The sequence below is a fragment of the Nyctereutes procyonoides genome, unplaced genomic scaffold, assembly GCF_905146905.1.
Source record: "Nyctereutes procyonoides isolate TBG_1078 unplaced genomic scaffold, NYPRO_anot_genome, whole genome shotgun sequence".
NCBI lineage: Eukaryota > Metazoa > Chordata > Mammalia > Carnivora > Canidae > Nyctereutes > Nyctereutes procyonoides.
In genome coordinates, this window is record NW_026575131.1 from 43869632 (window position 1) to 43995701 (window position 126070).

Here is a 126070-nt window from a genome sequence, read left to right on the forward strand (position 1 = left end):
ATGTGCCTTTTCCTATCCATAGATTAATCTGTGTGAGCAATGGGGTCTGGGTTTCCTCCTTCCTTATGGCTACAGACCTGCAGCTCAGTTTGGAGGGGACAAGGCATTAGACACTGGGGCAACAGTCCCATTTGTTGGCTGGAGAAGCTGCTTGAGACTCACCCCTGTTGAAATCAGAAGTGGGTCAGTAGAGGAGCCTGTGCCTAACCCAGTGAAAACTCACTTGAGGACTGAATTTGGAGCCCCTGAGAAAATGTCTGAAAAGACTGCTTTCTACAGCCTGTGTTGGGGCATGGGGCACCAATCAGATGTGTCACAGACTGGGAAGGTTTGGGTTTATTTTTATTTTATTTTTATTTTTTTAAAAGATTTTATTTATTTATTCATAGAGACACAGTCAGAGGGAGAAGCAGGCTCCATGCAGGGAGCCTGACGTGGGACTTGACCCAGGGTCTCCAGGATCACGCCCCAGGCTGCTGGTAGCACTAAACTGCTGCGCCACCAGGGCTGCCCGAAGGTTTGGGTTTAATTTCTGTAATGACTTCTGTCAGTTCTGTGCCTTGCCCACGTGAAACCTAGCTAGGTATAGTGGTTGGAGAGGACCATCAAGGGATCCCTGGGTGGCGCAGCGGTTTGGCGCCTGCCTTTGGCCCAGGGCGCGATCCTGGAGACCCGGGATCGAATCCCACGTCGGGCTCCCGGTGCATGGAGCCTGCTTCTCCCTCTGCCTGTGTCTCTGCCTCTCTCTCTCTCTCTGTATGACTATCGTAAATAAATAAATAAAAAAAATTAAAAAAAAAAAGATTTGGAGAGGACCATCAACCCCCAGGCCAGAGTCAGGAATGTTCTAACAAAAAAGATGAGAAACTGCAAATAAAATAAAGATAAAAGCACCTAGGGAAACAGTTCATATTTTAGGCACATTAGAATTCACCAGTGGGGGATCCCTGGGTGGCTCAGCGGTTTGGTGCCTGCCTTTGGCCCAGGGCGCAATCCTGGAGTCCCAGGATCGGGTCCCGCGTTGGGCTCCAGGCTTGAAGCCTGCTTCTCCCTCTGGCTGTGTCTCTGCCTCTCTATCATGAATGAATGAATGAATGAATAAAAAAAAGAATTCACCAATGATCAGGGTGTCTGGGTGCCACAGTTGAGTATAGGACTAGGCTCTGGCTCAGGTTGTGATTGCACGGTTGTGAGGTGAGCCTTGTATTGGGATCCATGCTCAGCGGAATCTGCTTGAGATTCCCTCTCCCCTTCTGCCTTTCCCCCCACTTACTTGCGTGTGTACTCTCTCCCCCCAAAATAAATACATTTAAAAAAATTTGAGCAAGAGAATAAACACACAAGCAGGGGGAGGGGAAGAGGGAGAGGGAGAAGCAGACTCCTGGCTGAGCAGGGAGCCAGGTGTGAGGCTCCATCTCAGGACCCTGGAATCATGACCCAAGCCAAACGCAGACACTCAACCAACTGAGCCACCCAGGTGCCCCTAAAATAAATCCTTTAAAAAATATTAGGGTTCACTGGCTGGCTCAGCGGTTTAGTGCCTGCCTTCAGCCCAGGGCGTGATCCTGGCGTCCCAGGATCCAGTCCCACATTGGGCTCCCTTCTTGGCGGCCTGCTTCTCCCTCTGCCTGTCTCTGCCCCTGCCCTGCCCCATGTGTCTCTCATGAGTAAATAAAATCTTAAAAAAAAAAAATTCACCAGTGATCACAGGTCTCACTTTATGAATAACTTCTGAAACAGCATGTCAACATCTGAAAACAAATTTTCATCAGAAACTGTTCATTTCAGAGCCAGCAGGGTAGCTCCATCTGTGCTAGAATCCACATCTATAATATGTCCTGTAGCAGACATCCAAGGCAGATGCCAAGCCTTAAAAGTGGCCCAGAAAAATCTACCACTCTGAAGTGGAGGCTGGAAGGGGCTAAGAGCCAGTGAATGGGTAAAACCCACTGGATTCTCACCTCACTTTCTCTGGCTGTGAATAAGTAGGCCACAAAGCCACAGGTTCTGAAGCCAGAGGCTGAGAAGCAAAGCCCCAGCGCCCAGTTTGGGGAGGTAATCCACTCACTTTTAGAAGGGAAGTCCGAAAGAAGCCTAAGAAACAGATGTCTCATTGTTTCCCCATTAACAAGGGGTCACCCTGCTACACCTTCCGCAGTCTCCAAGCTGTCCCAGTGCTGGGACAAAAATAATGCAGGAAAACCAGGACCGAGGGGACAAAAGAAAAATACAGCCAACACATTGTCCATTTCTTTATTTTCCGTCATATTCTAAAACTTCCTCATGACACAAGTATAGCCATTGATTCCAGCCTGTTTATTGGAACTTCTATTCCGGTTTGGTGGTCAACCTTTTACATTATCAAAGATTTAGAGTCACAATAAATACAAGTGACAACCGCCCCACCCACCCATTTCCCCAAGCCCCCACCTTCCAAATACCCTGCACTAGTGTAACTGTCTATTACACTTTCATTGTTAAGGATTATAAAACTTTAGCTCTCCTTAAAAAAAAAAAAAAAAAAAAAAAAAAAAAAGCTCAGTCCAAGTTCTTTAGGCAATCATCATGTGCAGCATAACTCGGCATCAAAAACCCTATGGTGGAGCAGCAATGACAGACAGTCTTTTCTATGATTTACACCCCTGTGATGAGTGTTTATATACAAAACTCCTCACCATGTCTCTGTCCACAGGAAAATGAGGACTTGTGGTACACAGGAGCCACAACACACAGCAGGGCTGTACTCAGTTGTTTTATTCCCTCTGCACTGGGGCCAAGTTTTGCTTCATGAAGGTCTTGGGGTACAGACAGGACCAGAGGCTACCCCTGGGAGAAGGGCAACTGTTGGCCTTATGAAACGTGTGGGTTCCAACACCACAGCTGGGACACTGGGGATCCAGTGACATGGGCTGGATGGCCAGAGCACTGGGTGGCTCCAAGTGGACACATAATATGTGTGTGCACATGCATGGCCATTTCAAACATACAACCCTTCACCCTTGAGTGGCTAGCATCTTAAACAGTTTCCAGTTGCCATTAAGAGTTCGTGTCACAGGTAACTCAGGACCATTATCGTCATTTGGGACTGGGAGCTCCCACATTCTCAATGCTCCTACAAACCAGGTCCTTTCAGTCCTGAGGCTCCCGGGGTGGGGGGGAGGGGAGACCAGGACCCGGGAACTGTGGCCAATTTTGAGACAGGCTTTGCTGTTGGGAGAACACTCTTCATGTTACTATCCTTTCCTAGTATGTCGAAACCCCACATGCAGAGAGGTATTTGATATGCCTTTCCTGTAACATTATAAACCTCATCAAAAAACTACTCATTTGGGGCTTATCAGAAGTTATACTGCAAAGGTGGAAATAAAAGAAAAAAGGGGGAGGAGTTTTGATACAGTAGAAATTAACAAAAGATTAAGGCATCTCACGTTCTTGTCCCCTTAAAAAAAAAAAAGTTACATGTCACAGTAAGGGGCCCCTGGTGGGATTATTCTTAGGGACCCTGGGCTGGAGGAGGCAGAGCTAGGGCCAGTAGCCCCATCCTCCACCCGTGGCGGTCGGGTTTGTACTGAATTCATGAGGCCCACTTAAAAAGCTCAGAGGCCGGTAGAAGTCCAGCCAGGCAAGGTGAGTAAAGGTGGTTCCTGAGCACAGTGATGAGCGAGGTTTTAAAGGGCTGAGGTTAAGGGCCAACCTGTGTAGCCCAGTTCAGCTCGGGCCTATGAGTCACAGACCCATTCAACCCCAGCTGGGGCACAACAATCCTGGCACACCCCTCCAGTGCAGAGGTGACTCTCGCCTGGACACCTGATCCCGAGTTACTGCATAGAACTGAGGTCTGTTTGCCCGTGGGAGAGGCCAGCCCTGGTGCTCCTTCTTGAAGGATTTGGAAAATCTGGCCCATGTCATTGAACAGAGAGGGCTAACAGCTCAGGGTAGTATAAGACAAGTATTTATTTGCCAGGCACACAGAATAATGTGAGAAATAGAAATGCTTGCATACTCTTGATTTTTTGGTGTAAAAACACCCTCCGTGTCAATTTCCCTCCTTTCCCCCAAATCCCTGGATCTTGGAATGAAAACCACCCTTACCCGCCCTCCCCTCTTTCAGCCCAAGTTATGCACTCGAAACAAAAATCAGTGAGAAATATAGGGCTTTACACAACAAAAATTAGCATGTTGCAAAACTAGGTCTTCTACCGCGGGTCAAAATGTTGCTAAACATGGATATTCACACGACATGAGAGAGGGGGTTAAATGAGCCTTTATTAGAATGTTGTAGCAGTGTGTTTTGAAGAAGGCGGCCCTACAAAATAAGGATTTTAAATTAAGTCCCTAACTGCACGGATAGGAAAACTAGGGCTGGGGCTGAAGTGGGGAGCAGCGTACCCCATCTCCACGTCGATAAACATGTGTGCATACACACAAGGCGCCCTCGCACCTGCACGGAGACGGCCCCTGCACAGCACACTCACGACAGCTTCTGCCTATCCTCATGGAAACCGATTTTTAAGGAGTGGGAAAAACCAAAATGAAACACAACTAAGAGCAGACCTGATCCTTTGTAAGACATTTCTGTAGACTTGAAAGAGGGTTTTTAAAAAAAAAAAAAAAAGTCTGAAGGCAAACCCTGGCAGCATGGCTCTGTTTTAAGGGAAGGTTCTATACTAGATCCAAACGGAAACCCTGAAGTCTTGGAGGGGCAGGGGCACATCCCCACCAGACACACCTGACAGGAGCATAGGCCAGGGCAGCTTAGGATGTTGTCCATCAAAATAAGTAGGAAAAGAAAAGGAAAAATTTAATAAAATAAAACCACAACAACAAAAAAACACAATTGCCCGCCCCTCCAACTTCCCACTCAGGCTCTGGATGTTGCTGCCAATTCTTTCCTCCCTCCTCCACTGGCGGTGTGCAGCTTCTGGGATCCCAGGCTCTCTGGCTGGGGTCTGGGTTGCAGTTTGTTCTTCTGCTAAGTGTGGGACGTCCGGGGTCTCCAGGATGAGCAGCAGCAGAGGCCTTCCGCTAGAGCGAGGGCTGGGCGGTCAGTGGCCCACCCTCTGGGGTGTGGGGGCCGTGCTCGGCAGGGACCCCTGGGTCTGCACGGTTTACTTTAAACTCCGTCATCATGAGGTGATTAAAAAAAAAAATCTGTCAACCTAAAGATTGCCATGAAGGAAGGCAGTCAAAGATTGGGAGGCTAAGATGGGGAAAAGCAAAAACAAAACAGAACGCTCCGCTCGACTTCAGAAGCCCTGGGCGCCGGTCTTGCCGAGCGTGTCACAGTGTCCAGGGTGAGCCGTCCGTGCACCCTGCCGGGGGGGGCGGGGAAAGAGGGCTGAAAGGAAGGGCCGGAAGCAGAACCAGCCCCCAAGGTCCACTTTTCTGCTGGTGTCGGGCAAACTAAAGGCAAAGAAAGGAAAAAAGCCCAAGGGAAAGGTCCCTCAGTGATATTCCTCGTCCACCTGTGAAGCAGCCCCTCAGCTGCGACGAGACTTTGCAGCCAAGAATGGAGCCCTTGCTTCTGCAGCGCAGTTGGCGCTCGCTCACTCATTTTCTCAGGGAGCATGAGGTCTTCCCGAGTGGAGGGTGGCAGGGCCAGGTGGGAGGGAGGAGGGAGCCTGTTCTCCACTGGGCACGGCTCGCACTATTTCCACGTGGCTGACTGGGGGATGGAGCGTGGCGGGATCATGTCCAGGAGGTACTCCCGCTGGCGGTCCACAGCTGAGGAGGTCTTGTGCACTGCCAAGCTCGGGCTGACAAACGCAAGGGCCCCACCTACAAAAGAACAGAGTGACAGAATTTTTCATGGTCTGGTAATACTCTCTCACGAAAATATTAAGAAGGACACGGGATGGTGAACAGAGCATGATGCTTCTGCAGTGCACCGAGGTACACACAAATGACACACCAGTGGAGAGGCAGAATGGGGGAAAAGCCCCAAAGTACAGCATCTGTTCTCCTGGAGTGGAAACACCATTCTTTTTTTGTATTCTCTAAATTTCCCCAATGAATAAGCATCTCTTTTACAACTAGAAAATGAGCAAATGACTCCCCAATTCCAACACACATAGGTTTTTGGCTGGCCTGGGGGTAAGGACTGCTCCGTCCCCTACCCTCATCACTCTGTTACCTCTAAGTGGGTGGAGATTACTACATTTTGTGGAACAAGTGTTCTGAGGTCAAATGCAATACGGAAACCTCTCTACATACTAAAAGGAAACCTGACTGGGTCCTGCCCAGAAACCGAGGGTAATTAGGAGTGCTGCTAGACTAGAATTCTTTTGGGAAATGTTGCTTTTAACCTATTACACATTTACCTCTAGTCCTACTATGGAATATAGCAACTATTTATTCCTTCATATTCCCTTTCAAATATCAAACACACGGTCTTTAGACGGGTGCTACCACTGTATATACATGTACACACCTTTATCTGATTTCATATACTTTCAAAATTTCCCACAAAAGGAACTTTCATACAGCTGTGAGTTCTTAGCTGCAACTTAAACATGCTGTACAAAATCCTCTGGGCCTGCTTATGTTTACAGATGTTCTCTAGGCTGCTCAGATTCTTCTGCAACCAGACAAACGTCCTCCCTTTCCTGAGCTTCACTCTTGGCTACATTTCTAACTCTATGGTCAGCTGCACACACAGAAGACTCCTGTGTTGTGTTTGCACAGCCAGCCTGGCTTTCCCAGTTCTGCCTAGGGAGAGGACTCTCAATGTCATCACCTCCTTTTCCTACAGGGATACAGCAAACTTGAGCAGGGATGTGGAGGGGTCCTGACTCCCACAGTGAAAAGTACTCACCTGTCTCCTTCTCTCAGCCCTTTGCTGCCTACCTTTCATTTTCCTGGTTTTGATGGAAACAAATATTTGTCATCTTAATTCCAGGGCATAAATAATAAAAACCAGGGAAAGTGGTATGGGGATGATGGGGTTGTGGCAGAATAGGATCCTGAGGGATGTATCCACCTCCCTCAAGTTGTTCCTCAAATGTGTTTTTTTTTTCCCTCAGAATCCTCTGCCACCCACCTTAAAGTCCTAGCCCAGGAATCTTCCACCTACCCTCCTCCTCATGTTGTTCTACTTTACACTTTGCACCACCTGACCTAAGTCAGAGGGTAGGAAGTGTGTCCCACAGAGCAGGGAATGAAGAACATTATCTGGCTGAACAAGAAATTAAGTGCATCAGAAAAGGTCTAACATAACAGCAAAAACAGGCATTTGCTATGGCTGAAAGGAGTGGGAGGGGTGCCAGAACTGGCAAGAAAGAGGTCTGTGTTTGACAGGTGCCCACTGGATGGTGTGTGTGTGTGTGGGGGGGGAGACAGACAGACACTACCTGAACTGAGTTTGCCCAGCATTTTGAGTCAAGAGCAATTAGTATCTACCCAGGGCTACCACTTGTTTGGGGAATCCTATTTAATGAACAGAGATTAAGCTGAAGAGTTAAGTAGCTGCTCTCAGGGCTCAGGTCTAGGATTTCAGAGCTCTTTGCACCATTTCTGTTCACACCGCATTGTGTGCATGACTTAGATAAAAGGAAGGGATGGACTTCACCATGACAAGGTGCCCACTTTGAGCCCTATGGGGGCAGCCCACCTGTACTCAGTGATGCCTTCTTCCAGTTGGTGGCGGTATTGCCCTTGCCGGTGCTCACAGCTCTTTCGGAATGTCTGCCGGTCCTGGTGACAAGGGCTGTGGCTGAGGCTGCATTTTGCAGTTTGGGTGACTGGCTGAACGTGTGCAGGACGCCACGGGGCGTTGTGGCCGAACCCCGGGACAGCTGGCTGGAGGCCTACAGCGGAGAGAGGGTGTGATGGCTCATGTGGGGAAGGGTGAGAGAGGGCGAGACGCTCAGCGCAGCCTCTCCGTGCTCTGGCCGACCTCTTCCCACCCACACAGGGTCCCTAAAGTCCAAAATCAGGAGACCAGGTAAGTTACACCGAGGGGGGAGGGGAAGGAGGGAGGGAGAGAGAGAGAGAGACAGACACAGGCAGCGTGACAGTCGGCGACTGACGTGGTCACGGTCTGGGGCGTGAGGGCTGGTTGGTGGTGCGGTGCAGGGGCTCCCAGCACCGCAGTTCTGACCTGTAGCACAGCCCCGTTACTCCAGTCGCGGGCCTCTCCTGAGCGGAACGCCAACTTACGCCGGGGTTTTATGACCTACACAAATGGGGGGTTGAAATCGAGGTCAGCACCATCCACAGACGGCCTAGGATGACCTAGAGTGACCAAAGGGCAGCAGCTGTGGCCACATGAGGCCCAGTCCCCACGGGACAAGCCGTTTCCTGAGGGCAGCACAGCCACCCACTACATAAAGATCTTGAGAAGATGTGTTTATTAGTGAATTACAAATGACTTCCGAGGACACAAAAAATTGCCAACGGGGTGCTTTGGGTCTATAGGGGGTGGGAAAGCAAAGCATTAAAAAAAAAAAAAAGCAGCCAAAAGAACTTGATTTCAAACTTGCTTCTCTCCTTAATTTAGCTAAGAACATTTCTTCCAAATGCCCCTTTTGCATCTCAATGTGGCTTTCAGAAAAAGTCCTTTTAGACAAGAAGTACTTGTCAGCCGGAACACTGCAAGTGAAAGCTATAAAATCTAAAGAAACTGCAAATTAGTATTTTCACCACCAAAGGCCACCATTAAATGCAATTTAGACACACAGTTAACAACCAGGCAGATGACTGCCCAGCGTGGGACAGAACATCAGAACATCTTGCTTGCTACCAACAACTCCCTGCTAAGGGAACAAGGCCTCTCCTAGAAGGTGAAGCTGCCCAGCCTAGGTTACTGGGCTACAGGGCCGCAGCTTTGGTTCTCCACGGACTCTCACCTGCTTTAGTGCGGGGTGTGGGGCAGTAGCAGGCTCAGCCTTGGCCTGTGCAGGGGCGGCACCCTGTTGCAGGAGGCGCTGCTCAATCTCCTGCTCCTGCTGCAGAGCCTTCACAAAAGCAGCCTTCAGCCGGCTTGTGTGCTCTACCTTCAGTGCCTTCTTCTGGTTGGATGCCATGCAGTTCTCGCACATGATAGCGCCACCCTTCTCTTCCCGCCAGCGGCACGTGAAGTCCGTCTTGCACTGCGCACACATGTAGGGCTCCCGGGACAGAACAGTAGCGGCTGAGATCCTGCCTGCTGCAGAGAAGGATAGGTGGTGGGCTCATGTTAGAGGAACAAGATGCCAGGGTCAGAGCCCCTACCATCCCAGGGCAGGATGAGAACGCACAACAGATTTGGAGCACGGTCCGGGACTCTGTAGCCCAGCTGGCATCAGGAAGCCAAATCCTAAGATACTATTTGGCACACATGTATTGGGCGCCAACTGTGTGTGGCACTAGGCCACCCTTGGGCTTTGAGGAAGGTTTGCTGATAGAAGGGAAGTAAAGCTTTGGAAAAACACCATGGATTAGCACTGGGTACCAACTCTCAAGAACATGAGTGCTCTCTAGGGGAACCTTGGTGGGTTGGTTGGCTAAGCGTCTGCCTTCGGCTCAGGTCATAATCCCACGATCTTTGGATAGAGCCCCAAGGTTGGGTTCCCTACTCATAGCAGGGGAATCTGCTTCTCCCTCTCCCCCACCCCTGGCTGCTTGTGCGCACTCCCATGCACGCTTATTCTCCCAAAAACAAACAAAAGAGTAGTGCTCTAAGACTGGCTCCTCCCAATTGACTTTCCCACCCTCCCACACCTTCAGGTCCTTGTCTTGCTGTGATAGGCATCCTGTCTAGTGGGCAAGTCAATTAAGGATCGATCATCCAGCAAGTGCTCATGCTGACAAGTGACATATGCAGTATCTTGTGCATTCAAAGGTGTTCAATCCTCACAGTAACACTCTAACGGGGCACCCCAACCCATTGTCCTGAGGAGGAAACCAAGGCTGGGGAGATGAAATGACGTGCAGAGTCACAGCCAGTCAGTGGCAGGGCCAGGACTCACACTTGCCCAGGTGAGGGCAAACAACTGCTCTGGGTTGCTGGCAGAGAGATGGGAACATTGCATCCCCTCGGTTGGCCTAGGAAGGGTGACTGGAAAAACCAAGTAAACTACATGCTCAGGCATGAGTCCAGTATTTTTTTCGTCACTGAAAGTGAAGTAAAGGGAAGGGGGGGGGGTTGTTCCTGGGTGGCTCAGTTGGTTAAACATCCGACTTGATTTCAGTTCAGGTCACAATCTTGAGGTCGTCAGATTAAGCCTTATGTTGGGCTCCACACCAACAAGTCTGCTTGTCCCTCTCCCTCTGCTCCCTCTTCCCACCTACCCTCTCCCTCTCTAAAATAAAGAAAATAAAATTGTAAGAGAATAACAGAAAGTAAAGTAAGGGTTACTTTTTGCATTCTGCATCAATCTTTTTTTGTGTTTAGTGTACTTAAGGGTTTAACGTCCTCCTAACATCAGAGACAATGCTGCCAAGACACCCTTGGCCTCTCCCTCCCAGCCTTGGCCTGTCTGAGCCACCCCAGAATGCTGAGGGGCTTTGTAGAATCAGTCAGAGGGTGCCCCACAGAGCAGAGAGACCCCACAGAGCAGAAGAGACATCGCCGGTCCCAGCCACCTGGGGTCCATCTCAGACCCCCAGCTCTAGGCCCTCACTTGTAGGTAGCATGCTCTGACAAAAAAAGAACATCACCTTCCAAATGTCCAACCCTAGAGGACACAAAACCTTTCTAGGCAGTTATGGTGGGCATGACCAACAAACATCAGAATGGAGACACTGATAAGAGAGACTGCACTTAACTACCCAGCCTGGGGCTCTGAGAGGTATCAGGGACACTTAAAAAAAAAAAAAAATTATGAGAGAGAGACAGAGAGAGGCAGGCAGAGACACAGGCAGACAGAGAAGCAGGCTCCATGAAGGGAGCCTGACGCAGGACTCTATTCTGGGTCTCCAGGATCACGTCCTGGGCTGAAGGCGGCGCTAACTGCTGAAGCACCAGGGCTGCCCATCAGGGGACACTTCAAATGGGGCTCAGAGCTTCCTCCCGCAGTAGGTTCTGTTTTATTTTATTTTTTTATTTTTTATTTTTTTAGTAGGTCCTGTTTTAGACAGTACAAGAGGGATACTGACCCACGGTGAGAGAACAAGTAGAGACAGGTTAATCTGGGAGAGTGGATGCCCAGGGCACACAGGTATAGATAGGTGGCCAAGGTTTTGTATTAGTTTTTTTTTTTTTTTTTGGGGGGGGGGTGAGGTGGGTGGGTTTGCATTTATTCTATGCAGAATTTACTCCCGGGCCGTAGGTTTTGGTTTCTTCAGTTTCTTCCGGGATATCTTTTTCTTCTGTGCAACCTCCTCTTCTGGTTTAGGAACAATCTACTCTTTTTCAGTAAGAATCATCTCGATGTGACAAGGAGAGCTCATGTATGGGTTAATGTGGCCATGAGCCCTCTAAGTTCTATGTCGTATCTTGGGGGCTTTGTTCACCTAGATGTGCTCAATGACGAGAGAATCTACATTTAAACCCTTAAGTTCAGCATTACTCTCTGAATTTTTAAGCATGTACAGTAAAAATTCAGCACTCTTCTTGGGCCACTGACTCTGTGTCCAGCCCCACTGTTTGGCCGGTGCACACCTACCAACTCCACCATTGTAGCAACAGAATGGCACACACTGCTTCTGCAAAGTGACATCTTTCAGATACATGGTGGTGTTTTGGATATGCATACCCTTGATGGCCTGGGCAGTTTCATGTGTGTTCTTAAAGTGAACACGAAGATCTGAACCTCTCGATTTGCATGATTTTGTAGGGTTTTCTGGGTCCAGCAAGTAGCAAACCATTTTCGGAGGTCATCTCAGGCCGCTCGGGGAAGAGGATAGGTGGGCACTGTGTCCTGACTGGCCTCCCACCCATCCTGCACTGGCCTCATGGCAGCTCCTTTGCCAACATCACTCCATCATAAAGACACCAAAGGGATCCAGACATGTAAAAGTTCACATTTTTTCCCTGCTGGGCCTAGCTCTGGGGCCCCCTGACAAGTAGAAGCCATCATCCTCAATTTTACAGAGGCCTATGTTGGCCCTTTGTGGCCTCCCACTCTCAGCCTGACTCGTGGTCAGTCCTTGATATGGCCTTGTGGTTGGGAAATAAATTTTAAGAGCAATGGGGTTTGGTGGATGTGGTGCAGTAAGGAAGCTACAAGTTAATCAGAGGTGGCCAGATGGGCATCTGGTCCCCTAAGTCTGGTCCACACCCAGATTATGGAGGGCTCTACCTCTCAGAGGCACTGGATGTAATGCCCAAGGATATGATAGATCCTCTGTGATATACTGACTAAAGAGGGGAAGAGAGCACTCCCTCCAACATGCAAACACTAAGCAGGCACTGCAGGGACGACAGTTCCCTGTCACACACACCTGCCTCTCTCCTTCCCTATGGAAGAGAAGCAGAGATAAGGTGCTTTTCCTTTGTACAGGCCCCATTACTAATGCCCCCAACTCTGTGCTGGTAGGAGCAGCCCTCGGGAGGGGTCGGCATGTACCCAGGGACAATTTAAGGTATGCAATCTGAAGCCTACCAGGCTCTCCCTTGCCCTGGACCAGTTCGGTTCCACCTCTACCTCAGCTCTAAGCATCTGCTGAGATCATGCATGGTGAGGATTCAGGCTGGCCACTCAATATCACCACAAACTCAATCTCAGAGCAGAAACATCTTCAAATCAGCATCTGGTGGAGGTGTCCCAAGGGCCAACCTGGCTTGCTTGCCTTTTTTTTTTTTTTTTAAGGATTTTATTTATTTATTCATGAGACACACACACACAGAGAAGCAGAGACCCAGGCAGAGGGAGAATCAGGACTCGATCCCAGGACCCCAGGATCATGACCCAAGCCAAAGGCAGATGCTCAACCACTGAGCCACCCAGGTGCCCCAACCTGGTTTCCCACTTCCATTTCCAATGTAGTTACTTACTTTTTTTTTTTTTTTAAGATTTATTTTTATTTATTTATGACAGAGAGAGAAAGAGAGGGAGAGAGAGAGGCAGAGACACAGGCAAAGGGAGAAGCAGGCTCCATGCCAGAAGCCCGACGCGGAACTCGATCCCGGACTCCAGGATCACGCCATGGGCCAAAGGCAGGTGCGAAACCGCTGAGCCACCCAGGGATTCCCAGTTACTTACTTTTGTTCACTATCCTATATATGCCTCTTTATCCATAAAACCTCCAAACATGCAAGTGGTGCTTTCCAAACTATTTCCAAGGAGGGTAAAGTTAAGTCTGGCACAGGCATGGGTATCCCTCTCCTACCTTCAGGGATCAGAGCACTCAAGGCTCTGGAAAGTTCTAGCTGGAGAGACTTGTCTGGAAGCAAAGCCTGTCAGTCTCCTGCAAACATCCCCCCTCATCCCTCTCTACCTGCCCCAACATCATAGAGTTGTTGGAGGGATGCTGCTCATCCCCCCCTTAGACCATGTGTGCAGGGCCTTAGGCTTTTCTAGGGCCCAGCTCTCAGTAGAGGTCCCAACAAGTGAAGAAAGCTGTGATATGTTTAAGAAGTTATCTAAAGTAACAGATGGTAACTACACTTATTGTGGTGAACACTGAATAATGTATAAAATTGTTAAATCACTATATCATACACCTAAAACTAACGTAAAATTGTATGTCAACTACATTTCAATAGTAAGTATTTTTAAAAATGTATAAATTAATGGGGCACTAATGGGGTGGCTCAGTTGGTTGAGTGTGAACATAGGACTCTTGATTTCCGCTTAGGTTATGATCTCAAGATCATGAGAATGAGCCCGCCTAAGGTCCCCCAACCCTGCTCCTTGTGCATGCACTATCAATCAATCAGTCACTAGAAAACATAAGCAAAAAGTTAAGCCTCACAACAAGGAGGGCTGATAACAAAAGGTCATCCATAAGATGCCCTGCCTCAGACAGCTTTCAGTACACAGTAGGCAATCTACCATGTGCTATGCATTGAAAATAACCTAAAAAAAAAAAAAAAAAAGAAAATAACCTAAGTAATAGAAACTTCAGTGGCAAGAGATGAAAATGGCCTCAAGGCCCACTCACCTTGGGTCTCTAGCAGGTTCTGCACCACTTCCTCCAGGCCGACCAGGTAGATGAATTCGTTGTTGGCAGCGCTGGGTAGGAAGTTCATCTCTGGGGCAGGGGGCTTGGGAGGGGGGATTTCAAGCAGCGTCTTCTCCAGCTGTTTGCGCAGTGCAAGCTTGGCAGCTGCCTGACGGCTGGCTGGAGAATCAGCAGAGGTGACCACAGAGGCCACGCTGGTGGGGGTGGAGTTGGCCTGAGCAGAGGTGGCTGTTGTCCCTTTCAGCGACGCTGGGGAAGGCTATTGGAAAATAACAACCTGGTCAGGGTCCTGGAGGCACCTGATCCCACAACCTAGGATGACACTCTTAGCTGCACTAATGAGTCTTTTGGGTAGTAACTCAGGGCTGCCCGACATCAGCAAGCCAACAGGCAAAACAGCATTAAACTCATCATCCTATGAGATGACCAATCTTTTTTTTTTTTTTTAATTTTTATTTATTTATGATAGTCACATAAAGAGAGAGAGGGGCAGAGACACAGGCTGAGGGAGAAGCAGGCTCCATGCACCGGGAGCCCAATGTGGGATTCGATCCCGGGTCTCCAGGATCGCGCCCTGGGCCAAAGGCAGGTGCTAAACCGCTGCGCCACCCAGGGATCCCGAGATGACCAATCTTGTAAACATATTTGTTGAGGTTTAGCTGATATCCATTTATAATCTGTATTCTGCTGTGTTTTGCCACATGAGGACACCCATGAAGCCATAACTACGACCAGGGGCAGTGGGCACTCCTGCTCAGGCAACACAGCCACTGTTTGGTCACTATGGTCTGGCAGCCCTCCTCCTAGCATAGAGCTAGATGGCCTCCTCCACAGGGGTATGACAGTGGATCACTACAGCACTGCTGACATTTCCTTCATAAGCATCTTTATGTGTGGTTCTCTGGAGACTCTGACGTTTCACTTACCTCATGTGTCCTCATTGGGGTTATAGGGGCTTTTGGACCATCCCCTGCCCCTTCCACCCTCTTGATCTTTGGTGCTCCCATACTACTTTCTCGTCTTCATCTGGATCCTAGTGGGCCAATGCTCCATTGTCTCGCTGCTCTAGTTCACCCAGCCCCCAACCCTGTCAAGTGCTCTCGCCAAAACCCAAAGCTGATCACACCAGTGCTCTTAGCTTATGTGGGGTTGAGGATCCTTCCTGAAAATCTAAGGAAAACAGCATACACCACCTCCGGGAAAATACACACACCTAGTAACTTGCACACAACACATCACACACAGGACTCAGGGAGTCCAGTTAAGGTTTCCCAGGTCCCCACCCTCACAGAGGGTGCCCAGAGCTAAAGAAACCTCCCAATACAGAGGACACCAGCCTTCACAGCACCCTGGCCTGGCCTAACTTTAGAGAAGGCAGGAATGCTGCTCAGAACCCTGCTGGTCGGGCTCTTATCTGAGGGAGGCAGACAAAGATCCATCAACCCAGAGGAGGAAGAGAAGCCAATACATCCATCAGCAAAAGCCCCTGCAGACCAAATCATTTTGTCTGTCAATAAAGCTCTTGCTTCTGGCCTGCCCACTTACTCTGGTCCCATCTTCTTGGCTTTGCTGGCTGGGAACAGACCCACCCCATCTCAGAGGCTCTGCACAGAGGTGAAAGGACTTGTGGCTAAGAATAGATGTGCTGTGCTGTGAGGACATTTGCAGACACACTCCCCTCATGTGCTCATGCAGACAGGGAGGAGGGTGGGGAAGGCTCTGGAGCACTCCCATCCCAGTTATCTCCAGGTTCATCAGATGCTTTACCTGGTTTCATCCATCCCACAAAACATGCTGGGTCCCACACATACCACCTGATGCCTCCCCCCAACTCAAGCTCATGCCTGCACCCCCCCCCCCTTTAACACCTATCTGCCTCTGCTAGACCATAGTTCTTAACACGGGACTCCAGTCCATGACTTTTATACTATATTAGGCCCAGAGAAACTCCAATCCAAACTCCCATGGAGCATTTAAGGCCTTGCCTGGTAGGGGATCCCTGGATGGCTCAGCGGTTTAGCGCTTGCCTTCAACCCAGGTGTGATCCTGGAGTCCCGGGATCGAGCCCCACATAGGGCTCCCTGAATGGAGCCTGCTTCTTTCTCTGCCTGTGTCTCTGCCTCTCTCTCTCTGATGAATAAATAAATAAAATCTTAAGGAGGGGGGGGGAAGCCCTGCCTGGCTGTAAGGAAGCAGGAAGGTCACACCATACCACTCTGGAGACCTGACTATGCCCCAGGAACAGGGGCCCTTGATATGTACGTGGGTGGGAGGAGGGGTAAGAAGGGCAGCTGCAAGGTACATGCCCAACTCTGACTCAGCACAGCACTCACCTGTGGGATGTTGACAAGCAGACTGGTGTTGGGGACATTGGCGACGCGGATGAGGCCCTGTTGGATGATCCTCTGTCCCTGAATTTGCACACTGGGCACAGAGGCCCGGGGGGCCAAGAGGAGTGGTGGAGGCCCCGTGCTGGAATGTTGTCTGATGTTGTGGATTTGCTGTGGGGTGGGACAGGAAACAAGATGATGAGAGGGACGGGGCACCTGGGTGGCTCAGTTGGGTAATCCAATTCTTGATTTTGGCTCAGGGCTGTGAGATCAAGCCCTGCATTAGGCTTTGTGCTGGGTGTGGAGTCTGCTTGATTCTCTCTCCCATTCTCCATTTGCCCCCACCCCACCACTTGTGTGCTCATTCAAAAAAAAAGTTTCTCCCCTTTCTAAGGCTGAGTAACATCCCACTACATGGATACTCATCCACCCCACCACACACACTCTAAAAAAAATTAAAATAGATAGATTAGATAGATAGATAGATAGATAGATAGATAGATAGATAGATAGATAGATAATGAGAGGAACAATGGATGGAGGGAAGGGTTGGGACCCATAGCCCCCAACCTGATAACCAGGAAGGGTTGTTCTCATGGGTAGCTGGTTGTTTGGAGTAGTCTGGACACTCTTACACTCTAAAAGCATACCCTGCTCACCTGAGCCCCCCTGACGAGTGGGGGCATGACGACCTGTGAGCTCGCCTGTGGCCCCAGCTTCGAGGATACCTGCTGTCCGCCGCGGACCAGGGGTGGTGGGATGACACTGCCAGGCATTCTTGTTGAAGAGGTCTGTCAACAGCACCAAATCCCAGATTTTATGGTTTTTTTTGTTTTAACAAACAAGTTTGCTGTTTTATAAAAATATACACTTGGGGACACCTGGGTGGCTCAGAGATTGAGTATCTGCCTTTGGCTCAGGGCGTGATCCCGGGTCCCAGGATCAAGCCCTACGCTGGGCTCCCTGCATGGAGCCTACTTCTCCTTCTGCCTGTGTCTTTGCCTCTCTATCTCGTTCATGAATAAATAAATAAAATGTTTTTAAAAAGTATATACTTGTTTAAAGGTGGGGTGGGCATTAAAATGTGTATCTATTCTAAGCACAAAAGAACAAGGAACATAGATTATGACAACAGCTGTGCAGACTGGGGTCATTCAAGAGTGAATTGTACCAACAAGGTAGCATATTTTCACCCACACAGCCCCTACAACAGCAGAAGTCCAGCTAACATGCTCTGGGTATCACTTGCTTGCTGGTCTGAGCTGGGAGCTCAGGCCTGTTTGAAGGAAGATAGGCCCCTGTTCAAACCTTGGTCTTGTGTCTGGGAGTAGGATCTCTGCCTCTCTCACCCTGTGGGCAGGAGGTCCTGCTGGGTCCCATAACCTTGGGAGTGTTGAAATGAAAGGAACCTGATTCCTTTCCTGCCCAAATCTTGGTTCTCTCTCCAGTTTTGCTTGGAGCAGTCATAGGAGGAGCCCTCTCGGCGCTGGCATGATTTGTTCATGATGTCAAAAGTGGCCTAACCAATCTAACCCAGAAGGAATGGGCAGGCTTTCATAGGAACTGGATCAGGACTGCTCAGGAGCCTAATAAAGAGGGAATACTGACCTGAAGGGATGGCTTGCCAGAAGGAATGTTCTGGGTGCCCCGCACTAGTGGGGGAGGGGTGGTCACGGCACTCCCAGCAGAGCCTGTGGGCTGTAAGAGAGCAGGACACAAAAGATGAGGGGATCGTCAGCCCCACTCCCTCACACAAAATCCAGACAGAGGATTGGTTTTCTTCCTCTTCCAAAGGCACCAAGCTCTAAGGTTCTGTTTCCAGCCTGCTAAAGTCTGTAGCAGGAACTGACACGTTTGAAATGGGCAGAGGAGAGATTTTCCAGCATCCTTTATCCCTGGGAATGTTTGACATCACTTTGTGGTTCAAGAGCAGGTTTTGCCTTCCAGGGGATGTGAAGGACTTGTGGTGATGGCTGAGGCAAAGGACCCCAGACCTGGACAGATTAATCCCAACCTTAGTGAGAAAACATCAAGTCCAGGTACTTCTTAAAGTAACATATTCCACTAGAGAAGGGACAGACTTGGTTCACTCCACTGAGTCTTCAACAATTGGAAAGGAAACAAGTAACAGGCAGGCTCTATCCACTGGGAGATTAAAAGATGCCAGGCCATGTCCACTACTGACTGTGTTCTAGTGGAAGTTCAAGCAACCCCTAAGAGAGACCAGGGAGTATCTTCCTATCCTGTTCCCTTAAGGGGACATGTATTCTATGTACTAGTGTCAGCTCTTACTGCCCAAGATACATTTACTTTCTGGTTTGCTGAGATAGTGGTTAAAGTAAATGGAAGGGTAGCTGAAAAAAAAAAAAAAAAAAAAAAAAAAAAAACCCAAAAAACAAACTTGACCTTGGCCTACACAGTAACCTGCATTTAAAAGCAGCAAAAGGAGCCTAAGACACCAGGGGAGAGAAAGCAGGAGAAGCCCCAGGACAGACTCTGGGGCCTGGGCAACATTGTGGCATGCCTCTGTAGCATTAGAAAATCTGTCCACAAAACCATGGTAGCCCCTGATGGCCAGCATGGCCACCCACAGGGTAGGAGAGGCCGCTCTGTAAATGGGTTTAGGAAAGAGCTCTTAACCCAGGACTTCCAGTGGCTTCTAAGACATCTGTTCTGTTTTCTTGATGTCTGTAATCTACAAGAAATTTTATATACTTAGATCGAGAATATTCTAAATCGAAACGTACTGTAATATCCTCTTTTTGTGTGTGTGTGTAATATCCTCTTATTCAAACTCCCTTTTCACTAAATCTAAAATTCAAATTTCCATTTCAGACCTTGACCCTTATGCCCCTAAGGAAACTTGTCTGCCTGTGACCAGCTGCTCCAGCTCCTGGCACTGAGGTGGGCCAAAGTAATGGGTCTAGGTTTCTATCCCCTGTTTTAAATGGCTCCTGTTGACTCTTGAGGAGAGACTGGATGCACACACACCTTCTGGGCAGTGGTTTCCTTTTGTATTTGACTCTGCCGTAACTTTTTTAATAAAACAAGTTTTGCTTCTTCTAATCTTAACTCTTCTTTCAGTTGTTTAATCATCCTTTCTCGTTCTTCAGGACTGCTTTTCTGCAAGGACAAGAGAATAAGCATTGAAAGGGAGAGCCGCTGCCAGGAACACAGGACCCACCATCACCAACTCCACCTGGGGATATTATTGGGCAGGGTCATCCCCCAGAATGAGGACAAGGCTCACCATAAGGGCCTCAGTACTGGTCTCCTTCAAGGCCTCCTTCGTCAGCCCGTTCACCCTTGGGCTTGTGGGCTGCTCATTGTCAGAGAGCACAATCACATCAGGAGAGGGGGCTCTCCTCTCAGACTTCATGTCACTGTGGAGCAGGGACAGCAGGTTGTTACCAGAGTGCCTGGATGCTCTGCCAGACACCATTCCCCAGAGCCCAGTACCCACACACCTAGATTTAGACACAGTCACAGCAAGGAGATAGGGAGCCCACTCACTCTCCCCAGTCTCTCTCCTTGGGTATTGTTCCCTACCACATACCAAAACCGACTTTCACTGCACTCACCATGAGGCACCCAAACACACAGGTAGGCGCCTAGCCAGAATTATTCTTGATGCCCACCTCTGTATACCCAGGACTGAGGATACCTGTGTTCAAGGGTGATATGGCCATTCTGGAAGACACCTCAGCTCCCTTATCTACCAGGTAGTTCAGTGTTAGATAAAAATGCTCAGCCTGAGGGGCACCTGAGTGGCTCAGCTGGTTAAATGCCAACTCTCTATTTCAGCTCTGGTTGTGATCTTGCCCCATGTTGGGCTCAGCAGGAGATTCTCTCTCTCCCTCTGCCCCTCTGAGCATGGGCAAGTGCTCCCTCTCAAAATAAATAAATAAAATCTTACCAAAAAAAAAAAAAAAAAAAAGAAAAAGAAAAAGAAAAAAAGCTCAGGTCTGGATCCTGAGGCTGAGGCAGGGTCTTTCTTGGCCTTTTGTCAGGGCTCCTGTGTATCGCTGTGACAGTATGCTAAGCTTCTACTGTGTTCCTGACTCCACACAAAGTCCCAGAGACAGCACTTTACTCTCAACCAAGCAGCTGTTTGCTAAGGACCCAATGTAAACTTTGCCTTCAGATGTGGCTTCCAAGGACATCTGGGTGGCTCAACTGGTTAAGTGTCTGTTATCGGCTCAGGTCATGATCCCAGGGTTCTGGGATTGAGTCCCATAGTGGACTCCTTCCTTAGCACAGAGCCTCCTTCTCCCTCTGCCTGCCACTACTCCTGCTTGTGCTCTCTTACAAATAAATAAAATCTAAAAAAAATAAAAATAAAAAAAAGATTTGGCCTCCACGTGTGTTGAAGGGTTAGGATCCTTTTCATCTGCAGGAAAACCAGCAGCAGAAGACCAAACAAGCCCACTAGGTGGCACTGTGACCCTGAGAACAAATTCAATAAAGTTAACTGGGAGAGAGCTCCAAGTTGTCTCACTCTTCCTACTAGACTCCAGCCAAGCAGAGACAGAGTTATAGATGGAGAATTAATTTTAATAACCTACCAAACTGCCTTTTCCATTCCTGGAATGAGCTCTGTCTCTAGGGAAGGATGGGCACAGAAGACCAAATGCTGAGGGTTCATGTCTGGCCTTGGACCCCACCCCTTCCCCTCAACCAGGGCTTTAACATCCCTCCTAAAGAGCCACATAGTGTGGCTACACCTTAATACTTCTAACCAACCTTGATTTAACCAGTGCTACTGTTGACCAAACTCTCACAAGAGATCAGGGGAGTGGACAAAAAGGTGCCATTTCAAGGTATACAGTCTCCTTACTGGGGTGATTAACCTGCATTCTCAAGTCCAGAAACTGGTTGACTGTTTATAATGTGACCCAGGACATCACATTCAGGCCTCACCAAGCCAAAGACCGATGCAATTTGGGAACCACCACTTGTTCTGTGTGCCTGCCTGCTGTCTGCCCACTCTGCCCAAGATCAACTTTCAAGGTGACCCCAGAGCTCCAATTCCATCTAGGTTCTCTGGATGCACACACAGATATTGAGGGGCAGCGCAAGGGCCCAGCACAGGAGCTAGAGTCACTGGTCCCAGCCGAGGTGAGCTCCCCAGGTGGCTGCATGCGGACAGAGCAGTAGCCCAGGCAGAACCATGTCTACAGTTGCAGACTGCAGGCACTTCCTGAGCAACAGTGCACTGAGATGATAGTAATCACTTTTTATTATCTTGAGGGCATGCACTTTTTCTGAAGGTTGAGATCTAACAAAATTCAAATTTGCCAGAGGGAAGAGGGCAGGCTGAGGGATCAAGACCATTTAGAGGCTGAAGCTTCCTGAGACGTCCACTCTGACCACAGCACTCCCAGGTCTCATCTTGGCCTGAGAGTAATCAATAACTCATCCAAGAGATGACGTCACCCCACCCCCATCAATGATCACTCAGCATCCCAGCAGCCAGCAGGGAGTGAACTTCCTGTATGCTAATCAGCTACCAAAAAGTCATGTGACAAAGGCATTTCCCTCCTTGGTCATGTGACCCTTTAACTGTGCCTTCCAACATGAAAACCATGGCAACAGCCAGTTCTAACCGGTTTGTGACATGCAGCCTTCATTTTGAGAAGTGAGGTAGGGCTCAGGTGCTGTCAGAAAATGGAGGCACCCAGCTCACCCTGGGGCTGCCCAGCTGCAGGCACTTCCTATGTGGCACCAGCCCACAAGGAACTCTTGGTATATTACAGGGACCAGGGCTACCTCTTCCAAACAGAGAGGCCACCAGCCCCTCTAGTTTCCAACATGGAAAACTTTCCTAAGCTCAATTTTTAAGGCAAAGGTGCTTCAAAAGTCTTCTCAGTACTTTCTCAGTTCTTTAAAAAAGAACACCCCTTTGACACAGGCTGAAAATTACTATGGGCAAATTGTTTTAAATTATAAAACCATTTAGGCAGAAGAACGAAACCAGAGGAAATCTAGCCCAATATGCCAGGGGGATAGCACTGTGGCCAGGTATACTGCTTTACTACTTCAGTCCATGGTAGGCACGTGGGCACCAAGTTTATTTGGAAGCTATATGATCTCAGGGCAAATCCAATAAGCTCATCTTGCCCATCTTGTGAACTTTTATATAAAATATTATGACCAAAAGAGTTTTTTTAAAGACTTTATGAGAAAGAAATAGCAAGGGAGGACAAGCAGGGAAGAAGGACAGAGAGAAGCAAGGAGGCTTCCTGCTAAGCAGGGAGCATGATATGGGGCTAGATCCCAGGACCCTGGGATCATGACCTGAGCCAAAGGCAAACTCTTAACCGACTGAGCCACCCGGTGCCCCCCCCCCCCAATCAAAAGATTTTATGTGACCTATGAAAATCCCTGAAAGCAGACCATGCTATTGTCAATAAAAATGGTCTCATCATCTCCTCCCCTGTATGCCAGCCCTGGCTAAACAAACACAAAAGTTCTGTTACCTGCTTAGAACTTCCATCAAGTTTCCCAGAGGAAAGGCAGGGATCTTAATTCAACAATAGATCCCATGTCCTCGGCACCAGGCTACCATCCCAATTGCTTACCAACTAGCAGTCAGGATAAGGTTAAAATGTAGTGTTCTTCCAGTCCATTCCAGGGGAAACAGTCTCATCAAGAGAACACAGAAACCATCCTTGGCACCTCTGATCTTTGTTCTCTGAAAGGGCTTGCCTAACATATGGGAAAGGGATACTTCATCCACAATCGTTCATTCATTTACTTACTCTTATTTGCTGAAAACCCACTAAGAAAGCAGGTGCTGTGCCAAGCAATAGGGATAAATACCTGGATAAAAGGCAGTTCTGTGCTTAGGATCCATCAGGAGGGACAGACCCTCAAACCAGGAGGGGAGGGGTAAGTAAGGGAATACCCACAGGTGAGAATGGACCACCAACTTGCCTTGGCTCACTGAACAGCTTCACTAGAGCTCAAAGAAATGCAGCATCTTGTTACCCCAAAGACCTGCTCTCCATCAAAAACTGCATTTCACAAGATCCCCAAGATTTTTTTAAAGACTTTATTTGAGTGGGAGAGAGCACACCAGAGTGGTGAGGGGCAGAGGGAGAGGGAGAAGCAGACTCCCCACTGAGAAGGGAGTACGATGTGGGACTCTCATGATCATGCCAAGATCATGATCCAAGCCGAAGGCAGACGCTCAACTGACCAAGCCACCCATGTACCCAGATCCCCAAGATTCTTGCACACACTAAGGAAGCTTATGAGGACTGTAGGCTCAATGAATTCTTCTCAAGACAACAAATTCCAGAGCCAGCCTAAGTAGACAGGTATGGCCAGCCAAAACCATTCCCTGCCAGAATCCTCCCTCTTCCCCTCATCTTTTGGGCCTGGCTGGGTAGGGAGAGGCAAGTAGCTACTAGCAGTGTTTTAAGGGTAGGGTGGGGGGCATTGCTAGACCTAACACCAGTCTCACCGACTTCTGCAAACACTCACCTTGGCTCCACCAGACCCCACCCCACCCCGGGGTGTTCCTCCACTGGAGCCCATTCACACCTCCCAGGCCAAACTGATCACCAGGCTTTTCCAGCTCTCAGCCCCTGTAACCCAGGCTCCTACCCAGATATATCCTGCTTAGGTTCCTCCTGCCTTCACTATGGATCCCTCCATGTGATGTCCCTCCACCACACTCCTGAGGCCCCCATGTGAGCCCCAACTCACACTTCAAGACACACTTGAAACTAAATGCCTTCAGAAAGGTCCCTGGCTGGCCCAGTCCTCCAACATGCCAGCCTGGAAGCATGATCAGCACTCCTAGAGCACTCATGGAGAACATCCTCCACACCATGCATGCCTGAGGAAGCCTTCTTAGCTAAGCCCAGTACTGTCCATCATGGAGGCAGGGAAGGAGCTCAGGGCAGAATTCTGGGTTCCACTGAAGGCTGAGCAGAGGAGAGGCTTCCCTGACGACAGCCAGTTTATTCACCCTTACTCCAGCAAACTAGTCCAAGAAAAGTACCTTCACCTTTCTACTGGGTCAACCCCATAGTCTCCCAGAGTGACATTGTCATTGACTATTTGTCAGGCAGGTTCCCTCACCCAAGCAGAGGCTTGGAGGCCATCAAAGGCACAGGAGCCAGGGCCCCACAACCCCACCTGGAGTCTGTCACCATGAGGCCCAGGCACTCAGCTTCCAATGAGGGCCAAGATATTCCCAGGCTAACCCAATAAGCAATGGGCAAGAGGGGCCCAGCCCTGATGTGACACAATAGCCCCAAGAAAGGGGGTGATGCCCCCTACTTCCCCAGGGCCAGTCTTTCTTCCCCGTGCCCTACTGGCTGGAAGTTGGGGGCAGGCCAGGCCACAGGGCCTCCTCCAAAGCCTGTGGCTGTGCTCACAGAAGCTCACACAAGTAGGTACTGTGAACCAAGCTTACACACTGGGGGCTTCCCCCACAAAGCTGTCTGAGTTTCAGTTGGTTCTGCCTCTTGTAAGGAAGGGCCCAGGGCAGGACATTTCCATCTTTGTGCCCCCTATACCAGGACAAGAATTCCTGCCCTACTGCCCCTCAGGATTGTGAGTGAGGTGAGACCTCAGTACTGAGGAGGCTCAGACACTGTAGGTCATCCTAGGCCCCAAACAGTAAGGAGCTGCTTGCCATGAATCCAAGCCTGGCACACAGCAGACAACTGGCTATTGTGGGTTAATATTCAAATGTTCTCAAACCTGGGGTGGGCAGGAATGGATCTGTTCTATGAACTGCTCTGTCCTACCAGCTGGAGCAGGGACTGGCACAGTGGGTACTCAGGAAACACAGCTGATAGGCATACCTACCTCTTCCTCCTCTTCCTTAGTACCTGGTTCCAGGATTGCGGGGGGGTGGGGGGGTGGGGGGTGTCTGTGAATTCACAAGGAATCCAGTAATGCCTGTAGATTGACTAATCACCTTGCACATGTGGATGTCTCTTTCCACATGCACAAATGTCACACTGCAAAAGGATGTACAAATTCACCTAAAATGATTTCTGAAGGGGCACCTAGATGGCTCAGCATCCAACTCTTGATTTCAGCTCAGGTCATGATTTCATGGTATGAGATTGAGCCCCGTGTTGGGCTCTGCACTGAGAGTGGAAGCCTGCTTAAAATTCTCTCTCTCCCTCTGCTCCTCCTTGACCCCCATATGCTCAGGGTACTCCCTTCTCTTTTTAAAGGGGGGGGGGAGGCTTTCTGAATTGTGTCGTTATGTCTTTTCAAGCAATAGGTCCTGGAAGTGTAACTCCTAACCTGTGAGTCAGGACTCTGGAGGATGTTAAGGAGCCCTAATACAATCGACAAATCAATGTACCACTGCGCTAGACACCTTGATGAGGCTTCCCATACCTTTCCATGTTCACACACCCACCCAGTCGTGTCCCCAAAACCTGGGGGTTTTGTGGCTCAAACTGAACTACAGGAATGCAAAAGAAGCAACACTACAAGCTTTTGAGGCAAGGTTACAGAAGCCTTGCAGTTACCGCTTGGGCCCTGAGAACGCATGCTCTGCTGGGGTCTCATTGCAATGAGGATGTCAAATTAGCTGTATAGAAAGAGGGTTAAAGACACAGAGATAGGGCTAGCCATCCCCCTACATGAGTGAAAAAGCCACTGGGGATATCCAGCCTGGTTGAAACAGGGCTGCAAGGATAAAAGCCCAAGAAGCAGTGCCCACCTAGGACTATCCGATCAGCAGACAGGACAGACAATGCTACACCAATACATCATCATTTTAAACCACTAAGCTAACAGAGCTGACAGCCCAGCTCTGCCCCCAGGGAACTAGCCCACACCACTGTAACTCCATAATCTCTCTCAGAGACTGTCCCCAGCAAGGAGATTCACTCTAGAAATTACCCTGGAACAAAAGCAGGGAGAAAAAATGTGGGAAAGAAAACAACTTTACAAGCAACCACCCCTGCTAAACCTCTAACCTCCCCCCCCCACCCCCAAAGGACCAGCAGCAGTTCTCTGTATATGGAGGATGGCCGTGGCAAATGCAGAATTGAGAGGATATGGGAGCGCAGCTCCAGAAAGGCCCAAGAGACCAGAGAGAGGTGCTCAAAAAAGAAAGGAAGTGAACAGAGGGTCCCACAGGAGAGGAGGGGGCCACCTGTGTCTGGGAGCCACCATAGTCTCAAACACTACACTGAGTGGTGTGAATCAAAACCAGAAAGCAATTCCCCATGCTTAATCTAATAAGCATCCCCATTCCAGAAACACTTCTAGAAGAGTCCTACAAGAGAAAGATGGTTACCACAAGCTCCCAGTTTAGTCCTATCACATGGCAGGCCCCTACACATGCTTCTGGGATCTTTCATGGGCTTCTGGACATGGGGGCTACGGACTAGACCCCACAACAGCCCCCCCCTTTCTCAAGGGGTGCCATTCACCTAAGAGACACTTGATGTAATTAGAAAGGGAGCTCTGCTCACACAGACACAGGCTGTGCCCCAAAGCTGAAGACTTATCTGTCTCAGGGGATGGTAGGCACCGCAGGGTGCCTGAATCCCCTCCCCAGACCCTTAGGGCTCTGTAGCCCACCTGCTTCCTGCCTGCCCAGGCCCCTCTTCAATTCCCTGGACTCCCTTCTTGGCATCCATTACCATTTCTCCCAGCCCTGTAACTTGACACTCTGTTGGCTGGGATGTCAAGAGAAAAGCCCAGAGCCTGCTGTGTAGGGGCTGGAAAGTCAGAACACATTTTGCTTCTTGGCCACAGAGGCCATGGAGGTGAGCAGCTGGGGATGAGATTTTTGAAATTTAGCCATCATTCTTCCTGGAGACTTCACGTCCAACTATTACTCTGAGAATCCATTATGGCACACCCTGCCACTGATACCGCTGAACATCTTAGAAGAAAGAGGAGCTCCTGTGGCCAGGCTCTGGCCCAGAGAATCCATCCCCCCTCCTGGGCCCCCAGTAGAGGTGGGCAGTCCCAAGGTGCATGGAAAATGCAAAGGAGCACTGTGCTGTCAGCAAGGCCAGGAAGCATTCAGCCTGTCCTACTGGGGCTCCTTCTAGGAACACAGGAACCCCTGGAAGTCACAGCCTGCCCAAGAAGGCCCAGAGGACTTCACTGCAATAGGAGCAACAGGGGCCAGTTTTGGGAGCATGCAGAATGACCAAGGGCTGTAGAGATAAGGCAAGGATGGGTGAAAGAGAGCACTTCTTGGGCCAGAGAAACCAGATGTGATCCCACATAAAGACCCCCCCACCAAATGGCAATGGGGCAGCCTCTGGGCAAGCATCCACCCACAGAGGTCACCGGCAACCTAATCCTGCCAGCATCCAGCATCTCTAGCAAGGATCTGATACCACCAGGAAAGTTTAATCCAGTTCAGTACACTCTGCTCAGAAATTTGGTAAGGGGCACTTGGAAAGGGGACAAATGACCACAGTCATAAACTGAAAGTTTGATATACATTAGATTTAGAAAAATCACCCAGGACATTTGCTGACCTTTTACAAGGGCCATCCCTGTGCCACCACCAAGATGCACACTTCTGTGCAATCCTCTCAATTGCCTAATCGTCATCCCATTTACAGGTGAGAAAATAGTCTGAAAGGCATACTTCTCGAGGTCACACAGGTATGGCCTGCAGATAACCTGGGCTCATACTAGGCCTAGGCTTCTGTGGAAATCCTGCCCAACTCTGGGACACTGAGGGCTGTCACATGTACCCGCACTGCATTGGGATGCAGGCCCCCCATTACAGGTCAGAACAGCTGAGTACCCATGGCCTGAGAGCTCAATGGTACCCCAGAAAAAGAAACAGAGGGTGGGAAATACCAGGCTCCACATGACTGTCAACTCTGACACCTCTAACTCAGGTCATCAAATACCATTTTTGGACTAAAGAAAAAAATATTTTTTTAAGATTTTACTTATTCGTGAGAGACAGAGAGAGAGGCAGAAACATTGGCAGAGGGAGAAGCATGCTCCCTGCAGGGAGCCTGATGCAGGACTCGACCCCAGGACCATGACCTGAGCCAAAGGCAGACGCTCAACTCCTGAGCCACACGGGTGCCCTGAGGAAAATGTTTTTATTAATACTTAGGATCCTGGACAGCCAGCAGCATCCACATCCCATGTCCTCGAGGTGAGAAAGAGATGATGGTGTGACAACATGGATACGGAACTTGGACTTGACTGGGAAACAACTCTCGCTACATATGGACTACCACCTACCCAAGAAAGCTGGGTGGGGTTTTGGCACTCTGGAATCATGACTCCTAAAGGGCCTGAGGCTTGGGAGAGCAAGAGAAAAAGGAGCATGGGACCCCAAATGCCACAATACTGTGATCCCTCCTTTGTCCGGTCACCATACCCACATGCCAGACCAACCTTCCTCCAGTGAGGAATACAAAAAGAACACAGGAGTTCTCTGCAACATGGAGCGATTCACTACATCACATGAACCCAAATACACTTCTCCCAAGATACCAGCGCCCTCACCAACTCACAGCAAAAGTCAGCGATGTGTAGATGAAAACTACACACCAGGAACAAACACTGCTTTGCAGCTTGCAGCAACTTCAAACTTCTGTGATAAATGGAGAGTGCTTACTTTGCCTGAAAATTTACTGCCCCCTTCTAAAAATCTGTTTCAAACTGCTGGATCTTCCCCCTACCTAACCCTGGCAAATCCCAACTTGTCCTCCCAGCAATAGCTCAGGTGCCCCCCACCCCCAACAGACCTGTTCCAGCTGCTCTGAGTCCAGCAGGACCATGGGACACTAGTCATATCTCTGTGGTTATGAGGACTCTATCCAGTCACCAAACCCCAATGAGCCTCAGTTACTTCATCTGCAGAATGGAATTTCATGGATCTCCAGGGGATGTTGTAAAATGTAAAAAGCATAAAACATGCACCTAGTTGACAAATGACAGCCCCAGCCCTTTCTCCCTTCCTCGCTGAACATGACGTGCACAATCAGAACAGTCCCCATCACCTTTGCAGCTATAATTTAGCTCTGAATTTGACTCATCTGGCTACCTGCTTTGCAGTCAGAGGTCCCTGGGAACAAGGTCCCATGATGAAGGCTTCTCTTCTTCCTGCTGACTGGCTAGGCCATTAACCATTGCTGCCTGAGATAGGACCACACAACCCTGATGGACATCCTGGTCTCTGTCCATGCTAGAAAGACCATCTCCAACCCACCTAAGCTCCTGTGCATTGCACCCAGCTCTTCCAGGTCGTTGTCGTAACACTGAGACAACAGCTGTCTTTTTCACCAAGTTAGGACAGTAGTGCCAAATGCCAGTACTCAGTGACACTATGCTGTAGGAAAAGCCTGGGATGAAGTACAACTACTGACTTTATTAAACTTCAACCTCTGAGTACACATCTTTTTAATATTCTGCAACAAGATAAAACACTTCTCTTGCTTACCAAAGCAGGACAACCATCCAGAAGAAAAGCATGTGTGTGAACGTTCACAACGCTTGAAGGAAGGACTGACAGACACATTGTGGTTATTCAAACTGGGTGTTTGGCAGACATTTTCCCCAGAATGGTTAAAGCAAAGCCCATTTCTTTGGAAACAATCAGCAGTACTTGCTGCCGATGATAAAGTCCAAGCTTTCAACAAACAAAATATAAAACTTTGGAAAAATCTGTGTTTGCAGCCATGAGTCCAAGAGATCAGACATTAATCTGATTTTGTGATACTGAATAATGTAATGTGTATTTCAAAGGTCTCTAACTCTGTAGACTATTATTTTCTAATGTTAAATGGCATTACAAACTCAAATATGAATAAATGATCATTCAGGGGGTGAAGACACAAATCACCCAAGCAGAAGAATCCCAAATAATCTGTGTAGCTGCTTTGCTCCCAAGGAGCGAGTGTATATATATGACTCTCCGCCCCCCCTGGGGTGGGATGCATCTAGTGATTTCCTTCCAAGGAGTCCAGCATCGAAAGAGGGAAGAGAGTAACTTTAAAGTGGAGACATCTGATAGATGTTACCTCAACCAAGGTGACTAAAGTCAACATCCCAGTGAAAAGTCAAGTTGATGGCATGTGCTGTGGATATGGTATGCTAAGAAGGGTACTTCACATCTGTGGTCCTCCCTAAGCCCATCGCCCCAGGCCAACCATGAAAAAACATCAGACAAATCATAACTAAGAGATTTCCCACAATACACCTGACCGGTTCTCCTCAGAATAGTTGAGGTCATCAAAAACAAAGTCCGAGAAACTGTCTCAGCACAGAGCTAAGGAGATGAGATGACTAAATCCAGGAAAGAATTAATAAATATTTTTAAATTTCTAACACAGCAAATGGACAACATATTTTCACATAACCAAGATGGAAAGGGGGTTGCACAATGCCTTCAGCAAAGGGATTTCCTGCGGCAAGTACTAGTCTGAACAAAAGCTCCCAAGTGAGACCTCCTGACAAATCATGGCCCATATGTCTTTCTCTTGCTGCCAAAGTTATGTTTTATAAAGTGAGACGTCCAGGGACCCCTGAGTGGCTCAGTGGTTGAGCATCTGCCTTTGGTTCAGGGTGTGATCCCAGAGTACCGAGATCGAATCCCACCATCAGGTTTCCCCGCGAGGGGCCTGCTTCTTCCTCAGCCTGTTACTGCCTCTCTCACTGTGTGTGTCTCTTATAAATAATAAAATCTTTAAAAAAAAAAAAAGTGAGACATATTAAAAATTTCCTAGGGCTCACCCCACAGATGCCCCATAACTTCCCTAAGAAATCTATTTAATTATAAGCCAACAAAATTTGGTAACCCTGTTCTTGTGGCCTTAAAAAAGGCCAACTGAACAGGCTCTGGAGTTACCCAATTCAGAGAATATGGCACCACCCAGAGCAGCCTAGACAGTCTGCATTTGCAGATGGGGGAGGCCAAGCATAGACCTCCCTCAGAGGTCAGTTTGGTGCCCCAGGCTCCCAATGCCAGGACACTATCCTGTCCATCTCACATCCCATTCCCTCCATACCTCTATTCTCCAGGCAAGGATACCTCTCCCGGGCATCCCTGGTGGCTCAGCGGTTTAGTGCCTGCCTTCAACCTGGGGTGTGATCCTGGAGACCCGGGATTGAGTCCCACAGGCTCCCTGCATGGAGCCTGCTTCTCCCTCTGCCTGTGTTCCTGCGTGTGTGTGTGTGTGTGTGTGTGTGTGTGTGTGTGTGTCACAAACAAGCAAACAAACAAACAAAATCTTAAAAAAAGATACCTCTCCTTCCTCCCAACATGTCCACCTCCACCCTCACATTCAGGTGTCCCACAAGCTTCTGGGCTCCACTCAGGCCCAAAGCATCAACTCTCTCCTCTCCAGAGAGTGCCTCAAGGCCCGCCCTTCCCACCTGACAACATAACCCTACTCAGGCCTTCTCACCAAACCCAATGAGCCCCTCAGCATCCCAATTTTGGGGCTGTGAGCTTCCTAAAATGTTAACCAGATCACTCTTTCCCACACTGCCCATGGACACTGCAAGTCCTCTTGAAGAATGGTAATGCTCTGTGCTTGCACTGGTTATTATCTTTAGAGTGTGGTTGTGTTAAAGTGCTTTTGAAAGCTATTAAGGCCCTGCATTGAGGAACTCTGCATGTCACCAGGTCTCAGTTGTACTAAGACTAGAACAAAGCTTTTCAAAGTGGTTATTTACATCACAACTATTTTAAGATTCAAACTCTAAAAATAAGCAGTCTTATGGCTTAGGACCCAAGGAAGGGGATTAGTAACGTCTGGTATGTCTCCCATCTCCACCCATCAAACAGTCTACATCTCCTCTCTCACCCCCCCCTCCCCCCCCCCCCGCAGGCCCTTCTCACCAACACCTAGGCTGCTTTGGCCACAAGGAACTCAATGTCTATGAAGGCAAATGATCCTGCTGCCACCATCTGCTTGCTGCAGGGGTCTGCAGCCATTCACCTACCCTCTTCTCCCTTTCTTGGAAGTCCCAAAGCTTCTTTCTATCAGCACTGTGACAAAGCTTACTAGACCACGCTGGGAGCTTCTGAGGCCTAGGAACGACAGCTTCACTTCAGAGGAGACAATGAACTTCACCACGGTGGAGTAAATGGTCCCAGGTTACATGGGGATATGAGTGGAATCAGGCTGCTGGACACCCATTTTCTTTTTCCACCACCTGTTACTCCCCTCAGGGTTACATATTATAATTCATGTGCTCATCTCTTTGACAGGAAAAAAACCACCTCAGAAATCTCTTGCCATCAGGCCAGCTCTCCTTTTTCTCCAGGGTACTTTCTGCTGAGGAATGTCTTCTCAAGGTGTGACTCCTGCTTGCCCCACCTGGAGTCACACAGGCCCTTGGGTGGGGGGGAACGGGTAAGGCATTCACTCCTGTTTCTATCTGTTCTCCACACATGGCCCCCTTTATCCCACTCTTTTACCAGGCTAGGTGGCCATGAGGGATACGATGGGATCCCTCAGCCAGTGTGCTTGCCACCCCCACCTTCCAGGTTTGTTATGGTTCTGGTACAAACTGTTCTCAATACAGCAGAGAACTGGCTGCAAGATATAAAGCAAAGCATATGAAAGCAGTTTTAGCTGGCATAGCAGAAGACTGGTCAGAGCCATCACATACTGCAGAGGTAAAACATTTAAAGGACCTGCTACAGCAGCCAAGGCACCAGTTACAGGATGAGGAGCCTATCTTCATGTGACAAAGCACTAGCAGGAAATGTACTGAAGAGATACCAGAAACTTCAACTACAGATTTAAACCAAATAATTTCAAAGTAAGAAAATGATCTGCTGGGCAGCCTGGGTGGCTCAGCGGTTTAGTGCCGCCTTCCGCCCAGGGCGTGATCCTGGAGACCTGGGATTGAGTCCCACATCAGGCTCCCTGCATGGAGCCTGCTCCTCCCTCTGCCTGTGTCTCTGCCTCTTTGTGTCATTCATAAATGAATGAATGAATGAATGAATGAATGAATGAATAAATATATATATATTAAAAAAAAGAAAAATGATCTGCTTAATCTACAAATCTGCCTAATTCACATGTGTGCAAAGTTCGTGACTGCTCAAGGAGGAGTGTTTACAGGTGCTTACCTGACTGTACAGTGGCCTTCTGGTTCCTGACAGGGCTACCACATCCACAAAAAGGAAAGTACTACCCAGCGAGAAGGGGACAGATAGCACCTTCACAACCAGAGGAAGGTGTTATAAAAGCAATGGGCAGGTGGTTTCTCACCTGTCATCAGTCTGGCCTACACTAGGCCCCATGTGAGCTGGATCTCTCTCGGTTAGAAACAGGACACCTAGAGTCTGTCACTTTTTTTTTTTTTTAAAGACTTTGGTTTCTTATATCCACTTTTTTTTTTAAATTTATTTATGATAGTCACAGAGAGAGAGAGAGAGAGAGAGGCAGAGACACAGGCAGAGGGAGAAGCAGGCTCCATGCACCGGGAGCCCGATATGGGATTCGATCCCGGGTCTCCAGGATCGCGCCCTGAGCCAAAGGCAGGCGCCAAACCGCTGTGCCACCCAGGGATCCCGAGTCTGTCACTTTGATAGCCTAGCATTATCAAGTGATTTTTAGAAGTACAGATGAACCCCTCAAATTTCATTAATTTCAAACCTGGGATAAGATATGGTCCAGAATAAAGGTAGATGGGCAGAAAGCAGAATCGGATGAAGAGCCTACATGGAAGCAATAAGGCAGAAAATGACACGAGAGGCCACAGCTAAGGAAGGGAAGGAAGCACAGAACCAGGAACAAATTTCCAAAGGAACATAACCTCTCAGCTCCTGTGTGCTAGACATCTAAGAAAAGCAAGCAGGTGGGCAGCCCGGGTGGCTCAGCGGTTTCGTGTCTTCAGCCCAGAGTGTGATCTTGGAGACCTGGGATCGAGTCCCACGTTGGGCTCCCTGCATGGGCACCCCACGTTGGGCTCTCTCTCTCTGTGTGCCTCTCTCCGTGTGTGTGTGTGTCTCTCATGAATAAATAAATAGAATCAAAGAAAGAAAGAGAAGAAAAGAAAAAAAAAGAAAGAAAAGAAAGAAAAGCAAGCAGGCTATGGAGACTTCTAGTTGGAGCCAACGGAGCTGCAGCCCAAGACTGCCCAGCCTCTCCTGAAAGTCACCCAGCAGTAAAGACAATGAATTAGCAAGTGAAAGGCAGCAGCCAGGCCACAACAGGTGCTAGGGAGGGGCTGGGCACCAGAGAGCCTTCCCACAGAGTGGAGGAGTCCGCAGACTCAGGGTAATGGTAGTCACACAGAAGGAAAAGAGGCATCTGGCTGAAGCGCTTTCAAAGCTCTCATACATGAGGGTGTGAGTGTGAATCTTCCTTCCCCATGAGGAAGACTGTCAGAGAGCCAGGGTGAGGGTCACAACCACACCTACCTAGGCTGTGCAAGAACCTAAGCCATCATACCCCCCACAGCTGTGTCACATTCACCCAACTCACTCAAGAACACACATTCCAAAAAAAAAAAAAAAAAAAAAAAACCAAAACAAAAAAACCCCACACATTCCAGGGATGGATGCCTAAGTGGCTCAGCAGTTAAGTGTCTGCCTTGGCAGGATCGAGTCTGTGCTGGGCTCCCTGCGAGGAGCCCACTTCTACTTTGAGCTGTGTCTCTGCTTCTCTGTTTATGTCTCTCATGAATAAATAAATAAAGTCTTAAAACACACACACACACACACACACACACACACACACACACACACACATTCTAGCAGACAGCTGGCCAGGCTGTGATAAGTGGGGGCTCAGGTCACTACATGGCTGGAGAGAGGACCCCTTTTCCATCCCCACAAAGGCAGCCAGGGCAGCAACAATCACCCTTCTATCACCACAGGAAAAAGGTGACAGTTACACAACCAGGTCAGAATCTGGACCCAGACCTCTCCGTAGCTAAATCTGTAAAGAATGACGATACCAAATTGAGAATTAAGCAGCTGAACCCCCACACTTGTGAGTCAAACAGTCCAGACATTCTGGGGGGAAGGCCTGGCAATTTCTTTAAAACAATTCAAAATGCACGTATTCTATGACCCAACAATTCAACCCTTAAGTATTTAGCAAGATAAATGAGGATTGATGCCCATGCAAAGACCTGTAAGAATGGTCACAGTAGCTGCACTCACACCAGATTCAAACTGCAGATTGCCTGGTGCCTATGGACAGGTAAGTGGATACACTGTGCAGAACCACAGAGAAGACATTCAGAAAATGTTGGTACATACAATAGGGATGAATCCCAAAGCACATGGGAAAAGCCAGAGCCCACTGAGCACATGCATGATTCCATTTCTAGAATTCACTTCTGAAAAGAGGCAAGATTAGTCTAAGGTGAGAGAGTACACCCAGTCAAGAAGGACAGGAAATGTATAAATGGCTCTTCTTTATGATGATGACTAGGTTCTATATCCTGATAAGGCTTTGGACTACACAGGTGAAAAACACATCAGGAGAGGCTCACTGGGCTTTACCTCCTCACAGGGCAGGCAACCCCAGTATTTATTCTTCCTCTCACAAGAGGCTGCTTGTAAAAAGCATCACCAAACCACAAGAATTCTACTTATGACCTAGGGAGTCATCTTGGATAAGTTAAGGGATGCACACCTTTACCAGGCTCCATTTCTACATAGAACAGAACAAGGCTATCCATATAATTCCACATTACAAACAGGTGGCTGCACCATTATGTTACCTTCAGGGTCATTTTTGCTTTGGAAGAGAACTCAGGCGTTGACATGAGTGTGGATGATGTGCCCATATACAAGACCCCACTGCAGGACAACTAAGCCTTGTTCTTTTTTTTTTTTTTAAAATACTTTATTTATTCATTCACAAGAGGTAGAGAGACAGAGAGAGACACAGACATAGACACAGGCATAGACATAGGGAGGAGCAGGCTCCTCGCAGGGCACCAGATGCAGGACTCGATCCCCAGACCCGGGATCATGCCCTAAGCCAAAGGCAGACGCTCAATCATGAACCACCCAGGCACCCCTAAGCCCTGTTTTAATACCAAATGATGAGTAGTAACGTCCCCGGGCACAAAAGTTTATAGCTGTGTCACCCCCACAGCTTCCTTGGTAAATGCCAAAGTCTCTAAAAATGGGATAGTGATTCTATCATCAAGAACATCAGGTTTGGGATCCCTGGGTGGCACAGCGGTTTGGCGCCTGCCTTTGGCCCAGGGCACGATCCTGGAGACCCGGGATCGAATCCCACGTCGGGCTCCCAGGGCATGGAGCCTGCTTCTCCCTCTGCCTATGTCTCTGCCTCTCTCTCTCTCTGTGTGTGACTATCATAAATAAATTAAAAAAAAAAAAAAAAGTTAAAAAAAAAAAAAAAAGAACATCAGGTTTAACAAAAGGACCCTGCTTTGCAGGACAGGTAAACAGGGCACTTTTAATCCATTTTCAGTCTAAGTTCGCAAGTGCTTGACTACGGAGGCAGAAAGCCAGAAAAACTAAAGTCAGGAATGGCTCTAAGGGCTCAGATGCTACTGCCCACCCTCAGTAGGCTGTGGGCCCCTTGATGGCAGATAGGAGCCCCTTTTACCCACGGGGTAGGCCCTTGGTAAGAGTGAAACCCCATCCTGTAGCAAATGAGATGCATGATGCAAAGAGGGATGGGGAGAGAGGGGGAAAACAGGCAGCTACCCAAAGGTCGCACACCCCAACAGAACCCAGGACCGGAAGTCATCAGGACATCTATAGCCACTGAGGCCCATGTAGCAAGCTACTGAGAGGTGGAAGCTGGCCTACTGGTCTGCCCCTGCTCTACCCGTGGGCCCCAGGGAGCCTCAGTCACAGCCTCAGTCACGTTTCCTCCCAGGTAAAATGAGGAAGTAGAGATGATCTACTTTGGCGCCCTTGGACTTCCACCCCCAGCTGAGTCATGCCCCTTAACTTCTAGTTAGCTTAACTTCTAGTCTTTTTCCTGAAGACTTCTGCACATTGTTTCATATTACAGTACACCAGAAAGTGGCTGTGATCAGATCTTGTCCTATCATTTCTATCTCCAGAGATCACCACAGTGCAGGCCAGAGAGTCAGCCTGGTCCTGGCATGCTAACAACCCAGGGAGAGCTAAATCTCAGAAAAAGGCATACACAAACATATTGTCAGTAAAGCACTGGAGTGGCTGTTCATGGAGCCCCCACACCACAAAGGCCCAGAGTGACAAGACATCCAGTCTTCACCTTACAGGTACAAAACCTCTAAAGAAGAGATTCATGTTTTCTTTAGTTAAATGTTCTTCCACCCAAAGGGAGGGTTGTTCTTACTTGTGCGTAGCCCAGATTATTTCTAAAGATCAACAATTTGTGACAGAGATTCTCAATGGGAAAATACAGGAGTAGAATCTACTTATCACAAAAACAAAACAGAGAACCCAACATATCTTCCTCTGTCTGCCCCAGCTCTAGCCTCTTCTAAGAGTCCTAATTTGTTTTACCTGGTAGGTTAAGGCAGGCATGTATCTATGATCTTTGGGTTGGTCTCACAAGACCAGCTGGCTCAACTTCCACCTCCATGGATTTTTGTTTTTCTGTGAGCACATTTATGGATGTCAGAACAGAAACTAAACTATTTTAACCTCATTTATTTTTAAAATGTCCATATTGAGGTATAATTTACATAGCACTAAAATTCACTCACTGTAGTACAATTCAATGATTTTTAATAACTTTAAGAGTTTGCAACGATTACCACAATCCAATTTTAGAATACATCTACCACTGCCCCGCCAAAAGTTCCCTTGTACGCATGAGACGCTAATCATCGCTCCCACCTGCCCCCACCCCAGCCCTCAGGCAACCACTGATCATTGTCTCTATATTAAGTCTATTTTGGACATTCCCTGTTGATGAAATTATACAACATGCAGTCTCTGGGTCTGTTGTTTCCCCACCAGCATGGTGAATCTGAGGTTTATCCATGTTGCAGCATGTATCAATAGTTCATTAAAAAAAAAAAATTCTTTTTTTTAAATTTATACATGGAAGACACAGAGCAAGGCAGAGACATAGGCAGAGAGAGAAGCAGGCTCCATGCGGGAATCCTGATACGGGACTCGGTCCCAGGACCAACCCAAGCCACCCAGGTGCCCATCATTTTTTTTTTTAATTTCTGAATAGTAATATCCAATACATGGATATAGCATGTTTTATTTATCCTTGCCTGGCTAACTGGATTGTTTCCATTTTTTGGTTATTATGAATTATGATGCTATGAATACCCACGTATCTTTGTGTGGACACACATTTTTATTTCTCTTGAGTTATATTCCTTGTATAGAATGCTGGGTCATGTTGTAAGTTCATGTGTAACTTTTTTAAGAAACTGATACCCCATTTTACATTCCCACCAGCAAAGTATGAGGGTTCCACCTTCTCCATATCCTCATTAATACTTGTTATTATTTTAAACAACCATCTTTGAGACTTGCTTTATGGCCCAGCATTTGGTCTACCCTGGAGAATGTTCCATGAGCATGTATAAAGACATATTCTGTTTTCTGTAGTTACCAGGTGTTCTATAGATTCCTGTTAGGCCAAATGGGTTGCTAATCCTCTTCAAGTCTTCTAGAACTTTACCAATTTTCTGTTTAGTTGTTCTAGAAATTATTAAGAGTGGAATACTGAATTCTCTAACTATAACTGATAACTTCTCTATTTCTACAATCAATTCTATCAGTTTATGCCTCAGGTATTTTGGGGTTCTGTTGTTAAGTGCGTATACATTTATGACTGTTATGTCTCCCTGATATTTTATAATAAAATGTCCCTCTTTGGCTCTAGTTAATTTTTTTTTGGGGGGGGGTCTTAAAGTCTATTTTATCTGACATTGATACACGCTAGCTTTCCTATAGTTACTTATGGTATAGTTTTTCCTATCATTATACCAAAGAAGCTAAGCGTCCTTAAATCTAAGGAGTGTCTTTTAGAGACAATATAATTAAGCTGGATCTGGCTTTTTTTTTTTTTTTTTTTAAGATTTTAGTTATTTATTAGAGAGTGAGTAAGAGAGCACAAGCAGGGGGAGGGGAAGAGGTAAGAGGGAGAAGCAGGATCCCCACTGAGCGGGGATCCTGATATGGGACTTGATCCTAGGACCCCAGATCACAGCCTGAGCCAAAGGCAGATACTTAACCAACTGAGCCACCAGGCATCCTAATCTCTGTCTTTATAATTGGGGTGTTTAGACCACTCATATTTAACACAATAATTGATATGATTGGATTTACATTTTGCTAGTTGTATTCTACACACATTTCTTTTTTGTTCCTCTGTTCCTCATTGACAGTTTTGTTAAACATTTCTTAGTGTACCAAATTCTTCTGATTTTATTTTAAAGTTATTTTTAAGTTATTCTAGAGATTACAATAATCATCTTAATTTACCACACTCTACTTCAAATTAACTTGATTCTAGAAAAATGTAAAAAATTTACCCTAATGGAGCTCCATTTCATTCCTTTTTTTTTTTTTCTTAAGATTTTATTTATTCACTCACGAGACACACAGAGAGAGAGAGGCTGAGACACAGGCAGAGGGAGAAGCAGGCTCCATGCAGGGAGCCCAATGTGGGACTCGATCCGGAAACTTCACCATGTCCTGGGCCGAAGGCAGGCGCCAAACCGCTGAGCCACCCAGGGATCCCCCCTCATTCCTTCTGTTTTGTACTATCATTGTCTGACATGTTGTATCTGTAACCATTAGAAATACAACAGATTTTTGTATGCCTGTGGTCAATTTCCAGAAAGCTGAAATGGTTATTTTTATAACCAGTGCTATAGTTAACCCTTTACACCATGTTGGTTGTTTTGATTTTTTTTTTTAAGATTTTTTTGTTTATTTATTCATGAGAGATAGAGAGAGAGGCAGAGACAGGCAGAGGGAGAAGCAGGCTCCATGCAGGGAGCCTAACGTGGGACTCGATCCTGGGACTCCAGGATCACGCCCTGGGCCAAAGGCAGACGCTCAACCGCTAAGCCACCCAGGTATCCCTGTTATGTATTTTAAGAAGAAATGAGAAAAAAGTCTTCTATATCAGTTCACATATTTACCATTTCCAGTGTTCTTTATTTCTTCCTGGGAACCCAAGTTACCAATATGTCATTTTCTTTCAGTCTGAAGAACTGACAGGTCTGCCAGTGACAGGGTTTCTTGATTTGTATCTGAAAATGTCTTTTTTGCCTACATTTCTGAAGGAGTTTTGCTGGACATAGAATTCCAGGTTGGTAGTTTTGAGTACTCTGAATGTAATTCAACTTCTTTTGGTTTCCATAGTCTTGGGTGAAATACTGGCTATTAATCGTATTACTGCTCTCCTGTATGTGATAAGTCATTTTTCTCTCGCTATTTTTATTTATTTTTTTTTAATTTTTTTTTAATTTATTTATGATAGTCAGAGAGAGAGAGAGAGAGAGAGAGGCAGAGACACAGGCAGAGGGAGAAGCAGGCTCCATGCACCGGGAGCCCGACGTGGGATTCGATCCCGGGTCTCCAGGATCGTGCCCTGGGCCAAAGGCAGGCGCCAAACCGCTGCACCACCCAGGGATCCCCTCTCTCGCTACTTTTAGATTTTCTTTTTCTTTGGCTCGTAACAACTTGACTATGATGTGTCTAGGTAAGATCACTTTGTATTTATGCTACCTGGGGTTTGTGTTGAGCTTCTTGGATGAGTTTCCCCTCACATATGTTTTTGATCATTATGTCTTCAAATAAGTTTTTGTCTTGCCCCAACCATTACTGCAACCTTATGCTAATTAATAGAGCCACTGTCCTTCCCCATTTGCCCATCTCTAAGACTGTCACTTCAACCAACAAGGTCACAGGCGCAGGGCTGCTGCGCCCAGAGCTCTCTTAAAATAAATGAGCCCCTTTTCACTTCTCCAGAGAAGGGGTTGGCCTTCACAGCCTGTACCTGCCAGGCAGAACAATTCCCTACCAGAACTGGGAGAGGGTGTGGAAGTTGCCGCAGGCTAAATGCCACTGATTCTCACTATTTTTACAAAGTTCAGCAGTTCCTAAAACACAAACACTTCTCAGATTGTTGTATGACTGGTCAATTTCCACAATCCTGAAACGATTGACATTTTTTGGCCAATTTCTGTCCTGTTTTATAGTTGTGGTGGTGGTGGGGGAATCTGAATATCTCTCATTCAATCATTGCTGGAAATTACCCTCCAGCTTTGATTTATTTTGAAAATAAATATACACAAATTTGGAACCTAAATCAGAAAAACTGCCAGAGATAGGGGAACTCTATAGAGGGAAAGAATGGATTTTACCCCTTTGTCTGCCTATATGTGCTACATATCACCCCAATATAGTAAAAAAAAAAAGTTTTATCTTGCTGATTTCAATTTACCAGCCACTTCTTTAAAGAAAATTATCTCGGGATCCCTGGGTGGCGCAGTGGTTTAGCGCCGGTCTTTGGCCCAGGGCGCGATCCTGGAGACCCGGGATCGAATCCCACGTCAGGCTCCCGGTGCATGGAGCCTGCTTCTCCCTCTGCCTGTGTCTCTGCCTCTCTCTCTCTCTCTCTCTCTGTGACTATCATAAATAAATAAATTTACTTAATAAATATTTAAAAAAAAAAAAAAAAAGAAAATTATCTCTCCTGGAAGCCACCAGAAACTCCCTTTCAACAAGCCTAATTTGAGTCATAAGAGAAGACAGCATAAGGGGCACCTGGGTGGCTCAGTAGGTTAAGTGTCTGCCTTCAGCTCAAGTCCTGATCCCAGGGTCCTGGGACAGAGTCCTGAGTTGGGCTCCCCACTCAGCTGAGAGTTTGCTTCTCCCTCTCCCTCTGACCCTCCCCGCTGCTCATGCTTTCAGTCACACACTCTCTCACTCAAAGAAATCTTAAAAAAAAAAAAAAAAAGCGTGAAAGAAAATGAGGTACTTTTGAAACAACCAAATTCGAGACACAGAATACTATACAGCAATGAAAATGAATTAAATACTGCTAAACTCAACAACATGAGTAAATCTCACAAACACTATGGTGAATGAAAGCAAGCCAAGGGTATAGGCTGCAAAATTCCATTTATTTAAAATACAAAGCCAGAAAAAACTAATCTATGTTGTTGGAAGCCAAGAAAATGGTTATCCTTGGGGTAGTGACAATAAGCAAGCATAAAAGGGCTTCAAGGTTCTGTTTCTTGATTCTAGCTAAAAGGATATGTTCAGTTTGTGAAAATGTATCAAGTGGCACCCTTCTGTACTTCTCAGTATGTGTCCTATCTCTCCATTAAAAGCAAAAATGAAATTCTCTCAGCACAACAATCTAAAATTGGTATGTTAGTACTATAAAAATTCAGTAAACCCAAAGCCAAAGAGCTTCAGCCAATCTAAACTATGGTTAGATACAGCCGTGCCTTTTGATCTGCCCAATGCGAGATTTCACACTAACCTGGGAACCAATGGAACAATCATACTGTGATACAGGGAGGTTCCTAAAGGAAAGTTTTCAAGCCAGATGCTCTCAAGAAGCATCCAAAGACTGCCTGTTTCTAACATAGAAACTGGGGCCACTCGTTCCAGAACAGATTACAATTTTAGAATACTTGATCCTATGATGGGAGGGGTACCTGATCTTATGATTTTTGTCAAAACTCACAACTGTAATTCTCAAAAGAATTAAACAGAACATTCTACTCAGGGAAATACTAGCTCTACATGTGAACATCTTATTTTGAGTGAAGGCTGAAGGACAGTTGTCACCAACACTTCCTCCCCACACTAGGATCAATTCTGGGTACACGTCTGTCACCCAATAATCTTCAAGGCAGATATGATCACCCATTTTACTAATGAAGAAACAAATATAAGCCAGGGAATATGATGTGACCCCAACTTTGCCTGGCAGCCACCAAAGCCATACTCTCATACTCTGTGAGTGCCCTGGGGGGTCTCTAGTCCTGTAGGTCCACCCCTACCCTGTGTGCTTGGGTTAATCTCTGATCCCTGCTTCCTTGCATCCTTTGTGTCATAAGGATATCATCCCCATCAACCTCAGAAAACATTACATTGTCTAGTAATCATGGGTTGGAAGTCAATAGGTAAAATGAGGAAAGTCTGGAAGAGGCCCAGAAGCCAAATGTAGCCCCAGGCTGTGTCAACAGGAAGATCTGGTAACTTTTCCCTCACAATCCACTGGGCTGTCCTGCAGGAAAATTACCCATGAGGGTGATTACAGGAAAAATGCCCATGAGGTGCCCAGGAACACAAGAAGAACCCAGATGATCCTCACAAACAAGGGCTCTTCCTCCTCCTCAGCTACCTGAGACAGCACCTAAGACCCTACTGAGGACCAAGTCAGAGGGAGGGAAAGGAGGCCCAGATTTACAAGTTTTACTTCTGAAACTTTAAAAGAGGCCTTTGGTTTTAGAACAGGGACAGCAAAAAGCAGAGCCAGACAGAAAAAGGTCTTTTAGGATAGCAGAAACACAAAGTACCCCCCCACTACCCACTCTCTCAAACTAACATGCTTCCCCCATAGAAGGGGATGGATTTCCCCATTTATCTCAAAGAGCTAAGAATTAAAAAGCTGAGAAATGTCAAGCCAGATGATTTCTGAAATCCTTAAGATTCTGAAAGTCTGGGTTCCAAAATGAACTTAACATGAAGAGTGCAGGGTAGAGTCATCCCTGTGTGGAGTTAGTTAACACTCATAGGAAGGGAAGGTGCTCCCAACTTCCCCGGCTCTGTACCTGCCACCCTCACCCTCTCCCCCCAACTTGGGCAAACAAACATGGAAGGGAATCTGCAGGGGAAGACCAGGGGGTTAATGAGAGCTGGCCAGGAAACCATCCCCATACCCACACAGCTACTGTGGCATATTTGGCTCAAAGGACATTTAGGTGTGAACATTCTGGAGAGAATGGCTCTCACCAGAGCTCCAAGGGGAGCAGTGACAGCAGATGCTAGGCCCAGATTTCTCCTTACAAGGAAAGAATGTTTCTGAGTAAAGAAATGGAGGGGGTGGGCACAGATGACAGGAATGATACTGAGCTTTATTCTTTCAAATTTTTTCCTTAAGAACCTCACAAAGCTGAGGATCAGGAAAGTTACTCAAGTAGTCAGTATTGACTAAGGAGAAACCAAAAGACCACACCACATAAGCCTTGAACAGAGTGACCTCCTCCTTCATAATGTGTTGAAAGAGGAGGTCACTCTTCCTTCATAGGCATATGAGGAGTGGTGACACATGTGAGAAGTATCCCTGAGCTGGACTCTAGATTCTGCCCCTAGCCCAGAGACTCAGAAAATGTGTAGAACCTCTGCCCTCCTGAACCCCAGATCTATAGAGGAGATATAATAAAATTAACAACAAAGTTTTCCTACAAACTAAAACACTAGTTGAACAGACAACACGTATGAGTTTAGTGAAGACCTGCTGCCTTGCAGGGGAGCTAATGGAGAATACTATCCCTCCTCCTATGAGAACCACACCCTCTGCACTGACATCCAGGCCCTAGTGGGGAGGTCTGTCCAGGAGAGCACAGCAATGCCAGGACTGGAACCCACAGCCACCTTCACCATAACTCACCAAAAGCTGGTTCCTGCAGGCCTGAAAGGAAGCCTCATGCCCATTTCACCACCTCTTCACACCCAGGAGACCTGGTTCCAGGTCCCTCCTGCTCACCTGTATGAGGTACGCATGTCCACGGGCCCGTCACCTGCCTGCCCTTCGCATCTGCCCATGGCCGTCACCTCTGCCCCCCTCAGCAACCCTTGGGCTGGGCCTGCTCCTGGCTCAGGCGTCACTCTCATGTCTCCGTCAGTGTTTAAATCTGAAGACAACAATCCTCTCTCCATTTTTATTTTCTTGCTTTCCACATCATCCTCCGCTGGGTCTCGTTCAAGCGCTCGTTTCTGACTCCGTGTTCGGCATGCTTCTTCAGTCATTCTGAACTTTGGGAGGAGAAAACATGACATTTAAACTTGGCACAACCAAGTTGCTACCTTCTTAGAAACTTTTCAGTGTGTCAGCTTGAAGAGTTTTCCTTGCCACGTGGTGAAGGCAGAAGTAGGTAGAACAAATGCAAGACCTATAAAGTTTGCCCAGGACCTTTCTTCACTGCCTGGGGAAGGCTGGGCAGGATCAGTTGAGCATCCGGGGAGCTGAGACCTGTGGGACCTGGACAGGAATAATGGAAAGTGGTTGTTTATCTGAAGGAAGGGGAATTTTCTATGTTCCAAACTCAAAAGCAAATAGAGGAAAACTGTTCTAGATCTGAACTCCCTGCCTATGGGATTCTGAGTACCTGCCTAGGATTGGAGGTGTCTGGAATCCGGCAAAGGGAAACCACTCTATCCCAGGAGCATGGTCACTGCCCAGGTCCAGCCCCACAATGTACTCAGGTTGACCCTTCTTCTCCCTTTTAGTGAGGGACAGCCTCCTCACACCCTGCTCACCTCTGGGTGTGTGTGTGTGTGTGAGTGTGAGAGAGAGAGAAAGGTGTGTGTGTGTGTGTGTGTGTATGTGTGTGTGTGTGAGAGAGAGAGAGAGAGAGAGAGAGAGAGAGAGAGAGAGAGAGAGAGAGACGTTTAACCCTTTGACTGCCAGCGAGGTAAACTTTGAGTGGGGTGAGAGCTGGTCCAGCACCGTGCCAGCACCCTGTACCTGCAGCACACACATATCTTGATTTAAAGAAAAGAAAAGAAGAAAAAAAAAACAGCTGAGTCAGTTTTTGATCCCATGACATCACTGGGCTCCACATGACCCTTCCCAGGATTCAGTCTGAGAGACAAAGCACTTTCCAGAAAACCAGTCTGAACCGGTTCCAGACAACAAGCTGAAGTGTTGTTAACCCTCACGGAGACAGGACGGAGGACAGGACGGAGGACATCACAGTGATGTCTGTCTGCAGGGAGGCTGCTGGCATTCCACAACAGAGTCTGGGACACAAGCGCTCGCTCTTAAAGGAGCCACTCCGAGCCCAGCTTTGATGTCCCAACAAGGCAGGACACAGGAAATAAGACTGCAAGAGGCAGGGTCTAAAAAGCCAAGCCAGAGTTCACGGAGGGACAAAAAAAAATTTAGCTACCAAGCTCTAGAATTTCCAAAGTGCCAGTTCTATACAGGATAGTAGGCATCCACATGTACCAACACAGGGCCCATGGAGGAAAACACCATGGGCCCCTCAGAGAATCTCAATTCATACCTGTGGTGTGCCTGTACTGAAGGACTCCTGGCTCTGTCTGTATATACAGGCAGGGCACCTGGCACCTCAGCTTCCTCACCAGTGAATACTCTGGGAAACCTGTCCTGGGGAGTGCCAGTCATCCCATCCTGGAGCCCACCTCCTGGGAGGCTGGGGCAACACAGGGCAATGAAGGGGCCATTATCATTATATATGGGACACACAATCTTCTTAAGGAGCCAATTTCACAAATAATCAATAGTGCAGGGCTTTGCCACAATGGCCTCTTTGGTCAACTTAAAGAGTGAAAGGAAGGAAACTGACAGCTGCTCCTGGCTCAGAAGGCAGAGTCGCCCATATACATACATGTCAGGCCAATGTGGCCTGGCCAGGGCACCCAGATATCTGCTCCTACAGGCAGTCCAAAAAGGTCAAATTGAGCAAGTCTCCTGGTGGTCATGTCACCCCTAGCATGCTCCCCATCCATGCGGATGGCAGGTGGGGCTGGAGAACTCTGAAGCTCAAGGGCATGAGATATCAACAAGACCTCCATCTGCCCCCAATCCCTCCTGGCATCCTAGCTCATACCTGCCACCCGCCCTGTCTGTACCAATTGCTCAGTCCCAGTCACCCCCTAAACATCCCCCATCCCCTCCTCCCATTCTCTGTGTCGGTATGGTCTCCTAACTCTCCCAGAGAAAACAAGGGATGCCCCCATGTTCCGCTTAGCCTAAAGCTCTATGGCTTCTGTCCCTCTTTGATATACCTTCACGACAAACCCTGTGTCAGTCTGCTCACTGAGTCTATCAGTTCTGTCTCTGTGAAACTGCAGATAAGTCACTGCCCTGAGTGTCAATCATTCTCCCCCACCCCTCCCTCACTGTGGGAGGCATGGGTCATCTTCCTTTTGAGGACTGCCTAAAACAGGAGCTCGTCAAACATTTGGGGAATTACACAAGAGGAACAATTTCAGTAGCTGTCTTGGACAGCAGGTAGCTGTGCTCCCAGGACCAGAGAGGAGCCTCTCAGGATCAAAGAGGAGAGGAGACGAAACCAGAAAGAGGACCCCCACTAGAGTCAGAAGAAATTCTGTCTCTAAAGGAGAAGCTCCTAGTCTGGCCTGGTACCCACTGGAGGAGAAGAGAGACTGAGGTGGATGTGGAGGATGCCCCTCCTCCCAATCCTGTACTCAAAGACTCCCAATACTTCCCCACTCTGCCTCTGCTCCAGCCTGGCATCCTTATCCACTCACCCACCCCGCCAGCCAGAACAGTCTCTGGCCTTCTAAGCTCCAGGCTCCAATCCATGAAACTCATCCAAACCCAGACCCTACATGAAGTCCTTCCTCTCGGCTGCCCACACAGACTGGGGACACACACACACCTCAACAATCAGGTCACTGTGTGCCAGGTCACCAGACTGGCAAGGTAGTGCCCAAGTGACCTCACTTCGTTGTCACTGGGTTAAAACAAAGGGCCAGAGCAGAGCTTCATACCCATAGGAGGACTGCTTCTTCAAGCCCCAGTGACCACCCTGGGCCATAGAACTCCCCCAGAGCACCCCAGTTTGGGTAGCTGATCAGGGTCCCCGCATCACAGCCTGCTTATGCTCTGTGCGCAGTGTCAGGGTAGCTCACGCTGAAGCTGAGGGGCTGGAACTCTGCCAACCCCAGAACCAATAGTCATCCTAGCAGCGCACACATGCCTTGCTCCTTCAGCTCCAAGCCCCTTTGGCTCTGGCAGGGCACGGGGTGGGGGTGGGGCTGCTACATCCCTCCCCCACCACAGAAAGGACCAGCACAGCTAGAAGGGACATGGCAGAGGGTGTCTCCAGCTCTGCACTCCATTTCCCACCTTGGGTGGAGCCTACTCCACAGCAACGTGGCTGAGTTAAAGGCCACATGGCACATCTGCTCCTGGGGAAGGCAGGCACTAGTTCAGAATGGTTCCTCCCTCCTCTGAGCAGGAAGGACCAGTCCCCCCACAATTTAGGTCTAGTGGTGACCAACCCGTAGGCACGAACCCAGGATCAGCCACAAAGCTATAGGGAAGAAACAAGCCTTGAGGAATGAAGCATAATCAAGGAATGAAGCATGACCTACAATTTCTGCAAAAAAAGCAGTGAGGAGGTACACTGGAATACTTTCTAAAGAGCAGGTGAAGAGACTGAATTACTGCGATAGCAAATTAGGATCTGCTTCAGAATCCTTGGCCAGTAAGGGTAGAATAAAGGGAAAGATAACAGAGGTTCTACCACAGGTCCATTCAGGAATTGCCAGCCCACAAAGAACAGCTCCCTCTTACTGAAGGAGGATCCTGTGCTGGCTGCTACCTGCAGGCAGAGGCAGATCCTGACAGCAGTATGCCCTCTGTAATTGTGAGGTTCCCAAGGCTGCCAGGCTGCCCAAGGCACAGGCTTGTTACCCAGGAAGCAGGGCTGGAACCCAGGTGGCCTCAGCCCCTTCTTCTCACTCTCTGCAAACACAACCAAGTCAAGCAAAACCTGCTCTAATACATCCTCAGAGCTGGGTGGGCAGAGGTGGCAGGACGAAGCCCAGGTCTTCAGGTCTTCCTTGCCCCCAAAGAAAGGAGGTTGCAGCCATACTAAAGGCACACAGGCATAGCACAGACCAATCCCAGAGCAAAGGTGCCATCAGAGCATAGGTATAATGATGACACAGGGCTTTGGGTCAGTGCAAACTGTAACTGCCTTTACCAAAAGCTATTTTAATTATTTTATTTGTTTGAGAGAGAGTGTGCACACACATGTACCCAAAAAGGGAAGGGAGAGGGAAAATCCCAAGCAGACTCCACACTGAGCACAGAGCCTAATGTGACATTCAAGGTCACAACCCCTAGATCGTGACTGAAGCCAAAAGCCAAGAGTCGACTTCCTAACCAACTAAGCCATCCAGGTGCCCCTACTTTATTTTAGTAAAATGCCACACTTACTAATCTGAGAACCTCAGGTGGAATATCTGTTCTAAAACCACTCCAAAGAGGTAAATGATATAGGAACCAGAATTTTTAGACAAGATTCAGGAGACCAACAGAAAGTACCTGGCACAAGTTGAACACACCACACCAGTAAACGTCTCTTGACAATTTAAAAAAAAAAAAAAAGGTCAAGAAACACAAGTCATGGAGCTCATTAGTACTATCCATACTAGGAAAACTTATACTACTGTTACTAACATACCAGTAGGAATAGTACCAGTAACACTCCTGTTTCAAGCTCAAGAAAAATACTTAGCAAAATGCACTTGGGAGAAGTGAGCCAATGATCAGAAAAGTGGACCTGGGGTGCTCTTTCCAGAGCTCAGAGAAGAGTGAGCATGAGAAGGTGGAGGAAAGAGGGTACTAAGTGTGGACTGCCTCAGCAGGAGCATGGGAGGGATTTGGGGAGATCCAATTTGTTCTAAAGGATCATCTGGCTGATCTGCGGATAGACTAGAGAAGGGGGTTTTGTGGGGAGCAGTTTTGGGAGGCTTTTGTATATTGTGGCTCAGGATGGGAAGGAGACTGAGCAGTGAGGAGACGTGACCAAATATTGAGGGTACTTTAGAGGATACAGACAACACAACATGCCAACAGCTGGATGAGAGGCGAGAAAGAATTGCTTTGTTTTGTTTGTTTTTGCCTGAGCAACTGGAAAGATGGAATCGATTTTCTGAGATAGGGAAAGAGCAGATCTGGGAAAAGGCTGGGAGCAAGGTAGTTTGGACATGCTGAGCATGAGTCTACCAGACCCACACAGAGAGGCTGAGGATGTGCTGACAGGTGGAGGCCTGCACATGGGGCAGCCACTGTCCTTGGCAGCACAGGGCACCCTTTCCTGTCAGGAAGGAAGAAGGGCCTGTGAAGCATCAGATGCCACGCTGGGCAACAATGAGATCCAGACACTGGCCTCACTCCATACTCAACACATAGGCTCTGCCGGGTGGATAGTTGCATCAGGCCTCAGCTAGGCACCCATCACTAGAGTGCCCCCAAGCAATGTACAATGCAGGTGGATGTTTGTGCCCTGGTGGTCCTGAGGCTGGGGCTGTGTTGCCCCCCTGCAGGACCTCCCCCTTGTCTCCTGCCTGAACCCAAGAATCCTATCCATCCTCCTTCCTCAAGACAACACCTGAGGAAGCTCTGGGAAGATGAGCCCAGGACCTGTACACCCTCTACCCACCCTTTGGAGGCTCCCCCCACCCCCCATTCTTGAGAGTTAAACTCAGGCACCTGAGGAGGGGCCAGGGAAGAGAACAGCCAAGCTCTACTTTGGTGTCAGCAGCCTCTGGCTGACAGGCACATGTCTTCCCTTCCAAAATGAGACCTCACTCTGTTCGAGTCCTGAGCCACTTCCTGATGCATCTGAGTGATAGTAACAGGAATGCAGTAGCTGTGTTCTGGAAGGAACTCACACTAAGGACACCAGTTCTCAAGTTTTAAACATCCAACCCTGGTAAGGCCGAGTACAAGGGATGTAATTTAACTTGGGATATAGGATGATTAACAGCTAGCCTCTACTACCAAACACAACAAAGAACAGAAGCCAGGTCTCAGGGAACTGACTAAGGGACCTTGTTACTTTGAGCCTCAGTTTACCTAAGCATACCTCATAGACATACTACATACTATGTGAAGAGATACATGATGTTAGAAATAACTTGAATGAGAAAATCGAATTGCAGGATAGTGTAATACCATTCACATGGCTTAAAAATGCTTTAATCTTCAGAAAAAAAATATTGAAAAAGGTTATGAAAATCAAAAGTGAAAGAAATTGGACTAAAAGCCACAGCACTCATTTCTGAATAAATTGTTAAGAAACTTTCACTTTCTGTATTCAACATTTCTGTATGAAATGATTTCATATCAGTCTTATATTCAAAGAACACAAAGATAAAAAGGAGAGCTACATAAAATAACATTTCCACATGCAAACGCTGAAAACTGAAAGGACAAATGTAGCGGGAGTGAGACAAAGGAAGACCGCCCTTTTGAGGGAAGTACTCCCAGGCTGGAGGGTGTTCTGTAATATAGGGATATTATAAGGCTGGCTCCTCCACCAGGCAGAACCAAGAACTTAAGACAAATAATGCAACCTTCAATGGACTGAGAAGGGTTGCTGCCACTGACTTTCCTATCCATATTAGCAAGAGCCTATGTAGCTTAAGAGTACACCCTCTGCGCCACTAAAGAGACTCTCAAGTTCTAAGCAGTAAACCCCAAACCCTCATCTTATCCTCACAGCCCACCTTCCACATCTGGGTTACCAGTTGTGCTGAATGTCCACCAGGCAACAGCAAGGGGTGTGGGCTCACTTTAAGGGACCTCATGTTTCACACAGTTCCTCATCCTCATGCCCACAGCAACAATCCCTATACTACTCTGCAGCTTCATCTCTTTTCCCAGCTTGTCGCTAAACTCTTCCACAGTAGAAACTTCCTTTTCCCATTCACCTTCATATTCAGTGTGAAGCAAAATAATACGGGTTCAGTACATGGTATGGAGTTAAACCTACATTTCTGTAAATTAGCCTCATGAAATGTACAATTCCTCGGGTTTGCCCTATAGGTCAAAATGAAGCATACAAGTACTTTCACTACTAAAAACTGTGCGTTCAGGGACACCTGTGCTGTTCAGTCAGTTAAGCATCTGCCTTTGGCTCAGGTCATGATCTAAGGGTCCTGGGATTGGGCAGCCCGGGTGGCTCAGCGGTTTAGCGCCGCCTTCAGCCCAGGGCCTGATCCTGGACACCCAGGATCGAGTCTCATGTCGGGCTCCCTGAATGGCCTGCTTCTCCCTCTGCCTGTGTCTCTCTGCCTCTCTCTGTGTGTATCTCATGAATAAATAAATAAAATATTAAAAATGATAATAAGGGTCCTGGGATTGAGCCCCATATTGGGCTTCCTGGTCACAGCAGGGAATTTGCTTCTCTCCCCTCTCCCCCTCTCCTCTTCTCACTGCTCAGTCTTTCTCTCTCTCCTAATAAATTTTTTTTTTTTTCAGGCAGCCCGGTTGGCTCAGCAGTTTAGCACCTGCCTTCTACCCAGGGCCTGATCCTGGAGTCCCGCGTCGGGCTCCCTGTATGGTGCCTGCTTCCCCTCTGCCTGTATGTGTCTCTGCCTCTGTCTTTCTCGGTCTCTCACAAATAAATAAATAAAATCTTAAAAATAAACAAACAAGCAAGTGTGAGACCACAAGCACACAGGGCTTTGATATAAGTTCCTAAAAAAAAATTTTTTTTTCTTAAAGATTTTACTTGTTCATGAGAGACACACAGAGAGGCAGACATAGAGCCTAATGTGGGACTCGATCCCCAGAAACCCGGGATCATGGCCTGAGCCAAAGGCAGAGGCTCAACCACTGAGCAATCCAGGCGTCCCAAATAAATAAAATCTTAAAAAAAAAAAAAAAAAAAACAAAACTCGTGTTCAGACTTTCTGTAGGCTGAATGTAAAGAGACAGTCTCATAGACTGAGGCTGAGAGAGGAACAGGAATCTGGGGAGATGGTCTAAGCAGAACAGAAAGGGCCAAGTCACTGAGCAGGAGGCTCTCAGGCAGAGGAAGGGAGATAACAATGAGTCCTGTGCTATAGGTTTGCTCAGAAGGAGAATTAAGTCTTACTACTAACCCTTAGTGATCTGAAAACCTAAGATACGCCAAAAATACAGGTGTTTTCTCTCTTAAACATCATCAAGAAGGCACTAGGTCCAGATGCCTGGGCCTTCAAAGATCTAGGCTAAGAGGATACTAGGGAGACCTCTCTGCGGCAGTCCTGTGACCAGGGCAAGGGTATACCCACACATGTTGGAGGTGATAGCTACCACTCACTAAGAGCCTGTGCTAGTTGAAGAGGAGCAGGTCATCTAAGGTGGGGAAATCCAAGTCTAAGCAGGCAAAGAGTCTGGGCCTGAAACCCAGGTCCACCACTCCTCTTTCCACCTGGCACTCTCACAAGCTGCCCACTGTGAACATTCCACTATATGGTCAAAAGGCCTTTTGTTAATCATGTTTAAATGGTTTGTTTTCATCTGGAGTGAACAGCACATGGTGGGGCTAACATGATGCATGAGCTAGTGAGTAGAAAGATAAAACAGCCATCCTCCCCTCTCATCCTCAAATGACAGGGAACTGTGCCTAGAGAATTAAGATTTGCCCTGCCCAGGGTCAGGCCAGGGAGGACTCTGAAGCTAGAAGCTATGGAACCCCATAGTCAGACATCACCACCACCTACCAGGTAACAGGCTGTAGGTACCTGTCCCATAGGACTGTTTGGGCCTCAGTGTCAAAGTTCTTATATGTCCTTAACCCTAGAAGAGAAGTGTCCAACACACAGCAGGTAGATGACAAACATGATGAATAAATACAGGTTTTATGAAGAGGAGCTCCCAATAGGGGAAAGGAGGCTGGTCCAGACACCTCAAGCTGTTTCAACATGATCCTTACTTAGATCGTGACCCAAGTTTATTGCTCCCCTGTTAACAGAAACATGGGGTCTTCTTTTAAGAGCAAAACACCTATCACTGAGCATTTACCCCACATGGATCACCTCAGATGATCCTCATAACCACCTGTGAGGTAAGTGCCATTATCTGCCCCCACCGTACAGGTGGGGAAACTGAAGCAGGTGGTAGTCACACAGCCAATGGGTGAGACACGCTGGGAACTGAAGCCCATCCTCCAGACAGTCTCAGTTGAAAAACCTCATTAACAACCCAGAGTCACATATGAGCTTTCCAAAGAATACTGGGAGCTCCTCACAAGTAAGAAATTGGGCTTGACCTCTCACTCACAGGGTCCAAATGAAATATTAAATGATTACAACTTTATGTTGTTGAGTGAGATCACACCTTTTGCTGTTTGCCTTCAAAATACAGTGAATTTTGGGATCCCTGGGTGGCGCGGCGGTTTAGCGCCTGCCTTTGGCCCAGGGCGCGATCCTGGAGACACGGGATCGAATCCCACGTCGGGCTCCCGGTGCATGGAGCCTGCCTCTCCCTCTGCCTGTCTCTGCCTCTCTCTCTCTCTGTGTGTGACTATCATAAATAAAGAAAATTAAAAAAATAAAGCCTAAAAAAAAAAAAAAAAAACAACAAAATACAGTGAATTCTGCTGGAGCACAACATATATGCATTTTTTAAAAACCAGAGCATATTGCAAATTGTGCAATAAAAACAAAGGGCTATGAGAGCAACAGGGTTAGATACGCAACACCCCCCAAAACTTCATCATGACATAAAAAAAAGACAGGAACCTGATTTTTAAATGGTAGCATGTTAAACAACCAAGAAATACACAAATGCTACCTGAAGCCTGACCCTTCAACCTGAAGGAAGATCTGGCATTTGCTGTGGCTGTTTTCTTACTGTGACATGCTGGAATGAGGGTGCCTGACCCCAGAGAAAAATGGTATGGCCTTGAGGGGGCCTGGTGCATATCTGAGATGTGTTCATTTCCATTTTGTGTAGTGTCAGGTGCTCTTTTAGCTGGGAGCAATTTTCTGGATTCACCTATTGCAGGAGTTGGCAAACTTTTTCTTAAAGGAATACAGTAAATATTTTCAGTTCTCCAGGTCATTCTGTCTCTGTCCTGATTACTCAGCTCTGCAGCTGTAACGGTACATCCTCAAACAGGCATAGCTGTGTCCCAACCAAACTTTATTTACCAAAACAGACCACCAGCCTGTGGGCCATAGTTTCCCAACCCCTAACCTGAACATGGCATTACTCCCGGACAAAATTGTACATAACTACATACAATGTGTGTGTCATGCTCCAACTGTGCCTTAATATATCAATGATGTTGAATAAATCTGCTTATCCAAAACAAGCATTATCAGAGAATCGACTACAGAGGACAGGTTTCAAAAAAAGGACTTGAACATGTAAATTTAATCTGAGCCCAGGACTCAAGGTTCATTCTTTTGACAAAGCCAAAAGAAATTTAGTTTCAAAAGGTGCTGAGGGCAGATTGCTCACCAAAGGGTCAGCCTATCTTACTATACGGGTCAATTTTATACCATCCTAAAAGCCCTACACACTCTCAAAATAAATAGGTCCGTCGTATAAGGAAATTGTGTGCTATAAACTCAATTACTGCAGTGGCTAAAACTTTAACCCAGTTATAAAAGCAAGCGGTTCCTCAGCACTCATGCCTGAGGATCAGACCAAAGCTCTAAGGAAAAGCATAAGAGGATGTGAAAGACCTTAAGGGGCCCAGGGCTGGGAGGGGGTGGGATGAGCCCTCTTGAAATAGGGATGTTTGCACTAACACACAAAGTGACGTGAGCACATTAGGGCTGATATGCTGGAGACCGGGGGTCCCTGAGGTAGGAAGGGAGCTATAGGTCCTGACTTCTCCATGTAACCAGGACTCACCTTCACCCCTTGAGGGCTGGGAAAAAAAGGGTCATCTGTGCCAGGGAAACTTCGAGAAGGGAGGTGGGGAGCATCCCTTCTGGGGACCAGGAGGATGCAGGTCCATACCAGTGTCCCCAAGCAGGTCCTGGGCAGACAGGCAGCACTATGACAGCCTTACAACCTGTGTCCTGTCCCACAGAATGGATAGAGATCTTTGAGCAATCATGATCTTCACCTGGTACATTCTGCCTGCAGCTGCAGCTCCATAGCCTACCCCAGCCTGAGGACAGCAATAGAACCCCAGGGATCTTTCTGGCGACCTGTCAGGGACTCAGACTCCACCCAGTCACTACCTTGGTCCTTCATTTCTGCTGACATTTATCTGAACACTGGGCCTGCCTGGACCTGGGGTCTCAATGCTGGTTTTCTGAGCCTTCTGCTTTGTGTTAAAAGAAGCCAACACTGGGCATCCCGGGTGGCTCAGCGGTTTAGTGCCGCCTTCAGTCCAGGGCCTGATCCTGGAGACCTGGGATTGAGTCCCACGTCGGGCTCCCTGCATGGAGCCTGCTTCTCCCTCTGCCTGTGTCTCTGCCCCTCTGTCTCTCATGAATTAAAAAAAAAAAAAAAAAAGCAGCCAACACAGCTCACCAGGTGGACAACCCCTAAATAAAAATGAGACACATGACCAACATATTCTTCTGTCCTGTTGAAAGGGCTTAGTTACTCTTTCAAAGGCTTCTCACAAGGTGGACACTGCAACCTCCAATGGCCACGGTGCCTGGGCTTTTGATTCTGGGGAGGCTGAAGGTAGTGAGAAGAGAGGAAAGGGGACAAGAACAGATGAAGCCCCAGACTTGGGATCATTTGACTTCACTCAATAGACATCCTATTGGGGGATGCCTGGGTGGCTCAGCGGTTTAGCGCCTGCCTTCGGCCCAGGGTGTGATCCTGCAGTCCTGGGATCGAGTCCCACATCGGGCTCCCTTCAGGGAGCCTGCTTCTCCCTCTGCCTGTCTGTCTGTCTGTCTCTCTCTCTGTGTGTGTCTCTCATGCATAAATAAATAAAACCTTAAAAAAAAATAGACATCCTATTGGTAGGAGGACATGGGAAACTGGGGCACTGAAAGATTATCTCCCCACTCCCCAAAGTTGCACCACACCAAGCAACTTTGCACTACAAACATACATATATGCGCACCCACACTCATGCATACTCATGGACACATGCACCCACACATACATGCACTCACACATGTGCACAGTTTTTATTCCCTCCTCCCACTTCCAAATCTTGCCCAATTATCTCAGAAAACATCTTTCTTTGTTCAATCTGAACAAAACATCAGTTCTTGTGGGTGATCAGTGTCAATTCCTGATCCACCGGTCTCAAAAAGGAAAACCTTGAAGTATGAAAATGAGATTAGACACAGGGGCCAAAATCTCCAACTTCTAAAGCACATGAAGAAACCCAGAGCCCTACAGCGCCTCACACGGATCCCCCCATACACCTCAGCCACTTTAGCCCACACATCCCCAAGCCCCGTCCAAGACAAATGATTTCACACCTGGTTGGAGTAGCAGAACATAGTCAAATCACCAGCACTGCAACCAATGCTCATTTCTACTTTGTGCATACAGTAAGTTAAGCTTCCAGAGAAGGCAGAGAACTAAACACTCTTTACTGCTGTTTATAGGAGTAATGCCTGAACCCAAAAGGGAACTTCTACACGATAAAGAGCCTGGTTAGTTACTAACCACCTAGGACATCTCATATCCTAGTTTACAGCCTGTCTGGCCCAGTAGGATGTGGATGCTAATAGGCTCCTAACAAATACGGATACTGGGGACACCTGGGTGGTTCAGCAGTTGAGTATGTGCCTTCAGCTCCAGGGCATGATCCTGAAGTCCTGGGATCAAGTCCCCCATCAGGCTCTTAGCATGGGGCCTGCTTCTCCCTCTGCCTATGTCTGTCTGTCTCTGTCTCTCTCTCTCCTCTCTCATAAATAAGTAAAATCTTAAAAAAAAAAAAAAATACAGGGATCCCTGGGTGGTGCAGCGGTTTGGTGCCTTTGGCCCAGGGCGCGATCCTGGAGACCCGGGATCAAATCCCACGTCGGGCTCCCGGTGCATGGAGCCTGCTTCTCCCTCTGCCTGTGTCTCTGCCTCTCTCTCTCTCTGTGACTATCATAAATAAATAAAAAATTAAAAAAAAAATACAGATACAGCACCAGACAGTGACCTCTCCAAGGGACCAGTGACCCAGTGGTGCCTGCTCTGTGGAGGATAGGAAGAATAGCTCAGGGTCCCTACCTTCATGGGAGCACAGACCTTGTAAAGGCTGTGAAATCTATGTACTAATCTCCATTTTACTAAAAGTCAACACCAGAAAAGAGTTCACCATGCTGGTGGAAGGGAAGAATCTACAAATGCTTCATTAGAGCTAGGCTTCCAAGGCAAAATCTGGACTTGTAAAGATAGAGGAGGAAGGGAAAAAATACTAGAAAAGACAGAGTGGCAGAAATATATAGGTGCGTGAAAACCCATCTCCAAGGAAAGTAAACAAAAGCAAATAAAGATCAAAACTTTCAACAATTGTTTTTTATTTATTTTTAATTTTTTTAAATTTATTTAAGATAGAGAGAGAGACAGAGAAAGGCAGAGACATAGGCAGAGGGAGAAGCAGGCTCCATGCACCGGGAGCCTGACGTGGGATTCAAAGGCAGGCGCTAAACTGCTGCGCCACCCAGGGATCCCCAATTGTTTTTTAAATGGCATGAAATTGTGTAGAAGGAATCCTGTTACAGAGACCACTTCTATTCAGTGTGAGAGGCTCTCAGTGACGACAGGGCCTCCCCTGGGCACCAGGTACCCTTTAAGAATCCAGGGGCTGAGGCTGGGGTGGAGGTCAGGACCAGCCATCAGCCTGTGAGAGTGAGGAACTGTATGGGCTGGAACCTGTAACTGGGTCCTGAAGGACAGGGTGGAAGGAAGCCCTAAGAGCTGTGAAACGTCAGAGTATGTTCCAAAGACACATACACACAACATAAAGTGCCTCCAGTCATTCCATCAAACAAATCAATCTGAACACCAAGAACTGAGCACTCCAGGGAACCACTCTGCACCTAGTCCCTACAAGTGCTCTCTATCTAACCTTTTTGGGAAAAGACATCATTTATAAATGCAGTGCTCAGCTTGGACGAAGAGTGAAAAGGGAAGGTTAAGTTCAGGAGCATCTCAGTCTCCTCCTAACAAGGCACTTAAAACATCCCAGGTGTGCCCACACAATGTGCTCCCTCTGAAATGCTAATGACCCATCAAATATAAGCCCATTACCACCAAAAGGGTGGGGGTCATCCGAGAGAGGCCACAACAAATGCTTCTATCTATCTAGTCACCTTCAGTCCTTGGTTCAAGAACCATCCAGAGAAACAAGTTTTTAAGACTGAAAAGTTTAAAAAGAATTGGCACCTCTGGTTTTCACATTTACAAATAAACACACATTTATAATCTGATTTTCTTAGGTCGAAAATCTGTAAATGATGTCTCTGAATTAATGTTTGGGAATATATTTAACAAAGTTAACCTGGACAGCAGAAACTTTAACACACTTAAGTGGTGACCATCAACAATAAATATACAGACAAAACCTTAATGGTCTTCAGATTCCTAAACACAAATCCCATACAGATAGCACAGTAAAGAACACAGCACTGGTAGTAGCTCACTCCAGCAGTGTGTGTGGGAACAAAGCAGGTTTTGGGACAAAACCTCCAGAAAATAGATGGTCACAAGGCTGCTGACAGTTCACCAGGCTGCTCAAACCTGCCCCAGGGATGTGCAGGGCCAAGATGGGATGTCGGGTCCCCAGACTCCAACCTCCCTCCCTGGAGTCATGGGAGAACAGGGGAGGTGGCGGCTCAGGTACTGAAAAAGCACAGGTCCTATCCTAGGAAGACAGTATAGGGAATATATTTTTATCTTCCCTCAGACACAGCCAATCTCCTGCAAACTTCTGAAAACAGGGAATAATGTGGATTATACAGATCTGCACCCAAGCCCCATGCCTTGGCTTCTAAGCACCCTTTCCCAGAAGAAAGCCCATCTTTATCTCTTGCCATAGCACACAGAAGAAAAGTACGCTTAAACGCTGATCACATGTTAAGAGGGGGAGAACTGGTAGCAAGTGTCTTTAAAACTACAGTAGCTTGTCCAGGCTCATACTGGAGATAAGACTTGGCTTTTGTGCTTGTTCTCAAAGTACCCAGTGAACACCCAACACCACCCACCTGGATGTGGCCCCACAAGGGCGTCTGAACGGCCAGCAGCCAGGGCCATTGGGCCAAAGCCCAACTCTGCAGTCAGAGAGAAATAGATGCTGTTAGAGAAACACACAACACAGAAACAAAGGTACTGCCTATGAAGGGCAATCTGAGCAATATTAAATGTCCACAGGGAAACAGTAACGAAGAGTCCCCCTGGTGGGGATGTCACTCTGAGGGCTAGTTGGCTACATTTGCATCCCATGGGAAAGGAACAGCCCTCTGTTCCTTCCCAGCTGCCTCCTGGGCCATGTGCCTTCATGGCCTACAAAGGGTTACACCTGCCATTTCATGCCATCTGCAATGTGCCCATGGGGTGTCACATCACAAAATGGGAAGCCTTAACCCTTTCAGTGCCAACTCCCTCAGGGCCAAGATACAGCTCTAACTACTACCTCCATTGAGGCCGTGGCTGGCAATGGCAGGGAGGTTTTGGCACAGACAATGGTAGGAAGGACCAAAAGAGTCACCTCTGTTCCTAGGAGAAAGGAGTAAACAGTGGGGGAACCAAGCGTGCCTCTTATGTCATTTTCATCAGGGTGCCCAGCAATATGGTAACACCTGGAGGTCTTTCCTGGGCTTCCCTTGTTAAGCTCCTCCCTGTACATACTCGGTGGTATCACAGCACCAGCACCGTGGCAAATGCCCCAGGAGGATCAGAGCCAGCAGAGAAATTTAGTTGGTCCTAAATGTAAGGACCAACTAACTACTACTTTTAGGACCAACTAAGTTTCTGGTCTCAATAAAGCCCATGGGACTAAGAAATAATTCCTATCAACGAAAAGTTCTCTCAGCACTTTCTAAACAGCTGTAAGAGAAAACAAATCCCACTTGTGGAGCCTCTACCCTGTGAGTGGAAATGTACTCCTTGGGTAGGGAGTTGTTTAGATACCTACAACAATCTCTGGGAACAGCAGAGCTGGGTTTGAGGATATCCCATTAGGTGGTCCTTTTGTAAAAGATACTATTCAAGGGGATCCCTGGGTGGCTCAGTGCTTTAACTCCTGCCTTCGGCCCAAGGCGTGATCCTGGTGTCCCGGGATCGTGTCCCACATCGGGCTCCCTGCATGGAGCTTCCTTCTCCCTCTGCCTGTGTCTCTGCCTCTCATAAATAAATGAATAATAATTTTTTTTTTTAAAAAAGGATACTATTCAAAGTAAAAGCAAGGCCCTCACCACAGCCTTGAGGTCAGGTCAGCCTCTCTGAACTTGTCTCCTGCTATTCTGTACCACCCCACCCTGACCCCATACTATTATGCCATACTGACATTCTGGCTTTCCTCTGACAGTCAACCTCACTCCCACCCCAGGGCCTTTGCACTTCTTGCTCTCTCTGCCTACAAGGCTCTTCTCCCACCCTCCGCCCCCCTCTGTGAACTACCCTCTTTTTTAGCTCTCAGCTGAGACACAAAAATGGTATCTATCTCCCTCTGTGGGCTTCTAACCTCTTTCCCACTTCATCACCACTTAATATTCTATTTACATGTCTCTCTGTGTATCCTCCTAACCCCATCTCCCATAAGACAGGGAACACCTCTTTGTTCAGTGCTACCATCCTAGAGCCCAGGACAGAATAAATGCTCAATATAAATCTGTTAAACATACAAGAAAAAATATTTTCAGAATTCCCAAGCTATCACTCCCACTACCTAGTTAAATAAACCAAAATGCCTTCATGCCAATAAAAAGGATAAAGATCAAAAACAAAACTTTTACCTTTTAACAAAAATTAACTCAAAATAGGTCAAAGACCTAACTATTAAAAGCTAAACCTAGGGATCCCTGGGTGGCGCAGCGGTTTGGCGCCTGCCTTTGGCCCAGGGCGCGATCCTGGAGACCCAGGATCAAATCCCACGTTGGGCTCCCGGTGCATGGAGCCTGCTTCTCCCTCTGCCTGTGTCTCTGCCTCTCTCTCTCTCTGTGTGTGACTATCATAAATAAATAAAAATTAAAAAAAAAATTTAAAAGCTAAACCTATAAAACTCAGGAAAAAACGGAAGGGTAAATCATGACCTTGGGTTTGGCAACAGATTCTTTTTTTTTTTTTTTAATTTTTATTTATTTATGATAGTCACACAGGGAGAGAGAGAGAGAGGCAGAGAGAGAAGCAGGCTCCATGCACTGGGAGCCTGACGTGGGATTCGATCCTGGGTCTCCAGGATCACGCCCTGGGCCAAAGACAGGCGCCAAACCGCTGAGCCACCCAGGGATCCCTGGCAACAAATTCTTAAATGTGAAATCAAAAGTACAATATCAACAGAAGAAAAAAAGGCCAACTGGACTTCATCAAAATTAAAATCTAATGTGCACAGGAATGTGGGGGGCAGGGTCTGGCTGGCTCAGTCTGGAGTGTGGAATCTCGATCTCAGGACTGTAACTTTGAGCCCCACATGTGGTATAGAGATTACTTAAAATCTTGAAGGGGTGGGATGGGGAAGGAAACAACCCACAAAATGGGAGAAAATATAAGCAAATCATATATCTGATAAAGGTCTAGTGTATAGAATATATAAAGAACTCTTATAATTAAAAAAGAAATCCAATTCAAAAACAGGCGAAGGATTCAAATAGACATTTCTCCAAAGAAGATATACAAATGGCCAGGGCAGCCCGGATGGCTCAGCGGTTTAGCGCTGCCTTCAGACCAGGGTGTGATTCCGGAGACCCAGGATCAAGTCCCATGTCAGGCTCCCTGCGTGGAGCCTGCTTCTCCCTCTGCCTGTGTCTCTGCCTCTCTCTGTGTCTCTCATGAATAAATAAATAAAATCTTTAAAAAAAAAAAAAAAAGGGCAATAGACATACAAAAAGATGTTCAACATTTGTCATCAGATAAATGCAAATCAAAACCACAATTAGATACTATCCCATACCCACTAGGATGGTTATAATAAAAAACAGAAAAAGAAAAGTGTTGTCAAGGATGTGGAGAAACTGGAAGTTTCATACACTGTTGACAGGAACATAAAATGTTGCAGTAATGTGGGTAACAGTCTTGACAGTCTCTTAAAAGTTAAATACAGCATTACCATATGACCTAGCAATTCTACTGCTAGGTATATAAGAGATGTGAAAACATATTCACACAAAAACTTACATACAAATGTTAAAAGCAGCACTATTCACAATAGTTAACAAATAGAATCAACCCAAATGCCCATCAACATCCATGGGCTGTGATACATCCCATACAATGAAATATTATTCGCTCATAAAAAGGAATGAAGTTCTGATTCATGTCACAATGTGGATGAAAAGTGAAAATGTGTTGAATGAGAGCAGCCAGATAAAAAGGTCACATAGAATAAAAAAAGATTCCATTTATATGAAATGCCCAGAACAGGCAAATCCATGGAGACATAAAGTAGATGAGTGGTTGCCAGGGCCCTGAAGGGCACAGAGGTAGAGTGGGGAGTGACCGCTAATGGGTACAGATTCTTTTGAGGATAAAAACATTCTGGAATTTGGGATCCCTGTGTGGCGCAGCGGTTTAGCGCCTGCCTTTGGCCCAGGGCGCGATCCTGGAGACCCGGGATCGAATCCCACGTAGGGCTCCCGGTGTATGGAGCCTGCTTCTCCCTCTGCCTGTGTCTCTGCCTCTCTCTCTCTCACTGTGTGCCTATCATAAATAAATAAAACAAAAAAATTAAAAAAAAAAACATTCTGGAATTTGACAGAAATGGTTATCATACAATATTGTGAGTGTATTAAATGCCACTGCAACTGTACACTTTGATATGGTTAAACTGGTGAATTTTAGGTTCTGTAAATCAACCATACAGTTCTCAGTGTCTTAAGTCACAACAAACCCACCACACAGGTGGGAACTAAACTGCCTCCAAGCAAAAGAGCTAATGCCTGGAAGCAAGGCCATGTGGGCAAAGATCAATTTAGCAATGCGGAGTCAAGGCAAAGAGAGCAAGGTCTCAGACAATTGGGGTCACACAAACTAACACCAGCAGAACATGATTTAAGTCAGGTTCATTACAGGCTTCACACTGCCTAAAACCAAAACAACACACACTATGGTTTTAGATTAACACACTCCCGGGAATGTGCCACCCACCTCAGTCTTCCAGGTGTTTTACTCATTCATTCATCCAAATAACTGCCTGGTTTCTACCAGGAACCAGGGGCTGACTGGTCCAACATGGACACTCCTGGGGGGTTCCAATGACAGGCCTCCTTCCAGGAAACCCTGGGAAGATACACAAGGAGGCGGGTGGGTGGACAGTGGACACGAGAGTGAGGTCCCTTCCACTCTGAGAGTTGCAGTGATCCCAGGATCAAACCATCTACTTTATCCACTCCTGATTGCCTATGGCTGCTATGGACAGATGAGGGGAGATTGGTTTCTAATCAAAAACATATCATGTCACAAAACAAAGTATAGGATATCATAGTCAAAGTATTGAGGTAAAGAAGCACATGTAGTGATAAAATGAGAGCTCCAAGTACTGGGAAGGGAAGCCAGAGGTTCAGGGAAAGGAAAGTGCCATCAGCATTACAGTGCATCAGGTAGAAACCAGAATGCCTGATTCGCCTCAGTTTCCTTACCTGTGAAATGGGAATAGCACCCAGGCTATCACTAATGCTCTCTGAAGGCTCCATGAAAGGTGGCTGTGAGTATTATTACAGAAAGGTTATAATCAGGCTATTCCACCTGACAGGCCTCCAGCCACAGACCCTCACAACAATTCCAGCATTGCTGCTGAAGGTTTTCTGCTAAATTTAACCAAAAGAGGCCACCACCCTCACTTTTATAAACTGCTCTCTTTGGTGACATATGCCACAAAGCTCCCTGAGTGAATGCCTAGGTTAAGCCCATTTTTCAAATTTTTGATCATGGAAAACTGCAAACATACCCACAGAAGTAGCAAGAGCGTGACTCACAGTGCACATGCACTATCCAGGCTGTAGGTCTTCCACACTTAGCCTTCCCCACACTCTATAACCTCATGTGAAGCAATTTCTACACAGTATTCATTTTATGAACGACCTGGTCAGTATTTATCTCTACAGCACGAACAAATAACAATCTCATGAGCTAACTTCCAATAATTTAACAAAAAGCATTTCTCAATCTCCATCAGTCATGCTCAGTTGAAATCTATAGGTAGCCACCAACCTTTCCTTTCAACCATACATTTATTTATCCTGTTTCCCACTGTCAGGTTTGCTGATGGCATCCCTGTGGTATAATGCAACATGCCCGGTAATTTACTATCAATTAGATTTTGAGGCCCAACCAAGCACACATCACTCCTAAAGCACACACACCCTTCTTGGGAACAGGCAGCCACTGAGGATAAGTGTCTGAAAACTTTTTTTTTTTTTTTAAGATTTATTTATTCATGAGAGACACACAGAGAGGCAGTAATATAGGCAGAGAGAGAAGCAGGCTCCCCACAGGGAACCTAATGTGGGACTTGATCCCAGGACCCAGGGATCACCACCTGAGCCAAAGACAGATACTCAACCACTAAGCCACCCAGGAAGCCCAGGTGTCTGAAAACTTAGAAGCTTATAATCCCATCTTTTTAAAGATTTTATTTATTTATTCATGAGACACACACACACACACACACACACACACACACACACAGAGGCAGAGACACAGGCCGAAGGAGAAGCAGGCTGCATGCAGGGAGCCTGATGTGGGACTTGATCCTGGGACTCCAGGATCACGCCCTGCGCCAAAGTCAGGCACTAGACCGCTGAGCCACCCAGGAATTCCCAATCCCATCATTTCAATTAGCCAGAATGTGTTAATAGTTGCACTATCCACTAGCCACATGTGGCTATTTAAATAGGCTAAAATTAAAATGAAAATTTGACTTCTTTGAACTATTCCAGGTGCCACAATGGACAGTGAGGGTACAGAGAGTTCTAGGAAGTTCTGTAGAGCAGCACTGACCTGTGAGGGGAACTTGTTCTCACCCACTATTTTGTTCCTCAAGAATTCAGTCCATATAAAAGAGAAAGGATAAATGCTAATTTCTCTCCCTCTATTTATCAGTTTCTGGAATTAACTGGTTCCCTAGCACCTTCCAAAGGGGACCAGTGAGTTTCTTCCTCTCCTGTGAGCACCAACATAAATAAACCTGTGGATTTATTTTATTAACACATCTGATGCTTTGGTACTGAAAATTCTGGTTCTTATAGACAATAGTTACTTGTTTTCTCCTATAATACAGTTGTCCCCACTTATCCACCATTTCAGTTACCTGCGACCAATCACGGTCCAGGAGTGGATGATCCTCTGGCGTACCATTAGAAGTCAATAGTAGCTAAATGCTATGTCACAATGTCTGTATCATTCACCTCACTTCATCCCCTCTTACATAGGCATTTTATCATCTCACATCATCCCAAGAAGGGTGAGTACAGTACTAAGATATTTTGAGAGAGACACACCACATTCCACAACTTTTATTTCAGTATACCCATAATAGTTTTATTATTATTGTTGTCAATTTCTTACTGTCCCTAACTTATATATTAAATTTTATCATAAGTATTATCTGTATAGGAAAATTCATAGTATATACAGGGTTTGACACTCCCTGCATTTTCAAGCATCCCATCAAGGATGGTCCTGGAAAATATCCTTGTAGGGAAGGGGGCACTACTGTATATAACACTAAGACTATTGGTATTATTAACCTAAAACCAAAAAGAATTCCCAAAATAGTTAATGATTTTTTAAAAGAAGTTTTTACCCTTATGGCATATCACACTAAAACACTTACAGTCTAACTACAGTGTTTAAAAAGTCTAGGGGATCCCTGGGTGGCTCAGCGGTTCAGCGCCTGCCTTTGGCCCAGGGCGTGATCCTGGAGTCCTGGGATCGAGTCCCGCATCAGGCTCCTGGCAGGGAGCCTGCTTCTCCCTCTGCCTGTGTCTCTGCCTCTATCTATGTCCATCATGAATAAATAAATAAAATCTTAAAAAAAAAAAAAAGTCTAGCAAAGGAAATCCTCTCTCAGAGGTCAAGTCACCAATTTAAGTCACAACTGACATACACCTAGATTCATATTAATTTCCTTTTGCTTTTTAGGGGCTGCTTCTCTTCCCCTCCTCATAACATGCGCCATACTTTTGTTTATAATTATGTAAAACACCCATCTGGTACTATATAGAAAAGAAAGCCAGAGACATCTTCTGGTAACCTTGTCCCCTCTCAGCCCTCCTCCCAGAAATGACTATGTTCATTTATGGTTTAGATTTCCTGTATTTAAAAATAAAATACAAGCAAACACACACACACACATACATCCATAGCCCCCCACCTTCTCTTGGATAGGTAAATGTGCTACATACATCTCTTCATCCTCCACCTTGTTTTTTCCACTTATTTCACCCTAGAAATCCTGTCACCATGACACGAGGACATCCTCCTTCCTTCCTTCAGGGGCTTGACGCCATCCCACCAGGGGATCCACCCCCATTGTCTCCAACCCCAACTGACAAACACCCCAACTGACAAACATCTAAGTCATTTCCAGTTTTGCTACTTTAGAATGTTGTAATGAACATCCTTGTCACAATTCTTAATTTTGACACTGTATCTTTGTGATACATTTCTAGAACTGGAATTTCTGGACCAAAAGGTAAGCAAATCTCTGAGGAGCTGTGAACCTCTAAAAAAGCAACATATGGCAGTGCCTGATTTCCACCAACAGATTGGTATTCACCTCTGGGGACAAAAGGTCAGAAATGTTGTCTTGAGGAAGCTCTAAAGAACATTATTCTTAATATCAGAAAGACATGAGCATCTTCCATAGCTTGGTTATGGCTATCTGCATTCATGGTCTTTGTGAACATTTTTAATCCTTAACACCCAACATAAGGCTAGTCATTCAGCACATGAGCAGTGTGCTCAACAAACAGAGCTCCTGACAAGCAAAACTTGAAGGGTGGATGCTACATCCAAATCCATTAGCCTAAGCAGGCAGTCTGACCCAAGGCGTGCACACATGCAACTGCATACAAGGTGGGGCATTGTGTGGGAGCTGTGTGTATACCTTAGGGCTCCCTGGGAGGCTGCCCTCCTCCTCATCTGTGCCCATTGAGTCCTGAGTGGCAGGAATGGGGAGACCCTAGCTGATCACAAGCCATGATTTAACTGAAAAGTGGGTGTGGGGTGGTATTAACCAGAGAAAACCCAAAATCAATCAATTTGCTGAGGTGACTTATATCCCACAACAAAAAGTATAAGCTGGGGGATGCCTGGGTCGCTCAGTGGTTTAGCGCCTGCCTTGGGCTCAGGGTATGATGCTGGATTCCCAGGATCGAGTCCCACATCGGGCTCCCTGTGGGAGCCTGCTTCTCCCTCTGCCTGTATCTCCGCCTCTCTCTCTCTGTGTCTCTCATGAATAAATAAAATCTTTAAAAAGATAAAAAAGATAAAAGATAAAAAGATTTTTAAAATCTTTTAAAAAGTATAAGCTGACATATTTATAAATCTTAAGAAATAATTATTCAAGAGTGTTTTTGCCTGACATTAGCCATCACATGCCATAACTGTTCATAGACTGTCCCTTTCCCATCAAGCCCCTCCATGCACTGGATGGGGAGAGGCAGGGCCAGAAAGAATACCTAGGATGACTTCCAGGAGTTTAAATTCCCAAACCAACTGCTTCTAATGCTATGGGAAGCAGATTTCTTTCTTCCTTTTTCTTTCTCTTTCTTTCCTTTTTTCCATTCATTCATTCATTCAGCAAGTACTTACTACGTCTGAGTTAACCAAGGACCGGAAAGAGGCAGGAGCACCTACCCTAGGACCTCAGAGAGCCCTAAGCCAGCCCACTGCCTTCAGAAAATGACCTGAGCTATAGGACAAGGGCAATCACTAACTCCAGTGGGCTGGCCTTCAAGTGAGACCTTTTTCAGATGTAAAGTTCTTTGATTTTTTTTTAAAGATTTATTTATTTATGATAGACATAGAGAGAGAGAGAGAGGCAGAGACACAGGAGGAGGGAGAAGCAGGCTCCACGCAGGGAGCCCGACGAGGGACTCGATCCCGGGACTCCAGGATCGCGCCCTGGGCCAAAGGCAGGCACTAAACCGCTGAGCCACCCAGGGATCCCCAAGTTCTTTGATTTTTAAACACTAATGTCTAAAGGTAGCCTGTCAATACCCAAGTGCCAGGCCCACTCTGAGATGTCCCACTACTCCACCAGCACCAGGTAACAAGTATCATCAACACTGATGATCCTCAACTAGCTCTAAGAAACCAGCACAGATTTTAGGTCACTTCTGTCTCCAGAAAACCCTGGGAGCCTCAGGCAGTGCTGGGGAATATAGAATGGTGCAGGTGTCATGACAACAGTCTGTCAGGTCCTCAAGAAGTTCAACCGTTACATATGACCCAGCAATTCCACTCCTAGGTATATACTCAAAGGAATAAAAAACACATCCACACAAATTGTATACACAAATGTTTATAGCAGCATTATTCACAATTGCCAAAAAGTAGAAACAGCCCAAATTTATCCCAGATGAATGAATAAGTGGTCCTTCCATGTAACGGAATTACTACTCAACCATAAAAGAGCATGAAGCAATGAATCATGCTACAACGTGGACGAACCTCAAAAACTACAACGAGAGAAGCCAGACACACAAGGTTATATATCGTGTGACTCGGTTGATAGGAAATGTTCAGAACAGGCAAATGCATAGAGAGACAAAGCAGATTAGAGGGAGAGGGAGAGGGAGAGGGAGGATAAGGAGTGACAGCTAATGAGGATGGAGTTTCTTTTTGGGGTATAAGTGTTCTGGAACTAGATGGAGGTGATGGTTGCACAACTTTTATATATACAAAAAAACAAAATCACTAAATTATGGTTATATACTATAAATGTGTGAACTGTATGGTAGACAAATTATATCTTGAGTGTTTAAAAAAATTTTTAAAGCACTGGTAAAGCTTGTTTTTGTTAGGAAAGCATTCTGGAAATATTTTCCCACTACCAGGATACTTGACCATGTTCATGGGTTTTGGTTTTTGTTTTGTTTTTTTTTGCTATATGTAAGTAAGAGCCATAAACCAATCCCAACTCTCGCCAAGAAGCAGGTGAATCGGGCAGCCCGGGTGGCTAAGCGGTTTAGTGCTGCCTTCAGCCCAGGGTGTGATCCTGGAAACCCAGGATCAAGTCCCACGTCAGGTACCTTGCAAGGAGCCTGCTTCTCCCTCTGCTTCTTCTCTCTCTCTCCTCTCTGTGTTTCTCATGAATAAATAAATAAAATCTTTAAAAAAAAAAAAAAGGCAGGTGAATCCAGGTGTGACTGGTTCTCACCCTATGCAGCTTTGGCGCTGTTATAGGGGCGTACACTCTCCTCAGCAAGTACCAGCTGGCTGGCCTATAAGAGGAAGCAGCTGACCAACCGAGGAGGTCTCCAAGCTGCCTTCTAGGTTCTAACTCTCAGTTCTACATTATTCTCCAGATAGATAGTCCTGGGCCAAAATGTGGCTGGCCAGACAACAATCCCACCCAGGTGTCAAGATCTGTCCTGCTGGGTTCTGACAGCCCTTGAGAGTCAACTTGAGAGCCCTAAGCAGGGGGTGAGACCAGCTCAGTTTCCTCACAGGCGTGCTTAAGTAGGGGTGAGCAGTTCCAAGCACCACTGCAGGGGCCTGTGCCACTGACAGTGGTCAGAGAAAAATTCTATCATTTTGGTCACTGTTGGGAAATCACAAAAATGGCCTGAGGGCAAAGGCCACCTGACCAGGATTATCCTCTACTCCTGATACTCCCAGGAAGGTTTATTCCATTCAGGCCTGGGCTTTTCAAGTGAACCCTGAGACACAAAGGGAGAGCAAATGGCCTCCCTGGAAGCAACAGGCAAGGCCTGGGTGATCCCATGGTGACAGCCCAGTACACAGTCCTAGAGGGACTTGCCTCCCTCCATTTCCTCTAGGAGGTGGCTATAAGCATCTGAAGCAGTGCTTAGTTTCTTTCTTTTTTTCTTTTTTTTTAAAGATTTCATTTTATTTATTCATGAGAGACACAGAGAGAAAGAGACACAGGCAGAGGGAGAAGCAGGCACCATGCAGAAAGCATGATGTGGGACTCCAGGATCATGCCCTAGGCCGAAGGCAGGTGCCAAACCGCTAGAGCCACCCAGGGATCCCCACAGTGCTTAGTTTCAAATGTCCATGGAGCTGAATGAGGCTTGCTGGGCAAGTTAAGAGTCTTCCTTCCACAGATACCGGATCCCAAACACTCACCTGGCTTCTGTGCATGGGAGGCTGGTCCTACCAGCTAGCCATGGCGGCAGCTACGTCAAAGGCAACTTGTGTCAACGTGCTGACCAACCTGAAGGACAGAAAAAGAAATACTGAGTTTCCAAGGCAAGTTTCTGAAATATATGGACAATTTTCAGTGTCTCCCACCCCGGTAATTACATAGCAAAATTTTATATTTCAACCACAGCTCTGCCTCTGCTACCTTCCACAGGGGGGCAGGCTGAGGAAATAAATTTCTATCACTCTTTGACCTATGACCTGATATAGTACTAACCAATAAACACTAGCACCCAAAAAACTGACTACAGCAATATGGACAGAGATAAGAGGTGGTAATAAACAGCCACATGCCAATATACTGAATACACAGAAAATGGTTCAATGTTTTGGTTACAACAGTAATAACATTAAGAGCAGAAATAGTAATATCTAGAATTTAATAGGTACTCAGTAGTGAGTTCCAGTTACCATGCTAAAACGCCCTATCTCTTTGAACCCCCAAGACAATCTTTAGGGTTATGCAATCATTCCCATTTTACACATAAAGGAACCGATTTGTCTAATATTCAGGAATTTGCCCCGAATCACCCAGGTCTCCCTCTACAGACATGACCTCTTTGCTCCCTGGTCCAAACCACCCACCATTCCAGGCAGTGTAGGGTTTGCCTTCAAAAAGATGAAGGTGCAGTGTGCCTGCAACCTGGCAGACTTTACCTCCAAAGGGCAACTCAAAGTTTTATGCTGAGGATCATTTTCACAGGGATTCTAAAACTGCCCAGTGAGAAAGAGCGAGCTGCCTGTTTTACAGACAGGAAAATTAAGGATCAAGAATGTTCAGAACTCTCTCAAGGTCATAGAGACAACCTGGCCCCAGGACTTCCCCCTCCTTTGTGACATCAGACATGCAGGGCTCCACCCACAGAGGCTATACCTAGAGAACAAGCCAAATCCCAGGGCAGTGCTGTCAGTTGTAGCTTGCAGAATACTGTATCACCTCAGTTGTCATTCTTTGCGCCCACATGACTACGAGGAGCTTGGCTCTGATATGAAACCTTTATTTTTAAACTGGGTTCACAGCAATTCACAGTTCATGGATAGTGAGAAACACTTCCACAGGAGAACTTGCAAAATAAGCAAGTATCAGTGAACTCTATGGAAAGACCTTTGGGCACCAAGGAGCACATGGCATCCTCCTCCGTGAGGCCCAGCACTAGCTGCAGCCACCACCTGGGCTAGTTCCTGGGGAGGGGGGTACTTCCTGTCGCCCCATTCAGGACAAAAAAAAAAAAAAAAAAACAACAGTGGACACTGTTAATCCTAGTTCTTTCAGATCTAGGCCTGAGCCATGGCCTCACTCTGCCACAAAGAGGGAACACCTACCCTGAATCTTCAGGAATAGGGTCAATACAAGTCAGCAATATTTCCACACAGATTTTTAAAAATCCATTTAAAATAGCATAAATATGAAATACTTAAATTTTTAAAGAAACCAAAATTTAGGGTGGCTCAGCGGTTTAGCGCCATCAGTCCAGAGTGTGATCCTAGAGACAGGGATTGAGTCCCACATCAGGCTCCCTGTATGGAGCCTGCTTCTCCCTCTGCCTGTGTCTCTGTCTCTGCCTGCCCCCCCCCCTCTCTCTGTGTGTGTGTCTCTCATGAGTAAATAAATAAAACCTTAAAAGAAATGTACCCTTATTTATTTTGGAATAAATAGGGCACACACAGAGGAAAGGGCAGAGGGAGAGGAGAGAACCCTTGGGCAGACTCCCAACTGAGTGCAGACCCAAAGTGGGGCTCCATCCCAGGATCCTAAGATCATGACCTGAGCCAAAATCAAGAGTCGGACACTTAACCAACTGAGCCACCCAGGCACCCCAGGATATGTTTAATTTTTTAAAAGATGTTCAAGGCCTATAAAAATGCAACAATAAGACATCACTGAGAGAAATGAAGGAAATTCTAAATGGAGAGATGTCTTGTCCATAGGTGTCAATACACCCCCAAATTGATCCAGATTGAATACAGTCCCAATAAAAAATTCCCAGTATGTTTTTGGGTTTTTTTTTTTTTGTAGAAAAAACAATCTGATTCTATTTTTTTTTAATTTTTTAAGATTTTTTATTTATTAGAGAGAGAGAGAAACAGGCAGAGGGAGAAGCAGGCTCCATGCAGGGAGCGTGACGTGGGACTCAATCCCGGGTCTCCAGGATCACACCCTGGGCAGAAGGCAGCGCTACCGCTGAGCCGCCAGGGCTGCCTAACAATCTGATTCTAAATTTTTTAAATTTTTTTAAAATTTATTTATTTATGATAGTCAGAGAGGGGGGGGGGGGGAGGCAGAGACATAGGCAGAGGGAGAAGCAGGCTCCACGCACCGGGAGCCCGATATGGGATTCGATCCCGGGTCTCCAGGATCACGCCCTGAGCCAAAGGCAGGCGCCAAACCGCTGTGCCACCCAGGGATCCCCTGATTCTAAATTTACATGGAGATGCTAAGGACCTAGAATAGTGAGAACAATTGAAAAAGAGGAACAAATTTGGAGGACTTACTCTATCTGATTTCAAGACTTACCATAAAACTACAGTAACCAACAGGAACCTGGGTGGTTCAGTCAGTTAAGCATCCGACTCTTGATTTTGGCTCGGGTCTCGGATCATGATCTCAGGGTTGTGAGATCAAGCCCCACATTAGGCTCTGCAATGGGCTTAGAGACTGCTTTAGATGCTCCTCTCCCTCTGCCTCTCTCAGGACAGTGTGACAAAGACTGTCAGTCAAGAGATGGATGAACAGAATATACCCATGCACCGTGTACAACTGATTTTCGACAAAGAACCAGTATCCTACTCTGCAAGACCACAAGACACACTGGACGGAATTTTCTTGGACAGTTTAATCCTGCAAGGAAAAAGGCCATCTTAATGTGTCATCACAACATACAGAGTGCATCATGGGATAGAATGCAATGTCCAAGACTCTCACACTCAAACACAGCTTTCCCCATTTCAGGTCACAGCAAACCCAGTCTTTCAGCTGCTCAGATTAAAAGCTGGAGTTGTCCTCTTGGTAAGACTACTCCACTATCCAGTCCATCAGGGACTGCCATTGGTCAGTCCCTGCATTTGGTTCTGCCATCAAACACATCTAAAGCCCAACAGCTTCTTGTACCTCTGCTGGGCACACCGGGTTTGGTGTTTGCTGAGTGAAGTCCTATCATCTCCTGGCCCCGGAGGACTCTCTGGTGCCCACCCTGCTCATCCCTGCCTCAGCCATTTGGCTTCCTGGTCATGCCTCCAACACATCAGGCAACCCCCCACCTTCGGGTCTTTTTATGTTTTAAACGAAATCCCAGATATTTTATCATTTTAATAATCACTTCTTCAACTGGCATCCCAAATTGAAAATGACCTTTGACAATATAACTACCACATAATAATCCCTAAATGTCAGCAAACATCCAGTTCATATTCAGCTTCACACAGTTTCTCAGAAATGTCTGTGTATGGCCTGTTCTAACAGGAGCTGCTACGGTGTTTGTACTACACCTGCTCCCTCAGCCTCAATTACTCTCACCCCACAGATGGCAGACCCTTCCATGTCCCTCCTGCTCAAGTCACTGCTCAAAATGTCTCTGCAGAGGCCCACCCTGCTCCTTCTCTCCCACAGGCCTAGCCTCCCTGCATACTCCACATTATGCAGCTACTCTGTCTGTGGACTTTCTCACCCAATAAAAACGTAAATGCCACAAGGAAAGGGGTGTCTTGTCTGCCTGATGCGTGATTTTATTTCACGCACATACCAGGTGCTTGGTAAATATTTATTGAATGAATGGGTGGGGATGATTTAACATTGAAGAAGTAGGAACCTATCTGAGGATCCCACACACCAACAGTCCCTCCATTCAAATTGTGTGAAATTCACAAAGGAGTGGAAACCAAGTGGAGATCACTTAGCACCATCAAAACTAGGAGCATTTCTCTGAAATAAACTGTAGTTGTTTTTACGATACATCATCTGGACTGTTTTGCCCTCCACTTGCACTGGCTGGGTTGAAAGAGCTTTTACCGTTTTTATTTCCAACCCATACATTTAAAACAGTATCAAGTAACCCTTAAGTACACAATTACTAACTCATAAGAGACTCTTCTACTCCCTTGATAAATCGTTATGGCTTGGCTTTGACCCCACACCTGGGAAAAACGCACACCCACGTGCACACACATACACACACCTCAACTCTGCAACCCACCCAAACACAATGATTTCTCAGTCAAAGGGAGATCACACTTGGTAAGAAGGTAGCCATGGTAATTTACATGAAATCAAGTCACTGACTGCACTTTGGGGAACAGAAGTCCTTTGTTGTCATTTCATCCTCTCTAGTTCAGGCAAGTGAGGTTGGCTCCCTTTAAACTTGAGGGGAGGAGCACTGGCCAAAAACTGGCTGTTGTCTGGGGAACTCCAGTTCTGAGGATACGCTCCAGTTACAGTACCCAAGGCCAACACAGGGATGGGTCTCTGGGGCCACAGTCATCTGACCAGGAAGTCTGGGCTCTCCAAGGCACCCCCCAGGCCCTATGGAAGCTATACACCCCTGGTCTCCTTCTACCACCATCTGCACTCACCAAACATTTGTGCAATCTAAAAATTCTTCAACTGTATCTGTAACCAAATATTTACCACCCTGGCTCTAATCCAGTTCTGGAAACACAACATTAGGCCAAAACTCCAGGATGGAATCTAACAATATCCTTTTACCTTCTCCCACCTCTAAGTTCACAAAGTACACTTGCTCCATGAAAACTGAGTGCCCCTGAAGAAAAAATGTTACCCAGCCCCTCCCTGGCAAAGGTCTTAGCGACTGCACCACCAAATTATCAATGAGGGAATTCCCTGGTCAGCTCTATCAGAAAGGGAGAAACTGAGGCAGGACAACAGTAAAGCATCACAAGCAAGCCCAGAGGTCATACTGCTCCACGTGCTGGCTGGCTAGGGAATGATTAATTTGGGCCAACGATTCCACTTTCTAATCCGGGGTCTTCAAACTTGCATGCGCTGTCCTGGCAAACAGTATTCCTGGAATACAGCCACACCCACCCAAGTATGTACTGTCTACAGCTGCTTCCATCTATAAGGCAGAACTGAATAACAGCAACAGAGACAGTACAGCCCCAGAAGCTGAAAACATGGACTACCTGATCCTTGAAAGCAGGAGGAAACTGCAGCCCTGACAGGCTGTGCTGAGTATCAAAGGGACAGAGATGACCCAGACAGAGTGGCACACCACAACAAAAAGTCAGGACACAGGCACACCAAGGAGATGCTCCAGCTTTGTATCAGCCCCAGGGCACAAAGCAGTATCTGCTCTCTCCAAAGCATGGAGCCTCATTAACCCTATGTCCCCATGGAGTAGGGGAGAGCATGACTTGGCATACTAGAGAGGTGAAGAACCAGTCCCATGAGGGCCAAGGAGCCGGCAGTGAGGCCAGCTACACAAGCCCGTCCTTGGCAACCAGAACTGGCCTATCTCCACTGGCAAACCTAGTAGGCATCCACTGAGGTTAACAACCAGTATACGCCCTCCAGGCCCCTGATCTGCCCCTGCCTTTCTTCTCTTTGCCATGGTAAGCTATGCCTTCACTGTGAGATAGATCATCCATTCACCACACCCTACCAGTACAGCCATTCCTAAAGCCCCTCAAGCCCCCCAATGCTCGTAACATCTTACCCTGACCTTCGAGGCCCTGCTTGCTTTAGGCCTACAGTGACTCTATGAAGTCATCTGACATGCATGTATATATGTATATACGCACACCACATTTCTGGCTCCAACTACACTAGCCTTGTCTCAATTCTTCATACTACCACATCTAGCCTCCACCACTGGCCCTTTGCACATAGTGTTCCCACCACTGGGAAAGCCCTTCTGTCCTCCCACTCATCCTTCAGACTCAAGCACCTGTTACTCAAGCATCTTCTCCCTTCCAGTCCCTCCCCATTCCTTCCTCTATTAGTAAGGACTATAGCCCCAACACTTAGCACAGCTGATCTTGACATCTGACATCCAGCATCCCATTAGGCTCTCTTCCCCAAACACTCTTGAGAAAAAGCAAAGCTCTTGTTCATCTCTTTATCCAATGCCTAATGAAACAGAAGGAGGAAATGGCATCCTCCATCAGTTATAAATACCCAACCACACTATGTTTCCACCATGGAACTGAGGCAAAAACAAAGCAATATAAATATAAACTCTACCCTTAATTAGAATAGCAAGTCAACACCAGGAAGAAGTAACATGGAGATAGGGAAGGCCACAGCACCACCACAACCCCTGGGGGGAAGCTCTCCCCACTCTCTCTTACACTGCTGTTTGGAGAAAGGCAAAGAGCTTGGAGAATGGCATTCAGAGGTTCTAGAGGCCTTTACAGCCTTACATCTGGAAAGATTTCCTCTGTCACTGCTGAGAACCATGAGCTACCCCTGCACTCATGGCACCCACACACCCTATACTACCCTCCTCCTTTCTTATCCTATCCTTAAACCCTCAGCACAGCCTTTCCAACAGATCCCTTTCCTCTCCAATGCTTCACTCCACCATACCCCCTTTACCTGGGCATTCCAGGAATCCCTCCCTTTCACACCACCAAACCATCCTGAATGTTCTAGCACTTCCTCCTGATGAATCATTGACTAGCTGCAGGAGCCATCCGACCCCCTTGGGTAGACCCTCAGGCCTTATGACTATCCTGAGGACCAAATGACAGGCCCTGGCACAGGAAGGCTCTCAGAAGCAACTAGCTTTACTTTGAATAGTGTGATTAATGTTGTTCCTCAAAATATTTCAACTCCTATCTAGAGTTTTCACTCTCACCCCCCGGCAGTTGCCCTGTCCAAGTCCACACAGAAGTTCAATACTTCATATAAACCCCCATATTTAAAATGTTTAGGAATCAAATGTCTACATCTATCTAGAGACTTTGGAAAACATCTGAAGTGTTAGTGTAGTGTTTAGCACTGAGGATGCTTGGTGTGTTACATTATTAAAGGACATCCTGAAGAAAATGTCACAAGAACAAAAGAGGAAATAAATAACATCTCTGTTAATAACAAGAACCTGAGAACTGGTGTCTCCCATTCTGTGTACATGCACCAATATGAGCTATATTAAGGAAATCAGCTGACAAATAGCCATAGGAAAACAAGAAATACCTTCAATCTCTAAGCCAAGTAGAGAGCTCTACTGGAGCAGAAAAGACCTCAGATTGTTTCTGGACTCTGCTCTCCTAAGTCCCCTGAAGACTCTGAGTCCTGTGTCACTCCACATAGCTGGAGAATGTGTACCCAAGCCCTACCCCTAAGGAGACCAAAGAACACCTACGGAATCCCTGTGCTCCAACACTCCCAAAATGATGTTACAATGAATGTTCTAGAATCACACATATCCATATCCTTTTTTTTTCTTAAACCTCATAGTATCTGGCACAAGTTAAGCCATCAAAATGTGAGTGAGTGCCTTTGTTCTTTTCTCCCTAAACTAACTCTTGGGAAGAAAAAAAATACATGCTCATAAAGATGCAGAATATTTCTGAATTCAGAAAGGTTCTGATTGTTTTCACTGTAACAAAATACAGGTAACAACAAGTCGACCGTTTTAGCTATTAAGTGTACGGTTAAGTCCATTCGCACTGTTGTGCAACCATCAACACCAACACCATCCATTTTCAGAACTTTGTCACTTTGCAAAATTGAATCTTTGTCCCCAATTAAACACTCACCATTACATCCACCCCAGCCTCTAGCACATGTCATTCTACTTTTCTGGACTAGTGACTTTCTGAATCTGACTACTCTAGGGGCTTCATATAAGTGGAATCCTACAGTATTTGTCTTTTTGTGTCTAGGTTATTTCATTCAGCACAACCTCTCTTAAAGTAGAACCACATACATCATTTTAACCCTTTGGAGCCAAAATGTGTATAGAACAAAGCCCATAGACCTTGTGTACCCACAACCAAATGTATGGCTCTAGAACACTGCTTCCCAAACCAGCTAAGTCCCTGACATCCTCCACTATTAACCAATCCTTCCTTCCACTCTCCAAAGAAACTACACAAAATGGCACTGGAAAAACTTAGAACAGTAAAATGCAAGCAGCAATAGTAACATTATGTCTCAGATGGACTTTAAGTATGCCTATCTCACCCCAGCTCTGACTTCCCATTGCATCCCATCTCTCTGGGATGTATCTCTCACAGCCCCATCTCACAGCCAAAACCCAAGGAAATCAAGCAATGCCTAGTGGGTGAATGGTAAAAATGAGTAGCTCATCTTGGGAAATAAACATTTCATAAAATGGAAGCCAGAGAAGACACAGCCCAATTCAAACCTATTCCCTGGAGCACCTGGGCTAGATGTGGTAACACTTATACAGGCCCTCCAGGGGTGCAAGCCCTGAACTCCTGACACAACCAACTCTATACAAGGGAGACCCATGCAACTAGCCCAATCACTGTCAGTGGAAAGGAAACACTGTACCCGCCCCCCTAAAGTTTTAAGCATCAAGCCCACCTATCTTGTGAGGTAGAGCCAGGCCCAAGGAATTCACCACACTGCCTAAATCCATGGATGCTGTCTAGAAAAATAGCACCAAGTGACTCCAACATGAGGTACCCAACATAAAGAGGGAGGGCATTTTATTGCCTATCATTTCAGATAGGAATGCCCAGAGTGCCTTGTCTCTTGGTCAACTGTTCCAGGAAAGATTAAAAGTAAGAGGAGCAAAAATGATTGTCTGGGGTTCCCTGCCTAGCTAGGTCAAGCAGGTAGTCAGTCAGTCTCCTTTGTAAACACATTATATCCCTGTGTGATCTGTGACTGCAAAACATGCAAAGAATCCTCTTGAGATAACTAAAGAGTGGTGCTGAGTCTCCAGGACCAGTCAAAACAGGAAAATTTGGGAGTAAGGATCACAGAAAGTCCCACCTGCAGAAGACATCGCCTCCATCTATAAGGCAGTCAACAGAAAACCTAATGGCAGCCAGCCTTGTTCCCAAGAACATATCATCCAGGCTGCCTCCATGTCTTACAGCATCTCAATCAGCTGTATTAACTTTATAGCTGGCAGCCAGGTTGTGTTTATCTTCATGTCAAGAAATAAAACCTCCAGCCATTCTATTCTTATGCCAAGTTTTCTTGATTTTTTTTTTTTTAAAGCAATACTTTATCACAAAGGCAACCTCTTAGACAGGGAAGACTCCTTTCACCAGTGGACAGTTATCTTCCATTATCACTGAGGCATCCCAGGCCATAGCCACAGGCACCAAGTGCTTCCTCAACCAGGTCTTGGTGGCCTAGAGCCTGCATGACCATGCGAGCAGAAGCAAAGCCACCAACTGAGCACCATCTCCAAGCTGTGAGAACAGCCCCTAAATCAGTAACCCACTCACTCTCATTTGGTGACAACATAGGCACCAACCCTGATCTGCATATTCATGAGCAGAGCAAAGACCAGTAAATTATACTAAGTCTCTCTAAGGAGCAGCATAAAGGCCATGGGCTGAGCTGAGTTTACTTCCCTACAGGCCATCTTCCAACAGGCAGTCCTGGTGAGGCAGTACTTCCAACTAGCACACCTGTAACTAATGTAACATTATGTGTCAACTATACTCAGATTTATAGGGGGGTAGGGGGGTAAGCAGATAGACTGCCACAATCTGGTGTAATCTTCTGCAAGTACTGGCCAATATTTAAAGAACTGTATCTTACTTTGGATGGGAGAAGGGAAAGCTTTTGTTGTTATTCAAGAGCACCTAGAGGGAGCAGCATTCTAAAGACAGCTCCAAAGTATACATACAAATGAAGACCTGGGCCTAGAAGAAAAGAACTTTAGTCCTGAAATCTAAACAAAATCTACCTACAGTAGTTCACATAACTTATTTTTGAAAGGTCCAAGACAACTATTTTGGTTGGTCAGCAGCAGTGGTAAGATGGCAGAAATCTCGAAAGAAATATAAAGGGGGGGAAGACCTCCAGCTTCTACCTCTAAACCCCACTCCACCTCCAGCCACCTTCTCACTGCCAAGGAAAGTACCCGCCAGCCATCCTATTATAGCTGGATGGACCTGGAGCCTCAGGCAACCTCATGCCACCTTGATCCCCAAGAAGGGTACTATCTTCCAGCTGGCAATAAGAGACTGAGAATCAGTGACTCCGGTCTATTTAACTGGTAGTTTCCTTTCCCCAAACCTTAAAGGTCTGCCTAAATCCAAATCCAGAGGGGCTAATGAGTACCCAGGCAGGTAGCACAGTGTGTCCAACCACAAACCTTCCAGATGCCCTCAAGCTGAGTTTCAGACAGGAAGGTGCACTTGGAAGAATTTTGGAAATGCAGTCTGACACTAGGTCTTCAAATACAAAATAATCTATAACCATCTGACCAACCAAGCTTCCCTAAGTGGCAGAATTCAGTTTCTTTGACCATCCGGGCACAGGCCAAATAATCAATCCATCAGGTAACTTTGTTAAGATTTCTATGTAATCTTGAGGGGATCCCTGGGTAGCTCAGCGGTTTGGCGCCTGCCTTCAGCCTGGGGCATAATCCTGGAGACCCGGGATCGAGTCCCACATCGGGCTCCCTGCATGGAGCCTGCTTCTCTCTCTGCCTGTGTCTGTCTGTGTCTCTGCCCACCCCCCCACCCCCCCGTGTCTCTCATGAATAAATAAATAAAATCTTTAAAAAAAAGAAGAAGAAGAAGAAGAAGATGATGATGATGATGATTTCTATGTAATCTCTACACTCAACGTGGGACTCAAACTCACATCCCCAATATCAAAAGTCATACCCTCTACCGACTGAGCCAGGCAGGTACTTTCATCTGGTAACTTGTCAGAAGTGGCTGGAACTGTCCACCAACCACACTGTGGTACTGATGGCCCTGACTAAAGCCAAATGGCCAGCCCAGGAGTCCTGAGGCCTTGCAGCAAAGTCGAAGCCAGCGAGCTGGTTCCTGGCTCCAGACGCTTCATCACTGCTGCAAACTCTGATAATGTACCACAACAATCACAAAAACTGCAGGACTAAAATGCTGCAAAAGGAGAAGAAACTATAACAATGGCAACATCTATCAGTAAATAGTGGCTTACACTACATGTAAGAACATTAAGAACAAACTGAGAAATGGGGGCGCATAGGTGGCTCAGTCAGTGTCTGCCTTTGGCTCAGGTCATGATCCCAGAATCGTGGGATTGAGCCTCTCAGCAGGGAGTCTGACTCTCCCCTACCTCATTCTCTCTCTCAAGTAAATAAATCTTTTTAAAAAAAGAGAGAAAAGACTTTTGGGTGGCTCAGCAGTTGAGTGTCTGCCTTCGGCTCAGGGTGTGATCCCAAGATCTGGGATCGAGTCCTGCATCGGGCTCCTTGCCAGAAGCCTGCTTCTCTATCTGCCTCTCTCTCTGTGTCTCTCATGAATAAATAAAATCTTTTAAAAAAATAAATAATTTTAAAAATTAAGTTAAAAAAAAGAGAAATGATGTAAACAGATGCCATACCTTCCCAACAATGCATTCAACAATAGAAGTATGATCAGAGGATGTCAGGAACAGGAGGGGCTCCCGTTCACAGAACCATCAACTGTCTTCACCACTCCCTACCCTACAGGGCAAACTGAGGTCAAGATGGAGGTGAAGGGGGCAGCCCCGGTGGCTCAGTGGTTTAGGGTCGTCTTCAGCCCAGGGTGTGATCCTGGAGACCTGGGATAGAGTCCCACGTTGGGTTCCTTGCATGGAGCCTGCTTCTCCCTCTCCCTGTGTCTCTGCCTCTCTCTCTGTCTCTCATGAATAAATAAATCTTAAAAAAAAAAAAAAAAAAGATGGAGGTGAAGGTGAGCTGCAGCTGGCTTCTTTCAGTCATCAGAGCTCACCAGGGTCCGCATGGACACTTCCCATCATGTACCCTCACACAAATGTCACAGAGATAGGGAAGAGAAGGGACGAAGAGGAGGGATGGGGTAGACACAGAACCCTGCTGGTTAATTCTGCTGACATGGCCCAAGAGCTAGCATCTAAGGAGCAGGAAGGAAACTGCATTGAAGATCAGATGCCTGGGGAACCCTGCTCCAAGTGAAACAAAGTAGCCAAGGCCAAACTGCCAGCACAGAAGCTTTAAGAAGAGTTAAGGGCCTGCCTCCTGGGGTGTAATGGCAAGGAGACCAGAGTCTCTCAATTTGCTTCTGCCTCCAGTCAGAGTTCTCCTTGATGCTAAGAAGTTTTAGTACTAAAACAGTAGAAGTGTTACAAGATACAATGTAAATGTAACAAAAACTGCCTTAAAAGAAAAAAGTGTAGGGGGATCCCTGGGTGGCTCAGCGGTTTGGTGCCTGCCTTCCGCCCAGGGCGTGATCCTGGAGTCCCAGGATCGAGTCCCACATCGAGCTTCCTGCATGGAGCCTGCTTCTCCCTCTGCCTGTGTCTCTGCCTCTCTCTCTGTGTCTCTCATGAATAAATAAAATCTTAAAAAAAAAAAAAAGTGTAAAGAAATCTGCAAGGGCCACACGTGCTCAGACTGTGCCCTCAATGGGACTTCACCTGTACCTGAGACTAACCCAAATAAGCTGAAGGCCCCACAAGGCAGGGCTCTGCTACACAGTCCATATCCAACGTGGACTGGACTGTCTTTCTTCCATTTGCACATGCCAGAGTAACTACACGCGTCAGGCTCCACTCTCCACTCTAGCAAGTAGAGACAATGGACATGCACATATGCACATACAGGGCCACCGTACACACACACACACACACACACACACACACACAAACATACATGCATATATGCATACACACACCCAAAATCAGCACAATCAGGACCAATACACTTAGGCCACCACATAGGCACACACTCTGCCTTTGCCTGGAACACACTTTGTCCTCCAGGCAAAGGCACAGTTCTAAACCATCAATTGTTGAAAACACAGACCATACATCCCAGAGAAACACTGCCCTACATGGGGCCAGGTTCAAACAACTTCACTCTAGTGTCTCTGAAGCAGTATTGCCAAGACAATCCCACCCCAAGGAAGACATCCTGTGGGAAGTCACCCAAGGTCCCAGGCGACCAGCCCTCCCTGTAAAGGAGGTTGCAAGGCCAGCACAGGTGTAGAGGGGCAAAGCCATGAGGGCGGTGGCATTCACTCACCTACATCTTTACTGAGCCAGCCTTACAAGAGACCTTCCTGCTTCCTCCAAGGCCCACCCCACTGCCGTGCTCTGCCTCTAGCTGCCTCACACAAACCCATGCCCTATCTAAACATCCAGCACTAAGATCCAGCCTAAGACCCAGGCCCTGCAGATCTGTCCCCAAGACTACAGTGACACTACTGCCAAGGCAGGGGCTCTGTTGTCCCCATGGTCCAAGCCTCCTCCTGAGTGTTCAGGCATCAGTGAGGCAGGAAGGTAAGGGCCTGACTCTTCATTGAGAAAGTGACAGAGTTTCAAACTGCTCCAAAAAAGCCCAGACAACAACTTCTTGGACATTGAAAGAATCATTTTTAATATCTTGACAAGAGGGATCCCTGGGTGGCTCAGCGGTTTATAGCGCCTGCCTTTCGCCCAGGGCGTGATCCTGGAGGCCCGGGATCGAGTCCCACATTGGGCTCCCGGCATGGAGCCTGCTTCTCCCTCTGCCTGTGTCTCTGCCTCTGTGTGTCTCTCATAAATAAATAAAATCTTTAAAAAAAAAAAAATCTTGACAAGAGATTTTGTTACTAACGGAGGAAGAGAAAAGCATAACAGTGACTAATAATTATTGAATTTTTTATTTGATATCAGGCAGGGTGCCAGCACTTTACATGCCTGATTTCACTTAATCCTCATAACCACAGAATGAGGTACTACTAATGCTACCCACTTCACCCAGGGTACTGCCAATGTTATACTTCATATGGGGGTACTTCCAATGTTACCCACACTTCTCACAAGGGACTGCCACTTGACAGGTGAGAAAACGGACACTGGGAGACGTCAACGTGATTGGCTAGGGTGAGAGGGCCAAGAAGTCAAAAAGGGATCCAAACCCAGGTCAGCTATCTCCCAGGCTAAAATCTGAACCACTGTACCATTAGGGACAGTCTGACTTTGAAACCATCCTGAGGCTGGATCCTTCCCAAGGCTCTGGGAAAATTTCCTAGAGCAAAGATCAGCACACCCACAATTCCTCTCCTAAAAGCACACTAACTTAACCCTTTCCTGAGTTGCTGGAAACTTCATGGAGGAGTGAGCATCAACTATGCAAGCTGTATCCTGTGGACCATGCAGCAAATTCAATTACTCATGTACATCCTTTCTTTAAAAGGCACAAAACACCTCAGAGGTGTTGAAGCACATATTTCTGAGTCCTTACCTGCCAAGGTAGAAGCCAAAGGAAGGGGCTTAAAGGACTTGATCAATACTGCCAGCCGGGGTCACAAACCATGACCAATTTTCATCTTCATTTCTAGTAAGATGTACACACACCAACCACACTCTAGCACGCCACAGACGCAAACCAGAGTCCCTCACAGAGAGAAATCTGCACACATACAGATTTTCCATGAGAACAGCACAAGGTTCACAAGTATGAGGCAATAAACAGAGCAGACACAAACTACTAGAAAGAAAACTGGTCTCCTGGCCACTGACATAGCAGTGAGAGGACAGCAGAAGATACAGGGTTCAGGAACAGCCAGGCCTTACAAGGAGGGCTTCCTAGGATGGGCAGGGGCCAGGACACATGCCAGCCCTCCTAGCTCTGTATATGGGGCACCACGTTGCTGCCTTAATTTACCTTGCCTGATTCCTCACTTACCAGGTGCTACTCTGGAACTCAAGTCATTTTTTTTTCAAGTGCCAAATCCCCAAGGCCCCTTTCCTTCCTGCAAAGGAGGAGCCTTTGCTCCTATGAGCCTTTCCCCCTCTCAACACTGGTGTTCTTACTCTGTTGGACACCCACCTGTCTTCTCCCCTGGACTCTGCCAAAAGAGCCATGATATGAAAACATTTCAGCAATGCATGAAACAAGGAAACTTTCTCAAACCAGAAAGGAGCAGCTGTTGGAATAATTCATGTGAATGTTTCAGAGAAGAGCCTTAATCACTCTGGGTCTTTCCAGAAAAGTATCCAAAATCTCAAGTTGGAAAATCCTCAGAATCTAGAAAATGCAGGTTACCAACCAGGTCTTAGGACACTGAAATCACATCAAATCTCTTTCTAGTCCCTCTAATTGCTACAGTTCCACAGGCTGTGTCCATCTAATTTCCCTCCATTCCCACCTCACTCTTGAAACAGAGCAGATGTGTATGGTCACTCTTAGTTTATTCTTTCACTTTTTTTTTGTTGTTGTTGTTATTTTCTTCTAACACAAAGCACTATTAGTTTGGGAAGAGGAGGCATAAGAACAGATCAAGTTCTGCAGCTTCCCCCCAATTGTGGTGGCTGCAATCTGGCAGATTCACAGACATACCCCTTACAGTCACGAGACTTCTAAAAGTCGCAGGGGGCATTCAGACCTCAGCCCACTGTATGTATCCTCCCTCCCAGCCAGGTAAAACAAAGAGGAGCCATCCAGCACCGCAGGCTAGGCTGTCTCACAAACATCCACCTTCTCCCAGGCAGTAGACATTACCTCAGACCACCTTCTCCAGGACCCAGTTCAACTCATCTTTGCTCACATTCAGCACCCCTAAAACCAAAGACCCACAAATGCAGAGCCTGTGTCAACTTCCAGTCCTCACTCTGCTGCATCTTTCAGACATGCTCCTACTCACTCTTCCCTCTCTCTCAGGGCACCCTATTCTATCTCCCTTATGTGGCCATAAAACCCGAGGGCAGGAAAAGGCCATCACCAGATCCCAGGGGTACAGTACAGGCAAAGCAGGGAAGGGACCCCAGTTTCTGAATACATGGATGGTTTGTCCTTAGCCCCTAAGTACACAGCTAATCCCCACCCAGTCTCCTTGCACAGTGTCTCTAGCACCTGTTCCTGCTTTTTATTCCCCACCAGGCAAATTCAAGGCCGTATTAGCTCAGGCCTGACTTTTATCAATGTCCCTTTTTCCTAACTGGCTTCCCTGCTCAATTAAAGTGAACACTCTCCTCTTCACAAATCTCTGAGGGCTCTCCATGCTTCTCAGATGAAATGTAAACAGTCTTCCATTTAAGGTCATAGACAATAACTGGAATGACCTGAAAAAAAATTTTTTAACCTTATTTCCCGCTATGACTTTCCATGAAACCCTGAGGTATGGGAGGGTTATCTGTCAACTCCATCCATCCTTGATGCTCCACTGCAAGGAAATACCCCTTATAAATGGTCTAGTCCAACATCACCAACCTTTCCCACAAGAACTATAGACCTCCCAAGACCAAGAAAACAGCCCCTTCTCAGAAGAGTGTGCTGGAGAGTGGAGAGTGATAGATCAGATGCCCCATTTTGTTCACATCATGGCATATAAAAAAAATTACATTTGCACAGCACACTGGAGTATAGTAAGGGTTACTCACAGCCTGGGGCTAGAACCACCTGGCTGCAAAGACATCTCTGCATCCTTGTCACCCATCCCAGCTAGCCTGCTAGGAAGGTCTAGAGAATCTCACAGCCAGCAATATATCTCCTGCTCTGTTCATTCCACCATGTGTTGATAAGAAGCTTACACTGCATTTCACTACATGAGGCACCTTCCAGAGCAGCTTAGGCTCTTAAATATCAGTGGGTTAACTTAAAAAAAAAAAAAAAAAAAAAAAAAAAAAAAAAAGGCCAACAGTAGTTCATAAACTCAGAAGGCTGGTTAAACAGACCAAAGTTACCCTAACTTTTCTATCCAAATTAAGTTTCCTTAAGCTATAAAATAAGGCAACAGAGTAGACAAGCTCTCCCATCATCTTAACCTCCACAAAAAATGAGTGCATGTCTGAAAAGCTCACCCAATGCTAAGCCCCTTCCGCAGGTGAAGATCTGTCCACTTTCACTGCCTTTTGTAGTAGGGTCACCTGATATTCTCTCTGAAAAGAAGAACCCCATCCATATTCCCTGAGCAGCTGAGTGGGTGCCTAGTGGACCAAGAGTAGAAAAGGCCTCTGTCAGATAGTGACTCATCAATGGGCCTCCTGGAATCCCTCATGGCCCCCACCCCCAAACTTCTCTCTTCCAAACAAAACATGTTCAATCTCTCTAACCACTTCTGTGATACAATTTAAAGACTACTCCAGTACCAGATTGTACTGTTCTAGAATCATCTAGCACCCTTAACTGGCTGTTAATGCTCCACCCCTCTCTCCCTGGACTAGCAGTCAACCACTGAAGCCCAGCAACTGACATTTAGCCCATTCCACCTTACTTTCACGGTTGCTTGCTTTGACCTTGAAATGGTCACCAAGTCACCTGAAGGATTTCTGCAAATAAGTGCCATTACTTTTTTCTTAATAGACAGGAAAAGGAGTTTCATGCTCTCAAAATTGAAAGCCATCACCCACTCGATTCCAAAACAGGAAACACTGCTAGTTTTGTTTTTGTTTTTTTAAAGGCAGCCCTGAGATTCCAGCAGTCCTTAGTTCTTCCTCCCTATGTCCTGTCCCATCCCTACACTACAGATACCTTGATGACTTCAGGCTCAAAAAAAAAAAAAAAAAAAAATGAGGCTTTTTTGGGATTAAGAAGTACACTTGTCCTGATGAGCACCAGGTGATATATGGAATTGTTGAATTACTATATCATATACCTGAAACTAACAGAACATCGTATTAACTAGGGACACCTGGGTGGCTCATCAGTTGAGCACCTGCCTTTGGCTCAGGGCGTGATTCCAGGATCTGGGATCAAGTCCCATATCAGGTTCCTCGCAGGGAGCCTGCTTCTCCCTCTGCCTATGTCTCTCTGCCTCTCTCTGTGTGTGTCTCTCATGAATAAATAAATAAAATCTTTTAAAAATATTGTATTAATGGAATTAAAATTAAAAAAAAAAAAGATGAAGCCATAAGGAAGGAAACCTGCCAGTGGCCCTCCTAATTGTACTAGGAGGGACCTAGTACAAAACAGAACTGACCAAACCAGTGGATGGAACTAGAGGGTACTATGCTAAGTGAAATAAGTCACTCAGATAAAGACAAATTCCTTAGGATTTCACTCATACATGGAATTTAAGAAACAAAACTGATGAACATAGAGAAAGGGAAGTAAAAATAAAATAAGATGGAAAGAGGGAGCTAAACCATAAGGGACTCTTAACTATAGGAAACAAACTATATAGGGTTGCAGGAGGGGAGGTGGTTGGGGTAAATGAGTGATGGGCATGAAGTAGGGCACTTGATGAAATGAACAACGTGTGTTATATGCAACTGATGAATCTCTAAATTCGACCTCTGAAACTAACAATACACTACATGGGGCACCTGGGTGACTCAGTTGGTTAAGCATCTGCCTTTGGCTCAGGTCATGATCCTAGGGCCCTGGAACAGACCCCCAGGTTGGGTTCTCTGCTCAGAAGTCTGCTTGTGCATGCATGTGCGCACTCTCTCTAGTAAATAAAATCTTTTTTTTTGTAATAAAATCTTTATTAAAAAATGCACAGTGTGTTAATTAAATTGAATTTAAATTTTAAAATTATGAATGAATGAATGAATAACTGACCAAGCCATAAAGAAATAAGGACATGGAGCGCCTAGCAGGTTCAGTTGATAAAGCATGCAACTTTTGATCTCAGGGTTGTAAATTCAATTCCCACAATGGGTACAGAGATTACTTAGAAGTAAAATCTTTAAAAGGAAAAAAAAAAAAAAAGGATGACAGAGATCAGACCAAGGAAGCTCCAGGAGAGAACAAAGAGCTATGCTCTCCTTCCTTCTGCAAATTAAACCAGAGGCAAGCCACTCCTCCTCTCAGGCCTCAGTTTCCAGTTTGTAACATCAAGAGCTGCTCCACTCATCCTGAAATTTGTACTGCGTTCAGTAAAACAGCATACAGAAGCAAGCTAGTCCCAAGTGAATCCTAGACTTGTCTAGGGCCCAAGTATCAAACATAGTTACATTTCTAATGCTCTGACAAATATAAACTGACTACAAGGCTGCAATTTCATTTCCACCCAGACTTGGTACGTTAGTATCTTTGCCCAAGAAAACTTCAAAAGCAGACCAGGCAAGTCCTACCATTGACACCTAGGTTCCCACCTCCTCCCCAGACTTCAGCAGAGACAAACATCAACAAAGGAGATTGCAAAGTTTGGGAAGGGGGAAACAAGAGAAAGATGACCCACATACAAACTGTTAAGGTCAGTTAATGAAACAAAAAACAAAAGTGTTAAGGAAAACACTAATCAAACCTGGAAATCACCCAGGGTTCCAGTGCATATAAGAGAATCCCAGGGAGGGGGTGGATTCAGAATCCTCTGAAAAAAACGGTGCCATTGAAGGGGCAGGTACAAACCCTTTACATGCACAGGAATAACACCGGAGACAACAAGAAATTAAGTTCAATCATTTGAACTGTCAATGATACACAAACCTGAGAATATCACAGGTCTGGAATAGCTTGACCAATTCAACCAATGCCTTCAAACCAAGAATTCAGTTTGCTACACTCCTACTTTCCCCAAATCATTGAGCAGTTGGGAAAAATGTGTTTCCTCTGTTGATGTGAATAAGGTTGCAGTGGCAAAGTTTTCAGAACTTGCTGAGTAAACTTGCCCAAAACACACAAGAAAACTAAAAACTTCTTATCACCACCACAGAAATCTACCAGCTAGAAACTCAAGTGAAGAGAATACTGACCTGAAACCTGTCCACCTCCAAGGTTATGTTGAGCAGCTGCCTCTAAGGTAAGAATGTGTGGAATACAATTTAAAAGCCACTGACTCAAAGGCTAATTGCACAGAATAACTGGGATTAGAGGAAACGTTATGCTGGGATTATATGCAGGTTTAAAAGCACAGGATTTCTTTCTTTTATTTTCTTTTCTTTTTCTTTCTTTTCTTTTCTTTCTTTCTTTTCTTTCTTTTCAATTCCTTTCCAAATAATTTGATGACCTTTTTAGATCAAAGCTCCTTATAATGAGTTCTAAAAACCTCAAAATTGTTAGGCTGTGGTAGGATTTTGTTATAAAGAAAATCTAACTCCTCAATCTGAGTGTTTCATTGTGTGTGATAACGGACATGTAAGATCTTATGGGGCTCATCATGTAGTTGTCATCTGGGGGTCAATTTTGTCTTAGAGGTGAATGGAGGAGTCAGGAGCTAAGATACTTTTTACTTGTGAACATTTCCCATTTGTCCTCACAGCCATCCTATGAGATCAAAGATATATTCCCTGCCTACAGATAGGAGAGCTGAGGCCTGGTAACCAGGCAACTCACCCAAAGCTGAAAAGCAGTAAACTACTCAGCAAAGCCAGATCAAATTCCCAAGCCAGGTTAAGAGCTGTAAGTCTGGAAGGAGACTAGGATTCAGTCCTGGGCTCTCCCATTTGCCACTACAAGCACCATCAGGAGGCAACCCATTTCCCATCCCTGGCCAGAGACTACTTGTGATAAAGCCAGAAGTGCAAGTAGCCTCTTTTGGCTCTTAAAGGCAAGACCCCGTAGGACAGATCTGCCTGGCAAACATCTTCCTATCTCACAGATGGAGGCACTATTCCTGAAAGTGAGAACATGAGATTTAGCAAAGAGAAAAGGGGCTACCTCCTTTCCCCCTGGTGGGGCCCCACAAACTAAGCTATTCTGTATCACTAGGGTCCCGCCCAGGCTAGTGGAAAAAACATACAAAATCTGAACTCATAAAGGCTGGAACCCACTCTCCGTTGTAGAATAATCAGCAAGGTGGCCCTAGAAAGTGTCACCCTCTGTAGAGGACTTTGGCTTCTTCCATTTGGAACATGGGGACAGGCTACGGCTCCAAGGGGCACAAAGCCGTGACAGTTTGTCCTGAAAGTGTGGAGGTGCTCCACACCCGAAGCAAAGCAGTGCCTTTGTGCTCTGCCTCATCCATTCTCTTTGTAACAGCACTCACTGAACTGTATATACACTAGGTCCTGTGCTAAGCCACTTGCATTTATTATCACATTCCAACTCAGTTGTTCAAGGAAGACATTACCTCCTTTTTAGAAACTGGAAACAGTAAGGTTCAGTCAGCAAGGTCACATCACAAGAAGTGGCAAGTGGAACTTACACCCACCCAACCTAAGGCAAATCCAGGAGTCTAGGACACCACTGCAGGGACCTGCTGCCTGGGAATAGGTACAGGGGCTCACTTCTCACTCAGCAAACAGCAGGAAGCCTTGGGTGAGGAACTGCTTGGCCACAATAGCACAGCAGTATTTTTTAAAGTGGACTTAAAGGCATCACCTCATTTAAACCAAATTAAGCTTAAAGATTCCAATCAAAAGATCTGATCAGTATGATGGGTCAGGTAGTACCATGTCTGGAGACAAAGCTGCAGGAGGAAAGGCTGAAATGAAAGATTCAACCTTCAACAAGTGGAGACTTTATCAACCCCATGCTGCCTCTACCCTCTCCCCAACTGCCCCTACCGCCCCTCAATCCCCAGCTGCAGCTAGCTATCTTTGAGGCCAAGCAACCTCAAAATGCGACAGTTTCAAACCTTCCCCAAAACTCCTACCTCAAGCCCACTTGCAGGTTATTGTCCAATGTCAGCACATTCTATCTCTTTTTTTTTAATTTTTTTTTATTTATTTATGATAGTCATCACAGAGAGAGAGAGAGAGAGGCAGAGACACAGGCAGAGGGAGAAGCAGGCTCCATGCACCGGGAGCCCGACGTGGGATTCAATCCCGAGTCTCCAGGATCGCGCCCTGGGCCAAAGGCAGGTGCCAAACCGCTGCACCACCCAGGGATCCCCAGCACATTCTATCTCAAACACTGGTCTAACTCTCAGATATTAAGCCTTCAGTCCTTTCATATAAGGAACCAGGAAACAAGAAGGCAAAGCCCCTGACAAACTTGCCCGAGATACAGGGTTACCTTTCTGAGGATCAAAAGAAAGTGGGTGCAGCGCACTGAGAAGCTGCAAGGGCTCTTTCCTCTGCCACCCTAGAGGGTTCCAGAGGATTCCCAGTCACTTCCTAAGGCTACCTGCAGGTATTCAATTAGAGTAAGTTCCTTTGTCTTCTAAAAGCCTAACCTACATTTTCATCAGACAAAAAGAGGTCACAAATACAGCCTAGAAAACGAGGGGAGGGGCAATAAGCCCATGGTCTGACATTCCTCTTACTAAAAAGTCCTGCATCGCGTTTGCCAGCATCCACAAGTATGCAGAATCTGTCCCCAGCTGGTACTTTTGTTTCTAAGAACACCAGCCTCAATATTTCCACATCCCTGCCACCACTTCAGGTCCTGTCTTTTCTCTCTACCTTAACACGTGGCCTTCTAATTCTATGCAAGATGTAGCTTTGCACAGTTAGAACATCATTATCAAAAGAATAGCAACCTGAAGCCAGACTGTCTGGCTAACCTTCTAAAACAGTTCACTCAAGAGCATCCATTCTAACAATCGACCACACTTAGCAAGCAACACAGTTCTATGAGCCTCAAACTATGACACTGTCAACTTGTTCTTCTGGTTTTGCCACACTTCCCACCCCAACAACTGTACAAGGAAATCCCAGAGATGCTCTATTACCCCAGGACGACTGCTCATAAAGACCTCACCTAATCACTTGTTTCATAATCTTTCTGGTTTTCTACAAGGAGCACAAATTAACTCAATTATGGCGGGGGGTAGAGGGGAGTCTAGGGAAAATAGCCTTGCTCACTGCATCTAATGGCACAGAAACATCACAAGTCCAAGCAGGCAGTTCTCTCGACGAGCATCTGAGTTGCCCATGCTTTTGGAGATTGTTAGCACAGATAGTCCTTAACTGAACTCAGTGGCAAGGCCATTACATTTTAGTCTCTCTTGGGAATTGACATATTCAAGACTCTGAGGGTCATTCTTAATTTTCCCTTAAGAAGACAAACATCAGAAAATGCCAACATTTGGGGCACCTGGCTGGCTCAGTTGGTAGAACATGTGACTTTTGGTCTCAGGGTCTTGAGTTCAAACCCCACGTTAGGCGTAGAGATTACTTAAGAAATAAAGAAAACTGGGATGCCTGGGTGGCTCAGCAGTTAAGCGTCTGCCTCTGGCCCAGGGTGTGATCCTGGAGTCCTGGGATCCTGGAGTCCTGGGATCGAGTCCCGCAAAGGGCTCCCTGCATGGAGCCTGCTTCTCCCTCTGCCTATCTCTCTGTGTCTCTCATGAATAAATAAATAAAATCTTAAAAAAAAAAAAAAAAAAGAAGAAGAAAGAAAATAAATGTAGAAATCTCTTGGAAGAAGAAAGAGGCAATTCGAATGGCTTTACTACTTTCCCACCCATGTCTTTCAGAAGCATCCTTCAGTGGTCTCTCTAAAGCCCAAGGTGGTCCTGTGAACACTATCACAGGAATCCCTGCCTTATCCTCTTAGATGGGGGGGGGGGGTGTCCCACTGCTCTTAAAGTAAATCCCAGACCCTCTAATCTGTGTGTCTCTCTCTGCTCCAACTACCCCAATCTTCCTTCAATCCCAGATACTCTATCAAAGATGCTCTTCCTTTTTCTCTTTACCTATTTAACTCCTATACATCCTCCAATCTCAGTTGTAGAAAGGTCCCCTTGAGTCTTGCTCACCAGGTCACAGCATCATTTTCTCCTTGTCCTTAAAACTTTCTCCATGTTTTTGAGATTATAATTTCTCTCCCACTAATCTCATGGTAAACTCCACTGAGCAGGGATTCCTAGCAGTGTCAGAGGAATAGTGTAAACTCTGATATTTATTGAATAAATCTATCCAAAAATCACTCCTTGCAATCCAGAAATTCACAAAATAGTGCAAAATAAGTGAAAGCTACTGAAAAACTGAGAATTGAATAAAATCTGTTTTATTACTCTAAGAATGTTTCTTGAGGCATCTAGCTGGTTCAGTCACTAGAGCACGCGACTCTTGATCTCAGGGTTGTGAGTTCGAGCCCTGCATTAGGTGTAGAGATTACTTAACATCAGTAATAGGGGCACCTGGGTGTCTTCAGCTCAGGTCATGATCCCAGGATCCTGGCCCACATCGGGCTCCTTGCTCAGCAGGGAGCCTGCCAGTCACCCTGCTTGTGCTCTGTCAAATAAAATCTTTTTAAAAAAATGGTAACAGAATAAAAATGTCTTTTTAAAAACATTTCTGAGGAATCCCTGGGCAGCTCAGTGGTTTAGCGCCTGCCTTCGGCCCAGGGCATGATACTGGAGTCCTGGGATCGAGTCCCACATCGGGCTCCCTGCATGGAGCCTGCTTCTCCCTCTGCCTGTGTCTCTGCCCACCCCCCACCCCCGCCCATGAATAAATAAAATCTTAAAAAAAAAAAAAGTTTCTGGGGTACTAAGATGGCTCAGTGGTTTAGTGTCTGCCTTTGGCTCAGGTCATGATCCTGGGGTCCTGGAATTAAGTCCCACATCGGGCTCCCTGCAGGGAGTCTGCTTCTCCCTCTGCCTATGTCTTTGCCTCTTGCTCTGTCTCTCATGAATAAATAAAATCTTGAAAAGATAAAAATAAAAAAAATAAAACGTTTCTTATTTTTCAAATAATCACAAAATATACAGATATCATAAAGTTTAAGGAAAAAAAAAAAAAACACTCCTCACCCTAACCCAGCAATTCTGTTATCATTCCGGTACAAATCCTTCCAGGATTTTTTTCTACCAAAAGTAGCATTATTTCTTTCTTCACTATCACAATATACAATTGTAGGATCTGCCAAATAATACTGCATTAATATAGATGACTTGACATTAAAAAAAAATGATGTCATCTGAATGGAAATAACAATGCATCCAAATTGGTAACACAGGGCCCATCCCCATTTCTACATCACATCCAAGATGAGAGGCAATCTTCTGTAAATATCAGCTTCAAATTTTAGAGGAGTAATATGGGATGAAGACGAAGAATGGGAGACTACATGAGGAAAGGATCTAGCAAACTGCTCTCATGCTCTCAAAATTCTAAACTACTTCCTCTAGAAAAGGGTCAACTTTTCTGAGTTGGAAGCTGAGGAAGCAAATGCAAAGGGGCAGGTCTGTGGCTTGGCTCCTTCAAGGCCAGCAGGTAACTTTGCTGAGGACATCAGAGGGTTACAATGGTGTCCCTAAATCATCAGGTCATCCATCCCCCAACTCCTAGGAGAAGTAGAATGGAGGCTAGACAAGTACATGGCCTCTTGTTTTAACAATGCCCAGGAAATGCTCACACAGTGGGTTGCAAACAGGAGCATTCCTGGGCTCGAACTCAAAAACATCAGGCTCAAGCCAAGCTCTGCCCCTACACCACTCAGTAGCTTTGGACAAGCAGCCTAGCCTCCAGGAGCCTCAGTTTCCTCGCCTGTAACGTAGGGATTATATCCTCCACCATACTGGAGTGTTATGGGCAAGGAAGATACCTGTATTTAACAGGCACTCAAATCTGGGGACTGGTATGGTTTATCCCGCCCCCCTCCATGGCTTGCTGTCAGGTGTAACATGCTACTAATCTTAGCATCCTGATCTGGTGCCAGCAAACATTATTTCACCTAATCTAACTTAAAAGAAAACTTGTAACTATTACCAGGAAAAAAAAAAAAAGAATATCAAAGGACAATCAGTACAAGTCTAAAAAAACTACACAGAAGGCTGTCTGTCCCTCAGTCTATCTGTGCTGCCACAGCCAGAAGGTGTCACTGTGCGAAATGGACACACAGGACCAGACACTTAAGCACTGTGTACTCAAGAAAACTGAAAGAAGTAAAAGGGTGAGGAAGAAAGAAAAATTAAAGACTCAACTGACTCATCCGGACTTTGATCTAAAGAATCCAAAGCTCTCGAGATAAGGATGAACTACAGAGCTAAAGACGCTGGGTCAAATACACAAAATTAAACAGCCTCTGCAAAGTTCCCAGGGCAGGGCAGAAATGCGCACCTAAGGGTTGACATTCAGTTCCTAATGGAGGGATTCCCCATTCATTTCTGAGGCCCAGTGTGTGCACGCACACCAAGTGTCAATCACGCTCTAGGCTGGGGCCCTGCCCATAAGCCTTTCCTTGTTGAAGTGATCAATTCCGATTCTTGGCAATAATCCCTTTAAAAGGCCAGCTGCTGCTGTCTAGTCACTGATGCCGACCCATTCCAGGTGGGGAAAAAAAAATCAATACAGCCACCGCCTAAACGCGGAGGCAAATTTAAAGTGTACCGCCCCAAGAAGGGCTTAAGTCCAGAGAGGGGGAAGGGTCCTGCGGCTCCCGGGGGTCAGGCAGTAAGGGCGCGAGCAGGGAGAGGGCCGGCCCTGCAGGCGTGGGCGCGCGGGGACTCTTATTCTGACACGGGATCCTCCGCCGCCGCCGTCGCCGCCGCCGCGGGGTTCAGCGCAGCGGCCAGGCCCGCCCGGGACCCCCGCCCCCCCCCGCCTGGGACCCCCCGCCCCGCGCGCCCACGTGCCGCCCTCTCGCCACCCCCTCCCCCGCCCGTCCCGGCCGCTCGGAAGCGACCCCTGGAGGCCCAGCCCCTCCCCCGGCCCCGGAGGAAGCGCAGAAGGAAGGGGGGCGACGCCGAGACTTTCCGGGACCCCCGCCCGGCCCGGCCCCCACGTGCCTGGGCGGCGTCGGAGCGCGGAACTTTCTAGGGTAGCGCTAGGAAGACGCTCCCAGAATACAAGGAGTAGACAGAACTCACTCGCTCGCTCTCACTTTTCCATGCTCACGCGGGGGGGGGTCCCTCAGAGCCCAATGACCCCCGACCCTGCCCGACCCTCGCCACCCCGACGCTCCAAGCTCCACCTCACGACCCCAGCCCCGACCCCACCCCCCGACCCCTGCGCCCCGCCAAGTTTGGTCCAGAACTTACCGGGCCGCGGGCCGGCCGGGCCCTAGGGCAGCGCGCGGGTTCGCGGGGCCGTGGGGCCGGGGTCGCCTGCGGGGCCGGGCGGCCGAGGGGCCGGGGGCGCCGGGCCGCGCGCGCTCGCTCCGCCTGTGGGGCCGCCCGGGCCCGCGGCGCTCGCTCCGCCGGTCCGCCCGCCCGCCCGCGCCGCCGGCCAGATAATGCGCCCCTCGGCCGCACACATGGAGCCCGGCGCCGGCGTCACCGCCCGGGACATGCGCACCAGGTCAGCGCGCCCGGCCCGCGGCCCCCAAAACACCGGGGAGCTCTTAAAGGCGACGCCGCCCGCCCGCGCCCGGCTGGGCGGGGACAGACGGCTGAGGGGCGGGGCCTCACGGTGGGGCGGGGCAATGCTGCGGGGAGGGCGGGGCAAGGGAGGCCGGCACCGCCCCGGAAACGCCGCCTCTCCCGACGGCGCTCCACGCGCCGCCCTGCTACGCCAGTTGGTTTCCCACGCGGGTTCAGGCAGACTCCCTCCCCACGAAGTCCCAGCGCCTTCCGCAGGGCCGAGGGGTGGTCGCCAGCTCACCGGCATCAGAGCCTGGCGAACCGCGCCCAGGGCTGACTCACTAGGTGCTCACTACTGACCTCGCTCCAGCTGAGTTACATGACCTGGAGCAACTCAGCTTCTTCTGAAAACGGAGGTTAGAATGCCATCCCCATGGGGGTCGTCACACAGAAGCTGCGGTCCCAGGTATCGGCCAAACCATTATTTCTGTGCAATGAACAGTTATACTAAGTGAGCTCCAGACCCACCCACTTCTAGACACTTGAGGATGACTGCTGTCCCTCTCTAGCTATTTCCCAATCTGCACCACTCCCCCCACCCCGTGCCCCTGGGAGAAGGTGAAACACACACACACCAGACAGCAAATCTGCACCCTTCCCTCTTCAGTCACACGAAGGAAACACGAGAAACAGTCTAACCTGAGAGAGGATGGGCTTTCACTATGTTAAACTATATAAAGGGGAACACAATTTAAATAGAAAAATAAAATTAGGGTGCCTGGGTGGCTCAGTCAGTATCTAGAATCCTGGGATTGAGCCCCACATCAGCCTCGCTCCCTGATCAGTGGGGAGTCTGCTTCTCCCTCTGCCTGAACCACCCCGCCCCCCCCAGCTCGTGCTTGCTCTCTCGCTCTATCTCAAATAAATAAAATCTTAAGGAAGTAAAAGAAAAATTAGGTATCTAATATTACAAGACTATCAGTATCAAGATTGTTTTGAAAATCACCCAAAAAGGCCCTTTTCATGTTCTTTTTCCAGAGTTAAAACAATTCATAAGACTCCTAGACTCTTAATTGGTGGCTTTTAATTTGTTTTATAACACATTTTAATATACATTCATAAGGGGATCCCTGGGTGGCTCAGCGGTTTGGCGCCTGCCTTTGACCCAGAGCACAATCCTGGAGTCCCGGGATTGAGTCCCGCGTCAGGCTCCTGACATGGATGGAGCCTGATTCTCCTTCTGCCTGTGTCTCTGCCTCTCTCTCTGTCATGAATAAATAAATAAATCTTTAAAAAAAAATATATATATATATATACACATTCATACAACTGAAACAAAAGTTACACCAAATATACTTTTAACTACTTGCAGTGTATCCTGATATTAACTATTCTATTTCATTTTTTTAAAAGAGATTCAATGTAATTTCAACCCACCATTGGTCTTGAATCCAAACCTGAAAAACAATGTAGACCAATTTTTAGAAATAAAATTGTTTTTCTATGTGCCCCTCACAATAAGAAGTTCAAAAAAGTCCATTTTAATTCTGTGTAGAGTTCCACACATAATTAGCAATATTTTGTCTTTGATTCCATCCCCCACTCCACTCCCCAAATCTTCCAACTGCTTAATGCAACATCTGGCACAACTCCCCTGGGCCAAAAGCAAAGCATTCCTCAAACTAAAAATGATACAAAATACAAACTGTTGACCCCCAAACGCCTTCCCTGACCCAGTTTTGTCAGCAATTTGCTTTGCTACAAAGAATTTCAAATGTTCAAATTCAAAAACCAAACAAAAAGTCTTATTCTCAAACAGGTGAGTTGGTATAGGAATGCAAGAGGCTCCCTGACTCCATGTACAAGGACAAGTTAAAAGCAAATATCTAGAATTTTCACTGTAATTTGTAATTTGGCAGCTTTATATTTTGAGAACTTCTTTACTCTAGGACTATTAATCAGATGATGTATATTAAAGCAATACAAGCAAAATATTACCTCACTGCTCCTCACCTGGGTCTTGATTAACGCCAACTTAATTAACTACAAACACAGCAATGTGTGGTCAGGTGGGAGACCCGAGACTTGAGATAGACATAGAGATTCCAGAGTCTGAGCTGGCAAGCCCTGTGTGAGTCACCAAGGTGACAACCACCCTGTTTTAAAGAGAGAGGCATCAGCTGCAACATATTAATGGCACACCCCTGTGGACTGAGGTGTGCACTGGTGACAGGTGGGCTGCTCCAAAGGGCAGTGCCAACATCTCCAGCTGGGAAAGCAGGGGTGGGGGTAGGGTGAAGTAGTTACAGGGTTTATTTCTGCAATACAGAGGGCCAGGTGTGTAGATGGAAAAAGTGACAGTAAATCCAGACCTGTTTGGGGTCGCCAGAACTCAGGCAGGCAAATGCTAAGGCTGCTCAGACTGAAGACCTTGCTACCTCAGTGTCTAGTACTGGACTAAACAGCTGGCTGATTATGAAATATGATGCAATCACCTTTAGATTCCATTCTAAAGCTAAAGAAACTAATTAAAAGACAAATAGGGCTGGAACCATGTTTTTGCCAAAGTTTTCCCTTTGCCCTAAAAACAAGGCAGTCAATTAATACTTAGAGATATCAGTTAATATGATACTTTAAAAATACTTGTTATTTAGCTAAGTAAAATTTCCTTCCAAATTCATTTTAAACTTAATACCCTTCAAAGATCAGATCTTTGCTAATAATAGCCAGGCCTCCTTCCATCTTAACCACTGCAAAAATATTCTAATTATCTTTCTAACGTAGTGTTAGATAAACTTCTAAATATCATCTGAGCCTGTTTCAGCACAACAGAGGGACTAAAGAAATTTGGGCCAAATTCCATGTTCATGGCCTCTTTTATAGCAGAAAATTGGTCAAAGGCTCCACAGTAGCATGAAACTAAAAAGGAGTAGCATCACCTACTGAATGTTTAAGGTACTGTACTTTTGATTTTTAATTGGGAGATTTCCTTAAAGTTTCTGGTGGACAAATTCACAATGTCTTATATGATAAAAACTGATGGACAAGAACTGTCTAAGAGAGCCTGCAGGCACCATCTCCAAAAGTTCACAGGCCAGTGGCAGACACAGAATGATTTCAATGCAGAAAATGCATTCATAGAAAAGACAGGAATCACAGAGGAAGGAGCTGCTCCCCTGCCTGGGGAGGAGTCTGGGAAATCTTTGTGGATGTGACATTTGAGCCAATTCTTAACAGATGAACATCCCAGGCATCCAGAATAGCAGAGGCAAAAGCCAAAGCTGGCCACACCTGGAGTGTGAGGTTTTGGGAGCAGAAAGGGCTAAAAAGGGATGGATCCATTACCCTCTAAACTTTGTAGATGCCTTTCTTTCTCAAAACACAGAATGAATTGTTATCTACTTAAATTTGAAGGCTAAGCAGACCTAGTTCTGTAGAGTTTAACTAATTTTGAGATTACTGCTATCAGTGACACTAGGCTCCCACTTGTTTTCTGAGATCTCTAAAGAATAAACAGGTTGTTCATTCAAAAGTATACCAAATCTTTTTAGAAGTACTTTTATGAAAAAGAACACTGACCACTTTCCTTACTTTGTATTTTTATTATTTTTAAATGTTTATTTATTTATTTTGACAGGGGGCACTTTGGGGTGGGGAGCAGAGAGAGAATCTTAAGCAGACTCCACACTCAGTATGGAACCCAACGAGGGGCTCAATCTCATGACCCTGAGATCATGACCTGAGCGGAAATCACGAGTTAGAACCTTAATTGACTAAGCCACCCAGGTGCCTTCATACCTCACGTTTTTAGAACTCAAGTCTAAAACTGTTTTCACTGAGTTAGGGATAAACATAACCACAATCTCTAAGAGACGATTTTTTTTTTCTAAGAGACGATTGTTTAAAAGTTTCTTATTTCACCCTAAATCCATAGTCACATGGTGACATTACAGTGCAATTAGCTGGGAAAGGGAAGGAAAACATTCATTTCTATGTTAATATGATTTCCTTAGTACTTTGATATTTTTGGTACTTTTTTCAAGTACCAATAGTCCCTTTAACAGGGACTATTACAGTGGTGCTTTATGAAAAATACAGTACTCCCAATGCATTACAGCTGCTACAACAAATGTCTTTTTTTTTTTTTTTTAAGATTTTATTTATTTATTCATGAGAGACACAGAGAAAGAGACACAGGCAGAGGGAGAAGCAGGCTCCATGCAGGGAGCCTGACATGGGACTCGATCCCAGGTCTCCAGGATCACGCCCTGGGCTGAAGGCAGCGCTAAACCGCTAAGCCACCCAGGCTGCCCCAAATGTCATTTTTTAAATCACAGCATTCTTACACTAGATTAGGAGTTTGTGGGAGACAGATCTGTACCCCTTTGCCTCATCCCTGCATATATATGCTGAAAAGCTCTCTGAAACACAGCTCTCTAGAGATGGGCCACTTTGTCAGCATGTGTTTGTTTTGAGTGCCGTTTCTAACCACAATTCCATATCCTTAGTGTCTGGGCAACATGGAGTTCAGGCTCTATCTGCACTTAGTCTCTGTGTGGCCCTAAGGAAATCCCACTACTATACAGTTCTGAGCACAAATGCTCCCCTGAAGGGTTAAATATAAATGGCTAGATGTATCACTGTGAAGCTGGAAGTATATCTCCCACTCTGTCTTCATCTGCATGTGTCAACAGTTGGCAAGGAATATCTCCTTTGTGTCTTTACATGTCTTACAAAAAAAATGCCCACCTAATTTAGATCAATTTTAAGTCTTTGAAAACAGTAGGTGAACTGTTTTCTATGAATTAAAAAAATTAAAAGAAATCAGAAAGCTACCAGGAAAAAGAAAAAAGGCCACATGTCAGTTTTAAGTCTAGAGATCAACCTATTCAAACCTACTTAGCAAAGAAAGAGTGCTAGTCATATCACTGGTCTGTGAATATATATCCATGATTTAGACATAAAGAAAAATATGTTTTAAAAACTTGAGGGACGCCTGGGAAGCTCAGTGGTTGAGTGTCTGCCTTCAGCCCAGAGCATGATCCTGGAGTCCTAGGATCCAGTCCCACATCAGGCTCCCTACACAGAGCTTGCTTCTCCCTCTGCCTGTGTCTCTCCCTCTCTCTCTCTCTCTCTCTCTCATAAATAAATAAATAAATAAAATCTTTTTAAAAATTTTTTTATTTTTTTATTTTTTTTAATTTTTTATTTATTTATGATAGTCCCACAGAATGAGAGAGAGAGAGGCAGAGACATAGGCAGAGGGAGAAGCAGGCTCCATGCACTGGGAGCCCGACGTGGGATTCGATCCCGGGTCTCCAGGATCGCGCCCTGGGCCAAAGGCAGGCGCCAAACCGCTGCGCCACCCAGGGATCCCTAAAAATTTTTTTAAATAAATAAATACAAACTTGACATTTGAGACACCTGGGTTGCTCAGTAGTTTAGCACCTGCCTTTGGCCCAGGGCGTGATCCTGGAATCCCGGGATCGAGTCCCACATCAGGTTACCTGTATGGAGCCTGCTTTCTCCCTCTGCCTGTGTCTCTGCCTCTCTGTGTCTCTCTCATGAATAAATTAATAAAATCTTAAAAAAAAAAAACTTTGATATTCCATTCATACCCCCACTCCATGGTTGTTAAATGGCAAATCCTCCAACTTGACAAAGGAAAGAAGAAAAATATTCCTCCCAAAAGTTTTCCTGATAGAGTATCCCCATCTCCTCCCCTAGTGCCTAGTATTTCCTATAAAAAAATAGAGGGATTAGGGGGGTGCCTGAGTGGTTCAGTAGGTTAAGCATCTGCCTTCAGCTCAGGGGCTTCAGCTTCAAGCCCCATATCAGGCTCTTTACTTGGTAGGGAGCCTGTCTCCCTCTCCCTGCCACTCTCGCTGCTTGGTACGCTCGCACGCGCGTGCGCGCACTCTCTCTCTCTCTCTCAAATAAATAAATATCTTTAAAATTAAATAAATAAAATAAATGTAAAAAAAATAAAGGGGATGGTTCTGGTTCTTTCTGATTTTCTCCTTCACAGCTTGGTAACAAAACACCCATGCCTTCTTGCATGCTGACTTGATCAGGCCTACATTTTACGAACTCCTGGTTTGAGAAGAAAAATATTTTTATTTCAAATGTAAGTCAAGGGCACCTAGGTTGGCTGAGCATCTGCCTTTGGCTCAGGTCATGATCCCAGGGTCCCGGGATCAAGTCCCGCATCGGGCTCCTTGCATGGAGCCTGCTTCTCCTCCCTCTGCCTGTGTCTCTGCCTCTTTCTGTGTCTCTCATGAATAAATAAAATCTTAAAAAAAAAAAAAAAGTCCCACATCGGGCTCCCTGCAAGAAGCCTGCTTCTCCCTCTGCCTCTCTCTCTCTCTCTCTCTATCTCATGAATAAATAAATCTTAAAAAAAAAAAAAGAATAAATTTTTTTTAAAAAGAAAAAAAAACTGAGGAAACTCACTGGGAAAAATCAGCCTATCTGGGAACCTCTAGATCATCAGTCCTCTGTTGCACCCAGCTTATGGCCCCAACATGGACTGGTTTGCTCTCAAACAGTACTAACTGCCATAGGTACCTATCCAAACTTGGGTGCCAATCTTAAGAGGGCCAGTAAACTTTGATCTGATTCCATAACCACTACCTGTATCAGACACCTACAACAATCTGGCCATTTGCTTACCATCCCCACCTCACAAATGAAAAACTGAGACTCAAAGAAGTTAAGCCACTTGCAGTTAAGCTACTTTCCTAAGGTCACAGAGCCAGCAAGTGGCAGAATCTGGATACAAACACAAGTCTGACTCTACTGCACAGATGGTACTTTTATAAGATAATGAAGACAACTGTAAACCACTCTTTAAAAAGCACACTCTTGCAGAAGGACTCTCTACTGTCTGCTTCCTTGAGTTCTATATACTCTCCAGAGCAGCCCTCTGCAGGCAAGCTCCTGTGGTAATACACAGGAAACCATCCTGCCAGACAGTCCTAAGTTTGTGAATACATTAAGCTGAACCCCCAGAACTGCCAAGTACAAGTCCACTGGTGACTCTCAGCTCTGACAAAGCAGCTTACCAGAGGAAAAGTGAGAAGTTGAACGTATTTTTTATGCTCAAATTGGGGCCCAAAAACTCCACTGGAGGGCAAGGGAACAGGAAGTGAGGAGGGAGCAAGCATCCACTTCCCAAGGGCAGCAGAGCCCAGAGGTGGGAGCCTGGTCACGTGCACAGTTGCATTACTGGTCCACGCCCACTTCCGGCCAGAGCCTGCCTCTTCACCTCCAAGTCAGTACTCTGGTTGAAGGAAAAGAAAAGACAGACTACCAGAAACTCTCCTTATACTCTCCCTCTCCCCTTGGAGCCTGTATCCTGAATGAATACCCACCCCTGCCCTTTGCTTCCACCCCTCACAAATACACTTACTTAAGAAAAGCACCTGTCACATAATTGACCTATGTGGACTAACATTAAATCTGACCATAACAGGGGCACCTGGGTGGCTCAGTCAGTTAAACATCTGCCTTAGGCTCAGGTCATGATCTCAGGGTCCTGGGATTGAGCCCTGTGTGGTTGGGCTCCCTGCTCAGTGGGCAGTCTGCTTCTCCCTTCCCCCTGCTCATATTCTCTCTAATAAATAAATAAAATATTAAAACAAAAAACACCTGACCACACATAGGAAAGTCAAAATAGTGCTTTCCCAGTCCCAGTATAAGAGGGAACCCTAGGGCAGAGGGAACTGTGCACCAGGAACCTACTAATACACGACAAAGCAATCTATAGCTCTTTGAAATCTCACTTTTCTTTCCTATGCCATCAACAACAGCCAAACACTCTATCTCAATTTGTTTTTAAGATTTCAAACAAGGTGGAAAGGGCTTTTAGAGCTGTTTATCTCTTTGTGTAATATGCACTGCCATGAAGAAATGCCACAGGATTCCAAAAACACTGCCACTGACTTCAAGAAAAGCAAAGCTGGGGACACCTAGGTGGCTGAGTGGTTGAGCATCTGCCTTGGGCTCAGGTCATGATCCTGGGGTCCTGAGATCGAGTCCTGCATGCATCGGGCTCCCCATAGGGAGCCTGCTTCTCCCTCTGCCTATGTCTCTGCCTCTCTCTGTGTGTCTCTCATGAATAAATAAATAAAATATTTTTTAAAAAAAGAAAAGCTGAAAATGCTCCTAGCAGTGACCATCCCAGATTATCTCTTGTTTCTCCAAGATTACAGTCACAGTCATCCTGGATCAACTAGTGCCAACAGCCAACAATCAACCAGGAAAAAGCCATGATTTCCGCCTCCTTTTAGAGGTAAGAAACAGAAGCAAGAAGCCCAGTGAGGAAATTAGAAGGGTAGTGAGGTTTCACTTGCAAACCTCCAAGAAAATCACCCCAAGCTCCCAACATCCAGAAATATTTCCAAAGAAGCACTGCAATAGTCTTTTATTCGATTTTTTGTCTTCTGGTCTATGACTGGGATGTAAGCTCCTTGAGAGCTGACTTTATCTGTCCTACTCACTCCAAGGCCCACAGTACCCAGCATGGTGCATCTGGTGCATTGTAGGAACACACTTATTGCTAGATTATTTGCTGCTATGGGAAGTTACATAAGCCAGAATATTTAACACTATTTTTCAATCCAATTTAAGTTGCACTAAAAAAAAAGAAAAACATGCCCTACCTTATGGCCACACAGGAGTTTAGTTTAGTGCTCAAACTGTCCCTTATAGGCCAATTTGAGGGAATAAATTCTTATTCAAACAACATACCACAATAAACAAAGGCATCCAGGCTGCAGAGAGGATAAAGCCAAAATTAATACTAGAAATTAAAAATAAACACCTTTCATTCATTTGGATGGAACAACTTCATACAGTAGTTATTTCCCAATTCCAGAGAAGGTCAGTTTCTTTCTTATCAAGATCCACAGGGATTTAGTGCCCCCAGTGCTGTCTTCAACAGGAAGGAAACCCTGACTTCCCTAGCTATTTCAGTTATATAAATCAACAGTTTATCATCCAGAGTTAGAAGCTGGGCAGTGTTGGGACCCACATGCCTTTTAGAGCTCCCCACCAACAGATAACCATGTTACATTACATCTAATAAATGTACCTAGATCAATATCATTTCTAACTATCCAAGGGTATTTATTGCTGTAAGGATCTTTCAATTAAAAAAAAAAAAGTTAAAAAAAACTTCCTGTTAGAGTAAAGAGACTTGGTGGTGGCGCCACTATCCACCAGAGTGAAGTCTGTGGCACACAAAAGACAGCATAATTTCAAAAGGGATAGTGATCCCTTTAAAGTTATTTATCTTATTTTTTATATTTTAAAAATAAAACTTTGTTCGTTTTTCTTCAATAGAATAACTGCCCTTATAAGAATCAAGAGAAATTTAAGATTGGTAAATTATTTGCCTCAATAACAAAGTCAAGAGACAGACAGAGACAGACAGGCAGGCAGAGGGAAGGAAGGAGGGAAAGAGGCAGGGAGAGGGTGTAATTTCAAAGATGGAGGAGAATCCCTCAAACCTGGGAGTAGTCCATGCGGGCCTAGCTCAGATTTTTACCCATTATTTCCCCCTGGGTTTTAGATATCAGAGGCAAGTGCCATCTGTCACCACCATAGTAAGTGAAAAAGGTAGGCCCAATTCACTGGCCACGATTTTAGGGCTTTCATTAATTGCTAAGAAAGAATCCTCTCAAAAAAAAAAAAAAAAAAAAAAAAAAGTCTCCTACCCACCATAGCCCCTACCTCCACCCCCAACCCCAGAGGCTGAGTTAGCATCTTCTACAGCTCTCTAGGTCCTGGGAGCTCAAGGTGAACTCTGATCTCCTCCTGGGCTCTAAGCCACACACTGTCCCTCTCAATGCACTATTATTATGGAACATCAAATGCCTTTGTACATCACTTACCCAGTCTTCTGTCCTCTGATCTGATCTATTACTCTAAAAGAACATTCTTCTTTCAAGGTTCTAATGTGCAAGAGGCACTAACCAAGTAACTGCTGTATTTTACTCAAACAGTCCCAAAATATGGATATGATCCTTTAGGTGTATAGTTCACCTACTTTTTTCTTCCCACAACTCGTAAAGTTCATTATAATCTTCTATTTTGCCTACAGTCTAATTATAGTAATACATCTCCCTACTTGCCCTCAACTCACAAATTACCCCATTTTACAGAGGCAGAAGGCAAGGCCAAGGCAACACAAATGCTTGCTACACAGCAAATCCGTCTCACATCTGCTATCTGAACACAGAAATATGCTACAAGACCCAGGGTGGCAATGGATTTTGCAAGAGACATACTGCATTTCTTTCTCTATAGGCATATTTAGCCTTGGCAGAAAGTCAAATGCTTCCTGGTCTGGAAGTCCAGACCAGAACCCTAATCTCCTGAGCACAACAGCCAACCTTTATTGCACACCAACCATGTGCTAGGTATTATGCTGGCTGCCTCCCCTTCATTACCTCAGATTCATTCATTCTTATGTCTAGGAAGCATTTCCCATCTGTAGGCACCTTCACACACATTCATAGATATGTGACCCCTCAAATATTTGGTAATGTGCTGATTTTGCATTATAACTTGTGCAAGATCACACAACTAGGAAGGACAGACCAAAACCTGATCAGGTCCTTCTGACTTCAAAGCTCCTGCTTCCCTTTTCAACAACTCATCCTGCCGGTGCTATGGGTTTCATTCAAAATAATAAATATGTGCCAGCACTTCTCTGCCCTGTTTCAGGAAACCCTAAGCTCCAAGCTCCCCACTATTCTTCCCCTTCCCCTCAGGGCAGTGCCTACAACTGACCAGGAAGAGGCAGTAGGAGAACAACCAGGTCTGCAGCACCTTCCTGCCTGGACTTGACTACCCCAGGAGCAGAGGGCCCAGGAAACTCTCCAAGCACTTCTCCACAGAAGAAAATAGCTCGAGTTGAAACTTGTGTCCACATGGTCCACCGACAGATTTAGAACTCAAATTATAGCCTCGGCAGGAATCTTCACAAAGGACTCAAATTAAGCAAGACCCAGATGGAAATGAACAGAGGAGAGACAGCCTTAAGTCACATTGTAAAGTGAACTGCAGTTCTAGCAGAGTCAGAGAAGAACTTGTTGAAATGCTAAACCAAACAGTTCAGCCTACATTTCAGAACTCCACTTCAAGAACATTCTCCCCACGTTTTTAGCCTGAGACTTGTGCATGGACACGAAGTGGTTACAAGTTACTCAGGTTTCAAACTGAGTTCATTCCTGTCCTTTGGACCATCTCTCAATGCCAGCATTCATCTACTTGGGCTCCAGAGAGCTCTGCGTTTGGCAAAGCAGATAAAATTAGCTACTGGAGTGAATTTGGAATCCAGGGTGGGCCATTAAAAAAAGTACATAGGAGATTTGTAAAAGTCATGTAAAAACTTCCTTTGGGCCAGGCTGAAGTTACCTAAAACTTAGAGAAATGCTGTCAAATTCCCTGTCCTTTGCCTCCTTTCCACCCTTCCTGGATATAAGGTGACCCATTTCCTGCTTCTTGGCCTTCCGTTCAAACCAGAGTGGCCCACAAACTGAAAATCCTCTAGAGATCAAGGGGTGAATCAGAGGACCTAAGAAGAGAAAACACAGCAGGAAGACCTAAAGGACTGTTTTTGCTTCTCCTTTTTTTGGGGGGGGTGGGGGGTGGGGGGGTGGAGAATGGTGTATTACACTATGCAGAGGGAGGACTGAGGGATGGGACAGGAAGTGGGTCAGTCTGACAGACTGACAGTGTGATAAAGGGGGATAGTGGGAGGACAATGCTCCAGCCCTGTCCCTCCTGTCTCCACAATGGCCTGACAACACTGTGGTGGCCCACAGCTCAAAAATGGAGTAAGCAAGGTGGTCATCTGGCAACAGCTCCTGCTCCCCCTCAAATCCAGCAGGTCTCAGAAAGACGAGAGAAAACAACACTTTTTGACTGTCTCCCAAATTCCTTTCCAGCCACAAAATTCTCCAGGTCCCTGGAAGCTGAGGTAAGAGTTCAAAGAACTCCTCCTCCAATCTGGCAAGAAAGAAGACTGAAGAGGGGGCACATTTCTGGTCTCCCCTTCCAGAATGGAGGAAGAGAGTGCTCCAAACAGGAACAGGGGAACCTTGAAGTTAGAGGATCCAAGGAAAATGAAGGAAGAGTTTCTCCCTTAGAGAATCAGGAGGGAAACTTCAGGAAAGGGGGAAACGTCCTGAGTCAAACGAGAGGGAAACTCCCCAGAATGCGGGGGCACCCATCAAATAAGTGAAGAAATCCACAGTGTATCCCAGCAGAAGATATCTTGGAAACGTGGAGGCACACTTAAGAAACATGAGGATTCCCTAGGAGAGGGACATCCCATATTAGGGAGAGAAGCTCTGAAGGAGCTAGGGACCTTTCAGAAAAGTGTGGTTTCCATAGATTACTGGAGAACCCAAAAGAAAATATTTTGGAAAAGTGGGGAACTTTTCCTTCGAGAACCAAGGATCCAGTCAGGTGAATGAGCAGTTCAGGGTAGTGGGGGACCCCTCAGAAGAGAGAAGGCACTCATCAGAAAGTAGGGGGTCCCATCAAGAGTGGGGATAATTCAGAAAAGGGGGAACACGTACAGGAGGGATTCTGACACCTCGGATTAGTTGGGGGACGACTGGGAGGAGGAGGAGGTCACCCATAGGAGTTGGGACAAAGAGCAAGGAGAGCATCTCAGAAAGGGAGAGGGAAAGGGGCCCTGTAGAAGTGGGAGACACCTTAGAAAAGCAAGGGCAAAGGGGGAACACGAAGAATAAGAGGGACAACAGCTCAGAGAAGCAGGGCTTTCCAGCTTGGGGGGGGTGTCCCTGGAAAGGCAGGGAGGTCTCCTCAGAGAGGATGGGGTCTCCCAGAGAAGTGAGGAGGGTCCCCCAGAAGCAGGGTGTCTCCTGAGAAAAGCAAGGGTCCCTAGGGAATCGCCGGGTCCCCTTAGGGACAGAGCACATCCTCCGAGAAGCAGGGGGCCCCTTAGAGAAGCTAGGAGGGGGCTCGCGGGGAGGCAGGGCTCTCAGAGAAGGGGCGAATGGCCCTCAGGGAAGCAGGCGGTCCTTCAAAGACACGGGGCGGGGGATGGTGGGCTCCCTCGCAGAGGCGGAAGAGTCCCTCAGAAAAGTGGAGCGTCCATCAGAGTAGGGGGGCACGTCTCAGAAAAGTGGGGTCCCTCAGAGGAGTGGAGTATCTTAGAGAGGTGGGGTCCCTCAGAAAAGTGGGGGCCACTCAAAGACATGGGGGTCCCTTGGAAAAGGGGGTCTCCCCTCAGAGAGGCAGGGGTCCCCTCAGACAAGAGGGTCTGCGCACCGGAGGCGGTCCCCTCAGAGAAGCGGAAGCCCCAGAGAAGCCCGGAGCACCGGAAGCCGGGGACCCGCCACCAGCGGCGCCGGCCCCTCACTCACCGAAGTTGCTCGGCGCCTCTGCGGGCGGCCGCTGGGCCCCGGGTGGCCTCGGTAGGTGGGGTCCGATCCGGTCCGGTCCGGTCCGCTCGAGTCCCGCGGCAGTGGATCCCTCAGGTGGCGCCCGTGGCGGCAGCGGCGACAGGACGACGGACGGCCGACCGACCGACTGCGCGGGCGGCGCGGAGCGCGCTCGGGTGGCGGGGGTGCGCGTGCGCGCGCCGGGGCGCTGACCCCGGGCGGGAGGAGCTGCCGCGCCGCGCTCGGAGCCGCCGCTCGGTCTCGCCGCTCCTTCTCACACTGAAATTGCCCGCTTCGCAGCCCGGCTTCCCCGGTTGCTAGGCAGATTTCGCCTCGCACACTTCCGGGTTGAGCAGCGTCTCGTCGAGTGGCGGCGCCGCAGGCCAATGAGGTCCGGCCGAGGCTCCGGGGATCCGCGCCCCACGGAGGGCGTGGCCAGCCTTACGATGGACAGGACCCGACAGCCAACGAGAGCGTGAGCCGGCTGGCCCTCGGGATCGCGCCGGCGATCTGGGCGGGCCCGAGGAGGTGGGACGGGGTGACTGACAAGCGGTCTGCCAGTGGGAGAGTGGAGCGGATCTCAGGGCCAGTCAGAGCCCTGTGGGGGCGGGGCTTCGGCTTCGGGGCGGGAACGCCACAAGGGGCGGGGACTTGGAGACGCGTCAATTCTTGGCCGGCTTGCTCCGACCCCGGAGGGCGTTTCGGCTGGGCCGCCCGGCGGCCGACAACTGGCTGGGCAGGGGGTTCCCCGCAGTGCTCAGCAGGGGCGCCCCACCCACAATGCACCGGAGAGGGCCTGGGCAGGGCGGGCGTGGGGCGGTTACGCCGGGCGGTGGGCGGGGCCGCGTGAGGCGCGCTCCAAGGAGACTGGGCAGCCCTGGCCTCGGCCTTGTTCCCGAGGGAATTCATTACCTTCCTGCGCTCTTTTCTGACAAGAGTTGTGGGTTCGACCTCTTCTGAGAAGAATCTTGAGGATTCTTGTCCCTGGCCCCCATTCTGAGGAGAATCTTCGGAATTCGTGTCCTAGCCCCCATTCTGAAGAGAATCCAGGAATCTTGCCCCTGGCCCCTCTTCTAGAGAATCTTGGAGGTTCCTGCTCTGCCCCTCTTCTGAGGAAAGTTTTGGCGATTCTTACCCTGCCTGCTTTTCCGAGAATTGCCAGGATGAGGATGATTTTGTAGATTCACGATTCTGTTTTCTAAGAAAATTTGTAGAGGTTCGGGCCCTTGCCCCCTTTCCTAAGGAGAATTTGGGGAACTCAGGTCCCACATTTTTTCCTGGAGATTATTTGGAGAGCATACCTTGCCTCTTTTCTGAGCACGATTAGGGGCCACTAGCCTTCTGCCTCCCTCTGCTGAAGGGTAGCGTGGGCTTTGTGCCCTGGTCTTCAAAGATAACTCGGGAAATTCCTACCCTTGTGTGTCCCTCCTGGGACCAGAAGAGAAATTTGCTACTTCAAACACCTCTTTTTTCTCCTGAGAGGAATCCCGGAAAATTGATGCTCTCCCTCTCCCCCCATCCCTTTACTGAAGAAATGTCAGGCAGTTGTGCTCCCCAAACCTTTTCTTTTTTTTTTTTTTAAGATTTTATTTATTTATTCATGAGAGACACACAGAGAGAGGCAGAGACACAGGCAGGGGGAGAAGCGGGCTCCATGCAGGGAGACCGATGTGGGACCCGATCCCGGGACTTCAGGATCATGCCCTGGGCCAAAGGCAGACTCCCAACTGCTGAGCCACCCAGGCATTCCCCCAAACTTTTTCTAACTAGTCTCTGTGTTGCAGTAATTGTTCCGCTTTTCCTAGGAACTGTGACCATTTGACTCCTAGAAAATTTGGGGGAGTTAAATACTTCCTTTTTGGAAAAGCAACCCATTTAGCCCTCTTTCCTCTTTTTTTTTTTTTTTTTTTGAGAGTGTTTTTCTGTGCAGCTCTCTTCTCTCTCCCAAGGGTCAATCAAATCTGTTGCCATTCCTGACTCTGTCCTCTGTCAAGTTCTTCAGCCTCAGTTTCCCTTTTCTACAGGCTGGGGTCCTTCCAAGCAGCATTCCTGCTTCCCACCCACCCCCAGACAAAACTCATCAGTCACTCACACTTCACTGTTTGCACCTCTGCTGTAGCATGTGTACCATGGCCCACCTGGTGTCAGAGGCCTTTGTCTCTGTCTTCCCCCTTTTAATCTGAATTCCTTGTCTGATTTCCCCCTCAAAGAACCCAGCTTTGGGGAGCCTGGCTGGCTCAGTTGGTAATACTTACAACTCTTGATCTCAGGGTTGTAAGCTCAAGCCCCCACATTGGGTATAGAGGTTACTTAAAAATAAAATCTTTCGGGGATCCCTGGGTGGCGCAGCGGTTTGGCGCCTGCCGCCGGCCCAGGGCGCAATCCTGGAGACCCGGGATCGAGTCCCACGTCGGGCTCCGGGTGCATGGAGCCTGCTTCTCCCTCTGCCTGTGTCTCTGCCTCTCTCTCTCTCTCTCTCTCTCTCTCTCTCTCTGTGTGTGTGTGTGTGTGACTATCATAAATAAATAAAAATTTTAAAAAAAAGAAAAAAAAATAAAATCTTTCAAAGAACCCAGCGTTAGGGCACCTGGCTGGCTCAGTCAGAAAAGAATGTGACTCTCAATTGTGGGGGTCGTGAGTCTGAGCCCCACATTGTGTGGAAGTTACTTATAAATAAATAAGAACAACAACAAAACAGCTTTGCCCTTTGTAGACAATCAAATGACCATTGAATCAAAGAGGTGAAGAAAGCTACAATGAGAAAGACCCATAACACTGTGACGATTCAATATGGCAAACTTTTATCTCCTCCACTTTGTGCACAGAAATGTGCAAGGTACTGAGATACCTGAATTATAGGAGGGAGTTTGTGAGCCAAGATGAACACAATAAAGGGAAACAGGCCTGTCAGGCAAGGCAGAATGTTATACTAAAGAGATATCAAGAAGATGTTGTAGGAATGTGAATAAATGAGATAATGATGTGAAACTGTTTTGTAAACCGTGAAGCAGTAGTGGAAGAGATTATTGTTATTGTTACAAGCGGGCTAACATTCCTAGAAGAAAAGTAAAGGATAAATTCTGAGAGTCCCAGGAATAGGAGGTTGGCAGGCAGCCTGTGGGGCCTGATTCCCTAACTGAGCTCAGCAGGGATCCAAGTGGCAAGGTGGATGGAGTCCTTGGCTAGGGAAGGAAGCCACTGGAAACTGAAGACAACGGTGTTCCCAGAGTCCCTTGTTTGCACCTCTTTTGTAACACTTACCACATTCTGCAAGTGTCTGAGGCAGTCTGGGTGGACAATAAACACTCAGAATTTGGTGGCTAGCAGAGCTGTAGTTGAATTCCCAGGAGCTAGGCCAGTTGCTTTCCTCAGCCTATCAGAAATGAGAACACCAGTCTCTAAAGGTTGCACCGATGAGTGTAAGCTCAAAGTGCCTTGTACCCTGTATGGAGCACAGTAGGATTCAGGAGCTTTTCCTTTCATTACAGTCACTAAGCAGGATGCTTTCTGAGAGTAGGACTCCAGTCTTATTTGTTTAAGTAATCCCTCAGTGCTTTTATAATGACTGAATTGAACTGGGATCAAAGAGCAGCTCATTGTCCAACACTTCATTTTATACATGAGAAATGGAAAGGCATAGAGGAAAACTGTGACTTGTTCACATCCCACTGCTACTCTATGCCTGGATCCTAAACTTGCATTGTCTTAATCTCACTTTGGGCCAATGAGCAGGAAAGGGGAGAAGAGGGACCTATCCCCCTGAGTCCTTATGCCATGTCGAGACATGTTAAGAACTAGAAACTTCCTGAGCTTCATCTCTCCTTTAGACAAGCCGTGGGAAAGTTCTGGATACAGGTCTGTTGGAATCCCCTAACTCCGAGAGCAAAGGGCAAGTGGGGGACCATAACCAGAGCCAAGGCCACTGAAATTCACTTTGTCAAAGAGAGATTGCAAATGAAGTGAGATTATTTCAGGGCTATCTTGTGTAATTTCTAGACTGATCCCTAGAAATGTCAAGACCTATAATTATGTTTCACCTTTTTATTTTAAGAATGTACAGAATTTCTTTATTCTCTGGAAAAAGGCATTGCCTAGAGGCAGAGATGTTGGATTAAGGGATGTCTGTGAAGTCTGGAATCCTAAACATAAACAAGAGCCCCACTTGGCTGGGAAATTGTATCCTGGAAGAGTCTAAGGCAAAGGGGCATTCATCAGAGGGAGTGAAATGCCCCACCAAATTGGATGACATGAGCATAGTTTCTGACATAAAAAATGAAAAGGGCATGTGACCCATACCAAGGATGGCTTTCCTTTCCACACTGGTAGTAGTGATTGCATCTCTCTACATCAAGGCGTGTCCCTTCCTGGGTCTGGGAAATCATGTGGGCAAACTGGCTAAGTGACATTCACATCCAAATAGGGAAATGGGAACTGAGCCAGGTGACTGCACAGGCAGCAAGGAAGGCAAGGCCTCAGTGGTAGTTAGAAAAATGAGGGCCTGGTGGGTGCCAGACTACAGACCCCCTACTGGTGTTAGGGTCTTGGACAAGGAAGAGTGTCACTAACAATGAAGAATGATAGCTGGTTAATACCAGTGGGAAGGGTACTAAGCACAAAAGTTAAAGTCCTCCAGTGTCAGTTGGCAGTTCAGGTGACCAGAGCAAAGTGTCCTTCCATCATTGCCTCCTAAGATTGTTGGACTGCAAAATTCATTTGGGATTGCCAAGCACCTTGAAGCTCGAATACGTGAATTGCTAATCTGCTAAAACTTGCATCCTTTAGGAAGGCCATTGGAATTGGCCCTGGTTCTCCCAGGGAAAGGATGGTAAAACGTCAGTGACTGTTTTCAAAGAGAAATACACACTACCAAATCAAGGGTTTGACCTAAGTCATCCTCCTGCTCCCCCAAGAGAAAGTCAGGTGGCACCTAAATTATCCAGGGGTGGGAAGCACAGTGTAGTTTTATTGGTGTTGGTTGGCAAGAAAATCTGGAATTGAGTCCAAATGCAGCCTAAGAGCCCTTTCTTTAAAAAAAAAAAATTATTTATTCATGAGAAATACAGAGAGAGAGATAGGCAGACATAGGCAGAGGGAGAAGCAGGTTCCATGCAGGGAGCCCGACGTGGGACTGGATCCGGGACTCGAGGATCACACCCTGAGCTGAACGCAGACGCTAAATACTGAGCTACCCAGGTGTCTCCCAGGAGCCCTTTCTGCCAGGCCTTTTTAGTCTCTAGGTCAAAAACCTGGACTGTAATAACAAATCTTACCTGGTTCTTATCGACGTAATTAAATGGGATTAGTGATAACCCTTTTGCTGAAGCAAAAAGTATGGTCTACACCTACACCTACAGCCTAGAAGACTACTAAGTCAAAAGGGTGACTTCCCCAACCAGGATAGAAAGCATTTCTGAACAGGAGGGAGTTCATCTTTGGCTACTTTGTGGGCAGACGGAGGAGCTAACTGCAGTGCTAGATGGGAAGGAGTCGCCTTACTGCCACCAGTGGAGGAAGAATCCCCTTGAGGTTCTGTGGGATCTGAAGGCCTTTAGCATCCTAAACAAGCCTTACATCTAAGCCTAAAACCCAGGTCAGGGCTTTCCACTGCATGTCTTTTTTTTTTTTTTTTTTTAAGATTTTATTTATTGGGATCCCTGGGTGGCGCAGCAGTTTGGCGCCTGCCTTTGGCCCAGGGCGCGATCCTGGAGACCCGGGATCGAATCCCACATTGGGCTCCCGGTGCATGGAGCCTGCTTCTCCCTCTGCCTGTGTCTCTGCCTCTCTCTCTCTCTGTGTGTGTGAGTATCATAAATAAATAAAAATTTTAAAAAAGCAAAAAAAAAGATTTTATTTATTCATGAGAGACTGAGAGAGAGAGAGAGGTAGAGACACAGGCAGAGGGAGAAGCAGGCTCCCTGCAGGGAGCCCCCGATGCGGGACTCAATCCTGGGACCCCAGGATCACGCCCTGAGCCAAAGGCAGATGCTTTAACCACTGAGCCACTGAGGCGTCCCTCCACTGCATTTCTGATCCTCCCCCCAACCTCTCTCTGTCTTCAGACAAGAGCCCTGTGCCCTAGGACTGAAGTGACTGCCTCTCTGCCTCCAAGTGACATGCATGTCACGCCTGTGGACCCGGCCCACTGCTTTCATTCCTATGCCATTCCTTCCTCCCTGTCAGGCTGGTGTCTAATCCTGCCACTAAAATCATTCTCTTAAATTACTGAGAGCTGAGTGATTCCCCTTCCAGGAATTCTCCTTGGTCTGCATTTTCTCCAACCTCCAGCCTCCAGCCTCCAGATACTCCCTACTCCTTGAAATGTCTTTCATGACTTCTGGGGAACTAACCGTCTTCTAGTCTCCTGTTCAGTCTTTATCCAACTTCTACCTGGAAATTCTGTCACGTTGCTCCTCTGTCTCTCTCTCTCTCTCTCTCTCTTTTTTTTTTTTTTTAAGATTTTGTTGATGGGATCTCTGGGTGGCTCAGTGGTTTAGCACCTGCCTTCGGCCCAGGATGTGATCCTGGGGTCCCGGGATGGAGTCCCACATCAGGCTCCCTGCATGGAGCCTGCTTCTCCCTCTGCCTATGTCTCTACCTCTGTGTGTGTGTGTGTGTGTGTGTGTGTGTGTGTGTCTCATGAATAAATAATTTTTTAAAAAGTTTTATTCATGAGAGACACAGAGAGAAGCTTAGGCAGAGGGAGAAGAAGGCTTCTTGTGGGGAGCCTGATGCGGGACTCGATCTCAGGACCCTGAGATCACTACCTGAGTGGAAGGCAGATGCTCAACCACGGAGCAACCCAGGTGCCTCCCTACTTTTTTTTTTTAAAGATTTTATTTATTTATTCCTGAGAGACACACACAGAGAGAGAAGCAGAGACACAGGCAGAGGGAGAAGCAGGCTCCATGCAGGGAGCCTGATGTGGGACTCGATCCAGGGTCTCCAGGATCACACCCTGGGCCGAAGGCAGACGCTCAACCACTGAGCCACCCAGACATCCCTCACTCATGAAACTTAGTTGCTCAATATTATGATTCGTCCCCTTGATTTTCTTTCTGTTCGTTTGATTTCTGTTGCTACCACCCATTACCCAAATGCTCTTTTTTTTTTAATTTTTATTTATTTATGATAGTCACACACAGAGAGAGAGACAGAGACACAGGCAGAGGGAGAAGCAGGCTCCATGCACCGGGAGCCCGACGTGGAATTCGATCCCGGGTCTCCAGGATCGCGCCCTGGGCCAAAGGCAGGCGCCAAACCACTGCGCCACCCAGGGATCCCCCCCAAATGCTCTTAATGACTCTCTGGTAATCCGTTACACGAAAACTGTTAGACTGATTTCTCTCAAATCAAGAACCATGCCACACCCCTACTCAAAAAAAACTTCAATTTTTAAGAAGGCTGTCTTGTATTGCTTTTGTAATCAAGAAAAAAAAATTTTTTTTAAGCCCACCATCACCAAAGGTTGAATCTTGGCTTGGCATTCAAAGTCATCTCTTTGGCCTTCCCTTCACTCCAGTTTCTTCCTGGAATGTGTCATTCAGGAATGATGCCTTACAATAGTACCCCCTTACCTGAAGTTTCGCTTTCCCTGTTTCAGTTTGTCCCAAGGACAAATGCTGGTCTGGATGCAGATGATCCTCCTTCTGAAGCATTGTCAGAAGGTGAGTGGTAGCTCAGTGCTATGTCACAATGCCTACATCATTCACCTCACTTCATCTCATCATGTATGAATTTTATCATGTCACATCATCACAAGAAGGATAAGTAGAATACAATAAGATATTTTGAGAGAATGTGAAAGAGACACCAAATACACTTAACTTTTATTATATTACATTGTTATAATTATTCTACTTTGTTATCAGTCATTGTGCCTTTCTGTGCCTAATTTATAAATCAAACTTTATCATAGATATGTATATACGTGAAAAAAATCATAGTATATACAGAGTTCAGTACTATCCATGATTTCAGGCATCCACTGGGTGTCTTGGAATGTATCCCCCATGGGGATATGTTGATCAGGGCAAAATGTCCCTCTCTGGATTCCATGGGACTTCAGAATGCCTCAAGATATCAATAGGCATTTTGTGATTAGTTTCTCTGTTTCAAGATTATTTTTTCAATTAGAAGATTTTGCTAAACCTTTCCTATTTATAATTGATGTTGTCATGGTGTATCGCAAACTTCCTTGACAAGGTGAGCTTTTTTTTTTTTTTTAAGATTTTACTTATTTATTCATGAGAAACACAGAGAAAGAGAGAGGCAGGCTCCATGCAGGGAGCCCGATGTGGGACTTGATCCCGGGACTCCAGGATCACGCCCTGGGCCAAAGGCAGATGCTCAGCCTCTGAGCCACCCAGGGATCCCCTGTTTTCTTTTATTCTAAGAACACCCATTAACCTCCTGGTGAACTCACAGTCAGGGGAACATGGTTCATGATTTCAGAAGGGCTGGTTCCACATGCTGCCCTTGGCTAAGCCAGCTTCTGCCACCCCTTATTGCATCCCCCTCTCTTAGTAATTTATGGGTTTATGGGATAGTGCCCCATTTTGGAGGAGATACAATTGAGGCTCAGGGATTTTGATTTGACCAGGGTCACAAATAAATAAAACCAGAACCTCAGTCTGAATTCCAATCCTGAAATCTTAGCTGCTGCCCACATTCTCCCCAAAGTCCTCCCAGCTACTTCAAATTAGACCTGAGCATGGTCACAGGTCTTTGGGCTGCAGCACAGAAAGGCAGGAAGGTGCAAAGAGGGGGTCCCTGTGTGGCTCAGCGGTTTAGTGCCTGCCTTCGGCCCAGGGTGTGATCCTGGAGTCCCGGGATCGAGTCCCGGGATCGAGTCCCGGGACCGAGTCCCACATCGGGCTCCCTGCATGGAGCCTGCTTCTCCCTCTGCCTGTGTCTCTGCCTCTCTCTGTGTGTCTCCCATGAATAAGGAGAAGCAGGCTCCACACAGGGAACCCGATGTGGGACTCGATCCTGGGACCCCAGGATTATACCCTGAGCCAAAGTCAGGTGCTCTACCACTAAGCCACCCAGGCGTCCCCTCATCCCTTGTTTTTTTTGTGTGTGCATTTTGTATTAATTCATCACACAAAGTGGGTAAGATGGCTCTCCTTCTTTCCTTCTCTCCCTTTCCCTACCCCCCAATTCCTTCTTTCTTTCTTTCTTTCTTTCTTTCTTTCTTTCTTTCTTTCTTTCTTTCTTTCTTTCTTTTTCTTTTTCTTTCTTTCTTTCTTTCTTTCTTTTTTCTTTCTTTTCCTTTCTTTTCTTTTCTTTTTCTCTTTGTCCTTCTTTCCTTCCTTCCTTTCATCCTTCTTTCCTTCCTTATCTTCATTAGATAATACGTTCCCAGAGGATAGCACCATAATCCTCAATATACACATTATAAGTACACATATACCTTTAATATTCTCATGGCCAATTACCTATCAAAAATAACTGCCTGGGTCACCCATGTTCTCCTCATGCCTCCCCTCCTTGACCCCTTTTCGTGTAGATAATCCCATCTTGGGGACTATTGGAGCAGAGAAGAAGTTAAGAAATCAGCCAGTCCACCTTCTACATTTCCCAAGGGAGGAGTGCCCAGAGAGGGTGTGACTTAGTTCGGTAGCAAGACAGGGGCCGAGCTGGTCTCTGGGCTGAGCCTGACTGAGTCTCAAAGGCCATAGATTTACTGTACTTTCATGGTTATTTGAATTCCAGTGGGGAGAACAGGCAGCTTGGGGCTCCAGGGATTGTGCTCCTGTCTTGGGTGGAATTCAGCAGTCCCCAAGGAGCTCTGAGCACTCAGGGACCGTGCCCCTGAGGGTCACACATGTGTCTTAGTGAAGAAAGTTTCTTTGTCATTGCCACTTCCGTCCTCCATGTTAAGGCCATTGGGCCAGTCTGTGGGGAAGCAGCCACCAGGGCTCCCTGCCTTTGGCTTCCACCCAAACTGGGCCAGGCTTGTCCTTCCTGTTGCTCAGCCTCTGACATATCTGATCGCCAAGGCTCTAGTCTTTATGAGAATTTTCTCCTGGATTGTTGTTGAAGCATAGACAAGAAAGCTGGGAGAAAGAGATTTTTCCCTGGACATATAAAAAAATATAGAAAAAAAATAGAAATAGACCTGATCAGCAGGGATCCTCCTCTTTCTCCTGTGCAGATAGGCACAGGGCTGGCAGTGGATGGATGGCAAAATGAGCACTGCGAGGGTGGCCTGGAATAAAAAAGGACACCTAGTGCCTCCATCTCATTTTGTTCTTTTGGTTCTAATCTTTCAAAAGCTCACAAATTTGTTCATATGTTAATTTATGCCACAAATGTTTAATGAGCTCCTAATAAGGGCCAGACATCCTGAGGCAGAGCTGTGGGCATAGACACTAGGGAGAAGGCATGTCTCCCTCCCTCTGAACTTTGGGCCTCTAGTCTCCTGGCCCACAGGCTGTGACATTAGGCTCTTGCACATCCTCCAAAGTGGTTCTATTCTACATACAGAAGTATGGGGCCCACATTGATTTTGTGCACACACAGAGATACACTCAGCCCATAGGTTATAATTTCTTAAATTGAAAGCAAGTGGTCTGGTGTGTGATGCTTCTCACCACAGATTCAAGTCAGCAGCCTCAGTGATTCAGGACTATCCTGTGGGGTTTGGTTCCAGCCTCTAGAATGTTCCTGGGAACCAAGCACCTTGCTGTCCACCGTAGAAAGTCCTAGAAGCTCCTGCACTGAGGAAATTGCTAGGATCCTTGGAGCAGGGGTATTTATTTCTACATGTCCTGGGTTGGGAAATGCTAAATCACAACTTTTGCCTAGATTTAGAGACTAACTTACCTTCCTTCTTAGTAGTATAGGAGTCCCTAGAACTCCTTGGTCTTAGAAACCTTCATGCCTGCTCCAGGTGATGCTGAGATCCAGGAGCTTGCAGTACAGGGGGAGATGGCCCTCTGGCAGGAGTTTCAGTGCAAGGCTTAGGTTCCTTTATTTTTATTTTTATTTTATTTTTTTAATATTTTTTTAAGATTTTATTTATTTATTCATAGAGCTGCAGAGAGAGAGAGAGAGGCAGAGACACAGGCAGAGGGAGAAGCAGGCTCCATGTAGAGAGCCTGATGTGGGACTCGATCCAGGGTCTCCAGATCACGCCCTGGGCTGTCTGTAGGCGGCACTAAAGCGCTGTGCCACTGGAGCTGCCCAAGGCTTAGGTTCCTGATTGGGGTTGTCACCCATGGATATTCAGAGGCCTGTGATCAAGTGTCTGGATGCTGTGGTGAGTAGTAAGGTGAGTGGGAAAAGACAGACCAACAAAGAAATGAAGAAGATAATTTCAACTACTGATGATGAAGATGAAGAAAAGTAATCAAGGGTGTGACACAGTGACTGGGGAGGCCTCTCGCCAGGGCTGGAGTCATGGGCTTGCAAGCAGGTGGGTTTGAGCAGAGACCTGAATCTTACTAAACTGGAAACAAACATTCTGGGCAGAGGGGAATAGTGAGTGCCACAGTCCTGAGATGGCAACAAGTATGGGACAGAGCGGCTGGCAAGCTGGTGGGCAGGGATGACGTAGGAGAGGCTGTCTGATATTTTGGCTTGGGAGGAGGTGGGATTTTATTCTAATGGGAAGAAGGAAGCGTACTGCAAAGCCCTATGAGTTCTGTTTCCCCACCAGTAAAATTCCTTACTTGGACTCAGTAATCTTCCAACTCTCTGATTGCAGGCTTATGTTCCCTTATTCAAGAATATTATTGAGGCTCCAAGGTGGCCAGACCTAGCAAATGTAAACATATGACACCCAGTCAGATTTGTTTGTTTGTTTTTTTAATAAGATTTTATTTATTTATTCATGAGAGAGAGAGAGTGAGAGGCAGAGACACAGGCAGAGGGAGAAGCAGGCTCCACGCAGGGGGCCCAACATGGGACTCAATCCCGGGACTCCAGGATCATACCCTAGGCCGAAGGTGGCGCTAAACCGCTGAGCCACCCGGGCTGCCCCACCCAGTCAGATTTGAATTTCAGATCAATCAACAATGGATAGTCCTTTAGTATAAATCTACCCGAAGATGTCAGAGTTATCTTCCATGTGCCAGGCCACAGCTAGGAGTCAGTCTGGGTTTGAGTAATCCATTTCACATGATCTCCATAGTTTGGTGCTTTTGGAGGAACTGGTCAAATGTGAAGGTTAGAATATGGTGTGGCTTGAGAGAGAGATGAACCAGCTTGAAAATCCACTTTGGCCCCAAATTATGACCTTGAACCGGTGATTTTTTTTTTTAAATTTCTTTATTCATGAGACACAGACACAGACACAGACACACACACACACACACACACACACACACACACAGAGGGAGAAGCAGGCTCCATGCAGGAATCCTGAGATGGGACTCGATCCCACGACCCCCGGATCATGCCCTGAGCCAAAGGCAGGCCATCAACCACTGAGCCACCCAGGTGTCCCTGAACCGGTGATTATTTTGGGTGTCTCAACTCTTATTAAATGCCCATATAGCATTGATTGAAATGCCTCTGGCATTCCCTGTGCCACAAACATATATCACGTTGTATCATGTTTCTCAGATGGATCTAGGTTCTGACTTTCTTTTTTAATATTTTTTATGAGAGAGAGAGAGAGAGGCAGAGACACAGGCAGAGGGAGAAGCAGGCTCCATGCAGGGAGCCTGACTCGGGACTCGATCTCCGGTCTCCAGGATCATACCCCGGGCCAAAGGTGGCAGCAAACCGCTGGGCCATCGGGGCTGCCCTAGGTTCTGACTTTTTTCATGGATGTTGAGAGAAGGCAGGGGAACATGTTTGGCACTCATCCACTGTCCTCACTGGCTGTGAGCACCAAGGGTAGGCGTGAAGGTTGGAAGAATCCAGATGTGGCAACAGGCTGCTCTTCTCATCACAGGGACTGAATTGACACTGCTGTGGGGTCTCTGTGTTCAAAGCCCACCTGGCCCTGCACTCTGCAGTCAAGGCATGTGAGTGTCCCATAGCCAGGCCAACCACAAGTGTGGCCTGTGTCCATTTCAGGACACAGTCAGGGAGGGGTAAATAATCCCTGAAAAATAATCTCCTTAAGGTTTTGGGTCTGAGGAGAACTAGATGCCGAGAGAGAAACAGATCCTGTGAATGAGGGATTTGGGTGTGGCCCAGCTGGGACTTCCTTCTGTTGGCACCAGAAGAAGAACGTTTTGGAGGCAGGAAGAACTTCTTTAAGAGATGAATTCCCCTTTCCTGGGAAGGGGGTGGCTCAGGAAACAGTGTGGTAGCTGCTGGGCAGGGTTTTAGGAGAAGTTGGATCAGGGACCTGGCTCTGAAGCATCTGCTCTGGTTGATTTGTGGTGATGTCAGGGGTACCCTGGCCCCTGGCCCCTGCAATTGGAGTCTGCATTATACAAGAGGGTCAGTGACCCCCATCTTTGTTATTGTTACTGTCTGACCCACACCCCTGTGCGCATTTAGCCCTCACCCCCCAGTTTGTTTCTGGGATATAGGCCTGAGAGTGGTGGGGGAGAAGGACCTGAAGGGATCCAGGGATTTGATCCCTTTTCTGAAAATGGGTGCTCAGCCACTTTCTCCAACCATCAGTGTCCTCTTGGACATGACCCAGGCATCAGCTGTACTCAAGGTGTTTGTGGCAGCCGCTGCCTTCCAGAATGCCACAGGAGGGCTGGCAGCTCCCACGCCCACCCAGCATCCTCTTTTGAGTAGCCAGACACAAGGGCTGGCCCAACCCCTCCCCACAATCTTGGTGTCTACGTAGCAGAAGTTGAAACGTCACTAGCTCTGATTGACTGGCTGAAGGAGGTCTCCCCTCTGTCCTGTCACAGTGCCTGTCCCTGGTTTTCCATCCTACAATGTGCTGCTCTCATCTCACAGGTTGGACATGGCTCCCTCCTGCTTGAGGCTCATTGTCAGACTCCTGGTAGAATGTCTGCTCCCTGAGGGCAGGGACTTTGCCTGATATGGCTTCTACTGTGTCCCCAGCATTCAGCACCCAGTAGGTGCCAAATAAAAGAGGCAAGTAAAAGAGGGAATGGTATAGCCT

The 126070-nt window shown here is 46.8% G+C and overlaps 1 protein-coding gene and 1 pseudogene across 7 annotated transcripts; both read right to left on the reverse strand.

Moving 5' to 3' along the window:
- Positions 1-3930: 3930 nt before the first annotated feature.
- On the reverse strand, positions 3931-112361 carry GATAD2A (GATA zinc finger domain containing 2A). Of its 7 annotated transcripts, XM_055343209.1 has the most exons (14): positions 98339-98618; positions 71417-71504; positions 64247-64378; positions 45008-45276; positions 19627-19759; positions 19368-19499; positions 17985-18074; positions 17036-17167; positions 16380-16547; positions 14026-14305; positions 8847-9145; positions 8099-8173; positions 7610-7805; positions 3931-5778 (listed from the first exon to the last, which is right to left on the reverse strand). In XM_055343209.1, the coding sequence occupies exons 4-14, from the start codon at positions 45268-45270 to the stop codon at positions 5648-5650; spliced, it is 1899 nt and encodes a 632-aa protein (XP_055199184.1). In that variant the 5' UTR covers positions 45271-45276; positions 64247-64378; positions 71417-71504; positions 98339-98618; the 3' UTR covers positions 3931-5647. The 7 variants fall into 7 exon arrangements, with proteins under 7 accessions (XP_055199184.1, XP_055199183.1, XP_055199185.1 ...); XM_055343208.1 differs by lacking the exons at positions 64247-64378; positions 98339-98618 and adding an exon at positions 112006-112361; XM_055343210.1 differs by lacking the exon at positions 64247-64378 and having other exon boundaries at positions 45008-45271.
- Positions 11233-11787, reverse strand: LOC129521582 (60S ribosomal protein L17-like; annotated as a pseudogene).
- Positions 112362-126070: the final 13709 nt, after the last annotated feature.

What these genes read in the sequence shown, in the direction of transcription:
- GATAD2A (XM_055343208.1), bottom strand. An exon ending in CACACCCCGCACTAAAGCAG is followed by an intron (nt 8,174 to 8,846) that starts GTGAGAGTCCGT and finishes CCATTTGTGTAG; the next exon opens with GTCATAAAACCCCGGCGTAA. An exon ending in GAAGGCATCACTGAGTACAG is followed by an intron (nt 5,779 to 7,609) that starts GTGGGCTGCCCC and finishes GTTCTTTTGTAG; the next exon opens with GTGGGGCCCTTGCGTTTGTC.